Genomic DNA, 144,179 nt, shown 5'->3' on the forward strand with positions numbered 1-144,179 from the left:
TGTCACCAGGAAAACTGTACATTTGAAAAACGGAATGGGGACAGCCCGCATCTTCTGGCAATGAGTAGTAACTGTTGACTGACTGTGACTGCGACTACTTCTGGAACTTACATTTTTTGGCTAGTACTGCTGAAACACTCAAACCGTCTCATAATAGACCTCTTGCAAGTTAAAGGTGAGAAGATGATATAAATGGGGCCAGAATTAGCATTTCAGAGACCTGAGCTCTCTTAGTACACACAATGTAGTATCTGCATTAGCATTTTTGAGCAGAACCATAGCGTGTTTTGAAATGAATCTCCTGACCATCCCTCCTCACTCTACTTTTGGTTCCCACTGTGGAGTAGTCTTGGATCACACGGCTTTTTCAGAGCAAACTAGAGACGTGCACCTAATGCACTCTGTCTCTGAATGGGGGTTCAGCTCTATGGGACCAGACTAGAAATAAATAAATAGCAAGGACTATCCATGTGGGTGTTGTGAACTGCACACAAATATTGTGGACCTCTGGGCTTCGGATATGCCTCTCGACAGCTCCACTCCTGCGCTGTGCTACCCGATAAGCCTTGGATGTCCTGCATGACCACAGCAAGTGATTTCAAGGATCTGTGCCCCATGTTTGCCATCTGTAAGACAGGGCTAACTTGTGTTTTTTCTTGAGATCGTTAGAATTCTTGGTGACTTGTGCTGCGTGGTTACAGCAGTGACCACAGCAATTTTTATAACCTCTTCCTTTTTGTGGCACCAGAAATTTCCCATTGCTGTTAATTAGTAACCAACTGAGCAAAGGAAGAAAAAAAATAGCTGACAATGAATTTACTGAAAAAACCCCATGTTTTTGAAGAACTAAAACCAATTAAATGCTTGGTTTGAATTTATTAACTATTTTTGAAATGAAAGGTTTTGTTTTGATATTTTATGTTACTTTTTAAAATTTTCACAAGATGTTATTTTTCATTTAAAATTAATACAAATTTTAAAATATAAGACCTGATTATATAACAGAAAACTATATCCAAAGCATTTGATTTTTAGGTCAAATATGACTTTTTTTTACTTCATCCAGAATATATATTTTCTAGAGTCTTTCTTTGTCATTTTTCAGGTAAAAGTGTAAATATTCTTATCCGACCTGAAACAAATTTCTTACAAGATTTCAGATCAATCACGAAATTGAGAAGAAAAGAAAAATGCGTTATTTCCCAAGCTATCCCACAAAACACTGAAAACAAGAAAAAAAGCCCAAGAGTGAGATTCCTTTTAAAAGAAAAATCCTCACAGAACCTCGATATTCAGCGCCATCCTCCTGTGGTTACACTACATCACTGGAGTGCAGCTTTGAATCCTAGAACAACAGCCTTTGGTGCACTAATACATCATTAATGTGTCTGCCTTTGCCTCTGAGCTGGCAGAGCATCTCTGCAGAGCATCTCTGCTTGAGACGACGAGATGTGCACCCTCTGGGAAGAAGGGGTTGCAGCTTAATGCAGCCCTGGCTCAGGCACGTATCTGTCCTTACGGGGCAGGCACCATAAGCAACTGGGTCTCATATGCAGATGTGTTGAATATATTCACACGTTTAAAGCATTCCTCTTTACACTGACTTAGACTCGGCTAACAACATTAATGAACCCTTTAACACAGTTTGACGATAGTTCCAAATTAAGCCCTCTTCTTTCTTTTTTTTTCTTTCTCTCTCCCTGTGTTGTGAAGCAAAGGCAAATATATCTGAAATTTTTTCTTCTTATGATTGCAGCTTGAAATAATTAAATTCAGTAACTCCTTTCTACCCAGCAGTGAGAAAGACTTTCCATCATACTCAGAAGTCATGTAGTACTCAACTGGTTTCTGGTTCCTGACTAACTCCAGCAGGATTTTCTCTGAGACCTATTAGAGACTGCAAATCTTCAGCAGAAATTGCAAATGGAGTAATTTAGCCAGCTCCAGAGCAGCACACATTTCTGGTGTCAGAATCTCACTGATTTGTTTCAATATCATTAATAAAAGCCACATGGCAAGTATTCTGGGCCTTCATTTGTCTGACCTCACATGCAGGAGTTGGTAGAAATAGTCTTGATGCCAGTCCCTGCTAGATATTTGTTATGTACCAGATTATTTATTTCCTTGTGGTTTTTAGACCCCCAGTGAGCTGAAAGTAGAAGGCCGCCCAGGTCTGTAAACCACAGTTCCCCAACCTGCCTACAGGAATGGACACTCTGATTAATTGGAGGGAGACAATTAATTAATACAAGATTCAATGCCATAGAGCATCTGTTCCAATAAAGACAGGCCAGTCACTTCAGGTTCTAGAAGAAAAGCAATAATGTAATGTGTAGCAATATTTTAAAAAGAAACCACTAATTTTTCCTGTGACCCTCCAATCAAGCAGATGATAAAAAAGAAAGAGGTTTTTTTCAAAATCAGTCAGGCTCGGTTTAGCCAGGGGGAACAGTGCTGGGTGGAGCTGGATGGCTCTCACTGCAATACTGCTTTGTGCCTGCATTAGTTATTTTTGTCCTCATCCTTGAGGCAGCAAAACGGCTGAGGAGCCTTGAGCTAGCCCTCAGAAGAATATAGTCTTCTAGTGATCTGGAAAGCACTATGTGCATACCTAATGGAGAACTGGATTATTTTGTCTGGATTTACACCATGATTTAGGCAATGAGTTGCATAGTTTTGTTCCTTTGTGGGGTTAAGATTAACCCTGTACTCTGATTGTGTTGCTAGTGTAATACTCTGTATGTTCATATGGTAAATCATATATATAATGAAAGCTTCAGTGATGGAGGATGCAAGGTAGGATGTCCTTTATTTTCAAGACTTCATTACTCTTACAAGATCAATGACAGGAAGGAAATATTAAGCAATAAAACCACATATGCTAAGAGCACATGAACAAAGCACACATTATGTTGCAGATATTCCTTTGCTTCATTATTTAGTGAAATTCAGGCACTCCCATTGGACTGAGTCTCCAGTCTACTGTGGGAAAGGCAGCAAACTGCAGTAACTCCATTCTGCATCCAGATTTTCCTATTACACAAAAACGTAAGTTCATTCCTCAGCAAACACGTACGCTCAATAACACTGCTTCTAAGAAGAAATGAATATTTCCCAGGGCAGAGCCTCTGCCTACAGTCCTGGAGATGATAGCTACAGCTCTGACGGGAGCAACCAGCCCGCAGAGAGCCCCTTCTTCTTCAGAGACTGACTTCTCCCTTCTGTGGTCATATTTTGCTGCTTCTGGCAACCTGGCTGTACATTTTTCTTGGAGCCTTGTGGTTCATTGTTGTGGATCTGGCATGTTTGGTGGAAAAAAACCCATTCCCCTGGCACCTTTCCCTCCTGGGTGTCAAAATGCACTGCAGGGTTGTGTAATTTCCTTTGTGGTGTATCTCCCTTTCGGAACACATTATTACATTTAATCTAGCAGTGTGGTGGGTGTTTGGGGTTCATGCTGAGCAGAATGCTTGCATACATTCCCTCCCTGAGATTTCACACAAATATGACAACCTTTCCAAGAATAGCTCTGGGAACATGGTGGTGTTTAAAGTTTCATTTTGTGGGGGTTTTGCTGCTGCTGTTTTAATCTTCAGATTTTTCTCAAATTTTTCAAAGAAAGCATCTCTTATATCATTATCATTCATAAATAGTGTGAACCTGCTAGGCCAATATATGACACTTAAATTCTTGGTATTTTACTAGATAACAGTGGTACAGCTAACAATTCAGAGAATTTAAAAATAATTTTTCTTATTAAAGAAGATTTAACACCAGTTTCTCAGTGTAATCACCATACAGTACCTGATATCATTCAGTCGATGAAGGGTAAATCTTCAGTGAGCACCACCACTGCAGCCCTTTTAAACTGTCTGTATTCAAAACTCATAACCTGGGCATCAACTTTTGTCCAAGGACATCTGGAAAATACTTATTTCCTTGGTCTTCCCAAGGCAACTCTGAGGATCTTCTTCCTCCTGAGCACATGGAGCATTCTGTAGGAGTCACTGAGAACCTCAGAGAGCTGGCCTCTATACAGGAGTTGTAACCTCGGCATAGCAGACTTGACTCCCAGAGCACATTGTCTTTTTATTGATATAATTAATCTTTTGTCCCATAAATGGAAAAACCTGAAAATGCATTAAAAAACCCTTGAAAGCATAGTGTAAATCTTTACCAATGCACAGAGAGAGAAATCCTGAAGTGAATGTGCATCTATTATAGGGCTGGAAATAAACTAATCTATTTTTCTGAATTTCCTTCTAGGTGAAATGCTTATTTGAGAGGGAGGAGAAAGAGCAACAAAATGACATATTTGCAGCAGTACATGACAGAAGATATATCAAGATGAATGCCTGCCTTTTTGCTGTGAGTAAATCTCTTCTGTCAGACTCCTATAAGGGTTCACTCATGTGTGCAGCACTGTCTCCAACTTCTCACCTGGTATTAAAAGCATCCTAACTCCTGTCAGCTTCAACAGCACGGACAGTAGAAATGAAATCTGGGGATCTTTTACATAGCACAGGAGAAACTACAACCCTAGTCACGGTCAATGATCTGACTCAGCCCGGTTATAGCTATTTTTTTTTTTCCTATGCACCTTTCAGATGCTGTTGACATGCAGAGAGCAGCAAATGCTGAGCACTTGCACAGTAGTTGCAGATGGGATAAATTCAGTATCACCCGCCTGTGCCGAGGTCCCTCCGATGACCCACGGCAGGGCTGGCTGTGGGTCAGGGCCAGCCACGTGAGCATTCCCTGAGGTCCCCTTTCACCAACCCATGTCAAACTTGAATGTGTGCTGTGGGGAGCCTCATAGTCCTTTGCTCTCCTCAGACCCCCAGGAGATGCTGGGCACCTTGGTGCTTTTACGCAGGTGGGACCACAAAATTTCCCTCGCACACCCTATCCTCTCTCTAATGAGTTATGTCCCACAGGCAGGGAGCAGAGGAACAATGTGGGCAAGGTCACAAGCACCGGGGTGGAAAGAGCCAGCTTCTCCTGTCCCCACCTGCCAGCACCCTTGCATTTTAATCACGCTTTTTGAGATAAGCTTTCTGCTGTTGTCCTTAAGGGAAAGAGTGTTTCTCAGTATAGGCATGATGTAATGCTCCTTTTTTCACTTCGGAAAGAAAACAGGCATTACAGTCTGTACTTCAATAATATCTATGCAGTTAAATAACTCACTCTGCAGCTGTGTGTGGGAGCACACTGCAATGTCAGTCTTGGAGTAACTCATTTTTCAGGCGCAGCAGCACTGAGGAGAAGACTTCCTAGCACAGGGCTGACCTTGGGTAGGGGAAGCAGCCAAGAGACAGCACCATGCTGGAGGCTGCTTTGCCCGCTGTTTGCCATCTGGGAGTGATGGCCGATCCAGGCAAAACCTCCCCCCAAAGTGTACTCTGAATTGAGGCAGAGCAGAGCATCGTGGCCCTGGCTCCCTGCAATGGCTCTGTCTCATGCGGCTTGTTCCTCTCGCCTTTGGCTCCATGGCCGTCTTCTGAGCCAGAAGCTGCAGCAGGAGAGAGCTGCTTTCCCCTGCAGCTTGTGCCCTCCGTGAGGCACTTCAGACATTTCTCTAGGATGAAGGGGGTTGCATCACAGTGGAGGGTGCCCCTTTCCACCACCTCGCAAGCCTGAGGTGCATGAAACATCTGCATCTCTCTGGGCAACGGGCATCTCTGATAAAGGAAAATTTCTCCTGATGTTCAGCAGCTTGAAACACTCTCATTGGCGTCAGTGGCATGTTTCACATAGAGCAGGCCATGGGTGAGCTGCCCATGCACCCTGTTGGATGTGCTCTTCAGGGTGCTGCTCACCCACCTCTTTGGGACTGCTGTAGTGGTACTGTGCATCTCTGCCATTAATGCACGGATCGCCCCGAGATCCTGGAGTTGCTGTGGGGCATGCCTGTCATTTGTACGCCAGCTTTCCTGGCCGCAAGCTCTGCTGTATTCCCATAGGCAAAATGTCTGATTTCAAGACCGTTCAAAAGTTTTCAGTCACTCAGAAACTTCTGTCAGCTCTTGCTGCTCAGCCCTGGTTTTCATGTCCTTCTCTGAGCCTGAGCCTCCAGCTTAAAAGCCTCTTGTATTGCCATAAAGCAAGACCACATTTTATTTGTATTTTCATTATTTCGCTAGCATAAAGTGAATGCTGTGAAAGCCCATCGCTATAAATTCCTCTGGGATGCGATGGCCTGAACCTGATCAAAGATGTTAGGGAAGCAGAGCAGTGAGCAAGCGCTTCCAGCTAGTGCACGTGTGCCAGGAGTGCCGGCGTCCCCAAGGACCGATGTGGAGAGCAAGAGGCGCCCAGCAGTGTCCTGACAGCAGCCAGCACGTGGGTGTTACTATGGAAAAGGGACTGTGTTTTTTTTCTTTTTTAAATGCTGTACCTAAAAGCTTTGCAAGGTCAGAAGTTCTCTGGCATAATAAGCACATTTTCCTGAGGTGTGAAAGCATGGGATTTGCTAATCCACAGTATTTTTTCCAATTGAACAGGTTAGTAAACAAAAACCTCCTTGCAGGTCCATGGTACCTTACTTTCCAAGAAGGAAATACAAATCAGAGGTCAAAAAGGATCTCTGGCCTGAGCAGCTGTATAACCCACTAGGTTTTACTTCACAACAATCTCTAACATGTCAGGACCTTAAGCCTCTGCAGAAAAATTTATACCATTTGTCCAAAAAGCCTCAGAGGTCAAGAGAAGCTTGACTGAACTTATAGAGTGTATGTTGCAATGTGAAGACTATTGCTCTCTAAACTGAAAGCAACAAGTCAGTCCTGTTTTTTTTTAGTACCACGTGCACATTTTCATTATGCTACACTAAAATCTCACATTCTTCTACTAGATAAACCAGGAGAAGCTGTGGGTGGAATAATTTTGGTCTAATTCTCCTAAGGGAAGAAGTTTGGGGAAGAGAATAAGTTTCTTCACCCTCAGCCATGGTAAGGGAAAGGGTAATTGAGCTGTCCAGAAAAACTTGGTGAGGCTGCAGGTGTGAGAAAGGAGAAAGCAATACTCAATGCTCTGAGAAGAAAGCCTGAAGGCCATTCCTGGCAGATGCATGGGTCGAGTCTAGAAAGCAGAGCAATCAGGTTATAAATAATGCTGAAAGATACGACAGAAACAGCTATCAAGCAGCAGTGGCAGCTAATGCCATCCCATTCATATGCTAAGCACTGGATGTTGTAGAAATCCAGGACAGCTGCTTTCTACTTTAAGAGGAAAGGGAACCTTCTGAATTATTAATATGGATGGGTTGAGAGTGGATATTCTATGCAACTGTGAGTTAATCCCATTAAAGGGAAAGGCTAGGAAACAGTGATGAAGCATCACAAGTAGAAAAATAGCAGGTGGTCACAAAATCCTGGTGCTAGGAGAGCGTGGGTGCATTGCACAAGCTCGCCCTGTCCTCTGGCCCCACCAATCCCAGCTGGTAGGAGCTGGGGAGCTGGTAGGAGCTGGGGAGCTGGGGAGCCCACTGCCAGGTCCCCATCTGTGGATGCTGTGCCCTCTCTCTCTGCCTGCAGGGCTTACCAGGCAGAGAGAAAATGTGCAAAGAGCTAGGGAATGTGAAGAGGGGAAAAATGCACGTTCACAGCAATTGCCCAGCAATTGGCATTTCTGTTTTCTGGAGCACACACAACCAGCCAGCCTGATTTTCTGGCCAGAGGCTGCTTAGCAGTGCTTTTTTTTCTGGCAGGGCTTTTAAAGCACAGCAGCTTTCTTTACTCTGCTATTCCTCTTATTAACTGGTAAATGCCAGACAATGTCCTGTAAATAATGTGGTGATCAGTTTTCATAATTGCTAGCATCTCTACCTTTCCATTTCACTCTGTCTAAACCTAGCTCTTCTGCAGGGTTTAGTCTTTGTTTGCAAAAGTCCATCCCAAATCAGGACACAAATGCTTTCAGGGATCCTTTGGGCTTGGCCAAGGCTTCTCCTTCCATTTCTTCTTTTAATTCTCTCAAACAAATTGTCCCACCTGTCAGCCTTTTGCTGACACACTGACCAAGCTCGGGAAGAATAGCCTTGAACCCCTTCCTGCCTTGAACCCCTCAAACCTCCCCTCTAAGTTGTTTGTGTGCTTGAGGAGTGCAGGCTATTCCCATCGGAAGTGAAACGGCTGCCCCAGAGCCATGCACTTTGTCTATGCTTGTAGGCACAGAATGGAAAACAGAAAGGGAAAGAAAACCAGAGTGTGTTTGCATGTGCAGGGGGAAAGGGGAGGGAAATGCATATGTAAAGGGGAGGAAAAGAACACTGAAACGCGTCCTCTGATGAAAAGTCATCTCTGAGGTAAATGAAAACTGTCAGTATCCCTTTCACAGTGCCTTTTGTGTTTACTAAGGATGTTGTGAAGGAAAAAAGACAAAAAAAAATCAAAGGAAAAATATATTCTTAGTTTTTAGAGAGTTTTGTGATTGCAATATTTTTCTGTTTCAGACATTGCTTTGTAACTCCATAACTGGTGTCCCTTACAGGCGGGGCAAGTGCTGAGGCAAGAGGGAGATGTGAAAGCATTGGTTCCAAGAGATATAACAGGGAGGGAAAGGGCAGAAGCGGAAAAGCAGATGAGGGAACATGTATGCCTTGAGAGGTGGTGGAGAAAAACAGGGGACTGGATTACAGAAGAGAAATGTGATGCAGTTTGGTGAATAAGGAAGACGGCACAACAAGAAGGAGCTGTAACAATGGCAGAGCCGTAGGCACTGCAAGTGCTGCCTGATCCTCGTAACCAGCTGGACCGGGTGCTTTCTCCTGCTCTGAACAAGTGGATGCTTTAGCTTTTAAAATGCTACACGTGGAGAATATATAGGTCTGGGGGGGAAGGAGAGGGTCTAGCTCTCCCACCCTGCAAAAAGCCAGGGCCAGCCCTCAAGTAGCTGTCAGGCTCAACTCGCTCCCGCAGAGCCCACAGATCACACCGTTGAGTAGTTAATGGTGTTCGAGCAGCATCTTATTTTTGTGTCCTGGCTCTTAACAACTAGCAAGAACAATACAGTAGCAAAGCACAACATGTTTATTTCCCCAGCTCCATTCTTGCTCCCTTGCTCATCATACACATTTGCATAAAAAAAAATTTGCACTAGGACGAAGGAGCTGTGTGAAATGGAGGGGAGGGCAGGGACTCCCTAGCCCACCGTCTGCTCTCCTCCATGCAGCCCCCACTATCTGTTTTGCTCTAATGCCCGCACAGTAGGTGGGAAAATATATGCTCAATTATTTCACATGCTTTTCTCTGCAAGTTACTCTCGTGTGGCGCGTGATCAAAAGCAATTCTGCAAAAGCACCGGGGGCTTGCTCTCGTTTTGCAGTGCCTAACATGCTGCCTGGGAAAAGCATGCCTTGCATATACATGTGTAAGTTTGTCAGGCCGTGCAGCTCTGATGACCTCTGAGGAGTGAAGAAGAGGCTCGAGTCAGTCCGCAGACACCGCCGTGATTGTTGATTTTGACATTATCGCCCAGGGAGCAGCAAGGGATGGGGTCCCGGCATGCCTGTCGCCGCACAGACACGAGGTGGGAAGAGAGATAACTCTGTTGCTAGTAGAGACATTAGTACCCTGCACAGGCACGGGAAGACTGTGAGAGTGGCAAATGGGAAGGACTTGGTCAGAAAGGGATTGGTTTCATGAAAACTGAAGGAAAAGATGGAGATAAAGCTTGGAGGTGATGAGGCAATGAGAGACTTGCATTCAGCAGTGGTAAAAGTGGTGCTGTGTGATGAAACAAGTTTTTTGGTGTATGTGTGTAAATTCGGCTGTAATTCAGCAGAGGAGCTCATTGGTTTGTTTCTAGGTAAGGATACATATAAATCCTTGCCAGAAGCAATGGCCAGCCCAGCTGCTTGGCTGTTGAGAGGACAGAAGATTTTGTGGACTCTCTCCAGCCCTCTTGGTGCCTTCCAGCCCTTCAACCACCCTCTGCAGAGGGGAGGGCGCTTGCTTGGAGAGGCTGGCAGTCGGGACACCCAGCTCCAACATGCCTTCCCTTTTCCCAGGCTTTCTTCCCTCTGTTGTTTTCCACGCAGCTAGAACAGACAGGAGCTCAGGTGCTCCTGTAGCCTGTTTGCCTCCTTTCTGGGACTTTCAAGTCAAAAAAGACCATCCTGATCCCAGAACACAGGAGTTGCCTATGGAGAGGTGGTAGATGCTCCATCCCTGGAAACATTCAAGGTCAGGTTGGATGGGGCTCTGAGCAACCTCATCTAGTTGAAAACGTCCCTGCTCATTGCAGAGGGGGGTTGGACTAGATGACCTTTAAAGGTCCCTTCCAACCCAAACTATTCTATGATTCTGTGATTTACCACACTTTTTTTTTCTAATAGTATGTTGCTCTGGTGCTATTTCGTGATGCAGAGCCTTGGAGCCAAAAGGGCACATAAACAAATGTGTGTTAGGAGTGGCTGGGGGTGATGGGGCAGGCGTGGGCAATTTTTCATAGGCAAAAAGCAAGCATTCCCTCCTCAACATGCAATTCACTGCAGTGCAGAGGGCCAGCACAAAACTTACACATCATGTCAGCCCCACTTTAAAGGTCATTTATTGTGGAAATAGTTCTTGTGCTGGTTCTCTGAACAGGGACGAATATTAGTCTTGGTGCAGAGCATTGCTCGCAAGAGGCCCAGCTTAGAAAAATTAAACATTGGTTTTTTATGAGCCTCCTCAGTGCAATTCTTTTCACTCCCCTCATAAGAATTATTTGTATAGTCTTATTTTAAGTAAGAGAAATTTCATTCTCCCTGTCTTCCCCCTCCCGCCTTACTCAACACTGTTTCTTCAGAGTTTGCCAACATTAAAAAAGGGATAAAGCCTTTGAAAGCCTCACTAGGACTCTCTCCTGAGACAACCATCTTGTCTTTGCTGGCTGAAGAGCACAGGACACAGAAGATTTTGCCCCAATACCATCTGGTTTCTGGGTGCAGGCCTAAGAAAAATCATTCTAGTTCTGACATATGGCAAAAGCTCCTGTTAAGTGCTTTATTGCATCTTGTTTTCCTGGACGCTATCCCTCCTTCCTTCCCTCTCTCATTTGTGATTCTCCTCACTCTGCTAGCAATGAGTGCTTCTCCAGGCTTACCCCTCAAAAGTCTTTTTATTCATATGGTCTTTTGGGAGGGGGAGAAAACTGTGAGGGTAAGAAGGGCACCGCTGGGGACTAGCCTTTGTGTAAGTAAGTATTAATTAAAATAGGGCAGTTGATCACCTTGTCTCATGCAAAACCATAACCCCTTCCCCCAGACAGTTTTCTGAGACTAAAAGGATGCTAAAGACTCAAGTTTTCAAAGGAGGTCTCCCCATGAGTGTCCATGACTCCTGCTTCCCGAATTCCTTAGGTCCCGTTGAAGACCTCTGCATACGTTCTTCACTATTGTCTACATGCAACTGTTAACCGGAGCTTTGCAAGAGTGAGGAAAGTGTGGAGACTGCAATAACTCGATAAGCAAAGGAAGCAAGTATTATGCAAACAGCCTCAGCTCACTAACAGCCTTAGGCATCGCCATCTGTGTCTGCTAGGCAAGAACACGCCAGACAGAGCACTGACGTTGTCTCTCACCTATTGAAAAAGTGACATGGGATCTTTAATTATGAAAGAAGTAACCAGAAGCCTCTTGGGCTACGATTCACATGGGACCTTTTGCAGAAAGAAAATAAATTTATTTGTTAATGAATTATTCCTAAAGAGGAAACAAACTAAAGGATTCCTAGATGGTTATTTTCCAGAAATTAGGTCAGACCTAATTAGTTGCATAATTCGTTGCCTAATTACCTAGCTAGTTAACTGTTAGTGACTTTTTTTCACTTGTGGTGACAAATGCATGCATGCATGTTTCACAGGAGAGGTCCCACAGTGCTTTACAGACTGCAGCTCCGACACGGTGAACTCTGGGACACAGCTTAGCAATGATGACGCTGCCCTGCAATGCTACGTAATATGTGGAGCTTTACATAAAGCAACAAGGAGAGCTTTGGGAGCTGCTCTTCAAGTGCCCTTCAAGGTCTTTGAGCAATGAGGCTGTTCTGAACACAGGTTGCCTGCTTTCTCCGCAGTTTCACATGACTTCACAGACGCCTTCCTCATGGACAAAAGCAGGTCTCTTCTTCTGCCACTGATGAACATCAAAACAGGACTAGTACCGACAATCAGGGCAGTCAAAATGGGAGGTCACTTTTGAGGAGCTGAGAATGACAATGCTTGCCTAGTTAACACAGGTGCACAAGAGACAGTGAAACTGAGACCAAAGGCACTACTGAGCTGGTGCCTTCATTAGCGGCATGCTGCAGGACAGGCACTGAAGCTGAGCAGTAGTTACGATGGTGTTAAATGCGTGGAAAAAAATTCTGTAGGCAGAGTGTTACCATGAGGTAAACAACACCTTTATGTGAAAAAATAGAATACTGACGCCTAGAAAGCTTTTTCGGTGACTAATGAGTGTTTCAGTTGTGACTCTGGTAGAATCACGAGAAAAGATGCCACCATCCACGGGAGGAAGGAAAACTGATACTAAAAGCGGTGGTGTGGGCAGCAGTGGTCGTTGAAGGAAGAGTGAGCAAGTAGTCCAGGAGAAAGGTAATGTTGGGCAGTAGGAGAAGCTGAGGTCGCTGGAAAAAACCCCCAAACCTTGGTTAAGTCAACATGGTGAAAATGCAGTGACATGGGTATACCACCTCTAGAAAAAAAGTCTCGTTCAACTCAATTTTTGCCTAGTCCAGGCAAGTTAGCTCTGCTGAGAAACAGATTATATTAGCACAGATACAGCTTTGAGCAAATCCACTGTTTCTGGTGCCCTTGCTAACTCGGTATTTTGGCATGGCCTCATGCCATATAGACATATGCAGAGATGACATGGTAGAGTGAATTCTGTCTTAGTGCAGCCCTTGGCGCAGGAATGAAAAAAAAAAAAAACCCAAAAGGCTTTGGGCTTTTCCTTGATGTGAGTTCAGGCACTCCTTGGAGCATGTGGGGATTGTTTAAAAGCTGCCCCAATTTGGCTGTACTTTTCCAACTTTTGGTGGCCCCACTTTCTCCAGACTGTGTTTCCTCCCTCCTCCTTCCCCAGCCTTCTCCCAGGACACTTAGGGATGCCTTATGCCACAATGACATCTGTGGGACAAGGCAAAGATGCAGCTGGCAATGTGGGGAAGGAAAACTCTGAATCACCTATGTAAAAATAAGATTTTTTTTCCCAACAAAGTCCAAGAAATATGCAGAAGGTAGAGAGAGGAATCTGTGTGTTTCACCCTGATTTATTGAAGTCAGCTGGCTCAAACAGTGACTGTTTCAAAGCAGAATGTTTTAAGCTTGGGAAAGGGCCAATTATCCTCACAACAGTAACTCAAACAAGTAACCAAAATGGGCGATAGAAACTGGAAGGCAGCGTAAGAATACACATGCACCCCAGTACACAGAGAGCAATGAGCAGACTTCTGATCTTCCAACTGCTGATTTCTGAAGAAATATTTCTAAGGGACATGGATTCTGTTCATACATGACTGCAGGTAAAAGCAGAGCACTTATAAGCACAGGCAGCATGAACCGTCATCATGGAAAGGACCAAGATGTGGTAAAGCTGAGGCAATGAAGAGGCAAGAGTAGAGATGTCCAAGGGGCACATGCCTGTCCATACAGCATAGGAAAGAAAAGAAGAAGAAACTGGGAGCATTTAAAGCTAATTAGGCATTTGCAGCTCACAAGCAATACAAAGAATTGCAATGCAAAGGTGACTGTAGATGGTGCAGTGTGGAGGCTGGATGGCCCCTAAAGGAGCTGCTCTCCCTTTTTCCGGAGACAGCATATACACGCTATTTAGACCAATCTTTTGCTTTTTTTCTTTAACACAGTTCTTTAACAATGAAATAAAAACCCGTGACTTGTACTTCCTTTTAAGTTTATCTCTCCATAGGATTTTCCCATGCAAATTTCTATTGCTTGTTCCCTAGGAACTATATTTCATTCAAAATAGCCCCTTTAATGCAGAATTTTAGCACTGCATATTCGGATGACTCAACAGAAAAGCCCATATTGCTCAATCCCACCCTGCAGTCTTCCACCCACTCATAAATACAGCACGTTCCCATTTGTGCACTGCTGTCATTGTGATCTTGCTAATTTTTCCTGTTCTTTTTTGGTGTGGGTACAACTTGGTGCAGGTGTCCAGGTTGGGGTAACAAAGATTCAGGTAACACATGGCAAAGTCTGCATGAGAAAGAAAAAATACAATATATTAGTTACAACAAGGTTAAGTGAAGCATTCGTCTGATATGTTGGACCTGGAAACATCTTTTTGTCTCACCCACCGTTATTTCTCTTGGAAAACCAATGCTTTACAGAAGGTAAAGCATTGGGGGGGTGGGGGGCAAAGGGTCCTCTGCAGTTTCTTAATGCTTGAAATCCATTCCTGAGTACTTTCATCCCTAATTAAAGGTCACCTACTGGTTTGAGAACAACTGTTAATGAAGAGTTTAATTATCCAGATGACAGCTATAAAATCCTACTCCTGTGCTTGAATATTTTAAAGCAACAAGGCCCAGATTTTCAAATATGTGCTTGTAACCAAGTACTTAGACCCAAAACTCACTCTGCAGAAAAGTGTGTACGTGCAATTCACATTTGCATACACAATGGGAGATTACACATGCCCATATTAAAGATGCAAATCTGTGAGGAGTTTTGCATGTGCTTACTTGACCATTTGAACCAGACCCACCTTTCTTTTCCATTCTTTCATTCAGGGAGGGGGAGGGATGATTAAATTATTCCTTGAGGATAAATAATTTCGCATTATTAACTCTTCTTAACAACAAAGCTGCATAAATTAAATGTAAGATTATCTCCTGTGTCCTCGGTGGACTGATTAGGAGGGAATCTACAGGAAAGAAATGTGGTCAAATGATTTGAAGACTTGCTAAATGGGATGCAAAGCCTCATCTTGCATTCTTAACAAGCTCAAATGCAGACCTGCCTTCTAATGAGCAAACCCTGCTTGGCATATCTGTGCAACCCCCAGAGCAATGTTGTAAAGAAAATGGCTCATGGTTCATATTTCCCTACTGAGTCAGGTTTTTCCTTTTATTGATGCTTTTGACCAGCTGCTCCCATTACCTTTACCTGTGGTGGCAATTTTCGTGATGTGACCGCCAAGTCCGCCAAGCTGAAGTGGCCCTGCTTCTCACTTCCCATCACAACACCAGGTATGTGTTTCTCAGGGAGGTCAGGTATGGGTTCCCCACAAGGTACATGCCTGAAGGAGTGATGCTTCTATCAAGCAGATGAAGTTGTTTATCGTGTCCTCAAAGGCAGCACATTCACTGCCAGCAGTCTCTTTATGTCACTCTGATGATGGCACCATGAGGGCAAAGACAGCCATAACTCTTTAACTGGGCATTTTCTGGGGCTTGGTGGAGACTGAAATGCAAGGCCCACGTAAGGGTATGGAGGAAAACCAGAAGTTATTACAATATTGTTGACTGTCAGATGGTCTTTGGAGTGAGCTAGCAATGGGCTCCAACTTAGAACAACTCCAAGGTTTTTCCTGTGAGTCAGAGTTAGGTTTTGACTCAGTTTCCTTGTTACCTGTGGCCCATCTCTCCTACACACATGCGCACACATGTGTGCACACAGACACATGCTTATTTGTCTGAACAAAAGACTGAACAAAACAGAGCTCTATGCCCTGGCTATAAAAAAGAGGGAAAGAAAATTAGAGTGCATCCCATAAGAAGAGCCATTTGTATATATTAAAAAGGAGAAAAATGCCTGTCAAAGTTCTGTCAATGGTTTATACCTTATTTCATAAGAAATGTGAATTAATAGAAGAGATTGGTTAAAACAAAGACAGGTCAGTGCTGCTAAGTTATCTGTTTAAGAGGTTTCAAACGTACCTTTCTGTGCTTTGTTAACTCTCCAGGAGGCTGCAGGAGGGTTTTCTCTGCAGAGTCCCTCATCAGCCAAGTTTCATCCGTAGGTCAGAGTGACCCGACTGTGGAGGCTGTGCCGCATAAATGGAGCTCTCCAGATAAGCAGTAACATTTATTGCTTACGTCGTCAGCATATCTCTGGCCGTACACTTGTTCTCAAGGCACTCTGTTCTGATATTGGTTTTATTAAAATAGATTTCAGAAAAGAAAATGTAAAATAGTTTAAAGATTATGCACATAAACACGTTGTTCGGTGCTGAGAAAATCCACACCAGACACCAGCAGGCTTTTTTTACATTACAATCATGAATACAATGTATCTTGCTTTTTTTTTTGCTTATACTACTTTCTTCAAAGAAAAGACATTGCTTTAAAAATTGCTATAAAAGGACCAATGTCCCACAAAGGGAAAGATACAGGTCCTACCATGCCCCTCACAGTTTGGAAGATGCTTAAAATTAAAATCCAAACAGCAGCAAAAGTCAAGGAGCTGAGGACTACAAGAAGGAGGTTTTTGTCTTGGCAACCACACGGTCAGCCTCCCAGCTTTGGAGCTGCTGCCACTGCCTGAGCTGCCACCGGATCTCCTGCGCAGCATGTGTGGGCAGGATGACGTGCCTGAAGCATTTCTGTGCTATCCCCCTGGTAGGGATGAGGCAAGGTGTCTGGTTATGCAGGCTCTGTTTGCTCTTCAAGTATCATCCATCCCTTGTCTCCTTTGGAGGAAGAGCCATGGGCTAGATGGCTTCATCCTTTGGGCCCTGGTCTGACTCTGGCTACAAGACACAACCCTGCAAGGTCTCTTTTCAGGGGTGTTTATTTGTAAAGCATATTTAACTGGGTCCTGATTCTGCAAATATCTGTGCAATGGTTTTGCATGAAGTAGATGAGCTGTACCAAGCTCAGGTGCCTGACATAGCTGTGAGAGGATTTACAAGACTGGCTTCTAGACTATGCCTGTGCTTTCTTGAACTGCCAGGTCTCAGCCTATTGCCTTTGCAAATGGTCAGAGCCCAGGCAAAAAAGTGTGACACACTACAAGAATTTGCCCTATTTATCAACATAAATGGGCTAGTATTTTCCAAAGAACACCCCTAATTTTTGGTCCAAGAATAGATTCAGAAGCCTTTTTAAAATGCAACTAGAATATTTGTCATTTTGGAACATCATCATTCAGACACTCCCATGGGGATGGGTTTTAATGGATGCATACCAGTACACTGTACATGACATAAAGCGTTTGTGAAGAAATGATTCCACTGAGTAGTCAGAAGAGCTTCCCAGATATGAACTGTCTTTCCTGTTTTTGCGCTTTCATTCTTCCTTCCCCTGGATCTTGGAGGGACTGTTACTTGTGTTGAGTAATGAAATTTCCCCCCGTCTCCAAAACACACTATCTTTGATCTCCCCTGTTTTATGCACTAGGGAGCTGATACTTCCTTCCCTGGCTAGGACTGAACGGATAATCATCTCCCGTAGTTATTCACATCAGGTTCAGATGCTGAAATGTGAAGCTGATGACAGGGGAAATTATGGATAGAAGCATCAAGAATTGCTACTGAAATTTTAGGAGTTGTAGGCAGGAAATATTCAAAGCTCATTACATTTAACCATGAAGACTCCAAAGATTTATAATCTCATGGGACAAAACCATGAATTGTTTGTGACGTGGGAATGAAGCCCAGACTCCTGTCCTGGTGTTTTCTTTATGCCCACATACCCACACATAGACACACAATCAACATGAGAAAACCCTACCCAGCCCTAAATCTTTGGTGCTATTTGGAATGATTAACCCTCAAGAAGTTTGATATTCAAATCATGTAAAAATTCTGTACGTTCATTGAGATGTTATTCAAAACCTCTGTAAAATCAGGAAATCTTGATTAAGAGCTTTTTCTTTTTTGTTATTTCAATATATGCAGTATGTGGTTTCTTTCAGGTCTTTAAATCTGGACCATCATCTGATAATGTGCACGTGAAGGATATTTTTTAGAAGGGAAGGGGAAAGAGAACTTGTAGGATTTCACAAAAACTTTTGTTCAGGTTTTCAAAAGCCATATTGGATCCATCGTCCTTTACATAACCCAGACAGTGCAATGCACTAATACTGCTGTGTGGCAAACCTGCCTCATGTATCATGTTAAAGCAGCCCATTGGCCCACCTTGCCATACCCAAGGGGTCCAGCCACACAAAAGTGATTTCAACCCAACTTTGTGAGACCAGCTTGAGAAAACATCCTCCTTATTATGAAGGGTTTCTCCTGCTCTCATCTTGCTCTCTCTCATCTTGAAAACAAATCCCACACTAAACTCCTTGGTCCAAACTCATATGAAATCTGGTTCTCTGAGCCTGCCAGTCTAGATCAACACAAATCCTACCCAAAGTGACACTTTTGTGCAGAGTAAGGCAGGTCCATGCAGTGTGGAACAGCTAACACTAGTCTAGCTGGAGATGCCTTCTGCCCCTCTGCTGTGGTGAACAGAAATGGAAACAACAGAAGATATTCTCATTCCTAGTAAGTCTGTGCCAAAGGAGGGCTTTAAGTTGGCCTTCTGTCTCCTGTAACCCCAGAAGATGTGATTACTGAAAAGAGCTAATTATCTGTCATTGTTATAACACGCTTCACAGACAAAAAAATTAATTCTACATATTTTTTTCTTTCAACCATATATAACCACGACTTAATTCTCAGTAAGCAGCTAACATCTTCCTAGAACGAAGGGAATCTCTGCCTGTACGGTGGGAGATACCAGTTTATAATCTCATTTATTTCTTGAGACAATTCTACAAGGACACTTTGGCACATGCTGAAGTTTTGTTCTTTGTCCTTCCAGAACTGATGAAGATGATGTGTCATCTCTGACGGCTGTTCGTTGAACAAAAATAGCAAAGTGGAAATAAAAATGTTTTCCCATAAAAAATAAGTTTACATGCTATGCTGAAGTCATTATTCAAATTCACAATTGAAAGTGACTATCACACTGTCTCAGACACAAATTCATGCAAGCACTTCAGTTCAAGTGAGTCATAGGAACCAATGAATAAATAGTCCCATCACTGTTTTTTGATGCAGGAGGGCAATGGCCATTTCTTGTGTGGAAATTATGAGCAGATGTAGAGGTCTCTGTTCTGTAAATCTGGGCTTGCATTTCACAACAACCAAACTTGCTCAACAGAATGAAGAAATCCCTGCGGAAAGTCTTTGTGAAAATGGCATAGAGGAAAGGGTTAGCACAGGAATTGATGGGGTAAAACAAAACCAGAAGGATCTTGGATTTGGACACTGTGATGAGAGGAACCTTGAGTGAGGCCGATATTGCAAAAAAAGATATTGGTGCCATGCAGAGGAAGTCCGTGAAGATCAGTATGGCCATGCGCTTGGCAATCTTGGTGTCACTGTTTGAAGAGATGACATTAGGGTTTCTCACAGTAAAGTAGATGCAGATGTAGCAGGCACATATGATCACAAATGCGAGTACATTCAACACTAAAAGAAATATAACATAAGCCTGAGAAAACGGTGTTTCTATATCCATGGGCAAACAGATGCTGACCTTCATGTAGCTGCTGACTCCAAATATGGGAAGAAGTGCCACCGTGAAAGCAAACATCCAGCCAAAAATCATTATAATCACAGCATGACGAAATCGAACCTTGCGGTCCAGTTGCATGGCGTAGGTGATGGTGTGCCACCTTTCCAAAGTTATCGCAGTCAGCGTGTAGACTGAGAGTTCACTTGCAAATACTGTAAAAAATCCTGCAGCATTGCATCCTGCCCCAGTTTGCCAGTCTATGGCATAGTTGTAATACTGGCTTTTGGTCTGTATATCTACAGATGCAATAAACAACAGATAGATACCTATGCAGAGATCTGCAAATGCAAGATTGCACATTAGAAAACGAGGTACGGTGAGTTTGTATTGACTGGTTATTAAGATAATGAGGACAACAATGTTCCCAGTGATAGCTAAAATGTTGATAAACCATATCAGGACTCTCAGAACGTTGTATCCCATGATATCTTCACATGGATTGAAAGCATCGGGTTTAGGTGAGCAAGCTACGTTAACTACTTCATTGCATAAACCATAGTCAAATTCATTCTCTGCTGGGTCAAATCCTATGCCATAGTTGGAAATATAATCTTCAGCTGCAGATCGCCTATGTATCTTATTGCCAGGCTGCTCATCAAGGTCTTGCTTCGCCTGAGATATGCTACATATTGGATGTAATTCAGTGCTGAAATTGTAAAAAGAGTAGAGTTGGAAACTAAGAGACGCAGCACAAGGCATACAACAAACATGAAATCATCCAGTTTCCGTTAACAGCTCAGTGTTTCCGGTTAGCTGATTATATAATCATAGATTATATAGACTATATATATATATATATATATATATATAAAAAATCATATAATATAGACTACCCTGGAGTTTGAAATTAATAGTCTGGCTAGTCCCTATTTATAAAATATTACATGGAAATGTAAATGATTTGGAAACATCACACAACGTAAGGGAAAGGAAAGTTTGATGTGTGCTTTACTAGCAATCATGACACAGTTATCCACATGGACAGGCACATTCTGTAAGAAGCCGTCCTTATTTCAGTTGAATTTCTCACATAACCTGCCATTGATAAGCTGATTCTTGCATGGGGGAAACACATGATGATGAATTCCTACATAAGACTGAACTGTGAAGAATTAATCAATTCAGCTGTGCCCATAAGGAGTCTGTATAATCACAATAATGCTACTATCCCTTAGTATTACTCCCAAATTCCCTTTTTCCAAAAGTTTTTGGCAATCAGTGTGCCATATTCAATGTTTTAACTCCTTCAGTGCACAGAACAACTCCAGTTTGTGCCATTCATTTTGAGTATCTCATACCATATTGGTAACTGGCCATTAACACAAATCAATGGCATAAGTAAGTTCATGCAGTCTTCCAGATAATCTCTAGAAGCCAGATGCCAACACAGATACAAACACAAAACATGGTAGAACATTTTGCTTAAAAACTGTTTTTCAAAGAAAATGGATTTGAAACCAAGTGAACTGAAGCAAAGCCAAGCCAAACCAAACCAAAGCAAACGAAACCACACCAAACAAACCCAACATTTCTGTAGAAACAGTAGTTGCTTTTGTTTCTGTCAGAAAGTATTTTTTAAACATTTTGCATATTTTAGAAAAGGTAGATAAAGGAAAAGAGTTTCAAGAAAAAATGCTTTTGAAGGTAAACCAAGTATTTTTTGGCAGTTTTGTGTTTGGCTTTATTTCCTAGAGGATTAACTCTATGCCCTTACTCTCAATGCCTAGCCCAAAGGAAGAAATAACTGTTTTGTCTGAGATGATAGAAAGATGATCAGCTCCATCAAGCTAAGAAATATCAAGGCATGTTAACAAGAAATAAAGGGTCAGACTTTATCAACTGCTTCTCCTAGGCTGCCTTTGAAGTTTGGTGTCTCAGAAACTTGCATTCATAGCTTTGCATAAAATGGATCCAGAGCTAATCTGAGTTAGGGAATAAAACAGTTGAAAATGTGTTGCAAAACCAACACAGTTCAGCTCTGCCTACTTTCATCTACATCATAGACAGTAACTTAGGTGTATGATTTCTAGGACAGGACCCCAGATTATCTTCCACCCTGACTTGCAGTACAGTTGAGAGAAGAGCTTTCCAGGCAAGTTAGGCTGAAATTGTTAAACAATAGGTAGCAGCTTAAAAGGGAGAATTCTTTTTTGTAACCCTATTTTACTCTTTGACTTCGTGCACTCACTACATTTTCCAAAAATCGAGTTTAAAAGGTCTGCAAGAAAGGAAAACTAATGAAGGCCCAGCACCAGAAGGTGAGGGACATTTCCTATGAGGTTCTGAGCATCCTCTACTATTATCAATATTTTTTATCTTGCCTGTCAACTGAGGCAGAAATCTAATTTTCTGTGAGGTCAAATATGCACTATGGAGGTCACACTAGCAATAACAAGGCATTACATTTTGCTCCCCTGTGTTCTGCTCGCATAAGGATGAGTGAGGGGTCCAGTGTATTGATCAATATATCAACAGTTCTCTAGCTGAAAGGGAATATATGCTTCCAAGGAGCAATAACGGGAGAGAAAGTCCCTCAGCTTTGAGTGCAACAGGCACCCGAGGGCACTGAAAGCTACTGCAATTGGTGGTTCTTCGTCAAAGAACTGCGGGAAATGTTTTTATCCAGTCATTTCTCAGCTATGAGTTAAAAATAAACCTTTTCCCAAATTATGGAGGCACTGCCTGGAGCTAAATCTGTCCCCTGATAAGACTGCTATGTAAAGCCAATTAAATACTTCTGATTATTACAATTTATTCATTCTTGAATTCTTTTGCAGCCAGCGGTCCCAGATAAAATCAGGTTCCCACGGAGTCATCTGCTCTGTTTGCTCCAAGGATGGGTGGCGAGGAGTCTCCTGGCTGGTTACCTGTACCATAAGCAGGTAAGATGGGCAGTTGCAAAATCCTGAGGGAAAGAAGATCCATCCTCTGGTACTGACTGCTTACCAGTTCTTTGCCCTGGGATATTTGCCCTTTGGGCTATACAGTGCATTCAGAGCAACAAGTTAAAACATTTTTTTGGCAAGGGATGCTTCCTTTGAGACAGTCGGTATCGTAACACAGTTCATTTATTCAGTCTATTTGTAACGCTCTGTTACTGTTTAACATTGCTTTGCTCAAGTAAACCCTCCGAAAAACGAGCTAGAGAAAGGACAACTTAAAGAATAGCATTAAAATTGGCAGAGTGCTCCAACGAAAATAGACAAAAATTACTACCTTTGTACAAGTGGTTATTTTATGTTCTTCGTCTGGATCCGGTGACAGCAGGATCTTGTGTGCTGAGAAACATGCTCAGCAGAATAAACAGTCCTGACCTAGGTTCTGTATTAAGCCCTATCTCAAACCAATCATCCTTACTGAAAAGTGACATCAAGTGAGTTGTGAGCAACTCATATTATGTTCTCATGAGACAAGGCCCAAACACAACTCCTGATGCTGCCACGTTTTTGAAAAAAATAGGATTTCAAGTGACAGGTCGTCCAAAGAATAATGATCAAGTGTAAGGACAGAGTTGTATCAATGTCATTCTTTTAGGCAGAAGGTGATCTTTATGTCAAAGAAAGCCAAAAGCTTGCTGAAGTTCATAATGGTCTATGTCAAATTGAGGGCTTTAACATCCAGCCTCTGCCCTGTCTGCACTTCAGGGATATTATTTTCCAGTCACAGAAAAATGTGAGGGGAGTTCAACATACTGCACTGGGCTTGTCCTAAGAAAGCAGTTTACCTTCTGTCAGGCCAGCATCACAATATTCCACTGTGAGAAATCTACAGATCAATATTTATCACATAATCCTTCTTGGTATGGGGAAAAAAAAAATCAAAATTTTAATTTGTGTCTCAGGAGGAGCTGTGCTTGATGTGACATCCTCCAAAATTTAGAAAGCACTGCTGCTGTAACAGGTTTAAGCTTTCTGTTATCACAACAGAGCCTGTTCTCTGGTGCAGACAGATTTGGGAGAGGTGATCAAGCATGATCCACTATGGCAACTTATTTTATCTAAGGTTCTCGAGTGCTGCAAATGTCTCAAAGAGGGGAAATCTTACATAAACGGGGCAGCCAGAACGGGGCCACACATCCCTGTCTTAATTCCTTCCCGAATTTCCCACGTGAACACCAACTGCTGCCGTGATCCTTAGAAATGCACTTCTGGGGGTGACGAGACATGCTTTTTATCCTCTCTGGACTACCTGGAAGTATTCTGAGACCCAAACGGCCATGGGAGAATGACCGTCTCCTGTGAAGGTGCACGGCAAGTCAGGTCACATCGCAGTTCTCACCACCACAAGTAATGCCTGCTGCACTGAACCAAGCACAGCTCTCGCCAAAGAGATAATACACGTTGTGTGATCAAGCACTGCAAACTATTAATAACTCTTAAACAACCCGAGCAGTCTTCAATGCACACGCAGCTTGTGCCAGCTGTCAAGAAAACTGCTTTGAACTGAAAGTGGGTGTAGCTACTGTACGTGTGACTAATCTCTGCTGAAGTGTATGGTAATACCTTCGGTATTCCAACGGCATCCATTTTCTCTTTTTAAGCTGGAGAGAGGATATCAGTCTCCCACCAATTTCAGTACAAGACACATGACTGTGTGAAAGAAATTACCATTTTTAATTATGTTTTAAAGCAGTTAACAGGAAGGGTTGATCTAAATAATTGGTTCTAATAATTTTGCATTTACGCTTAATATTTTTTTAAAGATACGTCTGGTAACTATTAAAAACATATAAATACATTCAACTTTGTTCTGTTGACCAGAGTGATACAGTTCACGTGCACATTTATTCAAGTAGCCATACATCATATAAAGAAGAGCATCTCCAACTTGCATACTATTTCTTACCATTGCATTACACCTGATACTATAGGGGACTGTGGAGTCATGACCAGACTTGCTCCAGAAGCAGCCCCACCGCCACGTGGTGCTCCAGCCCAGCTCACTGGCCATCCGCACTTGGATTACGTGAGTTCTGCACAGTTCATTGGCATTTCTTTGCAAAATTGCACTTGCCCAGGCTGTGGTAAGGGCTATCACTGTCCTCCTTGGCTTCTTACCTGCCAGGGCAGAGGCTTCCGAAAGTGGTGCTGTACTAAGGGGAAAGTGAGTGCTGTGGGCTTCAACTCCCTGGGGCAAGCGTGACATAGAATCATAGAATCATACAATCATTTAGGTTGGAAAATACCTTTAAGATCATCGAGTCCAACCATAAACCTAACACTGCCAAGTCTGCCACTAAACCACGTCCCTAAGCGCCACGTCTACACGTCTTTTAAACACCTCCAGGGATGGTGACTCCACCACTTTCCTGAGCAGCCTGTTCTAATGCTTGACAGCCCTTTCACATGGAAGTTATTTAAAGCCCAAATGAGAGGACTAGATACTGAGAGCTTACCAAAAGGTCAGGACCATTTCCTCCTGCAGCTTTCCTTCAATAGTAACTCTTACTCTGTTTTTGAAAAGTCCAACTTTCCTAATTTAAGGGGTGGATTCTGGGATTTGGGTCCTGATTTGTCCCAGGCAGCCCAGAAGACAAGTACCTTCAAAAATATGAGTCATAGTGATATCAAGGTCCCTTTGCAGATTCAGGACTAAACATGTTTCCATTGGACTCTTTGGCAAATACCACTTTGCCACCAGTGCTGGAAGGACTGGACCCATTTCTACTTAGCAGGCTACCAAGCACTGTGCCTGCATAAGCCTGCAGAAGTACGTGAAAATGTTTCCTTCTGATAAACTGTCCTAGTGAAAGTTTAGCATTTTGGATCAAAAATGGGCAATGGGGGATGTATTCTGTCAGACACTTCCCTTAACACTGCAGTCTCCACCATCAGACTTGCACTCTTTACACAGGTAGTTTTGCAAACACATGTAGGTGATATTTATTAGCTATCAGCACAAGCATGATCAGTTATCTTTCATTGCTGGTGACAATACAACACTAAAAGTAAAATAAATGGCTATTATAAGTATTAAAATAGAAGCTACTAATAGTTTATGCTTTCTCTGCACAGTTTTACTTTTCTTTGAAGTTTTAGGCAACTTCTGAAGACAATGTCTTGAATTGTAACAATGATCCCCATTTTTTTTCTGCCACGGCAAATTCCACATCTTTGAGGACATCCAGTAAAGGAATAACTTTGAACAATAACAGGGGTTTCCGTAGGTACTAGTTCCTCATGTTTTCCAGTGGCACAAATTCCGGAGGTTCATTAGCTAGTTAACATTTAAAGTCTATCTGAGCAGCTGAAAATACTCAATGAGAATCATTGATACCTGAAGTCTCACTGCAACTTGCTAATGGAAAAGTAAAACAAGCATGGAAAATTACTTTGGGAGTCTAAAAAGACACCCCACTCTCTCACATCCCTCTGTTGATTTGGGTATAAGGGGTCTGTAGGTTAAGCATTTCAGAAATCATGTCCAAAAACATTGTGTATGTAGACTTGACAGATATCTGTGGCGTTTGGTTGGACAATGTTCCAACATCAGTGTGGCTTTCTGAGAGAAGAGTTTAAGATCACTCAGCAGTTCTGTTACCCTCCTGAACTGACAGCCAAGTATTGACCAACTTCTCTGCAAACACAGCTGTCCCTCCAACTACCTCCTGAAAAGTTATCAGACTTTTCCTGTTGAATGTCTTCAGCGTGGGTCCAGGCTGATCCAAGGCTGCAGGTCCCAATGAAAGATGGGTTAGAGCCACAGCTGGGGAAAATGCTGATGCTAACACAGCTACCAAAATTTATTACCCCTCTGGAATGGAGAGGCAGTGCACTGTGTAGCATGCATGAACATGTATGTTTTGTATATTTATTTATTTCTATCCATTTACTTACCTCCACTGAAGAGACCTTTCCTATCCAGATTTTCAGGAAGTTTATTTAATTCACTATCAACTGCTGAGAAGCACCAAAAAGAACAACAAATGAAATCACTTACTTTTGCCTTTTCCAGTTTGTAAATGCACAGCAATGGCTAGGATAGGTGAAGTTTGCCTCAATCAAAGATCTAAATTTGCTTAAATCGGGAAGCTTTTTTAAATTGTATGTAGACCTTGCTCTTAGCTTCTTAATGAGTTCTAATCCATGACTTGGCAGGAAACTGATTCTTGTCCTTGAAATATCCCTTTAAGAAAACATATGAAAATCTTGGTAAAAAGCAAATTTACTTCGGCTCAACAGTGGATATGTATTTTAGACTGTCCTACTTATTCTCAGAGTAGTGACTGGAAAGAGATCAGCTGGAAATCCATGTGGAAAACAGGATCCAGGGATAAATTAGGTGTTTCTAGAGGAAACCTGAACTAATATTGCAAATGACAATCAAGTCATGTTAGTCTGGTTTGAGAAAAAAAAAAAAAATCCCCAAACCCTCTGAGTAAGAATTAGCAGGGACATAAACCATTAGTGCCATATGATTCTGGGTTTAGTAAATACCCCGTAAATGCACCAATCACCCCAGAATACTGTTACAGAATAAAAAAGGCTAATGAAATCACAATAGAAGTTTGTTACATGAACATCACATCATGGGAAGGCTGCTGTGGAAAAGACAATAAACACAAAGAGAGAAGCTCGGGGGGGGGGTACAGATGTGAGGAGAGGTTGGGGATATCAGGTTTTGTACTCATTAGGAAGAAAAAGAGATTAAAGCGAGACAGGGGTGACACTGTTCAAACTGTGAGGAATGAAAAGAAAAAAACATTTCCAGAGGTTTAAAAAAAAAAAGTATTTATGTGGAAGGCAATTACTGTGTGGGACAGGCTATTAAAGGCAGCAATGGAAGCAGCAGCTACGAATGTAGTAAAGAGAGCATTAGCAAGGCTTTTAGAAGTTGTGCACACACTAAATCTTTTGTGCCACACAGGTAGGGAAAGGGAAGAAGGACCAAGGGTGCTCCATCTCCAGGCTAAGAGATACGTGGGAGCCCATCCCCGTGGCTCCAGGGTGTAAGAGCTGGGGCAAAACATCCTCACATTTCCCTCACTAGGGCACAAACTCTGTCCCTCAGCTCATGACAGCAAACTCCTTTCTCTTAGAGAAACAGTAAAATGGACTATGCAAAAATCGCCCTGTCCTCCCTTAGCCCGTGTGCTCTTATGGCGTGAGACTGATCCAGGGTGCAGTGTTTGCTGAGGCTGCTCTGTTCTTTATTCTCTGACAAAAGAAAAGAATTTTTCCTAATCAAGGAATTGGACCGACAATATTTGTAATTTTCTCCATGCCCCCTCCAAGACACAGTTTCCAATTAATCCGTGACAGTACGATGTCAGGACCACATGTTATTTGATTCTATTACCCAACATGCACAAATTGTTTTTATTATTGTGTTAATGCAGTAAAGTGGTGCCACATGAGGGGGAGACTAGCTTTTAGCAGCATGTAATAAACTTTAAACAGTTGCTATGTACCATATGCACATCTGCACCTCTGTTCTCTGTCCTAAGAAGCAAAATTAATATGAGGAAATGGCTCCGTTTGAACTCATGGTCTTTAGCTTAGAGTGGCCAAGTCTAACAAATTCATATGCAGCTAATAAAGCAGTTACTGGTGGTTGGTAAAGATGATCTTTGTGTCCATGCTGTGCCCACAGCTGGAGGCTTTGCGTCCAGGCTCTGAAGGTACCTAGAACCTTCAACAACTGGACCATGAGTTGTGGCAGCAGAGGAGCAAATACAGACCCCGCTCTGCTACCCTGATCTGGGGCCATGACTTCTACTGGAAGGGCGAGATGAACCCATGGAGTCAGAAATACTTTCAACTTCTGCAGGTCGGGCTGAGAGAAGCCACACTGTGGTCCTGAGGTTGTTCTGGGACTGACCTGTTTCTCATAGGAGGTAAAAGCTGCAGCTGAAGAGAAATTTTAGGCTACCGATTTCTGACTTAGACACCTGAAGAGGTAATTAGGTTGCAATGAGCAACCTCGATTGTTTCATGGACTGACTATTGCCCTTAGTATGCTGCCTAATGAAAAGTGTCACCTAGAGCATATGCTCATCACTCAACAACTAAACAGCAGTTTTCTTCCTAAATCCACAGACAGCATCACTCATGGCATCATTAAGAGCCTATGAAACTTCACAAGGACTCATAATTCTGAACAAAAGTATGGAAAATGTTTTCTTTGGCTTGTTAGCTAAAAATCTTTACCTAGTCCAAACTGTTATTACATTGGGTGGAAATAACAAGTAAATATAAATAGGAGTATCACCTAGACTTAAAAATAGCTCAAATGTTACTGGGTCTCTGGGCATCTCTAAATAATTTCATAAACATTAAATATTTTTCCATGAAAATATTTTTTTCTTCTTTTAAAAATCCTTCGTTTTATGCTCATTATTGCACATAAACAGAAGCGAGTTAGGGAAAGTGCTTTGCACACTACTGCAGGGTTTGTTGGTATGTCCGTAAGGGATAGTTATTGATACACCATTGACAGACCTCCGAACAGCAAACACAGACATTGTGCAGGTGGTTTAGTAACTTACTCCACTGAGTTATCACGAGCAGACCTCAGTGCAGAGGTTCTTCGGGATGTTCCTCTCTAGTTAGAGGCTTGATAAATTAAAGAAGCACAATGAACAAGACGATAAAGTGGCAGTAGGAAATCAAACTAGAATACATGTTCTTGTATTGTTGATGCTTGGCTGCTAGTCATCAGTCTTGACAGCAGCTGGTGCAGGAACAGCAAAATGAATCTGACTTCTCTTCCAATCACTTCGCTTTCCCACTGGGAGTCTCTGTTGGATTAGCAAAAATACTGACCAACTGATGAGGTTTGAAAGGCACATATAGAAATAGCAAGAAATGGCTGGCGGAGCAGAAATCAGAGGGGGTAGACTGATCAGTGAGAACAATTTTCTCCATGCTTGTATCTAAACTGATCTCTGTCTGTGCTTTAGGGACTCAGTTGTTGAGCTGGGGATCTACTGGAGCTCTCCTGTGGCCCCCATATGTGGGTTTCCTGTTGAAGACAAATTGCAAGGATAGGATGGACCATAGCCATATCTTGCCCTGCATCTGAGTCAGGACACAGCCAGAGAACTCCTAAGAACTTCCCTAAAAACTGGTGTAAGCCACTGCAGCTCTGCAGGTACCAGAAAATGATTAAATGAAACAATCTGGCTGAAAATTAAAGCTATGAAACTCCAAGTTGGAAATACAGTGTATTTCTGTACAGGAGGAACGTGTATAGGTGTGGGAGTAATTAGCCATTTGATTTACTTGCCTACTGTCAGCGCTGAAATCCTTTAACTCAAAACTTGATGTGTTTCCAAAAGAGATATTCTAATTCAGCCAAGAGCTGTAAGCCTGAGAGAGGAATTGATTCGTGAAACTGTGTAGCCTGTACAAGGGCTAAGATTGGTGGTTTCTGACATTACTATTTGTGTTTGTGTTTCTTTCACATGATTTTATTATAAAATAGAAGTTGGCATTAATTCACTGTAGAACACTGGTTCAGGAAGATCAAGAGTTAACACATCCTGACATTCATTCTAATAAAACATTGCAGTCTGCAGCACAGATTTGATTGCAACAACACTATTTGTCCCAGCAAAGATATGATTGTGGGTCAATCACTTCCACAAGTGAAAGTGCATTCCTGGTGTACACTACAGTGACAGATGAGTAAGAAGGCTCTTCTTTTATGATCTCAGTCAGGATAAAAAGGTAATTTCCCATCCATAGAATAGTGAATGTATTGGTAATGGAACAGAAAACTTACACAAATAACTCGGTGTTAGAAATTGAACTATCAAATGAATCTGAACTACAGCCAAGTCAATTTGATAAACCTCCAGAATATGATTGTATCAGCTACAGCTTGCAAAGAAAATGCATTTACTTTTTGCTACAGGAAACAATGCTTTTCCAAAGAAACATCAATGATATTACTGCTGAAGAGATGCTCCACTGGCAGTCTTTCCAAAGAAGGAAGATGCTTTGAGGGAGTGATGAAAGCGGATCAGAATGCAGTAACCCATACCATAGCTCTTTATATCATAGGTGCACTGACCATCACAATGTGGAAAAAAGGCCTTCAGAAGAGCTCTGATCTGAACTCAAGGTTAACCAGACATTTTTCTCCCTCTTTTTAGATTTCTGACCACTCTAACCTCTGTGTAAAATCTTCCAACAGCTCCAATGACCCCCTTTCACCCTTTCTGGGTGACTCCTAGCCCTCTCTGGACATCCAGGATAGATGGGAAGAGAGAAAGGCTCTGATGAATTGGTGAGACAAAAAAAGATTCCCATGTCTCTGTTGCAGCTCTTACGTGTTGTGGCTTGTGCTCAGAAACACAAGCAGTTGTGCACATTCACAGGCATTTTCAGACCACATGGCAAACTGTGGCTTGAGGTAATGGTGACTGAGATCCATGAGCATCCTACTGCTGAATTCTCTACTGCTGAGATCTTGCTTTCCAGCTTAACACCCACCAAAGACATCCTGCTGTAACTGTGTGAGATATATCTCGTACCCATCCCTACAGGGGATGGGACATCCCAATCCCTATCCTTGCAGGGCAGGGATTTTATCTTTAGAATTAAGCTTCAGGGATGCAGGGGCAGATCTTCAGTGGTAAGCAATTCAGATTTAAGCACTGAGGACCCACTCACCTATTCTTGATTTTGCTCAAACAAAAAACTAACAGCATTTTTCCCTGGAAAAAAACAAAGCAGAACTACTCTCTTACAGAGCTTAAATCAACTGTGGAGAGAAATCTGGATCTAAACCCCTGGCTCCAAATACTCCCAAAAACTTGAGGACAAAGTGAAAATATGGACTAGACTGAAATGTCACATATGACTTCCAGTTTTTTAATATTCAGAACTACACCTCCAGTTTTGAACTCCAAGATTTGTGAGATGTTGAAATCCAGACTGGCATTCACGTATTCTCTGTTTTTTTCTGGGGAGTTAATAATGAAAAAAAAAATAAAAATTGAATATTACTTACAAAACAACAGGCCCATTGGCTCCTTGGAAGACCTCATTTGGTAATTTTTCTAGGTTGTGATTATCACTTAGATTTCTGAAAAACACAACAATATTGATGATAAAACAACCTGAGATTAAAAAAAAAAATAGCTTGCAGCAGTTAGTACCTTCTAATAATTGCTTTTCAGAATAGTAAACATATTTTCAGAATAGTAAACAACAGAAATAGTTACAGTTCATCCAGGTAGGTTCCATTAAATGCATGATTCTCAATTTCCCGAATGCCATTTTTATTTAGCCATCTGCAATAGAGGGAAAAAAAAAGACTTGGGTTCTTATTCATGCTTCATAACTAAAATGTATGTAATTCAAATCAGTGAAAGGGATCTCAAACAAATACAATTCTTAAATGGATATTCAAATGATGACATTTCTACAAACACTAGCTTGTAAGATCCCAATGGTTGGAGGAAGGCTTTGGAGAGTACAGACATGAACAGGGCAGATGAGTGCTACCATCAGCGATGATAGCTAGAGTAAGTTTCTACAAGGGCAGAGCTGATGAAGATGCTGGCGCTGCCCGTGGCTCCCCTGGGAAGGCTGCAGCAGAGTCAGCGAGGCTGTTCCAGGTTAATCCCAGGAGGGGTGAGAACAGGATCCTTCCTGCTGGTGCTGTCGGTGCCACTTAGTTCTACTTTTTTCAAGACACTTTTGAAACACTGGGTCACAGCTTAACTTTTACCAGTTATTAGAAAAAAAGACTGTCATCTGTGGTGGTCACGTCCTCAGTGGGGCAGGTGGAGGAGGGAGGCTGACTGTGCCTGAGCTGGGCAGGAGGGCAGGAGGGGGGTGGCGGTGATGCCAAACTGCCCGGGAAGCGGCTGATTCCTCCTACATCTGCTGCCTCGACAAATTATGCTGCCTGTCTGCTCTGCTACCCCAGTCCTTCTCCCAGGAGGAGACACAGGTAGCGAACCTGGGAACAGAAGCTCCTGGGGCTTTCCGCCAAGTTTTTACTGTAGTGCATTAACTAATTAACGTTTAACGTCCTTCCCTCTCTTCCCTTCACGGTCCTAAAATTTTACACTTGGGTCAGTTATATTTATCATCTTTACGGTGCAATCTTTCATCTCGCTTTAAATGTCACTTTGCAACTCACGCCCTCTCCAACAGGCAATGACAGGTCTGATTGATGGCAAAAATGGCCTGATTTAATTAAACTGTCAGCAAACCTGAACATTTTGTTTCTATTTCACACTGAAAGCTGAGCATGCAAGTGACCCACTTATCCTAAGGTCCAAGGTGGTGAGCTAAGGTCAGCATGAAAATCAGTTATGGGTCTGGCTGAAAGGATTACCCTTTTGACCATGACAGGCAGATGTACATACCTCCATGTCTATAATGTCTGTCAGGTCAGATCAGGAGAACTGTCATCGTCCCCTTCGCTTGCAAGCACTATTAGACATGAGTAAGCAGGCACAGACAAGAGACATGTCCCCGCTTATAGCATTTAAAACACTTATTATAGTACATTGATCTTATCCGTTCGTAGCTGCTAGGCTGATATATATGCTTTTAATCGCAGTATTAGCACTTACTGTGTTCCCTCACTGAACATGACGCTAACGCAATGAGATACTAAGGTCGTAAAATCAGAGCCACTGTTGCAAGACAGGGTGTACTATACACACCTGTCACCTGGCTAGTCACATTCAAGTAGTAAAAAGAGCAAACAAAATTTTACCTAAATACCAAGACCTCACTATACTTTATATAGACAAGTTTCTATTGAGACAAATTTTCCCCTCACTTCAACCAGCACCCTTACTGACTCCACTAACTCTTACGTTAGTAACAAGTGACAATGGAGGCAGCAACCCAGAGCTTGGATGTAAGGGCTTTTACTCCCTATTTCATGGCTATAGCAGTATTTTTAAAACACACTTTAAAATTCACCTGGTGCAGGAGGCCACTGCCCCTGAGGTACTATTTACACCCTATTTCAGGGCAGGAAAGCTCTATCTTAGGCTCTAAGTGGCACGCACACCTGGAAGCAAGGTGAATTTCTTCCATAAATGTCTAGCATTTCTTTACCAAATGTATCCACAGTTCTAGTCTGTGCAGATCCCATGCATAGTGTAAGATTAGATGCAATCTGAATTACTGGCTTAAATATGCTTGGAGTCTGCCACAGCTAAGCCTGCTAAAACTGGGTCTCCCAGAATGTGGGGGTTCAATGGGTCCTGGGTGTTTTTAATGCCATCTTGACATGCCTGATTTCACAAAATGATGTTGCTGTAACAGTAACTTTCTATTGCATTGCATAGTGACTTCAGTTTTGTATAGAAAACCAGCACATTTGGGTCTAAAATGAGGCAAGTTCATCACAGCACAAGGAAAGCCTAATCAGGAACTCTCAAGGAGCACACGCAGGGCCCCTGTCCAAAGGGAGAACTACAGCAGAGTCAGGACATCGTCTGACCAGGCGGGTAGTGGCCAGGTCCACTTGCACGGCTCTTGCTGCTCCTGCACACGCTGGTGGGCATGGGGAGCTGGTGGCAATGCGGCTGTGGCAGCAGGCAGGGCAAAGCAGCTGGAAGAGGACATGATCCCCCCCGGCCAATTTTGCTATCAAACCAGCAGCCTTAAGTTCTCAGAGAAGACTATCCTTCAATACCCAGGCAGTAATCATATAAGCAATGGGACATCCTGGGGAGAGAGGGAAGCCAATCTCATGCTGCTCAAGTGGCACAGAGAGGTCAAATCACAGTAAAAATCTGGGATATTTATCTCACCCCTTAGTGGCATTATGGAAACAAATACGGTACTTGTTGCGCAGCGGTCTGAAAATAGAAAGTCCCACCTGAGTAGCGAATATTATCATCACAGGAGAAAAGATAAACCAGTGCATTTAGGGCATCGTGACTTGAACATATATTTGAGAAAACTGTGTGTGTGTTTAAAACTTCAGAGAACTTGACATAGACAGAGGTTGTGCATAACTGATGGGGAAAAAGGAGAGAGAACAGCTAAGTGACTTGTTACTGGCCTCTCTTCAAATATTGATGGTCTGACCTTGCTCCCACCAAAATCAACGTGAGCCCAATCAGTCAATCAGATCTTGCTTTTCTGCTTCGCTATACAAGGTAAACTGCACACACATGCAGTGGGAAATTTTTCCAGTCTGGCCACTGGCTAGGTGAAATGAAGGCAGCTTGTTAGCAAGCAAACAGTATGTTTCGATATACCAACAGAAAGGATCAAGAAGCCAGATAGTTCATTAAAAAACATGACTGTTCAAGTCAAATGTAGAGTAATCTAACCACGCAGCTTGAAACTGCATTGTGAACTGGCCTGTATCAATGCATTAACATTGTGTACAAATATACCGCATTTCCACAACATCTACATATATTTTGCCCGAGTAATAAACGTCTTTGAATGATGTGTCTGACTGTAAATATTTATGAGTCATGCAATCCTTTTGAACACAATTTGTATCACATGGAACTGTTGTTGTAGGTGGAATATGTTTAACCTTGGCATCAGTAATTACTAAATTTGCTCTATGCTGTGCTTCTAAAATAAAGAGCAGGATTAGAATACAGCAAAAAAAAAAACCCCACAAAAGCATTCATTTTTCATGGCAGGAAAACAGAATACAGAGATTTCAGGGGTAGGGGAGAAGTCTAAAACCTCAAGCTGAATTTGGAAGTGCATAAAATAGTGCCCATCCCCTGGTTTCCTTGACCCTTTTCTGGAGAAGAAATGAGCTAACAAGGAGAATAATGGATTTGCTATGTCTTACTCACAGAATCACACTTTCAGAACTCAGGCCCATGAATGAATTTCTTTCGATTGTACGTATATTGATATTGTCTTGAATATCTCTGAAAAATAAAATACAACAGAAATGACACCTTTTTGTACCTCTGTGAGCCTTTCAATATGATATGCTATTTCAAACACAGTATTTTCCCTTATAGTCAATCAGAGGAACTATTATACGCACAGGGTGATGACTTAAGTTTTTAAGACATTTTGTCTGCAGAGCACAAACCTTCCTGGTAAAAAAAGCTGGAGCAAAACATTTCCAACGCCCCCCTACTTTCCTCCCAAATAGGCTGAAGCCATTAAAATACATAAAAGCTCGGGCCTTATAACCCTGAGGCAGATGAAATAAATAGTTCCTCCAGCAAACACACTGACCACAGAATGCAAGCTGAGGGGCTGTGAGGCCACCCCTTTTTGCAGCCTCCCAACCAGAAGAAGGAAAAGCCATTAGCCTTTTTGGCCTGATTCAGCAGGGTACCTACCAGCCCACGAATAATTTCCCTGCTGATGCTAATGGGGTTGCTTATAAGCTTTGTATGTGCTTAAGAACTGAAGATGCGGGACCCCTGTCAATGCAGTTTGTTGAACTGACAAGCAGGCATTTCAGTCTTTCAGCAGTTTTGACTGGTACGAGAAAAGGAATGGCAGATATATGTTCTGTTGCTTGCTCAAAATAGATCTCAAAGAAGTTAAACAGTATTACTCATAATTTAGACTGCAGATATGGTTGTTTTCATGCTGTTTCTGTTGGAAAGCACGGAATGAAATGAATTATCTGCAAAGCTTGAAATTAAGCGTGGTTCCAAAATTATCTCATGCTGACAGTTGAATGCGGCCACAACTCTGCATCAAGCGACACTTACACAGAGGCCTCATTCTGCAAACTGAGGTCAGCAGAGCTAGGAATAGGGAGGGAGTTCGGCACCCATACAAGTGTATCCCTCTGCTAAGGATCTGCATGAGCCCTTTATAAACATCACTGACCCATCGAGACCTATCTTTGAGACTTAAATATTGGTACAACTGAAGCCGATGGGAATTTTCTTATTGACCTCAGTGGGGCCAGGGCTTGAACCAAGGTCTAGTTTGGTACTCAAGCGGTATCAAGGCCTACTTATTCTTACAGGAAAGTGAGGAGTTTCACCTGAAAAAAATTAACTGTTGCTCAGCAGGACACAATAATTCAAGTCTAGTTAAGACAGATGATAAGCCTAAAGGTATACAGGAGGAAGGCTCTGTAGCTCCGTATCTGTTGCATTTGCTTGGTAGTTTCAGGGAGCCCTGAAGTGCAGTTCTCAGAATTATGTATGTCAAGTGTATTACAGAAATTTATTTCTTATCTTATATGTGTGTATACTATATTCAGGCATCCCCTTCTATGTTTTCTATGCATTTTTATTTCTATTAATGGCCATTACTAAGACAATTGCAGGATTAATGTTTCTGCAGCTTGAAGTCTTCTAATCAAAGATTTGAACATGCAGAACTTTGTCTGTGCATTAACAATATATCTTGTCCAAAGGAAGAGAAGAAATAGTTGCTTATTTCCTGGGCTTTCTGCTTTCAATTATACTAGGAACTGATTGAAAAATTTATTCAAGATCTTTTTCAGTGAAAAAAAAATCAAGCTTTTTCTGATATGCATTTTTTACAGGAAAAAAAAGTGCTTTTACAGAAAAAAAAAGGCTGCTTTCACACAAAATTTTACACAAATATTTTTTTCCCTGTTGGCACTGGAATTTTCCATAGAAAAAAAGATTTCATTCTCTGGACAGTTTTACTGCCAGTGAAAAAAATTAGCATGCTGGAGATATTTCCCTGTGATTTTTTTCTTTTTTTTCCTCTGTGATGTGGCCACCTCTCCACACAAAACAGCTTCGAGATCAGTGACTCTTCTCATGCAGACCAGAGAACTGTCACCAGGTGGCAACAAATTTCCACTGCCACTAGCCTGGTTTGGATTTCAACTGGTGAAAGAGGAGTAAAAGGCTGTTATCTGTCCCCTGGGCCATCCAGCCACACACTCATAGCGTAGTTAAAGGAAGAGTGGTCTGTAAAGTGTAAGTTATAACGCTTTGTAGAAGGGCGACCTAGAGAGAACTGAGACCTTTCAGGCCGCATTATCATCAGTGCCTACAAAATTACAACCCAAACCGCTACCATGAAGCTAATAAGCAAACACGAGGGGAATCACATCTTGAATGGTTTTGTTGGAGCAGAACATTCAAAGGGAGATTTTGAAAAGTGAAAAGCAGACATTAAAACTTACAGTAAAACTTTCTGGAAAGAGTGCACCTTATGGACAGCAGGTAAAAACCGAAGGCCAGTGTTTGATATTAACCTAAGGGGGAGAGAACAGATGAAGATTATTCGCTCTGCCCCAGGAACGAAGCAATAATTAACAAAGAGGAAAGAACATTGGACTTAAAAATGGCAGCCACAAAAGGCAGAGTTCAGCCACAAACAGGGGATTTGCCCATAGGAAACTTGACATTGTAATGTAAAAAGGTTTTTCTCCAAAGCACGAACTGAATTCTGCCCCACTGAAGTCAAGGGAGAAACCCTACCTTGGATAATTACACAGTCCCTCATGATGATCTCAGGAAACTGTTGGTATTAATTTCCCAACCATATTCTAAGAAATCAACTGCACTGACACAGGATAATTATTTTCATAGTAGCTCTTTTAAGACAAAAGTATCAACTCACTTACCACAATTTTAACCTTCTACTCTAATAGAGGATACATTAATTCCACTGGAAATAACATTATTTCATGAAAATAAGAGAGAACTAGGACGCTTTATTCCTCAGCACCTCCAATAGCACGGGAACACTTTTGGGAACGTTTCAGCAGTTTGTGTGACTGAAAATGGGCCTTAGCCTCCATATTTAACTACCCTCCCACCATGTCGAGCATCACTGGCCCCTGTGTTACGGTTCCTGTCCACAAAACACCATCCCGGAAACGCTGACTCTGAAGGACAATCCTGTGCCCACAGCCAGTGAAGAAACATGGTCACAGGTATCCACAGAGCTGTACCACGTCTAATTTAAGCAAATTTTATTATCCAGAGCAGTAGCAAGGGCAGGACAAACATGATATTGCCATGCAGCAGGAGATGGCTGGTGGCTGCTGATGGCTGGAAGGATGGCTGAGCACCGGAGGGAGGAGGAGCTGGACCAGGCTAGGCTCCGACTGGCTGGGACTTTTTCCCCAGTCACCAAATCTCTCATTTTGATTCTACCAAACAAAGAGAAAATTTGTCTTCTTGAAAGTTTAGTTATATCTTTAATATGTGAGATGGTAGAGAAGGTAACCTTTCACTGAGAATATTGGTTCCTTAAGGAACATATTAGTAGTATATGGAAAGTATCTTTTATCCTGGCGCTTAAACAGAACAATATTCTTTCATTACTGGATGTGATTTTTTTTTTTGAGATTCATTCCTGAATAGTTGAATGGTGATGAAAAGCACTGGTTGAGGCAGGAAAAAAGTAAGAGCATTCATTTGATGTTTATTATGAACCTAGATTATTTCAGAAGAGTTGCAACCTTTCAGGTTTCATAATTTGAACTGAAACTGAAGACCTCCATGTGACAACCAAATCCTACCTTTGGGCACTCAGGGTGACACATAAGTCCATAAAATAGTCATTCACTTGCACAAGTACCGCTCTGAGTTCCCTGAGGTGGTATCTGGGTAGCCTCAGATGTTGAAAAGCCAACTTGTTATCTGTCTCATCTTACAACAAGAAGCAATGCATTATGTGCAGGAAAAAATTAAAGAAGTATAGTGAATATTCAAGAAGCCAATTTGGGAAAGTTGCTGAAATGTCATGACTGTTTCGTCTCAGGAGTCAGAGCGGTCTGACATTGCATTAGCTTAAAAATAACAGCTGTCACATGCGACCAAGAAAGCTGTACAAAAATGTCTTTGAAAAACTATTACATATAGTTAAATAGAAAGCATGATTAATGAAGCAGGTGGATTTCACAAGGCCTTTATTATTTAAAGTACTTCTGCACTTATACTTTGTAAAAAGAGTTAGATGAAAAAATTAGAAGCAATAGAAGAAGAACCTCTAAGTCCCCCCTTACAGTATTTTAAAGTACACTCTCTAAATTACTGGAGATGTACAGGGTTTTAGTTGAAAGCTGCCTTTAATTTTAAATGAGTCATATGATAAAATTTCATGCAATTCTTTTTACGAGCCACTTGTTAAATATGAATTATGGCACGCATTTCCTTTAGTAAGTAAATTAAGCAGCACACTGCTGCCAAGTATTGTGTGGCTATTGCAAGACAGAGGAGAAGACATGAGAAGCTTTCCTTTCTACCCTAGTTCCCGAGAAAATCTCAATCCTCATGTTGCAGTAATGAAAGATGATGGTACGCTAACATATGCTATTCAAACACTGCTCCCAATGGCAACTTACTCCCAACATACCAAAATGCCACACTGGTTAGCAGGGCTTTCACCAAACGTGTGAAAAAACACATTCAAGGCCTTGGGTGATGCCATAGTCCTCATCTTTCCAGTAATCCCAAAGTGTTCAGGGCTCAATTTGTGCTGGTGTCAACCAAGCAGCATGAGATGAAGAGGAAAGCATCTTTGACAAATCACTACATATTGAAGTAAATCTACAGGTGGCACAAAGCACTGATTGCACAGAGGCACAGAATGGTGATTAGGAGCAGGAGAGGATGTTCTTTTAATTAATTGCAGAAAAAGAACTAAAAAAATATTTAGCTAGACTACTGCCTAGATCTTCCCTCTCTTTTTATTCAACCAGCAAATCTCCAGAGGCCTTTAAGTGGATAATCTTGTTAGAATGTAGATAATCCAATTTACTGAATATCTTTCCTGCAGGACAGTTTTGTCAATATATTTACCATACAACGTATACATCCTTAGTAGCCTCACTTTAAACAAGTGTCCTCTTTAATCTGTGTTATAACTGAGTCCCCCCTTGCCATGCATAAACAGCTCGGTAAGAACCTGTTTTTCAGATGGCTGATGGCTGCTTTCCAAAGCATTAATTGTCTTTCTGAAAAGGCTTACTGGAGTCAGCACTTAAGAAAACACAGCACCATGATCAGCAGAGAAAAAAAAATCTTTCAGAAACTAATTCCTGGAAGATTCTGGCTGCTTATCTCCAGATATAGCAACACGACTGCTCTTTTTTACGCCAAATTGGTAGGAGCTACTCTGACAAAACTGGGAACACAGTTTAGCTCATCAACTTATTGCGGGTATTTGATAAATTGCAAACCCAAGGTAGGCAGAGATAAATACAACATCACTCAGGAAGCATTATTTTTGTGTCCCTTAATCATGCTGGTTACTTTATACTGCATGTGAGCCTGACTCCAGCAAGAGAGTCCTCTGACTCATGTGTCCCAGCCTTGCAGGCTAAGCCGAGCCCATAATCCACAACAGCCACTTCTGGGGCAAGGTCTTTAACCATGAGGCTGCCATGTAAAAGGAAGGAGTGGAGCATCACTTCTTTCTATTGAAGAGCCAACTCCACACAAAGGGTCAGCGATTCTGTGGACTTTGCTGCATCTACAGCAAATACAGGTTTGGGTTTAGGAAGCATGCCAGGTACATGTGTGTCAGGTCCTCCATGAAATAAGACCAGGCAGGTACAAGCAGCTGCAAGACTTTGGAGTTAGGCTCTGCTCTCCACAATGCAAACTATTTTGCAGATAAAACGTATACTTTTGCGACCTACATTTCCCCTCCCCTCCAACAATTCAGCTGTATACGCTCAAAATCGATCTGAAAGGAGTATTACATTTAAATCTTTCTATTTTAAGCTGAGATTGCTTAATACGGGACGTCGACATATCCACTGTAAAAAAGAACCAAAGGACACACATTACACATGAGAACTAATTTTGGAAAGAAAATAGGTTTGAAAAGCCATCACTACATTATTAAACAGACAATGCCACAGCTCTCCCTAATGAGAGCCAGATAAATAATCTTGTACCCATGAAAAGGTCAATAAGTTACCATTTTGAAGCAGTCTGTCTCTTTGGCATATATCCAAGAAGACCAATTAACAATTCTCTTCACTGCTTCTAAAAGACTGGTGAGAAAGTTAAGGCTGCGTTTTTCTAGAAGGTTTAGAGTATTTCAGCATTGCATTTTTTTTGCATTTTTCTCTCCTTAGTGTTTTTGCCATACTAGTCATGATGATGCAGGAGACATAAGGGAGTGGGGTGAGTGGGAAATGTATTTGTACCCAAGTTGACAGAGATAAAAGCATATTAATGTTAAACAGCTAGTGGCTGTAACGAGCCCGTGAAGCTGATGAGAGGACTGACAAGGCTAGGCAGAGCTTCTTGCCTGCCCATAAATAAGACCTAGTGGCGATAATCTGATGGGCTATAGTGCCTAGGCTCAGTCTCAGGCATTAACACTGGTTAATTTTTCTCTTTTTTTTAATGAAAACTGCCAGTAAATATATATTTTTCTGCAAGATTTTCTGAATTGTGTTTTAACAGTTCTGTCACAGCCGCAGCACTGTCGTGAGGAATCAGACCACGCATCTCGTACCCTGCCAGACTGCCACTGTGGCTGGAAGCTTCAGAAGAACCACGACGAGCCCAGCAATGGGCAGGTACCCAAGTCCCCCTGCTTTGGCATGCTGGTTGCAGCTGGGTCTCGCTATACCCCTTTACGCCGAGATACAGGGGTGCCTGTGCCAGCTGTTCTGACTGGTGGGTCAGACCAGGAAGGGCTACAGGGGTCTACGGCAGGGTCTGCAGCAGAAGGTTGGGCCAAGGACCTCTCTGAGTATAGGCCTCCATCTCCAGCTCTGCTGCCTGAATGTGGACTATTTGGGAAGCTGGCATGGACCCCAGCTGGGAGAAGATACACCACATGGGCAACAGGAGTACGTCCCAGTGGGACCAGCACCAGGTTTGCTTTTCCACTCACACACAACTCCGTGTATGGTCAGACAGAATTTCCTAATCCGTTTTGTGACAAGATATTTATGAAATCACTTGCTATTCCTTCCTAATTTCCAGCAGTTAATGGGAGAATTAGGCTGTGATGTGCAAGGGTTTGTTAGTTTCCCTTCATGGCCTTACAATTTTTATCATTTCTCAAATAGCTGTTGATAACATTTCTATCCACACAGATGCTTAACCCTTTTCTGAATTATTTTAAACCCTAGTCCCACATGAGCTCTCCTCACCATCTTGCCTTATATTTTCACTAATTGACCCTTCCTCGTATGTCACTGGAAGGTGAATACCAGGACTGGGTTACCTTTACCAACTGCCATTTTGCAGCCTTCCATCAAGGTTTCTGCTTTCTCATTAAATTAACAGTCCTATTCTTTCAAACAGTAAAACTCTCTGCCTTCTCAAGGGGAGGTTTCTAAAAGGGCAAGCACCAGTGAGTGAAACAAGGGGATGGAGGAAAACGGCAGTCTTTCCTTCAGAAATGTGCCAAGAGAAGGTATGACTGTACGGAGAGAGAGTGACCTGAGCATGAGGTAACTTGGCATCGCACCCAGCTCACTGCTACGTGGAAGGCTCCTACAGGGACTTCGGGTCCTGCTCCTGATCCCGATGGTGTGAACTGGCGTAGCTCCACTGAAGCCAAAGGTGTTGCGCTGATTTATACCCCCAGTGCTGCTACCTCAAACCTTGTCATTAGCACGAAAGACACATTCATCTGTTCAGACTCTCAGAGCCATGAAGCCTGCACCTTTTGTACTATTTATAGTCATACAAGGCGGGGGTGGAGGGTGAGTGGGGGTGTGTTTGCCTCCTAAAACAAAGGCACAGAGGGGATGCAGTGTAAATCCATTAGTGGAGTAAACACCAAAGATGGATTTTATCAATTTAAATTAGAGAAAAGCTTTGGCACAAGAATGAATGTGAATGAACTGGCCATGAATAAAATTAGAAAAAATTTTCTAGTCAAATCATTGAGTTTCTGGAAAAGCCTCCCCTGGAAAAAAGAAAGAAAGCAGGGAACAGTGGAGAGCCTTAAAAATGTCAATAAAGCACTTCATTAATGGGATACATGGAGTGGAGCCAGTAAGAAATGGGATACAGTAGTCTGGGGAGTCTCTTCCAGTCCTGTGTGCCCACAAGAGAGACTATTTTAAAAAGTACCCAAAATATATTTCCCTCTGATTTCAGCCAGTGAGTAGAACTAGCTAAAGAGGAGTGGGGAATGGTTAGTTAGACAAACAATCCTCTATATGTTTAATCTGTTGCTTCTATAGGTCACAGCTGCAGCTGAATTTTTATACAGGTAGCATGTCTGAATGTTTGAGCCAACGCGTATGGGAGCGTGGAATGACAAATGTTCAAAAGAGGGAGCATCCACTAAAGTACAGAGAAAAACTTCCACTACTTCAGATATTTAAAGTGGGGATTTACCTTTTCCTCATGACCTATAGTTTGTGTGTCCCACATTTAAAAAATCACTGACATTAGTGTGTTCAGTACTGTGTTCACATTTCTTCTTGTTCTTCAATTTTGTATGAGATAAATGTGCTCCCCTTCTTTCTATCTGTACACCTGACAACTGTACTACCCAGAGCAGCTTGTTCTGGGGATTTTACATGGGATAAACAAATGCTGTGTTTTTGTTCATAGGTAGCCAGAATTATTCAAAGACAGCAGTCACCGCTGAATGACTCAGGCTTGAAACCAAAGGAAAAAGGCATATGATTTCTCCTCATGACAATGCAAATTTAAAGCTTTATTTCCCTACTGCCAAGAGAAAAATCTGTGATTCAGTTATGGACATAAAAAAGTTAAAGTTTATCAAGGTGCCTGGTGAATTTGATAAAGCAGATATTGGTAAAAATACTGGGGAGAATGACAATCCTGCTGCACCTCTAATGACATATTCCAGTTCAATGAGGGTTTAAACTATAATGGTTTGTGTAGCGCTAAATACACCTTATCTCTTAAAGTCCAAACCTTAAATCTCAAATCTTAAAGTTCAAATTCAAACCAATGCCTCTTGGCATTTTTGAGCTCAGAACCTCTCAGATGCTAGTGATTTTCAGAGACCTTAAACACTCATTAGCTTACTGGGAGCTATGCTTATTAGACCACTGACCTGATTTCATCCCAACTTTAAGAAATATCCAACCAGACAATTAAACACTTACTCTTATGTACTCAAATGTAGAAATCACGATCAGGCTTCTTGGATGAGTAAGGCTTCTTGTGTAAGTAAGGAAAACAAGGTTAGGTACATGTGCTCAGGAGGATGGACATACAAAAGATAAGCTAATATCCTGCTAGGTGTACATGCCGTTGTTCATCAAAGAACACCGTGGGAGTTTATTTAAGCTACAGCCATTAAAAACAATTACTGTTAAACGGAGTTCATTGGACTTCATTGGGGTTTTATGCAAAGGAGAGATTATTAGTCATGTTAAGATCACATGCTAAAAGCTGTGAAAATATTTTTGCGTAACAGTTTATTTTAAGGATAGATTCAATTATCACTGAATTGTGATGGCAACCCCATGGGAGCAGATGTGGCAACCACAGTTGTGCAAGCGGCATTCTTGACGAGGATGGCTAATGAAATAAAGTTATACCATACACCAGTATGTTTGTACTCTAAGGTTTTAATCATCTCACATCAAGCGTTAATGAAAACCATTGCTATAGCACTGCCATTGCTAAAGAAAAGAGAATGCTTAATACCATGTGTGATGTATAACAGAAGGCAGAGCCGTAGCAAAGACAGATGAGAGAGATTTTGTCCCAAAGCTCCTGGGAGGATTTTCAACCTAAAGTTGTTTTTATAGACAGAAAAAAGGCCCAATTCCTTTCTCATCACTTAGTTTCAACCTGTTGCTTAGAAAGGCTCAAGAATCTTATGTGTGTGAGTACTCCATGAAGGGTATTATCTTCAGCTTTTCTGAGGACTGTGTGCAGGTCTGGGGATGAAAATGTGGATTGACAATGTGCAACTAGCAGGGGGAGAGAGGGCATTACCCTGTCTTATTACCAAAAGTGCTCAGCACAGGTTGGACAGAAACACATCTGTATCATTCAAAATGACTATAGTACTTGCAAAGAGCAAAAGACCTTACAAATATCTGAGGCTCGGAAGGTGTTGGAAGGCATCTTGATCAATGTACACGAGGTTGTTGGCCTTCTCAATTCTTCTGCAAAGAGAAAATGAAACATCAGAGGAAATACATCAATATATTGATCTTAAAATATCTGTGGTTCTCCCATGATGTAGTGGTACTATACGCTGAGATCGTCTTTTTGACAGCAGAAGATCTGCACGATTTCAAGGAGCGGCCTACCACAGACTGGCAGACCCCACCACCTTTTGATATTAGCAGTGGTTTGAGGATAAGTTTCGGGCTGACCAGGGAAAGAAAGGGAGAGTTAGATAAGAAGATGGAAAAGACAAAGGGAGATTTCAAATGTTGCTTTATCTCTATGAATTCTTCAGAGCTTACCTGAAACAAACTGCAAAACCTTTGATACTTGCTTATAATGAATATTTGTAATTGTCTCCTTTGAATTTAGATTGCTCATTACTTACATTTCATGTAGTTTGGGAAGGTTGGAAAACACATTTGCTTCTATGACCTCCAAGGCATCATTCTGTGAGATCTCTCTGAAAAAAAATTTAAAAGTCAAGATATTTCAAGCCACGGTGAAGCAGAGAATGGACAAGTGAAAAATTCGCAAGGAACTTCTTCCTAGATGACTGATGAGTTTTAAAAATAAGGTGGATATCAGATAAGAAAACAGACCCCCAAAACACCAATGAGCTGCCACCAAGCCAAACAACAACAGTCAGGAACGGACATCTGAGGCTGAAGTTTGTATCTGTAACAGCCGTCCTGCACCTCCTGCCATCACCGTTCCCTGTGTATTAGAAGGCAGGGCCCATCCATCATTGGCTATTGGATCTCTGACATTACTAATTACTGACAGAGATTTAATGAAAGCTTTGAACTTGGTGAAGAAAAGAGGGGGTGAAAGGCGACTGAAATAGAGAAGACAGCTAAAAAGTTCCCAAGAGATATGACACAACTTCAGCAGTAGGACATGATGCTGTCTTGACCTGACGTAAATTGCAGAGATTAAAATTAAGCCACCAGCAGACACATCCTTATTAGCAGGAGCTGGAGACCACAGACGTGAAGAAGTCTTCCATACCTTGGAGAAAACCTCATTTGATCTCTTCTGTATACAATTAATGTCCGCTTCCAGTCACAGAACTGCAGAATAAAAATGGCCAGTTTTCTATTATCAACACATCAGATTGCATCTCCTGCTGGTCCAGAATTCATATTTTTTTTCTCCCTTAATCTGTGGGATGGCAAAGAGATGGCTCAGGCCCTGGTGTAATTTAGAGCTCAGGAGTTCTCCTGGTGAATCAAGGGGTAATTACTGCAGTGCAACCTGTGCTGATTACATCCCTTATGCTGGCAGTGACCAGGAAAGTTGAGGTAACGACAGCTATGCCAAAAGATTTCCCACTGCCATTTTTGGAAATGATGCAAAAATGCTATTTCCCAGGCTGAGGTCAGCTGTAGGAAGTAAAATTTGTAATACAGATATAACTTGGTGATAGTGTGATGGTCTATTGGATTTTAATGGCAAGGTAACTGTGCACATCTTTGGAATGAAACCTTGGATAAATAGTCAGATTGCAAACTGGCTGGCACTTGTTCCTGGATATCTTGTTCTTTTGAAATTATATTGGTTGCAAATAGGTTTGAACAGGCCTGAGGTAAAACAATAGATCGTAATGATAGGTGCAGAGTCACAAAAATAATCACAAAGATTATTACAAGCAATATAAAAAGCAGTCCACTTCCTTCTGACTAACAACTGAACCATACCTGACAAATTACCTGCCCATTTAAGACAAACAAAAGCCTTGCAAAAGAAGGTAAGTTGCTCATCTGACCTTTTCTGCTTTAAAAAAATGCCTCAGTGGTTTGATATTTTTTATTTTAATAAGATCTCCCTGCTGTTTCCTCAAGGTTTTTACAGAAGAAACCCAGCTCTCCTCTGCTCCGGGAGCTCTATACTGACTGGAGAACAAGAAAATAAAAGTACATGAGGACTGACAATAGGTGCTCAGTAGGGTGTGATGAGAACTGGGTTTGTTTAGCAGTGCTGAACCACCAGCTCACATGTGAACAGGTTCCTCTTTATTATTTAGGTTTCAGCAGCAACAAAATGCTTCGACTGAGACTCAGATTCCTTCACGCCATGCAAGGTACACAGCCATTGCAAGGGATATTTCAAAGACTTTTTATTATCTTCCTGTTTTCTTTAAAAATAATGCATTATAAGATATACGGTAGAAGCAATCACCCCCTATGCTGTATTTATATGACAGTACAATTCACTTGCTTAACTACAGTCTAGAAGATTTAACAACATGGGAGGTGTCTCAGACTTTTAAGATTCGGTTTGGTTTTGCTTGTGCTCTTTTTGGGCGGTCAGCAGTATATTTGCCATTCCCCACAATCTAAAAATCAGTTATCTCGAAAAAAAAAAATCACAGAAAAAGCAGAACATTTAATACCAACAAATCCATTTAGCCAGAAGAGATTTCATGCCACTAAACAGCTCAGGGAAAAATGTTGCAGATTTGTTGGCCTTATACAGGCAAAAAAAGTTTATTAAGAAACCACAATACAGTAGTGACCTCACCCAACAGATAGGGCTGTTGAAGGTAATAATTTTTTATGATCCAATCTGCTATCTAACTTTGGAACAACTTGGATGATATACCTCTTTTAATGGAATGCTTAAAACTGAATGTTTCAGCATCAGGAGAGTGTTTTGGCTTCCTAAGAGTGGGATGTGTTATGGGCTTTGTTTCGGTTTGAGAAATCGAAGATAACAGATCTGATCAAAGTAGGGCACAAGCAGGCTACAACACTTTGGAAGGCTTGGAGAATGCATGGTTAAGGAAGGAATGAAAGAGAGGTAGGAAGATAGGAATCTCTAAACTGTTTTTACAAGATTAAGTTTCTAAAAGATTAAGTTTTTAAAAGAATTAAATAACACTCGTATAAGGGGGGTGTTTCAGAGATTTGGGAAATGACTTTGGCTTTCATTCTAATATTCCCATTCACAGGTACAAAGGTGACAGTCATTTTTTTTAAACAGGTAATGAAAATATGTCCATTCAAAATGATTTTTGCTGTCTTCCAGCTCAAGCATGGTTATGAGACTCTCAAGACAAGTAAAGGGAACAAAAAGGAAACTTGTCAATGGCAGGAGGCAGTAACCCTTCTAGCGCTGGGCTTCATCCTCTGTGTTCATGGGATTGCGGTGGGGTGAGGGAAAAGGACAAGACCCTCTGTCCCACACAATGAACTGTGCATCCTCTGCTGCACTGTCTCCAGGAAATCCTGTTGGTGATGACCTTACTCATCATCGTTCTTCACAGATGAATCCCAGTTTGCAGCACTAAAGTGCTGTTTTCTGACAGAAGGCCATTGCTGTTCTTGTCCTTTGGGATGTCCATATACCTGTTACAGGCTGTTATTCAGGTAAGAAGGATAAATTAAAAAGAACACATTCAGTTTAGGAGATCAGTCACACACTGTGAATAACAGGCAGCACTAGCCTGGGTTTTGGTTGCATAATTTGCATGAACAATTTATTTGTACCTGGCAAAAAATGCACACCCTGTTCATGGAAAACCGAAAGAACGCTATCTTCGATACAGGTATCTCTGGCATTAAAAGTACAAACCACTGCTGCTCACATCAAACAACTGACTCAACAGACTCAGATCCTCTGTAGAGGAGAGCAAATAATACCTGCAGCAGCGGCTACAAATGGAAAAAGGGGATTGCTGGCTAGTATTTGTGCAAGTGATTTGCCTTACAATATAAATACACACAAACAGATGATTGCTCATAATGCATATCTTATTATATGTCATCACAAGAGAAGATGGGACTGTTATTACGTTGTTTGTTTGTAATGAATGATACTATTAGCTCTACTGCTAGCTATCACAGCAAATCCAGATGGCAATTTGAGCATCATTTCTGATGCATGCAAGCCTTTGAATAGATGGTATGCAAAACAATCAGGGGTAATTTCTTACAAAACCCCGAATCTCCAAAACCCCAAACCACCCAGTGGTTGCAAAGTGCTTAGGTGTCTGCTAAGCTTAGTTTCCTGCATGCACAGCTCCATTGAAATCAACAGTGATCCTCAAAAGTATAAATTGTTTACTCAAACACAACCTAAAAGAGGAAAAACTATTCAGTAAAAATGTTTTACAAAGGCACAAAGAATAATTGTTTTTATTTTTCTTCAAAGAGAACTTAAGACTTTAAGATGTGACAACATCACATGACTATGGAATTTCCTCTTATTTGCCACTAACGTAGCAAACTGTAATCGTTATTACCTATTCACAAGCAACTGACTGCAGCGTAGCATTTGCATGTGCGATAGCCAGAGCCAGTGACAGTAGGGAGAGAGGTGGAAAACAAAGAGGAGAAGGAAGGTGCTGCCAAGTGGCAGTACAGTCTTAGCTCGGTTTAACCTGCCTGCAAAGCTGCCCTTAGGCAGGGCTGGGGCTACGTCTTCATGACATCTGTGACAGAGCCCAGCATGAAGCATCGGAAGTATTCCTCTTCTAACCTGCTGCACTCAAAGCGCGACCCACAAAAATCAAGATACATTGAAATGGCCTTTTAAACAATTCTATTAGCAAGGAATTCATAGTTCGTAGCAGTTTCTTTGTAGTCCTCTAAAGAAAAAGTCTCTTAGACTAATCAAAGTCTTACAGCAAAACCAAGACTGCATTAAACTCACAAACTAATGGTCTTGCAGCGAGGCGGTCTCACATTTCAAAATAATGAAAGATTAAAAGACTGGACATTTATATGTCTTTTATGATAAGAATTGCTTTCAGGATCAGAGCGGGTCACACAGACAGGGACAGGGTCATTTTTCCCCTGCTAGGAAATGTGCCTATTTAAAACAAATGTGTGTGTATGTATGTGTGTATATAGAGAGATATAGAAGTTTAACATAGATGAGTAAGCAGAAATGTGTCAAAAGAAGAGCAAAGCATAGGCATGGCAGAAGACCAGCTTAGAGGCAGATCACAGCACCAGTCCCTTACACGGTGCCCAGGGACATACACTCTCGAGCACGAAGACCTTGTAATACCAGCAGCAGGAATGACATAGCGTAACTGGTGTCCAAGTGGTGAGCTTGGCTGTGTGATGACCACAGTAAACGTGGGATTTATGGGCTTCCGCATTTCATCTCCCTGTGGCAGACTAGCAGAGGGGGCTGCCCTGTGTGTTGAGGTTTCTCGGGCACTTGTTTGGTGCGTGCACCTTGCCCACAGACATGGCACACGGTGTGAAGGGGGGATTCCCCCCTCTCCAGCCACACCGCTCTCCTCTGTAGAGCTGGGTGCCACCCACTCCCTGCAAACTCCTGCAGCTTTCCTTAAATTCCTTTCCAGAGCAGGTACATACATGGGCTATACACTTGATCTCTTCACCTTATATTTCCTGCGATACATCATAATTGGGCCTTTTGGCCTTTTATCCTCAGCTTTTGAGGCAGGTTTTTGTGGCATAAATATCCTGGGGATTCCTGTGAACAATTTTTTTCACTCTATAGGTACCTGCAATTAGCAGCAATACTGGAGGTATCAGGTACTGATTCCCAGAGCAGGTGGCCTCACTAGGCTCTCTGCACTGCAACAAATCAATAGCTTTGCATTGATTTAAGGGAAAAGGGAAGAAAAAAGGGAAGAAAAGAAAAGGCCAACCATTTTTATCTTTTTCCCCCTTCCTTTAAATATAAATACTCTTTAGAGCAATTTGCCAGGTTAGTTTTACTCGGTGGTTTGACTGATGCCACAATTTATGTCAAGCTTAAGAAGGAATTAGCAGTAGTGTGGTGTCACACAGGCAATCCTGCCCAGCATTCACTGGCTGAGCACCTGTGGGAACAGCCTGCGATGTGTCTGAACTGAAAAATTAAACACCTGGCTACCTCTGTCTCTATGTCGTAGATGGAGGAACTCTTATTTCTTTCAGTCTGATCAGAAACAAGTCAGTCTGAAATCTCCTTTTGAAAACTTCCTTCTAAAGTGACAGCAAAATGCTGCTACATTGATTTAAACAGGTTACAAAAGAAAAGCTATTTTTCTTAAAAGTATTAGAGACTTTTGACCTTTTAAAAATAGATAGTTGACACTTTCTCCTGCCACTTTCCTTGTGAACATGAAAAACTTGTCTCCCTACCATGATTTATTGAACACCAGGGAGTTACAGGCTAATATATCTTAGCAGTTATTGACATTTCAAAAATGAATTCAAGCACTAACTCTTCTCATCATCTCTTTACTTTGCTGAAGATATACACACGCGTTGTACTGACCTGACTAAATAAGTGGGATACCCATTTAACCAACTGAGTATTAATAGTGATTTCACACTTAGAGCAAAACAGCGTCTATGTAAGACTTTCAAGGAGATTATCAGGAGGCACCAGTACTGTGTCTTCCTGCCTTCTCCAAAGGGCATGACACCATATTCTCAAACAAATCAATGCAGGCATGGGAAAAATAAAATGCAAATTTCCGCACAGCAGACGGAAGCAAAGGGGATTTTATTTCTATTGGTGCTTTAGCACCATGCCAGCAATCCAGATGAAACTGTTGAGAGTTTGGTTGCATCAAATTAATTGTCCATGTAACAGTTTTAAATTGGTCTCTCTAATCTAAAAAAGCATGCGATTAGTCTGCAGAATTGGAACTGATAACAACCGGATGCAACAGCAGAAGCCACATCATTATAAGAATTGATTTTATAATCAGTACAGTTTGGGGGGATAGATATCTCCTCATACTCTAGCACTAAGGGGATGTATTATACTAGTTTTAGTTTATGGCCAGCAAAGCTGAAAATGCATGAAGCTTTGTAGAGTCAAATAAGCAACGACTGGGTCTTTGGAGGACACAGCAGCTTTCCGCAGAAATGCTGGCTCCACACAGGCAGCCCAGAAAGATGGGGTTTATAACTTAGTGCCCTCCAGCTGCTAGGGCAGCCCTACCTGCTGCACCCTGCATTTGGGCATCACTAAATTTTACCTTTGACTATAAAAGCTTGCAGGGAAGGCAAAAAATGTCTCTAAAATAAAAACACCCACCCTGGCAATGGCACTTTTTTCTCAGACACGATGGGCTCCAGAGGATCTTGAGACCATGCTGGCAGACAGAGATGGTTGTTCAGCTGAGGAAGTGACCTCCTCGTTCAGAGATGCTGACACAAGCTTCATGCTTTAAGGAAGCACACATGCATAAGAGGCCTCTGGAGGACAGTTCATTACTGACTCCAATGCATTACAGAAATGGGAAGATCCAGAATAGCAAATGCCTCAGATAGGCACAATTAAACTTTTTAGCTAAGAGGGAAAATTGTAAAAAAATCCCTCTTACTCCTCAGTTCTGGCATTAAAAATCTTCCCGGTTTTATGAGAGGACTCTGAGTAGTCACCAGAGCAAATCCTGCAGTATGTTACACCCACTTCAGTGAAAATAAATCTCCATGACTTGACCCATCATGAGAAAAATATTAGCATTGCCTAATGTTAAACACCATTATGAATACAGACATTATCTTACAGCTGCTAACACCATCCACTACATCTTTCAAATGTCCTCCTGAAGGGATTTAGGTTTCTCTTATTCAATGTTACAGTCTCCTTGTGAAATATGTTTTTCCAGCACAGAGATTTCCTTCTGTCTTCTTTTCTATTTGCATTCATTCTTCCCTTCCATAAAAACTACTTACTATTTTTGTGGTTTGTGTCTAACTGAGGCCTTGACCCTACAAACTCTTATCCCTGAGCTTTGGCTCCAGGCTCAGCCAAGACCTTACTACATAAATATTTGCATGGTTGGGGCGCTCAGATATAACCTACCTGGGAAAAGGATATTCTTTTATGCTTCCAAAGTTAAATCCAAACCTCTGCCTTGTAACAGACTGCCAGAGAAAACACAAGCACCAGCAAGAAGCTACTAAGTCAAAAACTTTACAAAACAAGTGTGCAATGAAGGTTATTTATCTGATTGCGATACTGTGCTATCATAAGCAGAAAAAATTACCATTAAGCCCAAATCTGCAGGTTCTATATTAGAGGATGCAGAGATGACATACTATACAAACATGGGAATTACATACAATCCCTAACCCTTTTGCCAAGTGGCTGATGGCAGCAAAGAGGAGCCTGATTCAATACATCTAGAGTCTTATTTGACAAATAACTGAACAGCTCTCCACTAAGAAACCTTGGAAAATCACATGCTTCCAACTGAGTTTCCCTGACACAAATAACCCTCTTCATCAGCAAACACTGCAGGACTGCACACAGATAAGAAAGTCTTAATGGGGGAAGGGAACATGTCATAAAACTTGGGCCAAAATTCAATATATTAATATGTTTCTATGTTTGTGTGTGTATACACACAATAAAAGCAATAAAAGCAATAAAAATAATAGACCCATGGCCACACAGTGGTGCTTACTCACTAACATCAGCCAGCAGCAGCCTTTCTGCACATCTAAGCCCATTTACAAGGAAGTTGCTTGGGTACGCCACGAAAGGTCTCTGCCACAGCTATGCTGCGTAAGTCAGGCTTGTGGAAACGCCAGACAAACAAAGGCTTTCTGCTACCATCTGCTGTTGTAGTGCTTTAACAGGAAAGTCCTCAGACTGGACTCAGCCCTCTGATGGGGAGCCTTCAGTACTGATTCTCCCAGGGGAGTCTCCATAGGAATGAGGCAAAACCCTTGAGAACCCAAAGGCAATTCCTGGCCACTTGCGAATGACCTGTTTCCCCTATGTAAGAGCACTCTGAGCTCCCTGGGAGCCCTTCTCCTCCACATTATCCTGGGTCATATCTAACTGGGGACATGGAAAGAAGTTGGAGCTAGAGATGATGCAAAAACCCTTATCTGAAGTAGTTCTTCCTTCTTCATCAGGGGAAAAGTAAGAGGAATCTTCCTCCCCAGCCACAGCTCTTAAAGAAGGAGGCTGAACAAGAAATGTGGTTTGAATAAAAAAATGATGTTTTCTTTAGAAGTTGCTGTGTCTATTCCTTTGCTGTACTGCATTGCATATACTTACAATATTTTTCTGTCTGGCTTCCTGTATGATGTAAACAAACTGGAACTTATAGTGTTTTCACAGCACACAAGCCTGGCAAAACCTTTTTTGTTTTGAGTAAAACACTTTGAACAAATACTACCGATGGGGGGGGAATCCTGAAGCGGTCCCAAACCACAGAAATTACCATTTGGAAAAGTCTTGTTGATGAAATACACTTAAAAAATAAAAAAAGAAAATTAAATCCATCATTTCTGATTGCTATCATTGCTTTAGTTGAGACTGAAGGACATTTCAGACTCTGTCTGCAGCAGAAGGCATGGAAATCCATGGGTTTTAATATATTGTATCTGTATATACATTAACATTCTACATTTTAGAGGAGTGCATATTTTCCTGCAATTTTAAATAAGTGTTGTCTCTAGAAAGCACAGAGCTCAATACACAAAAGGACACAGAAGTACACACACTCAAAGGCAATCCTGTGAGAGCAATTTTTCAGATTTAAAGGAATGTTTTGTGTATGTTAAACACCGAATTAAAAACTAAAAGGCAACTGCTATATTGTTTCTTCCATCAGACTGAAAATGAAACAGGTATTTTTGGATTATTTTAACAGGAAAATGAAGAAACAAATATAACATGTATATTACAGACCATTATCAGAGCTCTCTCTGAAAGATGTTCTATCCTGAAGTTACTCAAATCCCCAAGGATTTGGGCTGGATCCCTGGACAGGGATGCATTTTTCTTACATGCAGAAAGGTACAGCAAACAGAAAGCAACCAGCAGTACCAGCACACACCTCATTTTTCTACACAAAGGTAATAGGGTTTCATTATATTCTTTCTATTAGTTAGAAGATGGCTTTGCAGGATGGCTCTGGTTAAGAGACATGGAGGGGAAGAAATTCCCCAGGTGAATCCCTTGTGCCCCATGTCCAGGTGGGAGCCTGTGGTGAGGACAGATTAGGCAGCAGCTAAGTACAAGGACTTTTAATTTGTGTTTTCCCTGGGGGCTAAATTACTGATAACATGAAGTGGCTACTTCAGAATGGTAGGCTCAGGACTTGTCTCTACAGTGGCACCTGTTTAACTCGAGGACCATGCAAAGCCCCGAACTAGATGTATCTGTTTCATTGTTAGAGTAATTTTATTCTCATTTAGTTGATCCTAATAAATTTAAACACCCTTTTTTTTGGTCACACACACTTCTTAGTAATCAATTTTTTATCTTATTTTCAATTAAATGAATGCAACTCTACAAGCATACAAGTCCCAATAAGCCATAGAGAGAATACTCCATTTATTTATGAGACCTGTTAAAAGAGATTCATGCTACACAGTGGCTTCATTTCTGCTCACTTTTTTCTTTATGTGCTGCTAAAGTCAATTTAAGGACATTCATCCAGTGAAGACTGAGAGGAGCAGAGAAACTCATGTTCACTTGGATATGACCTGAACTCAGTACACTCCTATCTCCCATCCAGTCCTGTGACTCCCCTAGATACATTTTCCCTCATCATTCAAATTGTCCAGAAGGGTAGCAACAGGATGCATGCTCTTATATCCTCCTCCTCCTTAAAGCTGTGCAGATGGAGACTCGTTAGGAGAGCTAAGATTTGTGCGTGACATGACTAGCTAGTAAGGTGCCAAAGGAGGAGAAGGAAGACCCCTGTTAAACAGGGAAGAATGCCCTTGATTTTCCTTTGGGTCACGTTTAGTTAAACATAAGTTGAAAAGACTCTATTAGATGTGACTGGCAAAATCTTCCATTTATCCACAGATGCGCCACAGCACAGCCAAAGCAATCCAACCTTCCCGCAGTGCCCCACAACGGAGCGTGGTCACCCACTGAGACACCAGCTCTGCTGCAGAGCCATTTCAAAGTCTGGCCAAAAGAGGCTGCTGCTGAAAGCCAGCTGCAGCAGCCCGAGCTTGCAATGAATCACCAGCTCCCGAGGGCACAGGCTGAGATCACCGTCTCATGGTACGCAAGCCATCAACCTACCCATGTGAAAATAAACCATTCATCACACACATACGGACTGGATATGAACAAGTGACCTAGAAATTTGGGGGGTTCCAAGTCCTATTACCCTCTGCCTCAGCCATTCTCCTGTCACATGAAGCTTGCTGTGACATATTTTGTGTGGGCTGTGGGGTGGGGGAGTGGAGAACAACCCAAAGTCTACTTCGTCATTTAGTCTTAAAATTATGCATAACTCACTCAACAGACAAATAAAAGAACAAAATGACTACGAAAGAGGAAAATGTGGTAGCAAAGGAAAAACTTCCTTGTTGTATATTGTACCTTCATTTGAATTCCAGAATAAATCTGAATGAATTACATTTTTTAATTTGTTTAACTATGCTAATAGTCACCATGCACTAGTGGTTTTAGCAGTATTTTCTCTTTATATGTATGACTCAAAAATTACCATAGCAACTTGCTTCCTAATTAGCCTTCAGTTACTAACAATCAATATGATGAGACAAGGTCAGCGCTGGAGTAAGCTCTATAGATTTTTTGAAAAGGCTACTGAGAGTCAATACCGGCAAGAAGAGGAGGAGCGGGCTCCTGGATGATCTTCCCCAAAGCATGGTCGCTGTTCTGCTATTACTCACTCTCCTATGAACAAAAGGAGCTGTGGCAAATGAGAGCTTTGCTACTTACCCCGATTGCAGAAAGCTTTTAACCTGCCAACAAATTCACAAAATATGGAGAACAGAAGCATCCTTAGATCTGCAGATAAAAAGACATCTTACTCTCACATTGCTGGGACTGATGTTGACTGCACACCATCAAAATCAAGAATAAATATGTCATAGATTTTTATCAATGTAGCTACATCTGAACTCAATCTCCCTGTGTGGGAAGGATCCCTGAAACCTGGAATAAGGTGAGACTGGCCAGTTCACAGGAAGATGCTCCCTGGGATTTAAGCCTGTGCAGTGCTCAGCTGAGATCCCATTAGGAAGTCCTCTGTCTAGTGACCTGAGCAATTGCCCATCAGTGACACAATTTCCCCCTCATTTTTACAGCCTGTTTCAGTCATTAACACGTTATCTCTTACCCTGAAAGCACAGTGCCTGGCAGCACAGCAGGATGAAAACATAATGTGCTATTCAGAGGTACTCTGGGTCCTGGGAATACAAAACAGGCTCCTTGGTACTGACAGATGAAGGCTCATGAAAAGCCACTTTACTTGTTAGCACGTTTAAGTCTGCTACTAAGAAACACAGGCAAAACCAAGCTTATTTTTGAATAAACAGTGTGTGTTGTCAATTATGCCTAGGCACACGGCTGTCACAGATGAACTGTGATCTATTTACTTGCCTGTGTAAAAATGTGCTGCCGCTTGGCTCTCTCCTCTATTCTCCGCCGGCAGTTACCTCTCCGCTGCGGCTGTGCCTTCAGCCTCAGCTCATCCCGGCTCACAGTGCCGGGTCCCCAAACAGAGGGTCAGGCTTGGGGAATGGAGGAGTCAAGACGCGGCACACGGTGAAAACGTAATGACAAGACAGTCTGGCTAGTGCCGTACGATGGCACTTCAAGCCATGAGCTCTGAGGCAATATGTCTTGACCTTCCGCTGTACAGAATGCCCCAAAGAAAAACAAAATTATTTTAAGCTCAAAAAAGGCATTTTTTATTAGAATATAAACTAGGATAATTAACTTTAAGGCAGAAAAAATGCAAAGGAAATTGGCTAGATGGAAGAGAACGGAGAAGAGCTTATAGCCCCTCTCCTCTGACGTCCAGTGCCTTTGGAGAAGGCTTGGAGTTCCTCAATGACTTATTCCGAGTGGCTGTAAGCTCTGCCCAGAGCTCCTGCGAAACCCCATTCATCACCTCTGGGGCTGCTCCCTGCTCCCCAACACAGTCTCTGAGTGGCACATAGCCATCTCTGGCCTGTAAACCTCCTGCCACTTGTAGTACCTCAAAGCTGCTCCCCTCCGAACATGCCCATTAGTCCGCAAAGGGAATACCCAATCCCCCTTCCTCCAGGGAGCTCTACCGCTGCCAGTTTTCCTATTTGGGAACAGAAGTAATAAATAAGCAAACCCTTTTCACTGTATCGTGCTTGCCCCTTCTCACAGCACAGATGGGAAAAGCCAAAATCTTAAAAATCCAGCACAAGAAGTCTTAAAAATATGGAAAATAAAGCTGAGAAACATATCATCATAAAATCTCATTCAAAATAAAAGATGAGATTGACAAAAGGATGACATGTCTCATGAGCACCTTCACTTCATAATTACACTAGAAAGGATAAACCTTTCCAGATAAAGATGTAAAACTTTGTGCTCTTGAGCAGACAAGCAAGACAGAAGTAAATGATGCTTCCAAATAACAAAGACTAGTTTAATTCAGTCCACAAGTGAAATTCTGCATTATTCCTTGTTTTAGTGGAGAAACTTCACAGCACAAAGGCAACACAGAGAGACCATTCCAAGAGTTTGCGTTGAACAGCTCATTATTTATTAGGTGCGTTTCTCCTCCTCAGAGGAGAGCACACTATGAGATGGACAAAATAAATTCTCCATCTGGGTGAGCTATTCCATAATTGTTCCAGAAATATTCTCTTGAACGTCTTCCTTCAGCAATTGGCATCAGCAGCTCTCAGGGATGAGGTTCTGAACCAGGAAAGCCACCAACCTGTCCCTGTTCCCAGCTCCTAATCCTCTGCTGACTGCATTGGAAAATGCACAGACACCAACAGTTTTTCAGCAGTCTGCATTTCTCTCACAATCATTTGTAATTTCCATCTGTAGTGTTGGCTCCCCAAGCATTCAAAATATTTTATGGCTTAGTATCTGTCTTCCATTCTAAATCCTAGCAATTTAAATCTTTTCCAGACTACTCTATGTATATATATACACATATGCATGTATGCAAGTATATATATACATATCTATTCTACCATGCTGTAAGCAGTTTACTCAAAAAAGGTACACCACTCTTACTTATTTTTAAAGAATCAAGCACGTATCTGCAACTCTTCATCAAAAACATGTTCCTGCTTGAGAAATCAAAAAAAATATTCACAGTATTTTGTGAGCAAATTGTTCTTGGCTTGTTCACAAAACAAACAATGGACACAACAAATCTTTGGTTTTACACCTGGGATGAATTGGGGCCAGCAGTGTCTTTGATAGAAAAATCAAAATGCAACTCACTAATAACGATAAAATGCTCAGCTGCCTCTCCACTGAGCAAAGCAGCCATCAAACTAATGACTAAATCCACATCAATCATTTGGCATAATAGAAATAAAGGCCGTGCAGTATAATGTCAGAGAATCAACATCTCTTGCTTAGAAAATAAATGTCTTGACTTCATCTCAACATTTGTTTTCCATAAACGCTGAGGTTTGTATCAGCATTTGTATAGCAAAGGGAAAGAATCCTTCATTGCAACAAGGCAATTCCACTAACATTATTTCTAAAATAAACAGAAAAGCTAGAAAAAATTAATATGGGAAGGTGTTTCTGAAATCCTCCTGAAATTGAATTACCATGTCTGATCTGGTGCCAGCCTTCGTCCTTCTAACAAACAATATTTAGTAGTGGCAACAAGAAATATTGCAGAAAATCCCATTTAGAGCAAATCGGGCACAATTTCAAGTAGGTCATACCTTTTGCAATCACTCACTGGTGCAGTTAGATACATACACAAGATTAATAGAAAAAAATCCTATAAAAAACTGTTTTCTCATTAAAAAATAACTTTCCAATTTTTTCTTTTTTTTAGTAGCAGGACCTTTTAAAGCAAACCCAGAAGCTGGATCTATCTGGAAGGAGATGGCACTATGATGCCTCTCAGGATATGCCGTCACCTGAATTCCCACAGACTCACACCAGCACAGCACCGTGGGGTATCAGGAGCAACAGACCCTCACCAGGCTGTCTGTCAGGCGGAGGAGGTGGAGGTCTTACATGTTTGAGCTAAACAACCAAGTCAGGTGCAACCGCTGTAATTCTGAATGCATATGTTTCCTCTCAGAATTGCTTTGTTATTTGATTTCACTCAAGAATGTAGGTTGGGTTTGGGCTTTTTTTTGGTAGAAAGAAGCGCTTTTATAATAAGCCTCCTACAACTCTTTAAAAAAACATTTGTTGACGTTAATGCTGTTTACTTGTATTAATTCTCTTTTAATTTTGTGTTTACAATTCTCTTTGTTTTCAAGTCAATACACTTTTAATCTGAATTCTTTCCGGAAATTTCAGAGTTAATATATAATTAATATACAAAATACAATTTTTTTTTTTTACAAATTATTTAGGGATATTAGAATGGAATACACTTATTTTAACAAGAAAAAGGTAATTATTTAAATCAGAGCAATATTCTGAAACATCATATGAGAAGAACCACCTTTTGCCATGTACGAGCTATGGATTGCATTTGAAAATGTAAAACGTAATCAGAACCAGCAATTCTGAGTTCTCATTTCATTTTCTGATATACATATGTAAGTTTAATAAATGTATTGCTCAGACAGCATAAGAATTATTTTACGTTTCTTAGCAAGTATGTATTTTTATAGTTACAAAGTCACTTAGAAGGTCACTAATTCTACTCTGAAAATACAAGAATCTCATAATAAATCACAACTTGAAACTTCCTTTACTTCAAATTAGAGTCAAGCTCTTGGAAGAAAGAGATGGAACCCGAAGAAGTGACACTTTTTTGGGAAAAAATTTTGACTGTGCCAGCAGCCATCTTACATTTTACAACACTGGTTCTGGCCCCTCTTGAAACAAAAAACCCACCCAAAAGCCCCTGAGATGAATCTCAGGAAGTTGGCCCGTAAGCAAACACATCAGCCTCTTCAGTATGCTTTATGCATATCCTGCAGGAGAAAAGAAGAAAGATTATAGTATTAATTCTGCACCACGGGATGGCTGTCAATTCTGAGGCTCCTTGCTATGTTTATCAGTTGCAATAATCAGCTTCATGCCTCTGATGCAAGGACCTAGAGTGAGGCTGCCTTCCAAAACGGAATGATTCAGAGAAAGCAAGTATCTCCACATTAATAACCACAGCATGCCAAACCTGAAGTCCATCCAGCCCAGTATCTTGCTCTAGCGGTGGTAGGGGAGGCCCAGAAAACAGTGCAAGAGCAGGGCAAGCCTATTGAGAAAGTCCCTCAGAATACTCAATCAACTTTTTTTTGTGATTTGCAGCTCAAGTCTTTGTGTTTGGTATGTAAGTAGGTGAGACACATTTTCTTCCCCAAATTTTACCAGGGAGAATCTTTGTATCAGCAAAGTCTCAAAGTAGAGTTCCCCAGCTGAACCACGTGAAGAAGTATCGCCTTCAGTTTTATTTGTAATTTACTAGTTTTATTTGAAATCCTGTCCTCCGGTTATAGTATTGGAAAGGGCAGGAATAATCATTCCTGTCCACCTTCCCCGTGCTAAACCTGATAGTACAGACCACTCCAATGTCCCCAGTCAAAGGTCTTCTTTCCAGATGGAGGAATCTTGTCCTGCTCCATTATTTCACAAGTGGAAAGCACCCATGAATGTGTTCATCTCAATGAGTACTTCCTGGTTTGTTCCCTATCCTTTTCCTAATAATTCCTAAAATTTCCATTTGGAGACTTTTTTGATGATGGGGCTGAGACCTTTTTTTAAGAAATGTTCATTTGACCCTCAAATCTCATTTTGAATGAATGAGGCTAATTCAGAGCCCACATTTAGACATGCAAAACAGCTATTTTCATTTACCCTGCACTTAATTTTATCTGATTTATTTGCGTAGAGGAAGGCAGAAGAACACTGGATCGAAGTTCCCTCCTAAAGAAGAGTGGGTACTCACACAAGCATTTGCCCACATTTCGTCTTTTATGAATTCAGGTAATCTGAACAGTATGTCACTGGGGAGAGGCATTAAAGCATTTAGCATACATTCAGGCAAGTGGATTTCCCTTTTTTGCTTTACCTGTCTCTGTGTCTAGACAGCTGTAAAGCAGGGACCAGAAATTATGTCCAAGATGATTCTTCCATTAAATACTTCAGCTCTAAATGCTGGCTTCGTACCAATGCAGTTAACAAAGATTCTGCTAACAGTTCATTACCACAAAACTCATTCTTGCTCAACAAAAGGAAGTAATGACAAAATGTATTTCCTTTTTTCTCTTTCTAAATCTGTTTTATCAAAGAAAGCAAGCATCAAGATACCAAACCACAGAGAAAGAATTACGGAATACTTCCTTTCTTGTACTCTAATATGTTTCAATTAAAATATGCAAATATTAGCATGATTTTCTGGGACTTATTAAATAGAAAAGTTAGCAAATGTTGATATGGACTCTATGAACTGATTCTACATTTCCTAGCTTCTTCTTTTAAGGGTTTTTACTTCATTTGTGGTTTTGGTCTGCCCAAGCATTAGCAAAAGATTGAGATCAGGTTATGCATTTACTGAAATATCACAAAGTTGTAATTAAAATCTCTGCTCTTTGACATCAGCAGTGAGCTGCTGACATAGATAATAAATCTCTACTTCACATTTTTGTAATTGTGCAACGGATGACAACAATAAATGCAAGTGCAAGATCTCTTCCACAGATAAGCTTTCGCAGGGAGAAGCAGAATGCCAGGTGATGATGCAACAAAACATTTATTGATTATAATAAAATCACCTAGTCTTCGTTCATTACTTATTATGTTTAGAACACAAGGCATAGCTTCTACTTGCAGGAAATAAATTGAATTAAGAACACACCAGGCTTCCTATGTATTCATACCAAACACTTAAGTTTGCTATCCAAGGGATGACATTTGCAAAGGCGGCGGAAGGGTCATCTGAAGTAATGGCACTCCTTCGAGAAGAAAACGTACCCAAGCTACTCATGGCCATAGTGAGAGACAGCAGCACAAGGCACTGCTTTGCCCAGCACCTCCACTGATGATGTGTTACGGGACCCCTGAGACAAGCTTGCATAGCTGTTTGCCTTTCAAATCCCATTTGTGGGAACCCGTTTCAAAGCGCAGAGTGTAGCGATGGGCAAATGAAGACTGACACCCTGGAACTAAGGAACGCATATGGCACGTATAGCAGAGGATAAGCTTTCTTACACGATTTTGCTGCTGAACCAGAGGCCTGAAGTGCAAACAACCCCTCCAGTATAGAAGAAAGCCAGTTCAAAACCACTGATCACTGCCAGACGTGGACAGACAGCTGGGACGGGGGCATCTGGGACCTGGGACAACCAGGAAGCCTCCTGTGATTGCTCACTGCCCGACGGCCAGCCTGGGGTGGCTGGGCAGCCTTTAGTGCCTGCTGACTCATGCAGGATTACACCAGGCAGACAGAGGGGAAAACCCCGTATCATAACAGTGGTCCCATTAAAACATTTATTCTTTGGGATGTCAGCCTGAACTTTGAATTTCTTTGCTTATGCTGGTTACTCGCCTTAATGTTTTTGAACTGTAGTCCTCTGTTCCCTGAGAGAAAATGCATATTTAGACTAATTTAAATGCATTAAGTAGCATACTTATTTTCATGCCCTGCCCTTAAGATGCAGAGTGTTACACATAACTTCCTATAATGTAAATTAGAATTTAATATCCATGGAGTTGCACCTTGAGAATATACCCTGGAGTATTTATTACCAAAGTATGATCGTTACCTGATTCAGTACATATTTTGGTACACAGAATGCACCGTGTCCCCCTTTCACCTTAGGGATGTAAATAAAGATTTTTATAAACATGCACTATTTAACTTATATATCACAGCAGATCCTGCAAATCCATATTTTGCTTCTTGCAAAAAAATAAATAGCAGATTTATCCAAATGATGCAACAAAAGATAGAAAGGAACTCCTGTCTAGAACCAATTTCCAAATGTCTTGGTTACACTGAATCCTAACCATTTTCTCAAAATAGCTTTAATGATCTTATTTAATCATAGCCTTTTGCATACCAAATGAGGCAGCACATGATACACTGTGCAAGAAAGATTGGAGAAGCTGCAAAATACTGACCAGCTTTCTCGATAGCAAAAGACAGACACAGACTGCTCGTCCTTAGGTGAACATGTGATTTCTGCCTCTCCGCCTTCCTTCCCATCTTTTTGGGCTGTGTGCTGCCAAGCGTTACAGAATCACATGCTGGGGCTGAATGAAACTGATTTCAGGAGCACATGGGATGATGGACATCTCTTAGCCATTTGCTAGCCCAGGCAGCTTTGATGGCTCCTGCTGAAGAAGGGCTGGATGGCCAATCCACCAATTTGCCAGGTTGTTAAAACTTGCTATAAATCAAGTGAAGACTTCCCACTATGCCAAATTCTCCTGATGAGACTTCTACAGTCAAGCCAAGAACTTTGGCCCTTCCCCACTCAGAGGAAGAAAGATACGCCTCAATTCAGCAATGTACTTCAGCACTTGCCTCAAAATACTCCATTAAGTGGTCTCCACTGTCCTCAAGTACCTCACCTCAGTTTAGATAAAACATAAAAGGTAACTCAGTCTGATCTAATTAAGTCAAAGGAAAGTGTGACCTGCCTTTTAGCCCACAGGGGCAAACAGGAGAGATTTTAGCATCATACATCAGGTTGGTTGTTGTACATGAAATAAGCTGGTGCTCATGTATCTAGGTCACAGACCAGCAGCATTTCTTCATATGAACCATCACTGGATCAACAGTCTCAGCAAAAAACCATAAAAGCTTGAATGCACTGAGTGGTTAAGTAAATACATGATTCAGAGCTATTTTCTCTAGAAATTCATGAGGAAGCTGTAGATAGCTGGTGCATATATTCCTGCTGTCTTCCACAGACAGAAGACTTCAATTTCCAGGAGTGTCAACTCTGGCAGATTCCCTCAACCTTAAAAGTTTTAGCTTTCCAGGATTTTCAGAGCTCATCAAGGATTTAGCTCATCAAGCTCTGTTAACCATAGCATGGTTCATGCTATTACAATGTGCCTTTGCCAAAGTCTGTTAAAGAAATGCCCTTCTCCTATTACTCCACAATACAAAACAGGGCCAATAACGGTGGATTTTTGTCTACGACATCTTCTAGTTCAAGAAGTACTTCATCCACATGGCTGAATTTCCTTGGGCAGCACACAGGTTGGATTTAAGAGTGAATGATGAAATAAAGCATTATGTTTTAGCTTAAACCCTTCAAAAGAATAAATAACTGATGATGAATTTTCAAGGGGATTGTGCCTCAGGATACAAATGTGAAGCCTCTTTGGCTTGCATAGGGTAAGGCAATCAGACCAAACTTCCTACAAATATGATACCTGAATCAGGCCTTATTAGACCAACATTCACGAAGCTACTTTGCTACGTTGTAGTAACAGGAGGAAACTTAGCAAGAGAAAAAGGGAGGCTTAATATTGCTTCAGACTGTCTCTCCTCCAAATTATGCACTTTCAATGCAGGCTGAAGATGACATGGCAGCTGCAGAGCATGTTGAATTGATTTTGCCAGGTATGTGCCTGCATGGGGCTGCTTTTTACTTTAGTAACTGGAGGGTTAATTAGTTCTGGGAGTGTAAACAGGTTGGTTAAGCAGGAGTCCAGGCGAGCTGCCACGTTCCAGTTGGCTAAGACTTTGGAACAGACTAAATATGTTTCGAGAATAACTAATCTGCTTCCCTGAACACCTATTTGCTAAATTAACATGAAGCCAGAGCTGTGCAGAAGTTGGAGAGCTGCTGGAAATAAGCTGGTTAGGCTGTTCCTCAGATCTGTGTGTTTCTGAAGTAGTTTTCTATAAGAAAATTCAAGTTGCACCTTTAGTACGAGAAAGCTCAGATAATTCGTGCCTGTCAGTTTATTTCATAACTTTAAACATTTTATCTAAGAAGAAAAGAAGATCTTTCTCCTAGAACATACTTGGGGGAAGTTGTTTCTCTATATGAAAGTCTGCAGAATGGATATTTCATGGTTTTTCAGTAACTGAAGGAATTTAGATGGGTGAGAAAAAAATGACAAGCTAGAGATGGTTCAAGTGGACTCTCATTCTTTCAAAGGACTTCAAAATGGCTAAGTATTCCAGTGACAATTTTCTTCTTCTCCCAAGGTCTGTATTTTGCCAAAATCAATGAAAATCAAAAGATTTTGATTTGGTAACTAAAACTGGAGCATCACAAGGGAGGGCAGATTGGGTGTTCCATGCCAACATTTCCAGGTCACACTACTTTTTTCCATTATGAGTCACAGTCACTAGTGTCCATTCTGGAAAGTCCTTGGACAGTTCAAATGGAAAACAAACAAGATCTTTCTTGGGTACCATGACTGGAGTCTAACTGGAAGTATCGGACTGGAATTATTTGACATTTTGTGGCAAAGTACATTTGTTCAAAGCTCTCAGCTGTTTGGGTGTTTAGGAAGAAACTAACTAAAATGCATATAGAAAGCAGGAACACTGAAAAATGTTATTGAATTATTTTTCTTTGAAAACTGGAAAATTTTGGTCACTGTATTCAAAAGCCTTCATTCACTTTGAACGTAAATATAACAGAGTTAAGATTCTCATGGAGGACTCATCTCTGATTTAACTTGTATTCAACCAGCTCATCCCGAATGGATTATGCCAAAGATGACCATTTCCCTGCAAGTTTTGGGCTTTCAAACTTACCCCATTCTCAGAAACACAGTTAGAAATGATCTAGTAATGATAAAAATCATGTGTACAGATATGTTGGACTGTATAAGATACTGTTTTTCTTCAGTAATACACTCAGGAAATATTGTCACTCTCTTAATATTTAGTCTATTTAGTTCTAGGTGAGTACATAAGTATACTACATTGAAGTATCTCATTTGTATACATCAGGCTATCCACATTTTACCATATGGAGGTATCACATTATTAATAGCTGTTTTCCTTAAATAGACTACAGTTTGCTTTAATCTTCCTTTCTGTGCATGATCTTGCAAGAGTAAAAAGGCTTTCCTACAAAGGCTGTGTTTTTATATGCAAATCTATCATTTGATTACACATTTTTTTGTCCCTACATTATCATGAATATTTCTGATGAATGTTTTATGGGTTAGGTTTAGGATTTGTGAGCTATTTCAAATTTTATCTGTTTGCCATGTCATCTGCAAATACCGCATCTTTGTTGATGTTGATTGGTCTCATTTACATATTTATCACACTTTTATTTTCAAGGATGTTTTGCTATAAACTGTCTGTCCCCATTTCTCCTCCACGTACTAATAGTACACAGATATATTTTCAAACCGAGCTCATTTCCATATATAATTTTTTTGGTTAACAATAAATCACCACTTAGAGATATCCTATTCAATGCAATTGCTACCTTCATACATATCTGACATATGGTTTCTGAGTAATTAAAGATAACGGGAACAGTTTACAATGCACTTTGCAACCCACTTCATAGTCCAGAGAGCTCAATGATTTTCCACAAGGACTAGGCTAAAAGGAGCCCTGCAGGACTGGGGGGAAACAAGTGCCAACAAAACTGGCAATGCAGAGCCGATCTTATTCCTAACTGGTAACTCCTGGCCATAAAATAAGACCTTCTTTTTGTTTTCTCAAGAAAAATGACTGTTTACAGTGGTGCGATTATGAGGGTCCGGATTCACAAGTGGGATGCAGCAACTGGAGGCTTTTTAGTGTATATCACGTGCCAATAGAAGACTCCTGAACCTACGGTGATGCCCTGAAATGGATCTCGTGCTTCAGAAAAGGCCAGGTACCATGTGAACTTTACCACTTGCTGCTGACCAGCAGCTCTTCACTCCTTCTTGCATGTTCACTGTTTGTTTTTCACCCATCCATACTTCTATAGGTTCAAAATCCTTTCCCTTTCCTCGCCATACCTTCTGGTATGCTCACCTTCTTGCTAAATCCCTTACTTATGCAAGAGTACGAGGGAAAAGAGTAGAAATGATGCAGAGAAATGTCAGCAATCGATTCCTTTTTAGTTTTGCTGTTACGCTCACAGCACTTCGAAAAAGGCACTGACGTTAAAGTGCATTTCCCCACTCCCACTCAGAGTCCTCTTGGGAGAACAGCCTGTATGTGACCCTCTCCTGACAGAGTGGAAGCGCTGGGTGTGCTTCTAAACAAAATGTTGTGACTTGCTCATCTATGAAATAATTCAGAAAAATTGTACATGCTCCTGAATAGTTCAGGTTGGACAGTGACAGTCATAATTTCTGGTGCTAGCACCAGCTAACCCATAGATTTTCTGTCGCTAAAGAATAGTAAGAAAGACTTTACTAAAGATTTTTCCTTCTAGTGGTGGAGGGCTGCAATACGAGTAATGAATAGTATGGTAATGAATGTATGATACATCTGTTCATCAAAGGTGCTCATAATTATATCTCCAGGTTTATTACTAAAATTCACAGGTATTAGATGCTTACACCCTTTATGTGCTAAGATTTTCGGATCTATCGCCTGTAAGAAACTTCTCTCATGCATCCTGCTAGTTGACTCTGAACAAGCACAAAACAATCCTATTTATTCATTAGTGAAAAGAGAATTGGCTGCCCTGTTACGAACACGAGTGCTTTCCTCCCTAATATTCCACTGGTTAATTACAATCTATTACAAAGTTCTCAAAATAACCAGTTTCCCATGATCTTCTGCTATGACACTTTATTTATTAATTGCAGTGATGCTTCATGCTGAACCAAGCCTTTGACAGAGGACTGCCCACTTGCTGATATAAAAACGTATTTATGACGACAATGTTTTAGAACATGGTCTTTAAAAAAAGTTTCTAACTTTTTTAAACAGAAAGATGAAACTAGATGAAGCTCAGAGATACGGGCTTGCTCACAAGCAGTAAAAGGATGTGCAACCAGAAACTGCTGTTTTGAGTAAAATAGTTGTTTCCTAGTAAATATTGACACAATACATACATTTTCTCTAGGTCACCAAGTCCTGCGAAAGCTCCTTTTGGAATTACTCTCATCTTGGTGAGGACAAATCTCCTGAAAATAGAGAAAATGGGGTGATTACACACTATTCACAACACGGGCCTGCGTGGAAGCCTTGTCAGCATAGGAGAGGCCTTTATCCCTGGTACAAGGATAGTCTCCAGCCTGAAGGCTTTGGCGTCTAAGTACAGCTGTAATGTTCAAAGGCTTCATGGGACTCCAACTGCCTGCCCGGACCAAAATTACAGCACAGCGTTGGGCTGCTCAGCATCTGGAGCTGCTCAGGGGAAATCCGTCAGTAGCTGCAATTTCCCTGTTTGCTTCAGTAAGAAATCCAGACCCGGTCGCCTCAGCTTTACTCTGCACATTTAATCATTCATAGGTAGCGAGCACGAACAATTGCATATATTAACATGACCTGCTCATCAAGATACATGCTTCACATGATATGCTTATGACTAGATGCCAGGTCAAGAAAGCGTAGCTGAGACATGAGAAAGCCCACAGAGATTTTGTAGGGAGAAATATGGGGGGTTTTTTTGCTGCTGAGAATAAAAGTCATATTCAAACTCCCAGGTATTAAACACGAAGCAGATAAAATAAGCAAGACATCAGATAATACCGGTTGTATTGAACGATAGCTGTTAAAAGAAATGGTATTTTCTTTTTTAAAGAAACATCACCTGTGTTACATACATGAATATCACCCTGTGATTCAGTTTCTTAGTGTATTTTCCCATGGAAAAGGAAATTAATTGTTTTCTTAATTACTACGGAAGTCTTTTTTTCAGTGAGCATGCCTGCTAGAGCATCCCTCATTTTTATCATCTCAGAACTTGTGTTGCATGGCTGCTTGGGATTGCCTTTCAGTTCAGGTCTGTGCTGCCTTATTGTAAGGTCTGCAGGAGGACAGAAATGGGAAGTCAGCCTGGTATTACCTGCTGTGTAGTCCTGCAAATTTTAACACAATACCTCAAAACTAGAGACTTGCTTTCTTACCGTTCACATAAAGTATTCATACAATCCTCATCTATTTTTTATTACAGCTGATTAGTTTAGAATTTTCATGGGAGATTATCATGTTTTAATCAAAGTCATAGGGAAAAAAGCATTATTCTCATAGAACAGCACTGTGAAAGATTCCTATTTTTTAATTGTAGGTCTTTAGTAGAATCTACCCCCTCATTTAGATTCCCAAATATGAATTAATATTTACTGAAGTGGGAGAAAGTCAATGCACACCTCACCTAGCTCTAGAGATGTCACAGTGATTACACCAGGAGTGAACTTGGCCCCAAGCTTTTTTAGCCGTTGAAATTTATGGTATTCTCAGTCCTGAAAGATGATAAAGTCAATTTGGTATTCCATTATTCTTGCACTATCATTAATGTAAGTCAGAAAGAGCTTCAACACACTGTCACACAAGAATTACAGTATTGAGATCATTATGCAAATGTTAGAAGGATTAAAGAGCTTCCAGAAAAGGCCTAACCTGGATTAGGCAATTTGTAAAGTCCTACTGAAAACACAGCCGGTGTAATGCATGCAAAACGACGGCTGTGCTTTCAGAGTGCAGCTAGGTACAGTGGATCCTTGCAGAACACCCAGCAGGCTTAGTGCTACAAAGCTGAACCATCAGGAAACTCTTTAACTTTGATCTGCTTTGAAACCTTTCCTAAACTCTCTTTTGTAGAAACGCACACCTAATTTTGGAGCCCTAGAAAGTGGGCTCTGTCTGAAAAGCCACCTATAATTTTTTTATGGCAATGTTCTAAAATGAATCCTCTCTCTGCAGGCGCAGATCATCAGGAGGTTTGCAATTTTTTAATTAAACGCTGGCCTATACCATGCTTCACCACAACAAGAATTTACAGCCTGATCCTGAAACTAATTGAAAGAAGGGAACCTTATTCATAGATGAGGTTACCTATATGAGGAAAGCCACAAGTGCATAGAAGTAAAAATCAAACCTTGAGTTTCTTTGTTGAATACCCTGCTATCCTGTGTTAATAAGGTGGCAGAATTCAGGAGCCACATGCCTAAAGCCCTGGAGCAGTTAAAGTAGAATTGAAGTTTAATAGCTGAAGTCTCACATTCCACTTTAAAAAATTAAGGTTAATTGTTTTTAAACATCCCTGAGTAGGCTAATAAAGTCAGCCTTAATGGTATAACGAACACTGAAAATTAGAATCAGCTACTTGTTGAATTATCAACTGTATAATGAATAGGAGTCTATTATAACTAGGCAAATGCTGTATTGTCAATAAATCTCACCAATTAGGCTCCAAGAATCAATCTGTACTTAACTTGAGATACTGGCTGTTCAGTACCAATTCTTTCTGAGGTATATGGAGGAAATACTTGAAAAGCATTTCCTTGGTTTTGTTGCTGGCATTATTTTAGGGTCAAAGAAATGAATACAGCCCACCTTTGTTCAAATATGTTTCATGTCAAGACAAACAAGTAAACACAAGCATCCTTTAAAAAACATGTGCTTAATGGACAGATGCAGTATTTGGTCCTAAAAAATTATGTTAGCACTTAGACACCAGCAAAGAAAGCACTAAAAAGCCTAAACACTCAGTGCATGGTGTGGAATTGAAAACCCAGAGCCAGGTGCCTAACATAAGGTGCAAGAAAGGTTAGACTGAAGGTTAGACGATCCAAAAATCTGTACGCAGAGCTAGCCCCCAGGAAACACTAAATCTCATCTCCTGGAGCTTTCAGCTCTGCGTCAGAGCTGCACGTGTAGCACCAGCCTCAATACACACAGGGAGCCCCCGCTCGCAGCAGGGTTTGCCAGGAGGAAGGCAGGCATCGGGGGCTCTCAACACAGCCCTGGCCGCCAAAGCACAGACGCACGGAACAAGAGTCCTGGCTTCAAGTCCCCCCTCACCCTGAGTGGTGCAAACTCCTGTCTTTCATGCCCCAGGTGGATGCTCAGCGGCCAAGGGACCTGTCCCTGTCTAGGCTCAAGCATCGTGCAGCCGGGGCTAGACTCCTTGTGCCACCAAAGAGGACAAGGGGGAACTTAACCCTACCATCCTCTCTAGAGGCATTACAGTTAGAGCTGATTTCCCTGGGTCAGATTAAAAAAAAAAATTACACTTTTTGAAGTCCAAAGTTCAGTGATGCTAATGTTATTTGGGCTACAGTAGGTCCCAGAAATCCTAGCAAGGGCTGCAGTGTTAGAGCCACCAAAAACTTAACAAATGAGAGAACGGAAGCAAGCACAGGAAAGGAAACAAGGCCCAAATGGTGACATGGTTATCCTGCATCATGAGAAGGCAATATACATGGCTGGAAATAGAAGAATGGCAATATTAACTACTGATATTCCCTACGTACAGAAGTATAAGCTAGATTTAAGTCTGGCCCATTGCTCCTATACACGCCCTGATATCCAGGAGAGGTTTCTAAATCCTGATTTAAATACATCTGTTGAAATTGATTCTTGGGGAGTTTATTGATAGGAACTGAGTCTGTCTGCTGCAGTTGTACAATCATACTTATACTTGATATATTTTTATATATGTGTGTTATGAATTATAATATAAATGTTTACTTAAATATATAATATTGCTTAATATTTAACTGATTTTTACCTCCTTCTGTTTTTCTGACCAGTGAGAGTAATTGTTTTCTGTTGTGCAGTAATATCCTTTTACATCTGGAAGGACACGTAAGCTTACAATCAGACTATATTTCTCTGAACTGAACATGCACAATTCCCACACATTTTTCCATTTTTCAATTCTAAGCGTTTTATATGCCTCTTTATTATATCATTTTAGTTTGTCTCATGAATGGGTAACATGAATGTGTAAGTAAATTCTTCTATTACGAAACTACTAAAAACTGCTGCTAATTAAGGCTAGACCTATCAGGACTAGGGCAGAACTCTCTCCTACTGATGTGGTTATTTATACAGTGCCATCCAAAGGTGGTTATTTAAAACAGTGGGGTCTCAGTTAACATGAAGCCACTGACACAGGTGACTTACACCACTTTATATCACCATGAAGAGCAAACAACCCAAATACATCTTGTTTCTGTATGGCTCTGTCTAGTATAAAAGAAATACCATAGTTCCAACTTAATCTCAAAGCCTATAGAGGACACGATGCAAACAACAGAAATTAGCAGGTACTGGTAAAATGTTCCTGAATAACCCTCTAACATTTCCAGTTATGAAGAGACTTATTGAACTTTTCCTAAAATACTTTTCTGCAGCTGAAGTAGTTCAGACAGACAGAACATAAGACATGAAGGGAAAAAAAACCTCCAGAAAAATGAATATTCTTCCATCCAGCCCCACATGAATCCAGTGACAGAAATCAGACCGAACTCATCACGAAGGGATGGAGGACTGGATGTCATTGTTCAAGTATCTGGTACCCAAGGTACGAGTGATTAAAAAGACTTGGTAAATTACAAGATAAAAAAAGTGGACCCATATGGGTCATTTCTGCTAAATGTCTCAAAAAAAAAAAAAAGTGGATAGGAAACATGTGAAGTGTGCACATTAAGCAAATCAATGTAAATACACTGTGTTTGTGAGGTTAGCCATTTACGTGTGAAATGATGTATTTCGCATATTCATCAAATGAGTTCTCAGACCCTGGTCCCACAAGCTTTTTCTTGAACAATTATGAAGATGCTCTTTGGTGTAAATTCTCCACCAGAACTTAGCCCCGCACTGCACTGGTGCCCCCTCCTCCCAGCCCCCTTCCTTGGCAAATGCCCCCCACCACTGGTCATAACCTTGCACAACAAAGGACTGCACTGATTATCAGAAATTAGACTAGTTAAGAAAAAAAAATAATTTCTGCTTCATAAAGCATGGCTGAATTTAGATCTTTCAAAACACTCTTTAAAACTCGTTTCTCAGATCTACTTAAGTCACACACAGTTAATCAGAAAGTGTGTGCATTGTAGAATTATCTTCCCTGGCTCATGCAAATTGCAAATTCATGATGTTAAAATGAACTATATCAAGCAGATACTATAAACTTTATAACTTAAGGACCAAAGGAAAAGAAAATAAAAAGCCAAAAAGATTCGGTGACCATAATGCTAAATCACCAAATTCAGTTCCAAAGAAATAAATGTGATAGGATTTTGAAGAACATTTTACTTTAATCTCTGAGCTAATAGACTGATGTTATCACCTTCTAATCCTCTGCAGCAATGTGTATTTTGTCAAACAAAGATTTACAGTGAAATTTAATTTACTTTTTGTAATTTTTTTTGGTTGTTTCTTTGTTTTTGCTTCTTGCTTTGGCGATGTGCTGGAGATTCCAGAACAAGCAACAGATGAGTCTTTGCTTTACATCAGGAGAAGACAAAACAATGCCATGACCTATTTAGTGTGCTCTTGATTAAATGCAAAAATCAACAAAATCCTGCCCCCTGGTTTTTTTCTGTTTTCGCTTGATTAGTCAATGCAACAGTGAGGGACTATTTTGCTTTTCATGCTGTAATAGGAGACAAATAGATACTACAGACTGTGTCCCAGATGGTGTAAATCAATCAAGCTGTGTCATTTTGACCTTAAACTTTTGTCCTAATTCTCACTAGAATGAATCGTGAGATTCCTTTGAGCTAAATGAGATTTAATTTAAATTTATCAAGAACACTTGTAAGCCCCCAGCTCATTGAAATGGGTTCACACTGCCATATGACTTCACTATGACTAGGGTCTGGTTCTAGTAAACATCTCACTAGGAAGGGGCATATGCAGATATACATGAACATGAAAGTATTTTTTCTAATCAGCGGTCGAGGTGGAAGTTCTCTGTAATCTATTAAGCAGTTTGTAGCTGCTTTCAGACATAGCTATGGTTTCTGCTTCCTAACAGCAGGTGGAGAGGAGTCCAAAACTCATAAATCGGATGCTAAACATCAGGCTTCAAAAACCATCAAGCTAAACGCAAAAAGACTGGGTGTATTTGCTTTCTGGTTTTCAAGTCTTTAGACTGCATCCATATCATGCTGCAAAGCTAGTTTCAACACTCGCGAGGCTTTAATTTAAAAACAGAGAAAGATTTATATTAGTTGCCTCAGTTCCAGGAGGTGCCGAGGCTGGGACTTCATAAGGCTGACAGGATCATGAGGAATGGCACCAGCAGTGACAAAACACCGCTCCCACCATCCTGCTGGCTCATCTTTTCAGAGAGCTACACCATCACCTTAAGGAAAAACGAAAGCCAAGCAGAATATTTTTCCAATAATAACTACTCATGTAACTACAGATTCATTTCATAAAAGGGGACCCTGATGGCACAGGCATGCTTAAATAATGGAGGAAGAGCTTTGCAATTCATTTTTTCAACCGAGACATGATCCACGCATTTGAGAATCTGAGAGCCCCTACTTTACACACATGGAAATTGACTTACGAGAGAGACACCGTAATCGCTTGCTAATATGCACAATCTGGCTTGAAGCATCTAATCACTGCGTTCACCTAATGTGCTTAAATCAGCTGCTCATCTCCTTCAAACACTTGTGAAAGGACAAGTTATCTAGACTGTGCAGCTGGTTTATTCCTTTTGTGGGGTAATAAAAGCAGGTAAAGGTGAGTATTCCAAGGAAAAATTAGGCAATATACATTTTACGGAGAAGACAGAAAACAAAGATCCCCTTCTGAGTTTCAGACTGTACTGGGCCTGGCTAGGGGTGCTGTGGTTTAGATTTTTGACCAAAACCGTACTGATAACACACTAATCTTCTAGCTTTCACTGAACAGTGTTTGCACAACATAAAGGCCGCTTCTGTTTCTCACTTTGGCCCCTGCAGTGTATAGCCTGGGGGGTGGGCTATAGGCTGGGGGACACAACTGGGCAGGTGAGACATAGCCCGCACTAACCAGGGATATATTCCATACCATATAATGTCATGCTCAGCAATACAAGGGAACACCATTCTTCTATCTGACTGAAAAATGCAGGATAACTCTGGCAGGGCACACATCCTTTCAGGTATGCTACTTGGAAATCTCTTCAGGTCTGGGAGTGATGTAAGGGGCATCTCTGAGAAAGAAAATATTTTCGTTTGTGTGCTGTTAAACAAAGCAATGTACAAAGTAAATACAATTAGAACTGCGATGATAAAGTTATTAGCGATGCCCATCTTCCTTGCAGGTCTGAATCTAAAAGGCAATATGTGCAGTAGCTCATGAAAAATCACTCCTTAATCTTTACCAGTGGCCTCCCTTATAAATCAATTTCCTTTTCTTTTTTGAATTAGATTAAAAGGATAATAAATAGTACTGATGGCATTCCTATTCTAAATTTAGTGAATACTTGCTCGGCGTAATAATGCCATCCAGCCACAAAAAGCTGAAGGGAAGCATTTTAAGATCATACAGCTGATGTCCTGTTGGCATTTCACTTGTAGAGTGCCCACAATACCATAACATGGATAACAAAATACCCATTTCCCCAGCAGAGCTGTAATGCTGCTCGCACAGGCACACAGCAAAGTTGCCGTGGGATTTGTTTTTCTCCCAGGACCTTGCTTAGGTCAGCTAATAAGTTGCACACAGTGCCTCTCAGCAGCTAACAGCTGATAAGAGGAGATAAGGAAGGACAGAAAATTGTTGTGAGAAAAAAATAACCAACATCTAAAAGACTGCAAAAGTGGCCAAGCATCATGCTTGTAAAGCTTACTCTCCCTCCCCCCTGCCTTAGTTTTCCAAAACCATGGTATGTTTAGTCTCAGCACTGATACCCTTTTCATTTCTGGACAACGCATTCACTGTCCTCAGTAACACCGTATATCCCCCCACGATGCTGCAGGTAGCTTCTTTCCGAGGTCACACGTGTAGGCAGTTAAAAATAAAGCTCCAAGATGCTTTTAAATACCTCCGCTTGAATAGGGTGGGATGAATCTGGAGACGGGAGATTAAAAAAAATAACACAAGATGGAGGGAAAAAAAAGAGAAGATTGCAAAATTCCCAATCAGAAAAAGAGATCCAACACCAGAACTTTTACTCGATCTGAGATGTTTAATGGCCTAAGCTTAGTGCAATTATTTCACCGTACTTAGGGTGGGTTGCTTTATGCTGAGATAAAGCTGGAGAGGAACAGAGTTGTGACTATTCAGACCAGTTGCCTGCATGTGTTAACTCATTTTGCAAAGTGTCTGACAAACAATTTTGTTGAAGATTAGGTGCAAGTAGCAGTAACGCACAAGATATGTAACAAACACAAATGACATCTGCCCTGAGCACACTTACTGCAGAGCACCCTCTGACACAAGGACGTTGGTCCTTTCAGTGGATCCGGGTGGCTGCAAGTCAAAGGGCAAAGTTTGTGTCCTGCACCCTTGCAGTAGATAAAGCAGACAGCAAAGCAATGCTGTCTTGGCAGGAAGGATCTCCTCCGTTCTTTAAGCGTGCCCAGAGCTTGAGCAAAGCAAAGCAAAGCTGGAGCTCTGGATTCCTCTATAGTACGTACACACAGAGAAAAAATGTTTGCCACCAAGCACAAATTGCAACAACAAACGAGTCCTCTTTAGGCCTATGAACAGAATCACAGTTATCATGTTCGCATCTGGGAAGAGTTTAACTGCTAGGAATGAGTTACCCACAAAAAAGGCCAGCAGTAAGCTTGAAAGCACAGTTAAAATTGCTTCTATTAATGTCAAAGGCATGCTGTGAAAAGTGTTTTGTGTAAGATAAATAACACAAGTGAATGAAGTTATCCTGTCTTGGTTACAGAGAGCCAGAAAACACCGATTGCTTTATTTTTACAAATAGCTATACTTTATTAGTATCGATTATCCTGTAAGACACTATACTACTTTGAGAAGAGCACATCCTCGTTCCTCACAGCTTACTCACATGGGCCTTTGAGAAATGTACAGAATGTCATAAATGTGCAACTTCTTTAAAATCTGACCTTGATATCTGCAACCATCTTTATGGTGAGGAGCCATTAAAAATTCATTCACTCTGAGCACACTTTCGGTGTTGCATCTATTTATATTAATATCTCCGCATACTTTCCTAACAAAAGGAGCAGTGTACAAGTACTGGGTATTTTGTTCTTGCACAAAGAGCGTTTTACTTTGTGTTCTTTCCCATGGGCAACTTGTCAAGGCAAATAGGGTTATGGAAAATGTCCACAGTCCACCCAGACGGGGCCTTTTTAGGTATTGTCTTCAAAACTTTCTTCCCCGCTTTTGATTCAGAGCAAGAATAGCCATCCTGCTCACACACAGCCGGTCACTTCAACTCTTTTCCTGTCCCAAGAATGTGTCAAAAAAGATCTTATTCCACAGCAGGGAGAGAACAGTGGTTTGTTCATCAGCTGAGGTCAGAGCAGAAAGGTGACCAGTGTTCTTTGTGTGTAGTGTTTCTACCTCTAAGACCTCAGGACTTTCTATGTTGGCAGGCCCTCCATACATGGTGCTATTTTTATTGACTGAGACAAATTGTCCAGGGACAAAATGCCTTAAGTTCTATGTTGGATGCCTTAGTGAAGGTAAAAGAGAAAGATAAAGCTTTTTTGCAAAATGAACCATCGCTGAACCATTGCTGTTTAGCAAACTGCCAAATAACTTACCTCTGTCACTTTATCTTGCTCAACAAATTCATTAGAAAGAGCTAGCATGCTTTTTACCTCCTTTCTCATCCATATCCTCATAGGCACTATACCTACGTTGCTTAATGGGACACAGGTGAAATATCACAGAATATTAACAAAATAAAAAGAAAGATACTCACTGTTACATTCCTTAATTAGCACACACAGCCTAATAAGTAGCAGGGTCCCCACCAAATATTTGTATTAATTTGGATACATCCAAAGGCTTGTTTGAAGTTGTAATGAGATATCTGATACTCCTTGATGCCAGAGCAGTCAGAAACCCTTTAAGCAATAGCACTTGGAGACTTGATCACACTCTTTTTTTTCCTCTGGACTTGAGGATAAGCTTTGTAAAAGTAAATATTGTCTCTGCTATCTAATACACGCTGTATTTTCCAAAGAGCAGCGTGAGTGCCAAACACAGCTAACTCAACTGGCAGTCTTGGGAAAACAGCATCTCCCGGAAGAGGGGTCCTGGATGCAAATGGCACGTACTCCGCTGTTCTCAAGGCACCAGCTAGACTGCTGCTGACATAACTATACGGAAACAGACAAATATGCTGGGCCTATGCCATATGCTCCCACTTCTCTCCCACTGTGGCGAGTGGAGCATTTCCTTCTTTTTACATACTGAAGTGCACATTTAAATTTTAAATACTTATGTTTTGAAATAACACTAAAAGTGACAAAGGTGAAAAATCCCCACCTTTTGTTAGTCTATCATCACGCAAAGAAACAAAACCTCCTGTTCATCCCCTCTGGTCATGCCTTCCTCTAATCTGAATGTCTCCGCTGACCATTTCCAGGGGGACAGAAGCTGGCTCCTGGAATTGCTGCTGCCTGTGCAAGAGGATGAACCACACAGCACACTGAGAATGGGAGCACCCACGAGATTCACACGAACAACAGGCTCCTGTGTGCGTAAGAGAGCTCGTAGTCCTCGCACTGTAATGCACTTTGCACATTTTATTCAAGTCCTGTAAACATTCCCATTTACTGCCATTGCTCACCACGCATTTCCACATCACTGGTGCTCTTCCTAGCCACGCAGTTTCCATGTCAAGAACTTTTCTCAGCTCATCTATTAGCGATTGCTGAGGGAAACATTCACAGGGATATGACCTGCAGGTGGATGGACTCTTTCAATTTCATCCTGCACTCTCCCGAGAGCATCTCTTCTCTCTCATGGTCTTTCTCTGTTATTGAGACGTCTTCCCCATAGACATCACCAATTTGATAGAAAGGGAACGACAAAGCAAGGAATCCTTATTACTTCTCCTTGTACTAAAAAAAATATGTTTTCCTATTATTTTAGCAACAATTAGCTTGCCACTGCAAATGCTGAGTTTATCTATCTACATTCCACTGGCCATGGATTTACTTTCACATGTTAAAATGATGTTCCTGAATAAATATAGCATGGCAGCTAGTGTACCAGTATCCTTAAAAATACTAACTGTACTATTTCCTTTGAGATTGATAGGTCTCTTCCCAGTAACACACAGAGCAAAGCTTGCACTGGTGTCAAACATGGATCTTTTAATGCATTTGAAAGTGACTATTATTGTTTCAGAAAGATGCCAGCTTGATCACACTGGCAACTGAAACGCTAGCTTACATTCAGTATAAAGATGTGCTTAGTGCGTTCACCATCAGTGTGCTTCTCGAACATGAACTTTCTATGGGGCACTTAAAAATAATAAACATACCTGGTCCTCTTAAAAAGGGTGACAGAACAGTGATACAGAGACAGGAGAAACTTGACCTGCTCATGGCACAGCTGCAGGTTATGAAAGACCTCTAAGAAAGAGCTTAGCGGTTATGCCTGGGAAAATATATCCTTTGCAACATCTAACCTCAGTGGATGAATCCTAGACTTCTGCCCCCTTCCTACACACCTTTCCATCAGCTCCCTTGAATTTATTGTGTCATCAGCTCTCTAAATGACTGTGATAGGCATCTTCTTGCATAAAATTGGATAAAACCTGACTGGAAGAAACAAGGATAGATGTAACAGTCATCTGAGCGAAGGAAGGTTGTGATAGGCATCCCACGGAGATCTGCATGGGGCCTGCGTACCATAGTCATAAGTGATCTGGAAGGGGAGTGAGGAGCAAGGTGAAAAATATGTATGATGACCAGGGTAGTAAGACAAGAGCTGGGTGAGAAGATTTGCAAAGAAGAAGGAGTTCAGTCTTCACACAGCATGTCGTTCAATGATGCAACTCCTTGCTACAGGACACTGTGGATGGTAGACATTCAAGAAGAAATGGATAAATACATGAAAGCAAAACATGTGAAGAGGGTTGACTACCAAGATATCACTCTAGTCAAGATGTCCTTGAGCCAGGCAGAGCTGGAGAGGTACACAACTCTCTGCTAGGATACATATCAGAGCAGCAAAGAACCTGCACTGCAGCCAGCGTGGGACAGCTCTGCCAAAACGGGGAGACATACCCAGATCAGCACAAGCAAACACCACCTATTCTGGCACCCTTTGAAACATGCGATCTCTGTCTAGATTAAAGCATTGAAGTATTCTTCAATATTTACAGCTAGTGCAAGTTTTTGTACATTGCAGAAGAAGGGGTTGCTCCTTAGTTTAAAACAATTCAAGGATTAGTCCCCTCCCTTTGCCAGAAGATCAAAGGGTAAAACTGAATCAGGGGTAATGTTTTCAGTGCTGCATTCAGACTTCTATTTCATTGCACAGAATTGGCTCTACAAGACATTTCCAAAAATAAATGCGACAAATGCTTCAGCATTTATTAATAATAAAAATATTAAAAGAATGTTTCAGCTCTCCACAAATTCTTTTGCTAGGCCATTTTGATAATCTTTGTAAATTCAGGGGAAATGCACTGCCACTGCAAAATCTCAAGTTGTCCCTTACTGTCCTCCCCATCCCCACTTTGGGAGGTGGACTATAAAGCAGACTCAGGCTCATAATACTCTAAATGCTTAAGGGTTTTGTGTCACTTGTTTGCTGCACTCTTTTTCTAAAACCTTCCCCCCCCTTCTCTATGGTAAAAAAACCAGTGGTTCACATAGCCTTTGAATAGAGGGTGCAGTTCTGATCCCTTTCATCTCAAAAAGGGTATATGAGTATTGGGAAAGGTAAACAGGAGGGCAATAAGGCTGATCAAAGACATGATATGGCTTTCATAAGAGGAATAACCAATTTGGCTGTGACTTTTCAGCATGGAAAGCTTAAAGAGATGCTAGAGGTCTACAAAATGTCTCAGAGAGGGCGGGCAAGGACTGATGCTTTATCAGCTCTTCCATTATAAAAACTTCAGAGACGAGGCCAGAGGCAGCTAGATTCAAGGCAAACAAGAGAACCCGGCTCTTCACACAGTGCACACGGACTGCCAGAACTCATCCATGCAGCTTGCCTGGGTGCAAGAAGCTGATGTGGGCTCACAGGTAGAATGTACAAGTAATTTGAGGACAGATAAATTAGGGTTAATAAACAAACAAGAAGGATTTCAGGCAATCCCCTGAGCTGAAATTAGTTGGAGGCTGGAGGAGTATTGTGGTAATACATCTTAAATGCTTGCCCTATTCTTACTCTACCCTTAGCAGCTTTTAAGAATCCCTGTTGTACGCAGGATACTTGACCCGCCTTACCATAGCCATGGCTTATATTGCAGGGAGAGAGCCGTCAAAAGAAGGGCTCCCTTTCTACAGAGGAAAAACTGATCATCATCTTTCTCTGCTGGGCTATACTCCTGCCTGGAGACCTGGGGGCAAGGCAGGGGATTGTGGAAAGAGGATCTAGCATGCCCTTGGTTGGTGCCGATGGGCTAAATTTGAGCTGCTGACTACTCGCAGAAGATCCTTGCTGGGCTATACAACATCTCTGTGAAGCTTTGGGGTAAGACTGCATTGTAAACAAGCGGAGGGACTTCACTTTCTTACCGTATCTGAACAGCTGTGGTTTTGCTTAAACGTTGGTTGTAGCAAGTATCCAATCAATACTCTACCTGTGGCTCTCAAGTCAAAATAAAGATATCTTCCTACTGCACTACATAAGGCATTTCTAACCTACAAAGAAATATTCAGTAATACTAACTCCATCTTTCTGTGTCCATATTGATTCTGAAGTAAAGCATAATGTTTTTAAAGGCAGACCAAGGCTTCGGAGACTCTTACCCTATGCCTGTTTTCTTTATGACAATATCTAGGCTTATGTTGTGTCTGATTGATTCCAGCTGATAGTTATGAAATATTGCAGAAGAAATCACAGGCTTTAGACTGTGAGGATGACCAAGAAGACCTCAGGATAAATTAGGAACAGACGATGAGGTTTTTTGCTGTGGAAAGAATACGTTACAGCAGCAAACACGGAGAGATGCAGTAGACGCAAAATGAAGTCCCTGCACAAGCAGAACACCAAGAGAGCTTTTAACCAGTTGAAGAATTTGAAGGCTGAAGTTTTAAACAATTGTGTTAAACTAGGGGAAAGAAGGTTACGACGGCATCACCAGCAAAGTGCACCGACAGTAAATAAATACCACTAAGTCACTAAATGCTGATCCTTGCCCAGAGACTCAAATCCAGCTTGGTGCTAAAAGGTGCCTAGCTCCTTAAGGCTTTATTTTTAATCTTTTTTTAATAGTAAGGGCTTGATTTGATTTCTCTAAGTCTGAATAAAGGTATTTATTTTTGGAGAACTATTTTTAGAGCCCTTAGACAAAACTGTGCTTCCCAGGAAGACGTAGGGAAATGATTTCTTCTGCTGGCCCTTAATTCAGGAACACGGTAAGTACTGTTAACTCCAGTATGGCAAGATGAGTGCATTTAAGCAAATACTCAAATTTCTTTTCTAGCATAAAGGTAGTGCTTTGATTTAAGACAACAGAGAACAATACACAGTGGGCCACTCTCTGAGCAAAACCTGCATGAATATGAGCCAAGTAAACTTTCCTGAGCTCACTTCATATATCAGAAAAAGGAATCTAGACCCCCCTGCTCTCACTGGAGGTGTGAAATTAAATGTCTTTTTTCTCAAAGAGCAACAGAGGAAAAAAAAATGAAACACAGAACAGAACTCTGCTTGAAAACAGAGTGAAAATAAATCAGCAGTGAATGGATTAGCTTCAGATCAGACTGCCCAGAGCAGCCTGATCTGGAACAGGAGAGCACTCAGGCCTTGTGTTTTTTAAATTAGTTTTAATAAATAGAATCAATAGCTCAAATTATGAAGAAGGGCAAAAGCACAGATCAAATCGATCAAGGCTGTAGCTTATCGTTATAAGCCGAGGAGTGTCTTCTCTTGTCTGAATGAGATAAGGTGGCACAAGAATCCACTTGCAGCTTTTCAGTACCTCTCCCAGAACAGCTGTACGTGGAGTTGGATAGAGAGCCTGAAAACGCTCCAGGTTACCCAAACACAAACACAGCCTCCCTTTCTTTTTCCTTTCCCCAGCAGGGAAAAAAAATAATTAATAAATAAATCAGGAAATGACTCCTTTGTCCTGAAGATAAATGCGGGAATTTACAGGCAGGATGGAACTAAATAGACAAACAAGCACAAAGTAGCGTTCATTATATATGGGGTTTACTGCTCAGATGAAGAGATTCTTGTTCAAATCACTGGAAAAGTGTCTTTCCACATATTAGATTAGGAAGGGGTGTTGGAGAGCATTCAGGAGTTCTCTCTGCCCAAAATAGCCCAGGATTATCCACTGGAGGGGAGTGAGGGGGACATCATTAACTGCAACCAGGTTTTTGGCAACAGGAGGGGGCATTTGCACGCAGGCACCTTGTTTTCCTCTTTGTGGTTTTTTTTGTTTATTTGTTTAGTTTGTTTCATTTTTCCCAGAGGGACTTTGCTCCGGGGAAGCTGCAGTATCTCACTGCAGGGCCAGCGGCTCTAACACGGGGCCGGATCACCGAGGAGCAGAGCAGGAGCGAGCCAGCAGTGGGGTGCCTGCTCTGCACGGGGTGCCTCCGCCTGGGCACGCAGCTGCACGGGTGCTCACAGCAAGAGATGGTCTCCAGATCTGTCATGGCAACGTAAGGGTACAGCACACAGACACGCCTGCTACACGCCACGCCACCTACAAGGGTAGGAGAAAATGGAGAATCCCAGCTGCCTCCTTACCCGGGGTAATAGGGGAATGACCCTACTTCTCAAAAGCTTGTTTTGAATAATAGTGGCCTCCTCCCCCAGTAACGAAACCCAGGAAAAGCATATTGCAGCTCCAAACAAACAGCCTTTCAAGTCTCAGTTGGACCCCAAGTCACCAGCCCTGGGTCTGCGTGTGGAGTACTTGTATACTTCATCACCGGGACATCACTGAGATCCTCCTTCATCTCAGGGGTTTTATCCCAAACACCCCGAGCATCAGCTCTGGAGCACAAGTGCTGCACAGGATATTAAATCACTTAAAACCCCCTTGTTTTCCCCCTCCAGTATCACTTTCTTGTTAAAATTAAGCCAAGTACAAACTACCAGCCCTGAATTTATTTCAGCAAATACAGTATAACTGAGGAGGTTTTTGGCACACCACATGACACCCTAGAGGTGTGAGAACAATGCACGGTGCTGATAACCTCTGCTAACTCCCATTCATCCTCAGGTTGAAAAGCTGGTATCAGTTATGTGGGCTTTGTGCCCACATATAGCACATGAGAGTCTTTTTCGTTGTTGTGGTTGAATTATAGATAAACAGCAAAAGGGGAATAATAATCTTATAATAATAGAATATATGACAGATGTACTACTGAAAGTCATTCACACGCTCCAGTGATGAGCACGGTTCAAAGCCTATCTGGAATAGCCTTCCATCTTGCTAATAAATATTCAGAGACTTTTTAATCTTCAAGGACATAGTATCAAACACCTGACAAAAAATTCAGTGTAGATCCATAAGCGGTTTTTATTACATTTCAATCGGAAATAGATTTCATAATGTTTTATAGCAAGCAGTGCCTTTGCCAGAAGACACAGAACTTTCTTGTCCAAATTAGTCAGCGGTTAACTGCAAGTCCGACAAAATAAACAAAATACCAATTATGATTCAAGTATAGTGTAAGTTATTTTCTATTCAGTGAGGAAGAATTGATTTTCCCAGCAGTGTCACTTACACTGTAATGATAATTGCACGTAAGACAACTTAAGAAAATGATGGAAAAACAAATTAGATGGGCTGCAGATCATTGGCTTATCTTGACTACTCACCTTGAGGACAGAGTTAGGGAAACATAATATACAGTACTGGATGTCAGGGTGCTTGAAACCTCTGCTCTCCTTCCACCTCCCTGATATTTCATATTAAAATTTCAAAACAGAAATAAACATTTCCAGCAGGGATAAAGCATGAAGCAGCATATCTTGCCAGTCTAAGGACATTTGCTTAATTAAAAACATGATAACTTGCTGTGACAGAAGATAATTAAAGGGGTATAAATTGTATAAGAACTTGGCTTTGTCTAATGCTCTCATTTTATATACACATCTATTCATGAGTCATATGATAAAAACGTTGCCACAGCTGCATGGCTTTTGTTAGCTGACACTTCAGTACTGATGACCAAGTGCTAAAGCAATACAGTGAAAGACTGGGCGCAATATTATGGCACAATCTAATGGAAATCAATAGGAATTCTTCCACAGATTTTTCAGCATGTGTTGGATGGACCTTTTATCACGTGTGTAAGAATAATGGGAACAGAGGTTAACCAATCAGCGACATAAGGATAATCTCTTTATGCAGAGATGGAATCGTCCCGATCAGAGTTTGTAACAAAAAAATGAGTTGGCCTCACATTCTTCTTTGGCGACATCCACAATCAGCCAATGTACTGTACATTAAGTGCTGCACATCTTATCTAGCTGATAGAATTCACTGCAAGAGGCTTGGTTAACCATGTTTGGTTTTGCTTTAGGGCCAGTAAAAATGACAGTCAGTGTCACCACCTAACCTGAAATATCATTGCGAAGTTTCACACATACCCTTCCAGAATCATTAAGTTTTTCTTCAGATTTATTTCAAAGGTCTGCCTCATTACTTTAAGATGTCCTCTAATGGCAGCTTCCTTGCAGGATCTCCTACTCTTTGCTCTGTTTTACATGGTAAAAAGTTTTCAAGATGAGTTGGCTTTGTAAAAAATGAGGGAATGCATGACCTTTGTAGTTGATTACTTTGTCGAGAAAATGCGCCACTACTTTATACCCGTTGAGCTGTTGGGGTAGATGTAGTGCTTCGTATTTCAGCACTTTTGATTATTTCATCTCACTACCCAACTGCTTTTTTTCCCTTTCTCTTTTTTAAATGCAACATCTATATCTATTCTTGAAAATGGTTGTTCAAGCAGTAGGCATGATACTGGTCATTCTCTCTCACTTCCTCAGATTAAGGCACACTTTTGGCAATGAGAAAATGAACGCTTGCTCCGAGTTTGACAGCTGTAAAGGATGTTTATTTCCTAGGGCTTTGTTTATAAGACTGCAGTGTTTAAAAGATTATTTTATGCTGCTTTTGGCAAAAGTTGCAGTTTGTGTAAGTAAGTGCTACTCTTATTACTGCTCACCAAAACAATATTTAGGGCCCATATACTGGGTTACAGAAGAGCAAACAACATGCAATGAAAGTATAGAAAGACACAACCAACTTACTGTCTGCCTTTGTGTATGCTTTTTGATTTTCCTATCTCCTTCACTCAAGGGTAATCCTCTGAAACACACAGATGTTTCAGCTGATTATCCCTTTATCTGGGCAGAAGTAGCCTCTGACATAGTGAGTATTGCTATTTCAGTCTTGAGATAGCAGGGAATGGTTAGTGATCAGTTTGACACCTTTTTTTTCCAGAAAGTAGTCTCCATCATCACCTCTTCAATAAGATCAACAAGAGGGAAGAACATTCGGATGACCATACAAGCCAAGCACAACCTGGAAGCATGCTGTTAGGCAGGCTAGCAGAGGAAGCATGGTCATTGGGTTCTGTTACAGCAGCTACTGAAATACAGATACTGATGCTGGAAAAGGACTTTCCAACTGGTGGAACTCAACGCCATGGAAATTCCTACAGTGATGCTATACTTGATGGTGAAGGTGAAATTTAGACCTCCATATAGTCTAGGTGCACCTTCTTCCTTCTTTGGAGTGTTTTAAGAAAAGCATTTGACATCATATTGAAGATTAAGGCTTCTGGGACTTGTGGGCTTCTAGGATCGAGAGCCAACCCGAATCAGTTGAGTTCAGACTAACAAAACTCTGAGTATTTCTATGCAACATAGGCTGAAGCCCAAAGCTGTTGTTCACAGAAGTAGGATACTAGCATAAGGTGCTTTACAGAAATGTATAAACTCTGTTATACAATGAACATTGTAAAGATGTATTCTAGCTGGCAAGTCAGGCACTGCTAATAAAAATAGCAGCCTGCCATCCCTCCAAAGCAGAGGTTAACAAGCTTTCTGTGGAATGCAGAAAATCTTCAAGGAGACGCAAGCAGGAACTTCTGAAGCACTCCCTGCCTCATTCCCTATTTTAGCTGATAACCACCACTATGTGCGTTCAGCCTGGAGGACGCTAAACAGATGAATCTACACCTAGAATCAAGGTCACTTCTTGGCAGCTTGATGCGGAGGAGAAAAAAAATAAAGTCTTTCAAAGCCTTGAACAAAGAGCCAGTCTCCCTGTTTCCTAGAGCCCCTGGAGCGTTTCTTCCAGACAGCGTTCGCACCTCTGATGGACAAACAAAGTGGCAAGCCCTAGCTGCTACTGGTCCACAGCCCTGAAGCTACAAGGCTGTCCTCGACAGACCAGGGCATCAGTAGGTCCAAGGGCAAGCACTCCTTGACGGTCATTTCGTGGAGATCCACGTTTCCGTGTCCCGCCCGTGCAGTGCTCCTCTAAAGCCCTGGATGGACGTGCTCCAACTTTTAGGGTAAAGTGCTTAAAACCCAACCCAATTTCTGGGATGTGGGCCCACGCTGAGTTGCACCGATGTAACACAGCAATTACATGTACGAAAATGAAGGAAGCCAAAGTAATATTGTTTGCTACATGAATACTGTATGTATAAAAGAAGAATCCTGTAGATGCATCATTCTTATATTTACGAAGGGCTCTAGCTAAGGAGACATATACAGATAGTAGCTAAACTCATAAAAGGGGGAAAACCTTCAATTAGTGCTCCATAGCCAGCCCTACTGACCATAACAGAGCCCACAGTTATCCGTAATTGAAATGCCCACAAAAATCTCCACCTCAGCTGTCTTTCAATTACTGACTGTAACGCTACTGTGAAATGCTGTTTTTCTAATACAGTGACAGAAACTGATACAAGAAAAGTACAGAAATGAAGAAAGTGGAAAAGGTGATGATGCAGAGGTACAATGTCAGTAAAAATATATTTGAGGGAAAAACCCCTGAAACTGTATACGCATCACTTGAACATTAAAAAATAGTAGAGCTATGACTTTGTACTGCCTTATTTAGGAGATTCAAAGCAGCAGGCAAGCGTTTCATGCCACTGCGCATAAAGCCTTCCTCTGATGAGAAATAGTTATTAGAAAGGAATATAAATGTGCAAGAGGTAATTTTTTTTCTTTTTTTTTTTTTTTCTTTTGAACAAGGAAATATATTGCCACAGGAGTACGGTCTGGTGAATAAGGTCCTGAAGGTGCTATAGTCCCAGCTAAACCACTGATTTGTTACCCTGTACTCTTGGGAAATAGCTTGTCCTTTACATCCTATAGTTTTGCTGCTTCTGTAATGGATAAAATTATGTTTACATACTTACCAGGAATGTTGTGAAATCTGCTAATATTTATAGAAATCTTTGTGGGCCTTAAGAAAAACTTATCATTTCCATATGGCCCATTAAAACAATTAAAATCTCCCCTAATCATTTAAAATAAATTTAAACAGTTGGCTACCTATTTAATTTGTGCTTTCAACACACGTTTTATTTTCCCCTAGAGTGGTTTCCTGTCTACCGCAATAGCACAAAGTCCTGAATCTGCAAATACGTACAGATGGGTAGTTTCACACCTGCGATTCGTCCCACTGGAAGGCAGCGGAGCTGCTTGGGCAAGCAATTAGGATGTGTAAGAACGCCAGTGGAATCAAACCCTAGATTTTCTTGTAGGGTATTCCCTCACAGGGGCCACTAATGCTGATTTCAAAGGACTGAAGAATGAGGTCTGGGCTTCATCTGCCATGGCAACAATATACCGCAGATAGGAAATTACAGCTCCTGGGATTCGGATACAGTGAGTATTTACCCAAACCAGTAATTCCACCTAGAGAGAGTTGTTGTTCTGCCGGGGCGTTTCTTGTTTTGCTGTCATTTTCTGACACAGGCTGTACTTCTTTTATGACTCTCCACTTGCCAAAAAAAGAAAAGCAAAAATTTCCATAGCAGCTCTGTTGTCCAAAGAAAACTTCGGATATATAGCAGGCTTTTTAGCATCAACTCTCTGTCTTCCTATAGCAGGGGCATTTATAGCCCCCCTTCTTATACCTTTCTTGTTCAGAAATTTCTGTATGTCTATAAATATTGCTTCTGGGAGACTGGACTCTGAGGAAAGACTCTTCGGAATTGATCTCTTCCCAATAGCTAACAAGAAGGAAAAAATGGATTTGGCTGATCTGTGCTCCTTTTTTGCAGCAGTGAAGAGACTGGAGACACCAGAGAAAGCAGCATGGGCAGTGCTTCCGCTGCTGGAGCCAGATTTGCTTTCTTACCTCGGTGAGGGTCCGTGGCTGTCACAGACATGAGTGCTTCCCCATTGAGCAGGGTGCCCTTTGACAAAGGCTCTGTCCTCAAACATGCTTACTGGGCTACTGAAGGCAATAGCCTAATATATTTATATCATGTGATGGTACAAGTGAAAAAAGAAATCAAAGCTTACCCTGAAGTTAGCTCCAAGCCTCTCAAAGCCAAGGGTAGGCAAGAGTGTTACACCCGGGATCATTTCTAAGCACAAGGCATAGCACAGAATATAAAACCACTAAAAGGCTTTCAGAAGGTGTGTAAAGAAAACCATTATAGTCCCCAGCCTGCCCATGTGACAATGCTTTTCAGTGAAGAAAACCAAACCCAAATAACTACTTATCGCTTCTTCCCATCCCATGCTCCTGGTTTTGGAAAAAGGGACAGGCAGTCCCTCCTTCCATTGCTACTCTCTCCCAGCTGAGCCTTGGCCATTTTGTCAGCTACAGCTACGTATACGTGCTTTGCTTTTCATTCTCATCTTCTTTGCCTGGAGTCAAACTGGTGGAGGAAGAGGTTAAACACACAGACGCCCCAAGCACATGCGCAGGTGTGTGCACGCACGCTATTCCTTTCACTTCTTTGGAGTAAGGGTGAGGGGAGGTTGCTTTATGGGCTTCCCACTGCATCCTGCTGTTTTTATGTTCAGAACATAAATACAGGACACCAGAAACTCTCCTGAGAAAACAAGCACCACTTTCTCTTCCAGTCTTTCCACAGTCAATCCAGTTCTTCATTGCATACTACTATTTCAAATAAAAAAAAAATCTGCTGACCATCATTTGAAAGTATATTCCCTCCTCGCTCCACTCTCAAACAAAAGATGGATCAAACATTGAAAACTTGGAAGTTTTCCCCACTGAATGTTTATGCACGTAGTGTTTTTGGAAAACCACTGAAGATTCATAGATTTCTTACAAATAAATATTTACAAATTAATTCCAGTTAACTAACTGTATTTGGACAAGGATTCATATCAGAAAGTACATCCTCATGTACACTGTGGAGAAGCTTTATGTCAGTAGGACCATTAGAAGATCAATGCTCCATAGGTGTCCACAAAACAGGCAAATATTTCCAGGCAAATATGCTAAAATGCTGACTAGTAACCACATTCTTGTGTAGATAAGGTAGGGGACAGAGGTGAAAGCTTCAGCCTGTGGCTCACCCAGTGGGTATATGTTTAAAGTTGAGGCTGCCCTGTCTATAGCAAGTTTTGAATATGTTACATTCAAGGATACAGCATTATTTAGCTAATCCAGGCAAAGAGAGAGGCTCAGAAAGCTCAATATACTTATGAAAAACAAAGACTGTTTCATACTGAGTTGGGTTGAGGACTGTTTTCATTTCACTCAGAAACATATCTCCCTCTGCATATAATAACAGTCTGTAAATTCTCCTCTAGCTAACCAGGAGCAAATACATCTGAGTGGCTCGATAAGGTAATGGGTGATAAGAAGCATCCATACCTTCCGGGCTGAGCTCCTGGAACACCTAAGGATGTTTGGAGGAAAACATTAAGCAAAAGCAAACAAATCACAAGCTTTCCTGACCCTAGACCCCCAAAATCAAGGAAGCTGTACCTGAGTAAAACCAGAAATTGGGCTCCTTATTACAGTGTATGCAAGACAGACGATTAGAAGAAATAATTTTCTATGCTCTTATATGAAATCCAGGCTTGACTTATACCTATAATTTGAAATAAACTTCATTTTAATGACTTAAATTTCACTGCTAATAAGAGCGGTCCAATCAAACTACAGGCAAAGAGTGTGAAATAATTTACAGGTTTTGTCTGAAAAGGTCAAGGTCTTAAACAAAGAAAAGTGACTTTTCCTACCAAAGTGCTTGCCCCTCACTGTGTAAAACTAATAGACCGCTATGAAAAATAATACCTGTCTTTTGTGCCCAAAGTATCTTGTTTACCAAACACACACACATATTAATTACCAATCAGCTGCTGCCAAAACGAACAACACGTGGCTGACAGAGGTCCCCATTGCCAGACAGTGAAAATGAACTTAGTTCTTTCCACTGAAGTTAATGAAGCTATGACAATTTAAATTAGCTGTGAACCTACCCCAATTATCTTTTAGCTTGCCTGCACAAGGACACTCAGGAAAGTTAAGCAGAACTAACTAAAAAGCCGTCAAGTTAGAAGAGAGTGAGGCATGTTGAACTTTGCATGGATTTCTTTCGCTCCTCAGTTGGGTGTCTAAAAGGTTTGTTTGTTTTTCTTTGCTAAGCTAGATAATTTGGTTTGGCTTTGCAGGACCCACTCCTGCACACAAACTGCTGGTGCTTAGAGCAGCTATCCCCTTTGGGATGTATATTCACTTGGCATCTCTCTTCTGTGCAACCATTCTCTCTGTTCTTGTGGCATTCCTCATCCACCCTCTTTTTTCACCCTTGTTAAGTTCTGCACATACCCAGTATTTCCAGCGACACGCCAGCCCGGTGAGAACCCCCTGGCATCTGTGAAGGAAACCCTTGAGCTGCACAGCAGACCTTCTCCTGCTGGCTTATCAGGCGACACATTTCGTGTGTGATACTCTTCTGGAAGAATTAAATTTGGAGCTTTTAAAGACATCTTCCGCTGGAGATCTCTTCTCTGTTACATCTCAGAAATGCTGCTGGGAAGAGCAAGTATTTGAGAAGCTTTTTTTTTATTTTTTAATTTTTTTTATTTAAGAGGCATGGCCTGGGTTTTGAGGGAGGTAATAAGCTTTATTCTTCAGGACTGCAATGCTGATATGACTTTGCTAAGGGCCAGATCCAGAAAATTATTAACTCAAATTCCCAAGCTGTCATTTAAAAACCCGAGTGAGGAGCTGAAAGCATATTGCATGGACAAATGCAGATCCAGGGATAACGGATGAGTTGTCCTGGCTTTGTGGCTCTTACAGTATAGCAGCTTGTACTCTGCTGGCTCAGAGCATAAGGAGCACACACACACGCCCCTTTCTGCATCCCCCTCATCTATAAATACCCTGAGCTCTCTGTGTAAGGGATGGGAGGGCAACTCAGCGAAGCTGAACAACTGCAACAGAAATACATAAGCACTTTTATGTCTTTCAAACTCATAAAAGCACTCTTCAAAACTTTCCCCTGGAGGTCTGACTATGCTCTGCTCTCCCAGCTAGCGATAATCACATCTGAGTATCAGTAGGATTCCCTGGGCCAGTGTCTTGGCCTCTCCGGGTGGGATGAGAGATGAAGTTAATACGTTTTAATATTAGAAAAGAGAAGGCAACAAAGTCTAAAATACAGCGTTTTAATTCTGTGCAGTGAAAACGGATGAGTTGTGAGAAGCTGTAGTAAGGGGAGTAAATGAAGCTAGGAAATCATCCATACTGAAGAGTTTACTGTGGCATACCATTCAGATCAAAGGAAATTAACTGCTGCATGACACCGGTGAAGTCATGATTCCTCAAATCTGTTTTGTGATTCACGTTCTTGTTGGAGAAGTAAAAGATTGACCTCCATCCTACTTTGTAATGTCCCCTAGGCTTACCGACTTCTCCATTTTAACCACATTTTAGTTTAAAACTACTTATTTCTGATCTTACCAGGGCTTTTCTCTCTTGCTGTGCCTCTACGCTAAACCTTGGTATTTACCAGCTCGCATCTCATGAATAACATTACTGTCAAACTCTCCTAGGTTATAATTACATGAAACAAGATTTGAATGGGGCAACACCCAAGATGAAGATACCATATTCGAGACAAGAAAATGTAACACCTACAAATGACTAGTTTAATCTTCCAAACACGTTAGAAAAACATTGATGATAATCTCCTTCAACAGGCACATTTTGATTCTTTGTAGGAAGTGAAGCAGAATATACCTAAAATGTCTAACAGAGAGGCTTTATTTCAGGACGTGGAGCTGACCAGCCCCAGGAACGCATTTTGCCTGGTATCAGACGCACGGGGATGTGACACAGGCCCTCTCTTTTTTGTATGTGGGTGCGAGACAGAGGCTGCCGGAAAACCCAGAACTTGTACATCAGGAGAATCTCTCTGTAGCTGACCCCAGTGAAGGGCATCAGCTGGCATAGACCTTGGTACCCTCTCAATGTCACAGGCAAACATAATCAAGTCTTGTTTTTCACTGTGTTTCCCTGGAAGAAGCTTAGTGATTTAGCAAGTCATATACTTGCCATTAAAGTTTAAGTCAATGCACTTTCATTTCAAAGACACATTAGATACATATGCACACATCTATACATCTTCAGAATCAATCATACATCTCTCATAGATGCATCAAGCTGCAGTCCTTTTAAGTTGGGTGAAAGTCATGCGTAGGTATTTATTGCCATAATATCACGAGTAAGCCAGCAGAGTACTGCACTGCAAAGCAACTCCTATCGCATGCAGCATACCTCCTCCTGTTGAAAAGCTCCTGAAACTTTGGATGTTTCTATAGAGATATGTACTTGGTAATTTATAGTAGCCGAGGATCTCCCCTGCAGATTTTATTATCCTTCTTTAGTGTCACTTTCTTCCTTTTCTTTTTTCTCTCTTATGCTCTGCCTATTTCTTTTTATCCTCCCAATGAAAATGTCAAATATAGAATCCAGAGTAAGCACTGGACCACTCCACCGATATACAGCCAGTGATCGTACAGCAACCTCTGTAGGTGCTTTCTGCTTCAAGTTATGAACTGATCATAAATTCGGGAAGAGAAGAATGTAGCACTAACTGTAGACTTTTTTCTACTCTAATGGAAGCAAAGCTGGTTTAAATTAAAAAAAAAATAAAAAGAGAAAAAGCTTTACATGGCATATAATATGCTCTCAATATGCTCTGCCGTGCAAATATTCTCATCCCCTTCTGACAGTATGTGGGTTTATTGATTAACTTTATAATTAACCACTATAACACAGGGCCTTGAAAGCTTCACCGGTCTTCATTTTGTTAGCTTACTTTATCCTCTCCACACCCTGTCTTTCTTAGATTAAGGTCAGTCCCCCAGTATGAACACCCAAGCAAGAACTGTAATTGTTTGCAGGTTTCAGTGTAGTTTCAACTTTAAGTGTGAAAGCCTAAAAAAAATCCTAATTGCAGCTGTCAATAACAGTGTGGCAGCTACTGTTCACATCATTTGCAGCTTCTGTTGCAGGGAAGCACATCTGACTCACTTAGTACATAACACAGAACTTGCTATTTCAAGGCAGCCGCTGTTTTAGCGGTCAGACATCTACTCAGCCTTGACTTGATAGTCTAAAATAAATATCCTTGAGCAATTGTACAAAAACACCTATGCAGAGAGCAAGTAAAAAACCCCACTGTTTATAGTTTGCAGATGCTTGGGAGAAAATATTCTACATAACTTACCTCTAAACCGCTCTGACAATGGCTAAACGGATTAGGGAAGCCAGAGAATGGATTTTAAAATACAAAACACCATGTGATCAAGCCTAGGCCTTAATTATTTTACCTGCAGTTTCCCTCTCTCATAGATAGCACTTTGACAGATGGGTGCCAAATGATGGACCATCCCTATTGTCAATTATTTCAGTTGTCTCAGTTGCTCCTTTCTAAAGCTGGCACCAATCTCCTGCTGACACCTCTGGCATGCTAACACGTTAAGCAATTCCTTTTAATTAGCTGAGTCACACATCCAAGTTGGCAAGCTTTCTTTGAGGAGCCTCCATTCTCAAGTGATGTTTCTTATATTGTCTCCTCAGTGTAGAAACAGTCAGTCAGAAGGTACCAACTGGTCAAAGTCTACATGCTGCTGTGGGCTGCTTCACTTGTATGCCAGCTAAGGACGGCTAATCATCAGGGGAGTAAAGTTTATGAGTAGGAGAAAATTGGGAAAGTAACTGAGTTGGAGGCAGTTTCTCTTTACATGACCAAATTTGATTTCCTGATACCTTTTTACCACAGTGTTAGTTACAGGATGCAGGTAAAATGCTGATATCGATATTTCTTTCACATAACTCTGCAAGGTTGCAAGCAGAATTGGACCAAGCAGCCTTTTTCGCCTCCCTTCTTAGGCTGCCTTGTACTGTTGCTTTATTTTGTCAAATCAGAGGTATAGTCTACTGCCCAAGTCATTGCACCTAGCTGCTGGGGTAGAGCTCTCTCTTTCCCTGGGATACTCTAAGAGTGATTTCAAGCACTGCTGAGGTGAGAAACCCAAAAGCAAGAAGGGTGCTGTAAAAGAATGAGTAAGCTTTTCCTGGCATTTCTAGGTGTATTCCCAGTTGATATTCATATGTTTCTCCTTAAAGTAGTTTGCTAAATCTTAAGAAGGATCTCTTCTATTCTGAGAATAAGATATTTTTGTTTGCATTATTTTCTCAAAACAAGATCTCTAATGACTAAATGAAATCTTAGTGAATACTAAGACTGGATTACGAAGCTTGACACTGGATTTTAAAACTGTTTTAAATCTGCAAGGAGTAAACTGCCTTAGGTGACTACTGAGTTGCTCCCCCTCTCTCACCCTGAGAGGCAATTAATAGTTAACACTTCGATACAAATGAACCTAAATTTCCCATCTGAACTTTTGGCCTCTGATTTCTCATGGATTACGTCCAGAGTTGTAAGGCACAGCCATCTACATTTCTCACAGGCATTTCGGTATCTATAAAAAAAATGCCAAGAATACTTCTATCCAACTCCTCTTCCAGGCAAAGATTATAAAGCAAAACAGCTAATAACCACAGCCTCCCCTGCAAACACTCGGAGCATGCCAACTGCAGAGTGCTTGCAAATCTGCAAGGAGCAACGTACAAACCAAGCTGTAACTGGCCTCTCATAAGATTTTGGCCTGTAAGTGAAAAAGTCGATGTGGCAACAAGAAGAGTAATGAAAACCCTTGGTTTCTGATGTCTGCTCTGTTTCCACATGGTTAAGTACAAACCGAAATCGCTCACCATGAGAGGCTGCCAGCCCTCCCCTGTGCAACAGCCTTGCTAAAGCAGATGCTAATCCAACCAGGAGCAAAACCCCGGCTCTTGTACCATGCTGCAGAACTCATGTTCGCTGTGGAGCATAAGCTCTCACTGTCAGGAAACCAACCACAAAGAAACCCATCATGGCAGCATGGGTCAGTGGCCAACTCTCAAAAAATAAAAAATAATAATTAAAAAAATCTGCCATGGCAAAGAGCAGAGATGATGGTTGTTGGGGGCAATATTTTTGCCATTATCCTGAGTTTTCTTACCAAGTAACAGCTGGCTGCCACATGCCAGTGTCCCGACTTAAGAAATAGCTGTAGTGGAACAGAAACACAGAGCAACAGAAGTGCTTGAGGCTTATCAGGCTCCTGTTCTCTCTCCAAAGCTTTCACTGGCATGTTATTCAACATCTAAAAAGCACTAGGAAAGGACACTAGGATAGCTTAGGAAAGCTATCGAGACCACATAAGAGAAGGTGAAGAGCTCTAACTGTACTGAATAAAATCCCCTCCTTTACATGAAATGAAAATAGACCACATCTAGCACTCCTGGAATGAGCTCTTAAGTGAAAAAAGTACCTTGCAGGAGCTGTGCTTAGCAAGAAGAAGTCTGTGCTTGTGTCCTACACAGGGTCCTTAGACACCATGGCCATTTACGCTCAAGTTGCTACACTGATTTTAAAACACTTTTGACTCATTGAGGTTTTTTGAAGAAACATAAAGCAAGCTTCTTCTGTTACCAACAGTGCATTTGCAACACCTGGAGCAGTGAAGTTTATTTTAGTCACCTGAATCACCCCACTGGGCACTCAGCAGAGAGATGCGTAGGAAGGCTCCTTTCTAGAGTCCCCCTTTGACCTTGAAGGAAAATGTAAGGTTTATGTGTCGCTTAATAGCTCTTCAGCTAACATATCTGGTTGTAACAACGTTAACATTTGGTATATTCAAAGCAACTCTACAAAGTTTTCTTGGACAAATTCTCAAGCCATAATGAAATCAATCCCAGGTCTATACTGATTTAACGAGACCAGAATTACCTCCCAAGGAACCAAAAGTTGATGCAAGTGAGAAGAGAGTCAAGTTGAGAGATTCTAACTCCAATATTTTACGACACTGCCAGAAGAAAGGATTCACTTGCTGTTTTCAGTCACACTAACGTTGTAGTCAGCCTGTTTCAGAGAATACACTCTCATGTTGAGGAACCCACAAATTAGCATCCTCAACAAACCCTCGAGAAGTTAACAAGGATCTGCTGCAAACAAATCCCATTTTACTAACAGGTGCTTTCTGGTGATATAAAACTCTACTTCTTTGCAGAAATAATTATAAACTGCTTTTGCTTAATCCCTAGAAGGCAGACCTTAACTGTGTAATCTAAAGAAAGAATCAAAGCAAAATTAAACAAAATTAGCAGTGTATGCCTGGAGCATGGTTCACTCAGGATTTAGATGACCTAAATCACAGATGGATTATTTTTCCCTCTAGTTGCGAGAATGACTTAAACTTTTACTGACCTTCTGTGGTTAATTCAGACATTTTTCTGAAGTTTTCACTGCAGTCTACTCATTCAGTGAGCATAACAACTCCTCCTTCTGAACAAAACATAACTTCTGCCCTAAGAAAACTGTGGGATAGTAACTATGGATATATTGTGGTGTGTAAAATAGGGATAGGGGTATATTTTTCCAACTAGTGAGATGTCATTCTTCATTGTATCCTCCCTCCAAACTTGCCACTCCACTTATTAATCAAAGGGTTTATCCAGGACTACTCCTTTCATTTTTGCTTTAGGTCCTAACGATGTCAGATGGCTGTGGGTATAGGCAAGGGGTGATATAACTTGCTTTAAAAAAAATAAAATGAAAACAATCATTTCCACAATGACATACTCGCCATTGCGTAAGCTCTTTTGCTCGCCTGTGCTGGTGACACAGAAAACAGCTGTCATACAGTATCGCTCATGTTACTTTATGGAAGACAAAGAGAAGCTTTAGGATAGCTAAAACTCTTCCTTGAGTAACGCAGTACAGTATCTTCACATGGTTCACCCTCTCCAACTGCAGTCATGCTGCTCCTCTGATAGAGGAGGATTGCTCTGTGAATGCTTATCAGAGTCCTTTCTATAATGCCTTTGTGATTTCAGAAAGAAAACATTAAGTTGCTTCTTGGTAAACAAGCACAAACCTTTGGAAAGCTCCCACGGTAAAACCACAAATGCTCATCATCAAGTTGTTTGGGGCAGACAAGTTGCACTACACATTTCGACAATGCTAAAGCAAGCTGTAAAGAAAGCTTAGGCTTTATGCTTCAAATTACTGTCACAGCACCAAGGAAGCTTGTTTAAAATTTAGTCTGCGCTTTGCATTATAACGTACCATATCATTTCTTAACAGAGATCTTAAAATGAGCACGATCAGAGTAACGGAGAGAAGCTTCAAGATGTAATTAAGCGAGTGTCGGAGGAAGGGCTGTGCTTTCCAAACAGCTGGCTTAAGTCTCCCGAGCGACTCCCTACAAACCTAACCCTTGGCTTGCCAAGCAGCAGTTTGTTTTGAGAGCCAGCAACAAGGCTGCTGCTCGCAATCATTCCCTCTCCCTACTTACAGTTCGGTGGTGTTGGGGGGGATGTCCCGGGGAACCTGGACCACCTTGCTCTCCTGACAAATGAAGACCCTGCCCGCGCAGTGGCAGGCGTGGTGCTGGCATGCCGAGCAGCCTGCCAGGAAAACCAGCAAACAGGCGAGGACTGGAGACATCTCTGCCTTCACATCTGTGCCCATCTCCTTCATCTCAAAGGGAGGAATGCAGAGACCTCCCAGCCTAACGCCCTGAATGAAAGATCCGCCCCAAAAGCTGGGACAAACCACGTGGCTGTTGGGGGATGACTTCTCAGCAAGTTTTGGTTCATGGCCCCAGATCCTTTATGACCTTAGAGTAGGGGTGGAAAGAAGCAATGATGAATTTCCATGACAAAAGTATTTTATATTTTAAGTGGTGTTGAAATCACAGGCCCAAGCGGAACTAACCAGGGTGGTTTTGATGCACTGGGTATCTGCACTGGGAAAAGGTCCTTCCTTCTCAGCTACTCTATTTTGCATGTCTTGTTTGGTAAGACCAAGGGACAACAAAGCATTTTTACTTTCTACAGCCCAGGCACTTTTGTCCCTGAAGGAGAGGCACTATATATGCTCCCCTTCATGGATGCAAGAGCCCCTGCTTTTGTGTTGCTCCTAGGCAAAAGAAATGTGTTATTTTTGTATTTTATAGGGTATATAATATATTTGATAGGTTAAAAGCTATACAGTCCTAAAGCCAGCGCTAAATAACACGCCTTTATTTTCAGCTGTGATTATTCTTCGTGCACTTGCTGATTAATCTCCTCTTTTCCTTGGCACCTCTCCCAAACAGGAGAAAATGCCACAATCCCAATGGTCCCCAGGGACTGGTAAACTAATTTAATCATCTGGGAAAAAACCCAGAAATATACAGAATGGCTATTTGTGACACAACAGAAGGAAAACAGCTTCAAGAATACCATCATAAGGCCTGGATGTTGAATCCCCTCTTTGTGTCCTTATTTGTTTTGTTTACTTTTTGACTGATCTAAAATATCTTTCATGTTACAAATGGGGAAGGGACCTTGCTAACTCCTTCCTGGCACTCAGTCATGCTGGACCAGGCTATCATCTGGAACCAGGGTTTGTCCACAAGACACCTGAAATGAGGATTTTGAGATACAAAGGTGGGGGGGTTTGTTGGTTTTGGTTTTTTAATTTTTTTTGGTTTTTCGTTTCTTTGTGGTTTTTTTTCTTTTAAACAGTAAATAGCTGTTTCAGACACACAGAGCTGTTAAGTCACGTGCATTTTAAGTGAGCGCTGGTGCTGGATTGTCATGGGTAATTCTGCTGAACTTGACTCATGTTCAATCCTTCACATTGCTCAGAAGGATTTTAATCTTGTTAAAAGCAGCTGGTAGGTTGTTTTTGGGGGGTTTTTAAGTGTTTTGTTTTTTTTTTTCTTCTCCCATAATCAAAAAGCATAAGCAAATGTAATGAGACACAAGACAGCATCTTTTCTCTGAAGTGTGCTGGCTGAAAGATTCTACCATTCTCACCTTTAAAATAAGCATCAAAATGTAGATGTTTCTGAAAGGAGCTAATTATGATTTTCAAAACTAATTCAACTGATTCTTTAAGTTACCCTTAGAGTTACCCTAATTTTACCAAATCTCACCAGATATTTGTTATTTTTCTCCACTCACTTAAACCTACTCAAGATGAGAACAGTGATATTTACATGTGAAAGGTAAAAAAAAAAAAAAAAGACAATATCTTTCTAACAATGGTAGACTTGTAATGAATTGTAAGAGCATTCATTTAGCTGTATGTGTAAAACAGAGTCTGTTTTGCTAAGGTGTTGAATAAGTTTCATGAGAATGACAGTGACTGCCAGAAAAAAGTTTTTTAAAATATTAGTGACTTTTTCCCTCATATATATATATATATATATATATATATATATATAAAAATATATAATTTCCTTTGAAAGATCTTAGACCTACAAGATCTTCTGAAATGATTACCACCTTTACTTTCCTTCATACTCAATGGGATGAAAACTGCAGAAGTCCTATGGTCAAAGAAATTCCAGTATAGTAAAAATTTGCTATAGGCCACTGCAAGTTGGACTAACTAGACACTTCAGGATTTAAACAAATGCTAGGAAGACAACAACTCATTTGAGGCTTTTCTGTTTTTGTCTTTTCAATAGCAAGTCTCTAGTTTCTACAGCTGTAGACTGAAAGTAGGCTGAAAAAAACCCCCAAACCAAAAGGTGAACCCAGAAGAACCTTTGGTTACAAATGAATGTAAGTCAGTCATATCTCTTCATCCTGAAATACATCAATATAAATGGTCATGTTATGCTGATGAAATGGAGAGTAATATTTATGACATAGTTTAAAAAGTGGTATCATTCTCTGAATGTCAAAATAATTTGCAGCAATATGAAGACATTGCAATTTGATTAACTTTGGGTTTCATATATCAAACTACAAAATTTGTTTCAAATGATAGTAACAATTCTTCTATATGCAAAAGTCAGGAGATTAAAAAATATCAGTAGGGCTACAAGAGATCTTTCCAATGATTAGTGACTTTCAAAACTATACCAAGTGTGCTTTATTTTAACACAACTAGTAAAACATAGATGTTTTAGAACCTCAGGTCAGGCCCAGCAGCAAATCATGAGCATAATGAAGAAAAATTGGAGGGAGGTTGGCTCCTTCCCATTTTTGTTTGGTGAGGCCATTTTATCCGTACACTACACGTTGCTCTGCTTTCATTTACAACAGTTAAGAGTGAGACACTGAATATTAAATAATACAAAAACCCCAACCCCCAAGATTCTCTTGAAATACTATGGAGATAAGACTTTTAGGGAAATATCCAGTTATCATTAAATTCAATAAAATCAGACTGGTATGTAAAACGGAACTGACATTTCATTCATATTAGAACAAACTAATTCAGGACCACACTACAACTAGCTGGGGATAAATGGACATTCAGAAAGATTTCCAAGTTGTTCTATATATATGATCTGAGGTCTTGAAGAATACACTCTGGTGTCTATTAAACTGGCAATCTCGCTCCTGATTTCTGTTCATGATTGCCAAATGACACACAGCCACATCACTACAGTCCCTTGGATGGATTAATCAGCTGATGAACCTCTCTTAACAGCTGTGTTACCAGTTCAGGAACACAACTGTCTCCTCTCAGGAAGAAAATCTGTGTAAAGGAGGGGAAAAAAATGCCAAGATACCTCCTGGTCCAACCAGGTTGCATTCACAAGCCTTCTTGAGCACCAGGTTGGAGCTACCACCATGCCTGAAAACGCAAAGGACCTGTTGCAGGGGATCTGAGAGCTACTTAAAGCTAGTCATAAATATGCCTCATGACTTTGTGCCATCACAGGGTTTCATACTTTTTCCTCAGTAGCTTGTTCAAAGCAACACAGAGGGCAAACTCATGCCCCCATAGACCTGCCCTAGCTACGCACTGTGCCACCTTCAGAGCATCACATGCTAGGAGCAAGGAGCTCTCTCATGGAGATCGCTGATTGCCACGCACTGTCATTGAGATCCATACTGTTGAAAGTATAAATGTAGAGATGATGGTGCTTTCAGATATTTATAAGAGCCTTATCTTTGCATCCCTTTGTAGAAGAACTATGCTCCAGCTGGCAAATTGGTCTTGAGAGTGTAAACTGTTTTCCTTAGTAAGGAAACAGAAATTTCCCCAAATTGAAGCACTGTAGCAACAGACATGCAATTAAGTGAATAATGACATAAACTCAATGATAATACTATAGATTATGTAATTAGCTGGCTTCTGGGATAGACAGTTAATTTAAGGTTATATGGTCACCAAGGGATCTTTTTAAAGACACTACTAAAGGAGTCTGGTTGATAGGACTGGCCTCTAAGGTTACCATTGGCCTCTAAAATTAGCATTGGCCTAATTCTGCAAGCACTGAGCTGGAGGAACAGAGAGGTTTTGCAGATCCCATCCTCTGACCAAGCAATCGGTGCCTGTCCTGGGCCATGCTGTTGCCTGGATTGATGGGGATACAGCGGGAAGTAAAATGAATCACCCCAGCTCGCTCCCTCTTGCCCTCGCTAAACTTGCTCCAAATATACTGGAATGACTCTAATCCCTTCCACCACAGTGCAGAGATGGTCAGCTCATGATCAGCATCTAAATCCAGCTGTCAGAGTGTGAGAACAGCTGTTTTTCGTAAGGCAAGAAGCTTACCGGGTGTAGGAGTGTGTCAACCTACAGGCAAGCAAGTTCGCAGCAGTTTCTGCTTGTGTTTCTTTCTTTTGAAACACTACATGACAGCTAATTAAGTAAATACTCTTTCTGCTGACGTTTCCCAGCCTCAGAACAGTGTTTAATTACTGAATGCCACTCTAACACTGGCTTTGCTTAACCATAAGTGTTCTATAAAAATGTGTAGGCAAATAAATCACCTGTATGAACAGATGACATACAAGCCACATCCAAAAGAAGTTTATCCTTCAAAGGGTGGAGATTTCTTGCTCTTCTGATGATTTCCAGCACATAGGTTCTCCCTATGGGTTTACAGGCAGCAGTAGCATCTATTGTCCTGACTACCATGCTATGACCAGAAAAAGGTGTTTTCTATCCAAGGTGTTTTCTATCCAGAAAAGCTCGCAATGTGAGACGTAACAGATAGACACCTAAGAGGAAATTAATAAGAGGGAGTTTGACACATCATTGATTTACCTTTTGTGAATGACCAACTTGGGTTTTAAAACAGCAGATCACTGAGGCCAACAGACAATTTACCTGATAAAAATATGTTTTAGGCTTCTTTCCAGAAATAGTCTTCTGAACAGATTTTTTTTTTTAGCTTCATCTTTTTCCATGAATGGAGATTATTTTAAAATACATTTGAATGGCCAGACTTAATATCTGTGCCCTCAGTGTTGAGAACATAAAACATTAAACTAGCCTAATAAAAGCAGTAGCTTATTGCTCTCTCAGTTCTTTGAGCCAGCTGCTCGCCTGCAACCTTAACTCTAAAAAAAGAGTGAAATAGAGATAGTAAATTAGCCACCAGAGGGAGTGCATTCACTTGAGAAAACACACTGGTATAAGGAAAGGATTAGAAATTGCATGGAATTATGCTCATGCAGATTTCCTGTGACTGTCTGGCTTTTGACTTCAAAACTTGGCTGTGATTAGTTCCCTTATTAAATAGCACCTCTGCAGACCGCAGAGCAGCACGCTGCATGGCATTGTGTTGAATGCAGCAATAACCGACCGCACTGTGTCTCTTGCTTCCCTCTGTCCACCCCCCCCACCTTAAAACCTAATTAACATCTGATGTAAATGGCCCTGCCTATCTGTTTAACTAGGGAAGGACGCTGCTCGGTGCAGAAGGGCCTCAGACACTTCTAACATTTTTGCTGACACTTCTCAGGAGTGAGCGTGTCCTTGTGTTATGATCTGGGGGAGAAGGGGAATTATGACTTACTTTATTTCACTCTGCACCAATACTTTTGTGGCTTTGATGGCTGACAAGATTCCACCCAGCTCTTTATCTATATGATTTTTCAGAAGCAATCTGAGGATATAAGCATCTCATATGTTTTCGGACCATGGGAGACATATGCAAGAGACAACACTGAAGTCAGAGAATAGTCTTTGCCACCCCATCAAGTACTGCTCCCTAGGTTTGGGTCTGTTCATCCCCAGTCAACAATAAAAGACGCAGCCCATCTGCTAGGTTTCTATCACATGTCTGTAGAAGCACAGTTATAGAAGTACTTTTTCTTTGCACTGTCCTTGAATGGGTTTGACTAGACCAAAATAATGCACAAGAGATACTGAAGTCTGCCTAGAATCACACTTTGCATCATATATTCTTCCCCGATGCCTTTCCCAGCCAGCAAAGTGTATCTGAAGGCCAGAGATGTGAGGCAAGAGAAACCTTGCCTAACTGTAGTGTCAAGTAGACCTGCCTACAGACAACAATAACCATACATTGTTTACGTTAGCACCAGTAGAACCTCATGAAATCCAACAGGCACGAATGCAAAGCCCCAAACGTGGGGAAGATGAACCCTCTGCAGCAATACAGGCTGGGCACTGCCTGGCTGGGGAGCAGCTCTGCCAGTAGATTGAGAGAAGTGATTATTCCCCTTTACTCAGCACTTGTTAGACCACATCGACAGTACTGCATCCAGTCTGGGACCCCCAGTAGAAGATAGACATCATTTAACTGGGGAGAGTTCAGGGAAGGCCACCAAGATGGTCAGGGTAGGAGCTCTTTCCCTGCGAGCTGAAGCTGTGGGATCAGGGCTTGTTCAGCCTGAGGAAGGGATGGCCTGTGGGGACCTAACAGCAGTCCCCAGCACCTACGAGGATGTGATCAAGAGGTGGACCCAGGCTCATTACAGAGGTGCAAAGTGGAAGAACAAGAGGCAACAGGCACGAGTTGAAACAAGAGACATTCAGACTGGCCACAAGGAGATAATTTTTCACCTTGAGGAGAGTCAAGCAGTGGCACAGGTTGCTAGAGAGATTGTGCCGTCTCCTTCCATGGAGACCAGACTGAATAAGCCCCTGAGCAACCCAGTCTGACCTCACAGCTGACCTCACTTTGAGCAGGAGGTGGGACCAGAGACCTCCTGAGGTCCCTCTTTTCCACCTGAATTCTTTTGTGATTCTACTTATGGCTCAGAAAAAAAATTTCCCTAGGATGTTTAAAATAGAGACTGACTGTTCATGCTTTTCCTCAAACCTTCATTGTCAGTTGCTTTTGAGCATGGTTACAATATACTACTCAGCTACTAGTCTTTAATCCATAAATAAAGAGGAAATGTTTGTCAGCATGAAAAAGTAGGCTGGCAATGCTTCCTGTCCACCATTTCCAAGTTCATGAGGAAGTCCAGGAGTCCAGGAAGCTATGCAGTTTAGCAGCAAACCTAAACTTCTTACTCATTGAAATTCAAGAAGCCATTAATACTTTCAAGTACAATTTATTATGAAATAAAATGAATTAAAGAAACTTCACCCTAATGATGCCTCCACAACATGTCACATAATTAGCATCTCCTGTTAAAGAAAGAGAGCAGCCTGGCAGAGCATACATGAGGAATTTCAAGGATTGAAGTACGGAGATATCTGTAAAGAGAAAACTTGCTTAACTCCTCTAGTACTTACAAGCGGCCCATAGACAGTGCTAACAACCTGTTGTTTAGCCAGAGCAGCTAAGTTTGCTGAAATTAATTCAGACTGGATGAGCATTTCCGGCACTGAAATATGTTAAAGAGGTCTGAAATGGAAATATCTTTACAGCATACCATAGGTCACTTAACTTTCTACTTCTTATGTCTTTATTTTCAAAGTACTCTGCAATGCATAAAACTGTATCTTCTCTTTTCTTGACCTCATACAGCTTAGGAGAAACCATCTCTGCATGAGAAAAGGAAGAGCTCGGCCCTGATTGATACATGAAAGACACTAAATATCCTTCCGGGAAATTCATTTCATTCTGACACTTAAAAAAAAAAAAATAAAAAAGGAGAGGTAAGAATGACAAATTAACATTTGTTAAGGCCTCTAAAGAAGATGCAAATGACTAACTAATCCCTGTAGCAGATTGAAGAAAAAGGAGAAAAAAAATGAAAGCATGGTGCAATTAGTGCAGGTTATTAATATTGATAGAGGAAGGCTAAAAAACTCTTGCAATTACTTTGCAAGAGTTACAGTGTTTTGTATACTTCTTACCTGCATGACAGGTAGGCTAAATAAGCTGCCTGAGGTGATAATTAGGAGCCAAAGAGTCACTGAGTCCTTTTTTAACGCTATACTTTGAGAAGGAACATTGCACCTTTGTTTTAAAGCATCCCAAGAAGGGCATCCAAGGTTTTTCCTACTCTTGCTGAAGCTTTTACACCAAATTAAAAAAATTATTTTACTGCATTCAGTGACTGATGTGGAGCTACATTAAAACCGAAATATTGGTCTGATCTCTGGCAGCCATTTTCCTATTTCACTCTTCCCTGCTCTTCCCGCTGGGACTCCTCAGCTGCTGCTGAACCGTACTATTTTCCACAAACAGATCCACTGAAGTTAAAAACATTATTTATGGAACAAGGTTCTGCCAAACATGACTAAAAAATTCAGAATCTGCCCCTTAGTATATAAAATAATGAAAAATGACACATGCACTTAAATGTAAGCAAATGAGCATTGAAAGGAAAGCTGGGCGTTTCAAAGTCTTTATGCAACCGGAGTCCTGGCAAAATAAAAAAGGAGCAGCTTCCAGTTGCTTCAGCAAGCTTGAATTGGGGCTATAGGACTGTCCAGTGATATATTCCTCCTTGGAATAGTTTTCCTTTGATATTTTTCCTGCCAGGAAGCGGGTTATTGAATGAAAGGTGACAGAGAGGAGTCTCCGATTCTTGATCTGCTTGCAAGTGCTCTCAGCACACAGGGAGCAGGTCAGTCACAGCTTTCTGTAAAAGGAGGAGAAGAATAAGGTCCTGTCATTGCTCTTAAGGCAAAGAAAGAAATGGCAGGTAGACTAATGAGATTCTGCAGATGGTGAAAAGGAAGCTTCTCCATCTCTCTCAGGTATCTTTATAGTCAGTCCTCATTACCATGTTATCAAAGTGCCTTGCAATTCTAATACCCATTTTTCTCCCCACTTCTATAGCACAGAAGGACCTCTAGCATCATTTTACCGATGCTGCTGGTTAAGCGTCAGGGAAACTATTGGCACATCCAGAGCCTGGCAGTGTTCATCCATCGGGTGCAGAGCAGGGGCAGAGGAGGCAGATCCCAGGGAGGCGCAGGTCTGTGCAATACAGGTGTGGCCCCACAGTGATGTGCCCAAGCCAGGACGCTGTGCTTCGGGGCCCCACACTGCAAACCCAGACGTAGGACTCCTGACCGCCCCCTGGCCCACCCGCAGCCACTTTTGGCATCTGCACTGTGCTTCTCCGCACATCCAGCGGTGACCTGGCAATGGAGAAGCAATGCTGCTGCCTGCGCCCTGGGGAACTCACTGGCATCCATCGGGGGAAGCCTGGGGAAAGTCAGAGATGCACTGAGGTTCCCCCTCACATCCCACTCAGCACCTCAACTTCCCCTTGTCTCTAAAACTCCATCACACCTGACATTTACGTAGGACTTAGTTGCTATTCAAAGGGTTCAAATAAACTTTACAAGCCACAGTTAAAGTCCCAACAGATGTATAGCTATCCAAATTGAAACCTGGCCAGTGTACCAGAAGATCCTGACCTGTGTAGGAAAAAAAAAAAAAAAGTGCTAACAGATTTCTGCCCACCCTGACAGATTACGAGCCTTCCACTCAGAAAGGCTCTTCTGCCTGCTGCCACCCTTGTGACAATGCTGGAATATGGTTCACTGATGGGTTAGAGGAGAAAAGTGCTAGATACTCAAAAAAGGTTTAAATCTGTTGAATACTGTAAACTCAAAGCAGAAAGAAAAGCCATACTCCACCAACATATTTCATTTGTCTTACCGCTACTAGAATTTTCCTTATCCTTTTGACTCACATGACATGGTTTAGCATGACATAATTTGTCAACAAATGACACATCCTATTGTGTTACATCTGTCTGACATGAAAAAAACAGGTACCTTTTGGACTAAGCTGACAACAACCCAAACTGCCTGTGGAAGGCTACAAGACTATTTTACCTTTCGTGATCACCTTTCTCTGCTGTTTTTAAGATGGACAGCAAAGGCAAAGCACAAACTGTTAAACCCTGCCAAGCCAAGTGATGAAGACCACACCTTGGCTAATTATTGCTAGCCCAGGTGAAGTTCGAAGTGCCTGGAGACCAAAGAGCTCACAGGTGAGGTTTTGTACTGTGTCTCTTAAAAACTATCTACATGGTATTTTACAAGCTTGTTCTGCATGTGCTCCAAGCTGAGCAGAAATCTCATTAGGACTCATTAGTTCACACTCAGTGCTAACCAATCTTGCTCATATAACTCCTGATTGGCCTGGCATGTGGGTAAAGTGACCTTGCCTCTGCTTGCAAAATAATGTGTGGTGCACCCTTGGAGAGAGCTCGCCACATTCCCAGCCTCAGGGAGATTACTGTTGCTTGTTTGAAAGCAAAGCAAAAGAAAATTGCTTTGCACCCTCCCAAACCACAGCAGCTTTGGGAAGTGGAAAGAAGGCTCCTGGCCACATATGGATGCCCTCTTACTGAATGCAGGAAGGCTGAAAATCTCCTTTCTTTCCTAATTGTTAAAGATTCCCCACCCCAGCATAATCTGTTAAACCTGGGCTTGCAGTGCTGTCCTCAGGAACCAGTTATGTTTGTTTGCTGCTCTGCATGAGCAAAGCAGTTTCCACCTGCTCAGGATATGGGGCTACTGTTGGGACCAATTTGAGCTGTCCATTCCTTCCATGCATGGCAGGGAAACTATAAGGGTTAGTGAAGATTTATTTCCAAACTGTACTGACATTCACAAAACTCTCAAGGTCTTTGGTTTTTGTGCTATCTCCCACAGCCCCTGTAAACGTTTCATCATCTATGCAAAAACCATGAAGCAGACCTGATTCCAACAATGGATCCATTGGGTTAACGTTGACATGCCATTTATACCAGTTGGGGATGAATGTGACAATAAAAGAAATGGCAAAATACCAATACGATACGACTAACATTACGGTATATGAAGGGATATAAGTGAGAAGGAGCCAGGACACATTTCCCTTGACTTCAGTGCAGCTATGCCAGAGCACCACTGCTGAAGATTTCGCCTGCAGCAGTCTGGATAAACAGCTTGCCTCTGGATCAGAGCAGCAACAGTGAGACATCAAAAAGGCAACAAATCTTGGAGAATGGTGGTACGGATGTGCTTCTGGGCTCTAATATAATCAGCTTTTATGGAGAGCTTTCCATCGCTTGCTCTTAAGGCCTAATTGCAAGGCATTATCTGGCCAAACAGTGTATGGAAGTAGCACGTAATAATGATTGCCAGCAGGAACCTCAGGTAGTGCAGCACACAAGATGAGGAGCTATTCTTATGTCGCTTATTACCCAGGAGCTGATTCAAGGAATAGTTACAGTTGAGCCATTAAGCCACTGGTCACCCTGATATATCTCAATTCAAATTTATTATAGGAGTGATTTTACCAAATGCTAGCAGTGATACTGAACAGTGGGAAGAGGATTGAATTTTGAATGAGGAAGAACTCTCTGGGGAGAAAAAAACCACTTTAACAAATTAAAATCTTTAGCCTCTGCATGGTTGTTATGCAACCCTGCTGTACTGGCATAACAGGAGGCACACCTATGCCTAAAGAAAAAAAGATGAATAACAATCAAGACACATGAGCCACTATAAAGGTCTATAAAGTCACAGTTTTGGGGGAAACAGAAACCCTGCCCAAATGTACCCTTCAGATAGGATACTTGGCCAAATCTAAAGCTAGCATCAGCTGACAGAGCACCAGAAAGTCATCCAGCTTCTGGGCAGAAAGCATGCCAGCTCCAGCAGGAAAAAGTTCCCAAAGCTGATCATGGCCAATATTCACACTTTCACATCCTACTACAAACTCTGGCTTTCGTCGCTGACAGATCACAGCTGTTGTAGGGAGCATTCTCCAATGTGTGTAAGAGAAGGTGACATTTCTGCCATGTATGAAGGTGACAGCACCAAAGTTAAGCCTTGCATCTGTAAATAGCTCCTGTTTCATCCCTTTTCTCCTTCTTTGTCTTGAACTGATCTGTCAGAGGGCAATGTGGCACATTTCTGGCAGCAGGACAAGGCAGAGGAGTAAACACTGTTTGCTCCTGCTTAGTCTTCAGATCCCATGATGAGATTAGAGTGCCAGATTCATTAAAAAAAAATCAAACATTTCTCAGATACAAAACTCTGAATCCACCCCATTCTGCAAAAAGCTTGAAACAATAGATCCCACAGTCCCAACTGTACTTGGCTTCTCAGCTCAACCTAATTCTGAAGGCAGATGCCACCTTCAAAGGGAACTGACTATGGCACAGCATGAGGCAGTGTCAGGCCTGATGCAGAGAAAGGTCCAGCATTCAGCTTTTCTTCCATTTATTTTTAAATGCTTCTTCCCAGGAAGAGGATGGGGAGGGGCTCGTAGAGGATGTTTAGCTCCAGAAACATCATTAGAGCAGGCAGAGGGGGAAATGATCACACTGGGCCACATCCATGGACCCTCAAGTGGTAAGGATATCCCTTAGAAAGCACCTCTATTACTGACTGCCCTACGAGGCCGGTGACAGCGACTGCTCTGTGCTGAGAGGAATCAGAGAGGCAGTAAGGGCAGATAATACAATTGCACTGGTTAACCTCAGCTCCGGATGAGTGGTAACCTATTGCAAAAACCAAATGGCAGTCACCCAGGAGGTCTAAGAGAAATTGAGAGTCAAGTAGTTGATTTACTAATGGCAATATGTAAGCATATTAACCACTTAAAATGTCCTCCAGTCTAAAAAATGGGTGTAATGTCAATCCTTAAGAAAAGGTCCTGGGGAGACCTGGGGAATTGCAGGCCGGTAATCATGATGGCAACACTGGCCAAATTCTGTAATAAAGGATGCAGCTACAGAGCATGGAAAAATGCCAGAGTTGCAAGGAACTGCAAGGGAAATCCTGCCTTACAGATCCTTGCAGAAAAGGGGGATCTAGTTGATATAGTCTATTTGTATTTCCAAAAGGCTTTTGAGAAAGTCCTTCATCAAAGGCTTTTAAGGAAGCCAAATAGCTGTGGGAGAAATGGGACAATTCTGACCTGGACAAAAAACTAACTAGGACACAGGGGTCAAAGTGAAGAGGCTGGAAAAAAGAGATGATTTAGAACAATTCAGTACAAGTCTACAAAATAAGGAGTGGCATGGAAGTGATGGATGGGAATCAACTCTTTTATCATCTCTTTTATTCCAAGAATGAAGGGGCATCAAATGAAGCCAGGAGAGCTAGTTTTAAAACAACAGATAGCAGACCTGTGTAATTCCTTCTTAAAGTATATTGTGGGTGCAAGAGTGCACACTGATTCAAGGAAAGATTGGATGGTTACCTAGAAGAGACATGATTTAGGGTTGCTAAATGGACAAGCAAGAGACTTAGGAAATTCCCAGAGCTGTATGAAGTTGGAGGCTGAGAGAATTTTAAGGGAAGGTATCATGTAAGTTTGCCTGCTCTTCCTCTTCTTTAGGTGTCCATTTATGACCACTCCTGGAGACAGAATAGCGGATCCTTGGTGTGAACATTGTCACCAGTTTTAGGCATGTGAGACCCTACAATGGCCAATCCTGACTTACAGAGAATTAGCTTTCTGCAATAGCTGAGGACCTTCTGCTATGTTAGTTGGAATACTTCATTTACGTTAGTCTCCTAAGTTTTCTCCCTGACATACTCACTGTCTTTTAGAGGAGTTATAGCACTGAAATATGCCGGTACCGATAATTCTAGAAATGGGAGAAACTTTCTAGCAGTTAGCTCTTGAGTCATATATCCTTACTGCCTCCAGATTCACGTAAGGACAGTGGTTCATTACTAAGAGTTGAAGTCATTGCTTGCCAAGTACATGTCTAATTTTATGCATTTGAATTGTTTCATGCATATCAAAATGACAACTCATGCTTAAACTTGGATACTTGCTTGAGAATATTCCTCAGTTAGGGGCTTCCACTGGCAAGGGATGGCTTCCCCTGTTTTGAAGAAATGCATCAAAGTATTTTCTTTTTCCTTCTCCTTTGTTAAGCTAATCTACTTCTGAGCACCTATAATGGAGAGACCACCTCTGGTCTCTTGGTGCATGGAGTAAACAAGGGAAAAAAGATGTTTCTCTGATCATTCACTTCAAGTTTGCTTGCAGAAGAAGGAAGCAAGATCACCTGAACTAAGATGTGGAACAACCACAGCCCTGCCATATTATTACTACCAAATTATCACGAGCATAGAAATCATCAGAGCAAACTCCAGCTATGAAGCACATCATTATATGTGTCCCCTGCCCTAGGTTCTCTTACAGAAACACAGTGTCACAGGGCATGGCATGCTCTTTTGATGGTTTCTTTTTTCAGACTGGTAGGGAAATTAATTTGCAAATTGTCTTTGCTTTGGAAGCTTTAAACAAAATTTCTCTGTTCAGTGAAATATCGAGACAAAATGCAAAAAAGATGATTTTTTTTTGGCAGACCTAGTTTGTCCTAAAAGCTATATGTGGTCATGAAAAGGAGAGAGATGTTTTTAGGAACTGCAGAGTTCCCTGAAAGAAAAAAGCTTAGCAAGTAAAAAGTTCAGAGGCAAATGCCTCGATTTGGTACTTCTGATGTATTTAACTTTATGCTTTTTATCCTTTGATAATGATTCACTGAGTTTTAGTGGTTCTACAAGATAATATACTGATAGCAGTCTGTATAGAAACAGTATATGAATTACCACATTTCCCTATAGAGCTCTGCAATTGCTGCTGAGTCCTGCTATGTACCTAATGTTCATGCCATTTGCCAAGCCTAAACAGGGACCAACTACTGTGCTAGACTATGGATTTTTGTTCATTAATATTTACCCTGGGTTTTTTTGTTTTGTTTTAGCCTAATTTATACTTAGTCCATTGAGTCTATGAGGCATTTTGTCAATAAATGATGATGATATTTCGTATATATGGCACTCCTTGCCATTGTGTGTCTAACAACTGTATTATCAGAACACTGTCTGGCCACAGTCTCTGGGAAACTCTGTAAAAACCAAGTTTGCATATAAAATCCTACCCTTTCTAAGGGTGCTTCAGCTTCTAGAAGACTCTCTTGACTTGGATACATCAAGCTCTTACTAATGAGGTGGTTTTGCTCCCTAAAACCAAGGTGCTCAAAATTTGCCATTGGGAATAAGAAGTTCCAGTTCAGTGCAGCTGTACATCCTCCTAAGAGTACTGCATTAAATTATTTTGCATAGGATTACACTTATTTTTCCTAGGACTGTAATGCCCACTGCCACAAGCTGTCTCACTTACACTAAAGCATGCCAGATACCGCAAGCAACGTCACTGCTGGTGGGAGATATGAGCAAAAAGCTGGTGCAGACCACACAGCACATTGGTTGGTGAGCATCTGTCTTGTTGGTTTCAGTTATGTTTTATGATCTTGTAAGGAGACAAGACTTGAAGAGACCTTTGAAGGGAGGAGAGATGATGTCTTCCCTGGGGAAGATCTGGGTATGCTCCAGGAGAGAAGGCTGCGACCACGCAGGGTATGGCAGCAGCAACAGTGTAGAAGCACAGCCCAGGGCTGGAGGCCTGCAGCACATGCAGGGGCTGCAGCAGGAGATGGGAAGCAACCAGTCCAACTGCAGAGGGGACAGAAAGACCCCCAGGAAACAGAAGAGGCTGGGCAGAGTTTGCTGCCGTTTATAAAGTGACAGAAACCAAGCCTAGAAATACAGATCAATTTGTAAGGCATGGAAGAACTGTGTATAAAACTTTCAAAATTTCTTTTCTGTCTACCCTATTTACTTTGATGTTTCTCTATTTAAAAAATCATAGTTTAATTTCTAATAAAATCTGCCTTTTACATCTTTTTTTTGTTTCCATCTCCTTTGAGACCTTCTCACTACCACAGATGCTCAAAGCCCTGGCCAGCTGGGGTTCCCGTCTCCCAGAGGCTGCAAGATCTCTGTGTCAGAAGGTAATACACTGATGTGTGCACAGCCTCTGGCTTTGTCACCTCTCCGTCATCTGCTTATGGAAAGTCTGGAGCTAAGTAACACAAAAAGGATCAAAGCTCCATGTTGCCAGCTCCATTTTGGGGCATTTTACTCCTGAGCTTTGCATACTCAACATTTCTGCTCCTATGTCGTGCCCCTCCAGAGCTGCCTCAGACATCTGTCAGCTTATGAAGTTGGTCTGAACATGAATCAAAACACAGTTTCTGCATGCTGGACGCAGGGCTTGATGGACAATCGCATAATAAGGGAACGTCATAAAAAACTGAACACATTTGATAGAAAGGCAGAAAGAAAAGGAAGGATGGTGGCAAAGAGTTAATGTTCAGGCTCCTCGAAATAAATACATCATCAGGGTTAGCAGTTTCTAATGAATTCGGTGATTCTATTTAGCAGTGGAAATGCTGTTTGCTGCTTGGCATTTCAGTGCTTACATAATTTATAGTCTATTATTTGATAATGTATTGAAGCAGGTTGTTGTCTTTGGCACCATCAAAGCTGTCTGCTAATTCACTGCTTGACCTTCTCTGCATGCATGTAAAATGGAAAAGAAGTGGTACAGGGCATGCTGCGGCGGTTCCAAAAATGGCTTAGTGTTCAGACAGTTTGATTTGTATGAACCTCACCACCAAACTATAGTTTTATTTATATATGTTTGGAAAAAAGTAACAAACAGGTGGTAAAGCAATATTTTAAAAGACTGACACACTTCTGTTCAGTTTGGCTTCTCAGCCAAGTGTGATTTTATAACCTAGGTAGTGAAAATGTCCTGGCATTAGGGTGTAACTGGACACATCATGCTTCTACGCTGTGTCTATGAGTCACCTGTGCAGCCAAAGGTGTGCTGTCCTGTTCATCCCTGGGAACGAGAGGAGATATGCTAATATCCAGCACACATGTGGGAAGCAGGACTCTGCTTGTATATAGGAACATTTACAAAAGTATTTCACTTTCTAGATACTGAACATAAACAGTTTGCATCCAATTTTCAGAGAAGTTAAAAACGTTAGATGAAAGGGAGCCACAGATGATCCAGAAGTCACCGAAGCACCATGAAAAACAGCCAGAAATATCAATTCTGGAGAACACTTTGCTTCATGCATTCCCTGTAATGGGGAGAACAAAAAGTGTTGCTAGAACGTGACAAGTGGAAGAAAGCTGGAAGGCTGTCCATTGACGGGAGCTCCCCAGTAGTGGCAAGCTGCTCAGCATACCTTGCAGTAAGTAGCCAGGGGACAATTTGCGTGTGCCACAAAGTCACAGTTCTTCAAACAAGAAGAATAAATTTTTAAGCACCAGCAGATTCCCATTGACTTCAGTTTGGACTTCAAGGCTACGGACTCTATCTGCAGATATAGCAAAAAAAAATACCAATTCATACCCACATTACTCTGCTGGTGCAGGCTCACAGAAGGGAGCATACAAAAGCTTGCATGAGGTGACAGAGCTGTCACCCGTCCCTCCCAGGCTTTACTGGACAGTCCACACTACACCTGCTGCTGCCCCAAATCCAAAGCACATTCCAATATTTATTTTCTTTTTTTTCATTTCAATTTTGTCTCTAATCTGGTAGAAAAATAAGTAGAGCAATGTACTGAGAGATGCAAGGAAAATTTAAATAACTTGTTAGTGCCAAAGTCATTGAAAGGGTTATTTAATCAGAGATGCCTGGTAGGGGCATAAGATGGAGAAGGCTACATTGTGGCAGGGTTTTCTTGATGCTCTTTTCCCCAGGTGTGACTTTTCTTTTCCCCCGTGAGTCACTTTTATGTTTTAGAGAAACAGTTGTGAGCCACAAATACATGCTAACTGGAATTGATCAAGGACAAAATGAATAATTTACTTTCTGAAGAAGAGATCATCTATATTGCTCCAGACTTCTTAGCAAAGATTTTTTTTCCCTAACATTACGGCCATCACATTTCAGCTGCATCTACATGTAGCAAGAGTTCTGCTTTGTTTCTAAACAGGCATGTCCCAGCAGAATTCCCCACCTTTTTATTGTTTCAACGCTTCTGATCTTAAAGAGCATGAATTATTCACAAAGAATTCCATACGTCTTCAAAACATTTCTGTTAAATAAAACTGCATATTTAATTTTTTCCCCTGTTGATTATCCACAATGAGGAATAATGATTTGAATTGTTGAAGATGATGAATCCCAAGCAGCTCTCTACATATGGCTACACCTAACCCCCTGTTTTTTGTCAGACCTGTTCCCAGGTCTGACAGTTTGCGCTACTTTGGCACAACAACTTATATTTTTATAGATTGCTATATTACATCTATTTCTGTGATACCAGTATCAAAAGTTTTTTAATAGTCAAAACCAAAAAACAGAGTAAAAAGTTGAATAAGACATGAGAATTCTCCAGGCGATCAAAGAAAAGTTGCAAATAACTAAACACAGGCAACTTAACTGAACACAAAATATATATAAGTATAGTCAAAAAGTCAACATGAACTCTGCCATTTTTGTTGACCCTCTTTTAAAGTTCTCATTTTAAGATATACATAAACTCTACAACTGCAATTAAAAAAAATGATCATCCAGTATAACCAAATTCACCATTTAGTTAAAGTTAAAAAGTTTAAAATTCTTCAATATTTGGTTTCTGTTAACAGTGCTCAAGCCATCTTACTGTGTTTTTGTTTCTCCCTTTCCCTCCTGTTTGGCTTAGGTTTCCAAGTAAGACGCGGAATAATAAATCTATCACAGACCTGCATGACCTCCATACCCATGTGCATCTTAACTTCCATGCCTTAGAACAGAGAGAAAAGTACTTCTCATTTACAGGATTAGCACAAAAGCCATTTTTTCGTTTGTGTGGCACTCAGTAAATGAGGCCCTGAGATCAGTGAATATTGCATTGCATACATAGCATAAATACTATAGTTGTGTGTTAACTGCTTCCTTAAAACTTGTGGCTTAAAAGTTCAATACATCAAAGTTCTTCAAACCTTTTTGGGCTTGTGGATCTCACAAGCTTTGTTACATTCTCTGTTGTATCAAAAGTACATTTTAAAAATACTATTTTAGACTTTCAGCATTCACCTTTGAAGCTGAGGAGAGCAGTACTGACGAGCACAAAAAAAAAAAAGGTCAAACAAGCAGTCATCATTTTTGCACAACCTGTGCGTACAGCAAAATTTCTCTGTGGGGCAAGCTCAGTCCCCTGAGGTCTATCAAGCTCCAACCCCATCTGAAAAACATGTTCCTTCCTCAGTCTGGGCAGACTTTTTTCAGTCTGGGCACATTTTATACAAAGCCGGAGGGGCTAGTATTGAAACTTCACTACTCTAGTAGCCAAAGAGTAACACCACCTAATCCAAGCCACTTACAATAGGTAAGGCAGACAATGGTCTAGGAATCACCTTACAGAGGAAATCTAGTAAGTGGTGGGTATACGTGTCTTGGACTAGGTCACTGAAGGTGTGCAGCATCTCTAGGGACTGAACCCAGGCTTCCTACATCTCAGTCCAGCATCCAGACTCCCTCTCACCAAACAGGTTTTAAAATCCTATTCCTGTTAATAAGGTGTTTTTTTGTTTTTCAGTGGGTAGGAAAAGAGAGGCAAAATTTTCCCAGAACAGAAAAATTATACACAGCAGTCATACAACTCTAGGAGCACGCTTGCACTGATGTGAGATTCATCAGGATGACTGCCTGTCTGGCATAGACTTAGATTGTTGTCTGGGTGCATAGGGAACAGCCTTTCTTAGAAAGAGTAAGTATGCTGTTTGCAAAAGTACTAAATACTCACAGAAAATAGAGCTTAAACTACTGTCTCTGCCCTAGAGGTATTCTCCCTGTTGAGACCTGAAGTGTATAAAATGCAAAAGGAGAAAGAATTTGAGGGAAGAACCATGACATCAACCTATATATCGTAGGTGGAGTCTATGCTGCACTTATAGCACTTCTGAAGTAATCCGCTAAATAAAGAGCAGCTTAGCTTTACCAGCATGAAACCCTCTTGTTTTATGAGCCAACATGTGGTATGTGAAATGTGGTGGAGGCAGTCTAGTGAGATACACAGCAAGGAAGAGAAGATGATTAGCATAGAGTGACTCAGACCATTAGCCATGCTGGATTTCTAACAAAGAATCTGGCACAAACATAAATTCAGGGAAAACAAAGTCTGTATACAGAACTAGTGATGGCTGCGAAAAGATAAAGAACTGAAAGAGGGGGTTTAGCCATCTCATTGGGAAGGAAAAAAGGAAAAGTAAGATAAACACCATTGCCAAAAACAATAACCAAAACACCAGATGTCTGATAGAAGCGTTGAAGAAGCGTGAGATCCCAGACAAAGTAAGGCCAGAAGAGATCTACCATGTCCTTGCCCAAAAATAAGCAGCAGGAATTTTATACTTCAGAACTGAAAACTTTCTCATCTACCTGTAGTTTTGGAGATGACTCCCTACCAACCTAGGATCCCAGCTGCAGGAGAGTTTGCTGAGAGAGCAATGCTTTCCCTCCAGGGAGGCATCCCCAGGTACTGCCACCCCACTTGGGCCATCCAAGTGATTAGAGAAAACAGCAAAACCACAGTTTGGGGGAAAAAAAAAAAACAATGCAAAAACCAATCCACGCACAAAGAAATAGGTTTAAGCTAAAGGGAACCATGAAGAATGAGAGAGGGAGATGTGCAAGGAGGATGCGAAATAGAGCCATCTGTAATCCCCAATACTGCAGCTATTTCAGGAAAAAAAGAGCAAACACAGACCAAGGATGCAGAGGAGTTTAGTTCAGAAGATGATGTCTGCAGTGCAATTTCAGTAAAAGCAAGGACTCTCAAAGTGTATGCCCAGCCAAAGTCAGTCACCTGTCATTCAGCTGCCATATTTGCAGCTATACTATTAAATGAATGACTGTTTTGATTCCAGCTGGATTGTGGTGCCAGGTGCAGTATCATTAAAACAACAATGATAAGCAGCAATCTTAGACTGGGCAAGTGTGACCAAGTGCAGGGGATGGAAAATAAGTCTTCTGAGGCCAGCTGGCAAGAGCAGGCTGTGGCTAAAAGCTGCACAAAATAAAATACGATCTTGTTTAGAGTTTACATTAGCTTACAGAAGTATTGTATAAAGCAAGCAGCTTGCTACAGAGGTGTCAATGACTGGGAGACACTGTGCAGAGGTCAAGTCTGGTCCAAATAGCTTCTCAAAACAATGGCAAAAGGTAAACTGCAATAGGACTGGTCTATATGAGGCAGCTATGGACCCTGGGCAGCAGTGGAGGCTTTAAGACTCTAGTCTCCCTTAGCTAAATACTTAAGTGAATGCCGCCAGTAGCAAGACAACGTGGAAGAACTTTAGCTTGGGTATAGGAATTACTACAAAAGGATGTGAGCAATCCAGAGGACCAACAAGACACTACCGAAGGACTAGGCAGTGTCCCTACCTACTTACTGTATGGAAGTACCCACTGGCAACGCAGGCTTAAGAGATACTGGGATGCGGTGGTGCGCCAAAAAATGCTGTGTCCGCAGTGCAGCCTAGGAACTAGGAATCTTCATGTCAGCAATTAGGAAAAGGCAGGGAACAACTCCCCCCAAATTTACAAAGATTTCTATGGGGAAAAAAGATGTAGCACAGTGAGGAGAGTGTTACAACTGTTTGCTGCAGAAGAGTTTCCTGGAGGCACCAGAAAAGGCATCAGAGCCATTCCTAGGCTGACTTACTACAGTTGTGGCACCTTTACAAACAGATTTCTTCAGAAACAACCCGTTTAGTTTTACAAGGCTACAGACCATTTGACACCTAAATAGTGTGGAACTGCTCACTGCGGATACTGCACATCCACCTTGCATGAAGGTGGCATCATTTTGCAGTGTATCTTTCACTGGTAGTAAATCCCTTTTATAATGGAAGAGAATGTAATCTTAGTAGGATTCCAGAGATTTAGAAGTTTTATTGTTATATTTATTGACAATTCATAATAAAGTGTCTTCTAGCATTCATTGGCTTTTTGACTGCCTCACTTTTACATTATAATTGCAGAAATTTTTGCAATTTTTTTACTTTTTAATTTTTATTTTTAATTTTATTTATTTATTTTCAGATTTGTTTCTTAGTTGCTTAATAACCACAGGGACTGCCTACATTAGGAACAAATAAACTTCAGGCCTTTCACAGAATGATTAATTATAGGAACCAATAATTAAATCACAAATGCATGTGAGATCTAGTATGGACTCATAGGAGGAGGATGGTGAAAGTACTTCACTAATTTACTTAGGTTAAAGAGGCTGCAAAACTTAAAAATAATGATAAGACAGTATGTGTAACCATAATCCAGTAAGTACAAGCATAAGTGATGATACCAGTTTGCTATAGCATCTTTACAGTTTCTGAAGCAGGATTGAGCCCATTCTGATGTCACTATGTGGATAGTTCATAAACTTACAAGTGTCTTTCAAGACAGCCAGATAAGCACCTTCAATAAGAATACTCAGGAATTTTCTTTGTGAATATGCATTTGAATTAAAATCGTTTTTACTTTGGCTTTACATCCCATTTTACGTTTGCACACCAGAGATTTGTTTTAACAAATTTACCAAGTCACAGACTCCTATGCTTAATCATTACATCATCATCATGAAGCAATGCTAGATGGGTGTCATGCCATCATTTTTGCTTGACAGGAGAGATTTCAGAGAATATGCGAAGCTGAGAGTCTCGCAGAAATCTGGTTCACTCTGCACTGACTTTGAACTCCTCCTCATGGTGTAATGTGTGGTTCTCATTACCATGCAGTAACTTCTTTCTAGTAGTTATAACAGAAACATCTTTAAAATTCAATTCCCAAGATCTATCCTTCCCAGCCAAACATAGTAACCTTCAATAACTGAGCATTAGCACAATGCAGAATTCGAATATATATGAAACAACAATATGAAACAAATACATATGAAAAAAATTATATTCTATTACCCATGGAGGTGTTCTGTATGGAGACCTGTGGACTTGTCCTGGGTCATGAGTACTAACGGTGTCATTGACAAACCCATTTACTCTTGTGCTGTTCCTTGAAGCTCAATATGTCTCGTTAAACATCAGAGAAAAGCAGGTAAAGAATAATCTATGTTATCCATTTAAAAAAGAAAAAATCAAACTCTTTGACTTTCCTCAACCGTTATGTTTCTTTCCTGCCATGAATGCATTTAATTCGTTATCTGAAAATGTCTCTTATTAGAGAAATAGGACAGGGTCAGATGGAGTGAAGGGGGGGTACAATCAGCTTTCCTTTGTGCTAATGCAATTCATGATCATTAAAAAAAAATGCTAAAGGTTTGGGTCAAACAAACAAACCTGCTGTATATCTGGGCCACATCTGTATTGCATTTCCCAACCCACAACCGTGGCATGTCAGAGTCTGGACACGACTGGTTTTCCTAATCAAGCCTGTTTGTCCTAGAGTGTGTTTGCAAATATTTGCCAGATACCTCGGAAGAAAATATATTAGAAGAGGACTTGTACTTGATCTGTGAAGCCTTTTGCTTTGACTGTTTGTTACTCCCTGCGGTTGGTGTGGTATGACAGAATGGCCACCAGGAAAAAGAAAACATAACCTGTGTGAATTGAGGCAGATAATGTGGCTCCCTGTATAAATAAACATTTAGCGTGAGATCCCCTGTGTTTTAGAAGATTTGTAAACGTTTCAACTGGACAAGGCTATGCAAGGAATGACATAATAACACAAATACTGTAATTCATGCTGCATATTTAGGAAAAAAACACTGAAAAATTAAATGTCAGAAAAAAAGAAAACTTAAATATTTTTGTTTCCTAGTTAATGCAAAGGTAGAGAACATACCGATGCATTTCTTTATATTGACAGAACCTTCTACCGATCACGACCTTCTTCAGACGAGAGAAATCAGATCCCTTCCTGGGGACAACAAAACAGGAGATAAAAAAATTAAAGTCTTATATCTCAAGAACAAAATGTTTTATTCCCTTTCACTTCAGGAACACTAACGATATATTCAATTTGAAATCTTTTTTTCCCCAAGTGCTAGGTGAGCAGATTACGAAGGAGTTTGTTCATTAGGCTGTGGAAAGCAGCATTTTTTTCAACTGAGAGGGCACTGCCTCCCACAGAGCTGCGTAACAAGGCGACACAGAGCTGCCGAGCTATTATCTCCCCCGCCACTTGAGAGTCCTGCTGCATGAAATTTTTCCCCCAGGTAAAATAAAGATAGGGCTATTTTTTCAGTCTGTTTCTTTTGGCAATTTGCTTGACGTCAGCGAAATGCTTCCTGTAACCACAGGTTGTAAGCAGAGCCTCATGGCGCACCCACGCTGGTAACAACTGTTCATCAGGCACTAGCACAGAAATCATTTTCCCAATGACTGAGCCAGAGAGAAGACAGGCTCTGATAAATGAACCTCGCTTGCTGAAGATATCACACAAGTGTCCCCCTACTAAAAGTGACCGACCAGAAGCAGGGATGGCTCAGTGGGAAATGTGTCCATGCCACAGCAGCGCTGGTTTATTAACTTACTGATGAATTTAAATTCCCAACAACAAAGATCAAGTGGTGCAAGAAATGTAAGTTTGAGATGTCTATGTGACATTGTCCTAGCACCTCAGCTACAGAGAATCAGCGGATGCCAGGAGCACCTTACACAGATACAGTTAGATTTGCTGGAGGATGTTTTTCAGAGAGCTCACTCACCATATATTCTGAAAGTGTCCTCTTCTTCCTCATTCTGCCTTTAAATGTTGTCTAGCTGCCAGGACGAGTGCAAATAATGAGAATGTAATAGACTTCACAGAGACTATGGGTGACCAATTGGCTACAGCCGTGAGAAAGGTAAATGTGCTCTTAGCTCCATTAAGAGAGATATTCCAATACAGATCTAATATAAAAGCTATTCTGGAGGACATTCTGCAAGATAGGATGTATATATACATATATTACTTTGCTTATCCCTGTATTTTCACTTGATATTTAATTTGCTCTGAATCTTGCTGATATTTTGGTAAATCTTTCCAATTTACCAATACAAAGTTCAAATACAAATATATTCTCAATATCTACCAAATTCCCAGTCCTAAATACATTCTTCTTATTGGAGAAATGAAGGCATAAATTCAGATTATTGGCACGTGGGGGGCCTTAGAAATAAAGTGAATGACTTTTACCTTTTAATCAAAACAGTGAACTTACTGATGAAACGTTTTACTTTTTTTTTAGCAAGTCATGGGAAGCATGCTTTTAATAGCTGTTTACCTCCTTCTACCACACCCCCTACCACAAAAAAAAATTAAAAAAAATCAGGTTTTGAACACCATATGCTGAGCTGACAAAATGGAAAATCTGTTTGATAAACTGCTGGTGAACAGTGACACAGAAAGCATTCCTAACAAAGAGAAAGTATTTTTTTCCCCCCCCTTTTTTTTTTAATTATATGACTGCGGTATGGCACTCTGGTGGTTTCAATGGCAAGATATTAAAAAAACAGGACAATTTAAAGAACCTCTCATTCTCTTCCTGGAAGATCATCTTTGTCATGTGGTTACTTACTATACCTTAATAGACAAGCGTGAAATAAAATTGCCTTAATAACCTAGTCGGAGTGTAATCATTGCTTTGGTCTTTGTGACCAGACATTATTTAGCAGTGTGCTGCATGTACTCTAGGATAGGTGTCAAAGACAAAGGAAAAGCACTTGTGAGAGTTATAAAAATTGGATGTGCTTGTACTCCTCCTCTGCCCTCCCTGCCCTTATACTGATCTTTGTCCTGGTCTGTGGAGATGCACTTTCTTGGAGGAGCAGAGGATGCTTCAGTAGCCAGCATCCCTTCTGGCCCAAGCCCCAAGGCGCTGCCGACTGCCAGCTGTGTCACAAGTCACTCCACACACTGCTGCTCTGATAGTGGTGGTGGCCTGCGAGGAGATAAAAAGTGGCCAAAAAACTAATTGTAACTAAAATTCAGATGTTGTCCACTGCTTTTTTTTCTTTAATTATTATTTTTTTAATCCTCTCTCCTTCTGCTGATGGTGCTTGCATTTTTTTCTTCTTTTTTTTCTTCCTGTTTTTGACCATGCCTTCAATTTGCACTTGCCATAATGAGCCAAATTTGCCCGGTCTTCTCTTAGCCACATGAAGCAATACTGAATGATGCATTGCAGGGATCTCTAGGGTTTGTTATGTCTTTCAAGCTGGATGACAGGAACTGTGCGGTCTCAGTCTTTCATTTTTCATTTCCTGCAGCCACGAGCAAGACCAGAAGGACTTGGCAAAGCAAACTTTGGGGTCAACTTCCAATATTTGTGCTATTAACAAATGAGGACACCTTCAAAAATTCTATGTCAGCTTTGAAAGGAAACAGACACAATTGTTAAGGTTGCTATAGAAATGTTTATAGAGATAGCAAAGATATGCTGCCGAGCCAGTTTTACCAAGAAATAAATATTGATTAGGACGGAGCTTACATACTTAACTATTTCATTGCGCGGATTTTATAGATGACATTTTAAAAAGGTTAATATATTCATTCTTTCCTGAGTCAAGGAGAACCACAGACTATCATGCAATAGGGTCTCCTCATATACACTGAATGAAAGTAATTTTGATAGACAACTTTAAAACTATTTAAAATGTTAATACCTATGTAAAAATACACATTTTAAATCAATATGTTGTGTCATATTCTTCTTAACCTTAAGGTGATAAGAATACGGAAGTCTGATCTCTAGAAATTTTAAAATTAAGAGTAGGAAAGCAAATTTTGTAACAACTTGCCTCTTTGCCTTGTTCATGCAATCCTTTCAAGTAGATGTTCTCAGACACACACAGCACACAGTGATGAATGCTTTCTAAAGGCACAGTACGTAAGTACTACTATAGTACAACAATCTCATAATTTAGCTCTTGAAAGTACAAAAAGTGATTGCTTCACTTTTAAAAAAAACATTACACAACTCCTCAGGTGGAGTTAGGACCCTATAAAGAATTATCAGCTGAATGTTATTTTTAAAGTTTATCTACTGTGCATCACCCATTTTCTTATTGTGCTTTGCAGTTTTAGCAAGGTATGGAACAGCATATCCTGAAAAATGCTCTACAGATGCTCTTGTTCCCCATGGGCAGATTGCCTATTAAATAGTCCGTGTCTCTACCAACTGAAATACCACGTAGCTGAGTCAAACTTAGAGATGGCCAGACTGATTCAGATTAAAATGAAATTCCATCTTAACTTTGCTCTGGAGCTTGGAAATGAAATGACATTTGTCAGTCTCTGGTGAGGACTCTAAAGTGCTGTGCTCACCTTGACACTTGCAGAATTGTTTGATTTAAATCCTGGCTTAAAAATGAACTACCTTGCCAGAAGCCATTGGCATTGTGTTTCAGGTGAGGCTAGAATGAGGGAACACCTGAGCCTGCTCTCCCACAGGTTTTGGTCCAGATAAATTAAGATGAAGTATGAACCAGCCAAATAAGGCCCAAAGATGCAAGTTTCTAGGTGAGAGCATGCCTGGTGATAAAAGGTGTACACTCTGCTTTGCAAGGCAAGGCACCAGTGTGACAAGAAGTTCCTGGAAAAGGCAGTGAGGTTGAACATACAGGCGTGTGCAGAGTTTGGAGGGTGGAATATGAATCAGCTAAATGAATCACTGTTATAGGAAAGAAACCAGTTCTCACTGATTATAACGCAAATAATCCCCTGCATTTAATAGAAAGTCTGAGAAAACTCAACTTCGTCACAAAAGATCTGTGAATTCTACCTTTTACAAACTTTAACTGCTTGTACAGATCTCACAGGCAGACAATTCGATACAGGACAGTAGTCTGCTTTATTGCCCGTTTTCTGAGCAATTGCTGAGGTTTTCCAGAACCAAATTGAAGACGGTTATCTCAAATGATCTCTTAATAACCCTTACACAGCAAATACCCCACAATGTTCTGAAAGTCGTCATTTCAGAAGTGTTTGCTGCAGATATTACTTTCGAATAAGTATCAACAACTTATGCCTCCTGCAAAGTCAGTGCAGGGTCTCCATCATAGTTCACTTTCATAAAAAAATGTAGCACTTCTTGACACGTTCTGGTGTCTGCTACATAACTCATATTGACTACTTGCATTTTCTATATTCTAATCTAAATATGACATGAAAAATAATTTATAGCCAAACATTGCATTTTTACCATCCCCTAGTGACATTCAGCTTTTCTAGTTCCAACTGCCCATATGTCCAGTGAGACCAATCATTCTCTACTGACAGATCCATTTTTAGAAAGAAACGAGAAAATCTTTCATATGCCATGTGATATAGCCACATCAAAAAAGTTTCATGTCCACGACAATCTTTCTGTCTTCAGCAGGCAAGTGCTCAAGGAAACGGATCCCATGTTAAATCGCTACCTTGGACTGAGCTGTGTCCATGTTGTGGTTTAGCCCCAGTTGGCAATTAAGTACCACCCAGCTGCTTGCTCACCCTCCTCCCCCACGGGATGGGGGAGAGAATTGGAAGAGCAAAAGTAAGAAAACTCGTGGGTTGAGATAAGAAGAGTTTAATAGTTGAACAACAACAACAAAAAATAATAAATTGTAATTAGAAGGAAAACAACAAGAGACCGAGAGAGGAACAAGACCCAAGAAAAAAAACAAGTGATACAACTGCTCACCACCTGCTGATTGACACCCAGTCAGTCCCCGAGCAGCGATGGCTGCCCCCTGGCCAACTTCCCCCAGTTTATATACTGAGCGTGACGTTATATGGTATCAATAGCCCTCTGGGCAGTTTGGATCAACTATCTTGGCTGTGCCCCCTCCCAGCTTCTTGTGCACCTGGCAGAGCATGGGAAGCTGAAGAGTCCTTGACCAGTGTAAGCACTGCTTAGCAACAACTAAAACATCAGTGTGTTGTCAACATTATTCTCATAGTAAATCCAAAACACAGCACTATACCAGCTACTAGGAAGAAAATTAACTCTATCCCAGCTGAAACCAGGACAGTCCAGAATCAAAACAAAACTGAACCTTATTTTCAGAGGAGGCTTGGTGTACTGCACAGGAGCTGACGCTGGGAACCCATGCAACCTCACGTCCCCAGCTGGGTGACCTCTCCAGGTTAGTGGTGCAGAAAAGCACACTGACCATGATTTTCAAATTTATATCAGTGAAAGAAAGATTAGCAATGTAACAGTTGACGTATATCTTTAGAACTTCCTATTTTGCTTAACATCATAACCATTAAAGGCAAGGCCCTGTATGTTGAAGTAACTTAAGCTGTACCTCTAAGCATTAGTCAATGTAGATATGGTACGTGTTACCTGCTTCCGCAGACAAAGCTATTCCTTTCAACATCTGGTACTATACTGGGAAAAAACCACCATGGATCCTTCTTCTCTTTGAACGTATGTGGCAAAGACCAGCTCCTACTGATAGCAAACTTCCTACAACGCAATTGTGACACAAGACAAACAAATCAAGTCCAACTAAGTAGAGACTCAGGGCACATGAATGGTAAGAGGGCTCAGTACAGAGGATCCACAGCCATCTGGTTTTCCATCTCTGTCTTCTTATTACCCACCTGAGTAATATGTTACCTGAATTACATTAAAAAATTATGCCCTGTGAGTTTCTCAGGGTATTTTAAGAGTCTGGTGGAGTGTGTGTGCATGGGTGGGGCAAAGGAAGAATCCAGAGAAAAATGTTTTAGCACTCTAAACTTTTTCTTTAGCCAAAAAGGAAAAAAAAAAAAGGATTTTGGCCTTGTCAATCTTTAGATAAAAAGCATAAGGCTTTACCTAATAAAAATACATGATAATTTCAAGACTTTGGGAGGTGTCTTGCCTTTCATAATTTCCAAGGAGCGTATAATTTACTTCCAAGGACTGGTGCTTCGATGCATTCCCAAAATTTGATAGCAACACACACGCACATGAACATATCTAGGACAAGAGAGACAAATAGGTAGATACAGATGTATACTTCTAAAATAAAATCTGATGCTCCACAAACTCTTTGTTTGCCTGCCAGGACTGGCATTCAGCACAGGCCTGATGACCGCAGAACAGAGAGAAGGCGACGGCTCCTGCCTGAGTTGGGTTTTAGCAGCGTCATTGACTGCTCATTCTTCAGCAGCATAGGAGCCTGAACTCAGTTCTGGCTGATCAAATGCTTAAGTTCACTTTTTGTTTAACCTGCAAGCCAAATTATAGACTTTATTAGCCTAGAGGTGTTACTAACAAGGAGAGAAAACAGGAATGTTACTGTTATCCTTGAAGTTTCGAAAAAAATACACCACCTATAGAAACTTATTTAGAAGAAGAAACTTCTTCAGATGCAGTGAAAAAGAATATAAAAATTCTGCCTTTTATACCTGAGAATGAATCTGGCTCTGTAAGACAAGTGATGTATCACAACAACAGATGCAGCAGAAAACAAAACTAAGGGAAAAACATGATTGGACAAAACAAGATCTCAACAACTATATGCATTAGTTGCTGGTGGATGCTGAATCCTGCCATATCACTGAGTGTTTAAGAATAAGTCCGTATACACAGTCTGTAATTGAATGTCAAGAAAAATGAAAATATATTGGTTTATTGCTACTGTTCATTGATTTATCGAAGTGATTTATTGTCATTGGACATGAGGACCAACAAATCATTTTGCTGACACCATCAGCTGCCTTAACTAGGTTGTCAGTTCACGACATTAAAGGTAATGGATGGTGATTATTTTACTGTAATGGGTTTAATCAGTGCTTTGAATGACTTAGCAGTCATGTCATAGTATAGCCAACTCATCATTCATCAAGGCAGCATTTTGTTTACCAACATCATCTATAATTCATTTGATTGTTGACAATCATCAGCAAATACCTCTCAGGCTAAGTTTTATCAGAAATGAAAATCTGCACAGCTGCAGCATACTAACTAACCCCACAGTTTACAACCAGAGGAGAAACACTGAAAGTTGCTTGCTCCTTCTCTCCAAGAAGAGGAACTGTCAGCCTGAAGAGGCACTGCCAGTGAAGGCTACGTCCCCATGGGCTGCTATTCAGTCCAGCACTAGGATTTGCAGCTTTCTGAAATACATAATGCTTGTTTGTGAATGCTCCAATCAACCCTTGAATTCAATGTTAAACAGAAATTTTGGCTTATTTTAGAAAAAAGAAGTGCAACTAACCTGCTCTGTATTCCCAATAGAGGAACAAGTCTAAGCATAACCTGCCTGATTTTCTCTCCCCGAATGAGGGTAAATCCTACACTTATTTGTATTATGATGAAATTAATTGTGGAGAGCTCCAGATTCATAAAAGTGCCTGTTAACTTTATGGAAAAGGGTACAGTACTAGAAACATTGTGGTGGTATCATCTTAAGACAGGCCTTTAAATCATTACTTGTATTATGTCTTTTATGAGTAAGGGACAAGATGCAAATTGCTAAGAATGTTTCATATTAAGCTGATAGGTTAACAGCTTAATTATACACAAAGGTAGATTATTAATACAAATCGATGGAAAATTTCTACAGCTCCAGTAGCTTTTGTACTAGCTTTTAGTGCAAATTTTTCTCTGACATTTGCATCTCAGATCTCAACATTGATATTCTTCTACTGATCTACTGGCGCATGGACAGAGACCTACTTTAGATGTAGTGAAAGAAGAGTATCAAAGTTCTGTCTTTCAGACCTGAGAAAGACCCTGGCTGAGTAAAACACAAGCGGTGCCTGTTCCAGATACCTAGCATAAAAGGAAATAATTTCAAAGTTTTGCGAGAATCTTTTACATTTCAAAAACATATTTGATTATTGTATATAAATATGTAAGAGACCTACAGAAATGGAGTTTAAAGGAAAGACATTTGAAAAGAATATTCAATTAAAGTAAGAATAATCTCCCATCCTTTACTCCATACTCAACATTTGGCCTACAAATCTTCAAACTATGAGAAATGAATGCATTTTGCAAATAGGTGGACCAAATTTTGAAGGTGCAAGTAGGCTACGGTAGCTTACAAGGAATAAAAGTTATCTTCAAGGTCAACAGAGCAAACACAAACCGGTGTTCTAGTCCAAAGACTAGACTTCAAGTGGCTGATGTGGGGAAAAAAAAAAAAAGTGTTTAAAACACTATAGAAAACATTAAATCACACCCTGCTTGTTCAGGAGAAAATGTAAGACCAGATCTATAAGCACCCATACTCACTTTGTCATCAAATTCATGAAAAGATACAGTGAAATAATGAAAGCAACATGTAGCATTAGGAATAAGGTATCATGCATATTAGTAATATCCTGGCAATAACCTAGACTGGGATATCCATGGATTAGAGATGGTCTACAGTCGGGAAATTACTTTTATTACAGTTAAAAGGAGATTAAATAACCTATTAGAGATTTCTTCCAACTCTAATAGTCTTTCACATGTAAAAGTGAAACTGAAGTGAATAGGAAGAACTGATAAAGACTGCTACATAGCCTAACAAATATCATTACTATAAAGCGGAAAGATATCAATGCCAGTGCAAAACCAAGACTACAGAAGCCATACTTATTTAATAAGGATTGTTTAACCATTTTAAAAGCAATTGATATAAGTGTCAGAAAGTACAAGTTAAACCCCAAAAAAGCTTTGGAAAACTTCAAATCCACAGTCATTAAACATTGAGTATTTTCACAGAAAAAGATTTTGAAATCTGAAATACTACACTTATTAGCATCATGGCAGTTATGTATGATTTCATTAGCAGAAAATCCTAATTCAGTCAGACCTTATGTTCTTACAAGCTTTACAAAATTGTCTCCTAAATATCTTGTTCAACATTGCAAGATTCTGAAACTAGATATCTTCATGGAAACGTTTTTTTCCCAAAGTTTAGTTTGCATGAATAACACCCTATACATTTCTTCACAAACTTAGCAATGCCTGTGTTTACTGAACCTGTAGGCATATTTAGCTACACAGAAACAGTCCCTGTATTTAGTACACGGAAGTGAAGTTTAAACCTGAAGTTTAAATGCTGTGAGGTAAAAACCTGCCTCACACAGTCCAGGCTTGGGCTGACTTGGCAGGCATCAGGGTAGCTCATCAGAAAGATGTTACGACACTCACCAGAATATCCCATCTCAAAAGCAGTTGCTACCTCTTACAGCAGATGAAGCAAACCTTAAATACTTGCACAGAGAGCATCCCATTCAGAGGAGCTCAATATTTGGTCTATCCTTAAATGTTTTCTTGATGAAACCTCATTTGGGGTAGAGGTTTTTTGTTTTGTTTTGTTTTTGTTTGTTTGTTGTTGTTGTTGTTGTTTTGTTTGGTTTTTGTTTGTTTGTTTGTTTTTTCATAAACTGGCTGTAGGTCCAAACTCAAGTCTGCTTCCTGCCAACAAAACTTTCTGTTATAGAAACATTACCTTTCCTCCCTTCAGCCCCCTGTCATTACCCTTGCATGCTCTGACCAAGATATTTGTAAAGGCTCACTTTCTCAAAATTGAAGAACAAGCTGTCTGTACAGTCAGACAGCGTGTACCTACAGCTTTCCCTCTCATTATTTCCAAGATGGTGAACCAGCGTGCAGAGTCTTCTTTTAAAGAGGCATTTTCTTTGCAAGATGTTTTACTGATATCAGTAGCAGCACTGGGCATATTAATAGCAAAACAAATGAGGCACATTAATAACAAGTGCCTTCACACAGTTGCTTTCATGGCATACTGATTTCAGAATATACACAGATATTTGGTAGAAACCATGTATACACAAAGTGAACTACGAATACTACGTTTGGGTTTGAAATTAATGTCCATCTAAGGTGACATACCTCAGACACCTGAGGTGGCAAAAAGCTCTGTTGTAGGCAACGCTGAGTAATGCCTGCGCTGCACGCAGGGGAGGAGGCAGCAAAGCTACCAAGTGTCAGTCTGCCCATCTCCAGTCGTGCTAGCACCGAAGATACAGCAGCACTGACTGCAGCCAGCAATGCATTAGCAGCATACTGAAGCCCACACTGCTGGGTCTTCATTTATCCTCACGTTTCATCAAGTCTCCAGAGAGCAGTGGGGGAGGTGAAATCCCTCAGCACAGGATTGATTCGAGTGCCTTGCAGAGATAATTCACATGTCAATATTGTTAACCATTTCATTTTTTCTTGTAAAAGAAGGGAAAGGAGGATGACGACTCACATTGGAAGCTACGTTCAAGCTTCCAGCAAATTCAGCAAATCAAGAACTGGAAGCTTTATTCAGCTGAAGAAAACAGGAAAGGGCATGTTAGGAAGTCAAATCTGAAAATCATAATATGGACAGGCAAAAGAGATTTTAAGGATCAAATTACCAAAAGCGAAGTGTTTGTTTTTTTTTTTTCAAAAGAATATATCAATATTAATGTGTCTGCTGAAGATTTTCTAGAAGCAACAATTGGTCAAAAGGATTGTGCTTTATCAGAGAACTGAAATCAATTATTTCAATGTTTGTTAGGAAATAATTAAGAGAGGTGGCACATAATTTCTTTACAGGAGAAAAGTCAGAGCAACTGCCTCAAACCAACATGTAAACAAGGAAGGTTTAAGATCAGAAAAGAGTAAGTAGTAATATTCCAGTCTGAGTCTTAAAAGAAATCACACGTGAAAGTACTCCTCACTTAAACAGGCATCAGTAGAGAGACACAGATTTTTGTGTTTTTCTTTAAGGGACTAATGGAAAACTGGAGAAAGTTCAGACAGCAAATCTGACTTTTTATACCAAGTGAATTGCTAAAAACTGTAATAAAGCAAGAAGTATCAGACTGACAAATAAATATAACATAGAAAAGCCAAGACACAAAGTCACGTCTCATGAGGGTATTCAGGCTTTCTGAAAGAGATGATAAATGGGGATGAGGCTATTTCAATTGATCTTCTATACTTGGATTTCCAATAAGGTTTTGACAAGGCTTCTCACCAAAGGCTCTTAAAAAAATTAAACTGTATGGAACTACAAGGAAGGTTCTTTACAGGATAAATGACTTATTAAAAGGTAGAATGTAAAGCATAAGAATAAATAGTTGTTATTCATAAGATAGGAAAGTCAGCCTGTAGGCCCATATGAATCCTCTTCAATGTATTTAAAGCTCAGGAAAGGAATGAATAGTGAGGTGACAAAGTTTCTTTATGATTCAAAATTATTCAGGGTACTAAAAATGAAAACTGACTGCAACAAGTAGCAGAATGATCTCAAAATACTGAATGATGAGACAATCAATCAATGTCAGATGAAATTTAAAGCATAGCATTTGGGGAAAAAACAGTCTAAATATATATATTAATTAATGTACTCCAAATTATCTCTCAAAATTCAGGAAAGATCTTGGAGTCATTATGGATAGTTCTTTGAAAACGTCAGTTCACGGCTCAGGGCAGCGAGCAAGGAAAACAGAATGGTAAGAATCATTAAAGAAGGATGAAAAACAACAGCAAAAACATCATTATACCACTTTATAAACCCATGGTGTTCTCACAGCTTGAATACTGTATGTCTTTCTAGGCACCCCACCTCTAAAAGGATACAGCAGCAGAAGAAAACAGATAAGGACAACCAAATAACCCAAGAAACAACACAGCATGCATAAAAAGAAAGATCATGCAGACTAAGGCTTTCTAAACTTGGAAAACAACGACCAAGGAAAGATAAGATGCAATCATGCAAAAATAAGGAATGTCATTGCAAAGGAGTTTAGAGAACAAGTTATTCATTATGACCCAGTTTGATTTGATTCTTCTTAATTTCTGTATTATCAGGCAGCAGTTTTAAACCTAGGATAAGAAAACAGGTTTATCTTTTTGACCACAATCTATAACTAAAATGTCAAAACTCATTGCCAAGGACACCGTGGGAGCCAGCTGTAGAAACGCATCTAGAAAAAAAAAATTACAAAAACAATAGATAAATTAATGGAAGGACTGACCTATAATGTCCAGAAAGATGTGACTACAACAGCGGGCTTGATCTGTTAGTCAATAGCCACAGACCACCAGAAGTTGGGGAAGTGCTGGGAGAAGTGTAACCACGTACCTGCTCTGCTCTTATGTTCTTTTCACAAACATCTGCTCCTGGCCAGTATCAGAAACAAGACACATGGCCCACTGGTCACCCCCAGTAGGAGACATTCTTGTGTTCCTTGTCTGCAAAGTGGTTGGCAATAAGAAACACCAAGAGAACAGACATGGGCTTAATAAAAGAGTAGTCAGGTCCTGGTCTTTGGATCTTTATTTTCTTTTTACTAACTTTGCCTGGTTTTGTCTCCTGTCTATTTAGACATTTATATCTCACTCATTTTGTACTCTGGATCTACAAAACATAACACTGTTCTTCTTTGCCACTTTCATCCATGTTGTGATGGCTTCCCTATTGTATTTAGGCTTCTGAGAAGTTGCAACTTCTTTATGCTAAGCCTGAATTTGGCCGAGTATACTCTGGGCAGCTAGATACAGTCTTGAGGAAAAAGGTCCCCTAGTAACTAAGAGGTTTTAATGGGCCGTCTCTCAGGATTACAAAAATCTACTCAAAATTGCTCAGAGTTCAGTGAGGACTTGGGATCTGAAATTTCTCGCATTCCCATCGTATCATGGCATCATAAACCACCTGCTTCCTCTGTAATAAGCCTAAACCACTTTGCTCTCTCTTAGATCTTCCCTTTCCCAATTATCAAAGACTAAATTATAAGCTGACCAGTCTATTTAAAATATGATTGCACAATGCAAGAAGTATAGGGATTGAAACCCTGACTGGAACCTCTAAATGTAACTAAAATAATAATTCAGGTTTGACAAAAAGATGTCAAAGTGGTACTCACCTACAAGATTCTCTGCATGTTGCTATATTCACCTGAAGCTACCCATAAAATATATATGTATAAAGTATGAAAAGAAACAGAATAAATATTCTTTTACATCCTTTGGTGTCTTCCACACTCAACAAGGATCTTAACCCTATTGAAGAGATATGCCTGAAAATTGAATCACAAGTTTGACTCTGTTCCTCTGTATCAATATATATCATCTTGCACTCTTTAATCTTTAACTCTGACTACATTAATATGAAGAAACCACATAGGTCCAGCAGGACCCCAAAAATGTCCGTTACAGTGTAACACATTCTAATGTACACAGAGGGGCAGAGATTCTTTAGTTATCCCAGTCCCTTTGGAAAGTGCACTGCACTTTAGAATACTGGTTTAGTGCTTAGTTTGAGAGGGAGAATGAAGGTATTTTTTCCTCCCCAGAGAACGTCATCCATTCAAGTTCAGTGAAGGCTCAAACACAATGAGGACAAATTGAGCTGAAAAAGCAAAGGATACCTTAAAACAGCTGAAGGAAGCTCCAGCTCCATCCTTCATGGAAATTGCTCTTTTTCCTCATTTACCTGAATTTGGTGACAGTGACTGCACCAAGTTTGTAAGCAGCTCTGCCTGGCTTAATAAGAATACACTGGCAAAAAGAAACACATTCTTCCTCTGGTTTTTATTGCCTGCAAAATGTCATGAGAGTTTCAAATTCAAGCAATCAATGTGAAGGAGAATAGACCATAAAAGCAAGGATTATTGCCTCAGAAATAGCTCTACTTTCCCTACCGTTCAATAATGAGGCAAGAACTTTATGGAAGATACCACAGTGATCAGCACGGTATAAAGGAGAAAGAAACACATACATGATTTGATACTAGAAAAAAAATGATTATATTTTATGCAGTGTGCAAGAGAGAGCTAGAAAGAGGGGCCTCTCTTCTTTGCAAATAGTGCTCTTAAGTCTACATATGCAAAGAATGTAGGATCTGTCTTTTAAAATCTGATCTTAATGCTTCTATTCTGCACTGAGAAAATTAAATGCAACTACCAGAGAAAAGTGCAAAAAGTCAAATGTATTCCTGCAAAAATGCAGTGTGTAAATTGCATGCAAATGAGTTGTCATTTTCTAAAAGCACATCTCCTCCCATTGGAAGAGGAAAACTTAACTCTAAAGCATGCTGTTCACATGCTGCTTATAAGCTATTAAGGTAAACCGAAAGACATGCTCTGCAAATTCTATTTTCACCTGTTTCTTGCTGATGAAATACAGCCGAAGACCTACTTTTAAAACACACATGAAGTTAATTTATTCTTCAGTATGAAGCAGAGAGAAATTCTGGGGTGTCTTTGATCATGAAGACATACCTTGTTGTGAAATATATGCCAGATGCTTAGATTCAGAGGGACTGTTTTTTTTGGTCAAACTCTGTCACTAAAATACGTTTTCTTTATATCAAACATTTTTAAATGTCTGTTATCAAATTCCTTTGGAAATTATTTCAAATGTATTGTTACTAGTTCAGATATTTTCTTTTTACTTTTACATTATTATGCATATGTCAAAATTATATCGAACTCAGCTAGACTACTAATATGAATTTCTCATCTTATCTACTTTAGAAATGCTCAAATAGCAGGTATGTAAAATCTCAAACTTACAGCACAAGCAGAGACTGCTTAACATAAAAAAAAGCCAACCTCCAATCCTCCAAACAAAAATCACAGCTAATCTTCAATGATAGCTGAAGCTCCAGCATGCTTAACGATATTAAAACAAAACTTGAAAGAAAATTGGTACTTTCTGTCTGTTCAGGTAATGCATGGTGTCCATACTCAGAGTGATATGCCATAAAATGATGCAAGAAACTTCCATATTTTAGGACTTTAATTTTTCTCAAAACTAACATTTTTTGGGGAATGAACTTCATGGGAAGTTTTAAAGATTTGCTTCTTTTTTGAAACAGAATGAAAATAGTTATTGACATATCAACATTCACCAGGAAGAGAAACATGCACTGAAAACAGCTCTGCCTAGCAATGCAAGCCCCTTCAGACACTCCTGATGGTCTAACCCAATTTTTAGAAGAGATTCAGTGTTTGAACTCATTTAGATCCTGCAACAGTGAGGGGTGCGAGGCTTTAATGACTTGAAAAATCTAGCATGTATAGCGTATGGGCGACCATTCTCCATCTGCACAACTGGAGTGACAGGAGGGGAATATTCTGAAAAGCAATACATCTGTGTGAGTAAACTCAGGCAGTATGTTAAAAAGTCACCTGACAGCTAACCTCACAGGATATTAATTAGAGTTCAAATTAGAAACAAATATGATAAATGTGCAACTCAAACACCTAAATATTCCCTCTCATTTCAAATAAGTTTTTTTTTTATATTTTTGGACACAAACATAATAGCAATCTCAAAATATACCCGTTCCCTTTTTAATGTAACATTTATTCTGTTATGTTGATTTTGTTCATCTCTGAGCTGGAATTTAACAGTAGATTAGATCACTTTAGAGCTTTTGTTACTATGGTAACACTGCACTGCAGTTATATTTCTTCACCTCCAATCTTGATTTTGAGGTGACTGGTTATATTTATTCCTGTCCTTTACAGGATCTCAGTGTGATGGAAAAGCATTTGGTAGAAGAAAAATGTTAGCATAAGCTCCCACCATAAGGTGGGCAGTCCATACTGGTTAATTTGTGCTGAAGATTAAGTGTGCTGTGGGTTAAATGCATTCACTTAATTTTTCAGGGCTTTAAGTTCTAAATTAAATTAAATTACAGGTGAGTAAAGTTTGCGCTGGTCACTCTTGGATCTCCTCTCTGAATAGCTTAGAAACAGTATGGCACTGCAGAGGTATTCTGAGAAGAGACCAGCTCCAGCTCCTCTTAGAGATGAGAGATTTATCATCCAATGCAAAGATGCAGAAAACCAACCAAGCAGCATCAACCAGATCTCACTATATGCTTTACAAACCCTTCTTCCTCATCACAGCTGAGATTCACGCTACAGAAATTTCCTGCACATTAGGACTACAAGACCTGGAGACTGTCCCCATCCCCAGACAGCCCAACTGTCCCACATGGAGCTCAAGCTACCTGTGCAGAGGGCTACAGCACTACTGCTCTGTGGAAGGTTTCTTCTGTACTTGGCTGCACTGTACCTGGCTTTATTGGCCTATAATAGTGGGAACCTTTCATAAACACTAGGCATTCCCAAAAATATAGATAGTATTGGCAGCCAGACTTATTAAAAACATCACCTGACATTTCCCACTATAGGCTTTTATTTTATGTTGTTTATAATTTTGTTAAACTGAGCTGAAGTTTTAAGATAAGAAGATGCTCATATAAGATGGTTTAAGAATAGGGGGCTTAATCTTCTCACTCTTCCTCTGCAAAAGAAGAAAGACTTCTCAGACAAAGTAGCCTACATACAGATAGCATCCTGCACAAAATTGTCCTTGGGAGGCAGGGCTTTCTCTCAGAAAACTGCTAAGGAAATGTAAGGCTATTTTCTTATTAAACTATGAGTAATATTGTGGATAGTCCCCTCTAGGCTGATTTTTTCATGGGAAATTTCAAGAAAAATGGGCAATTTCTGGTACAGAATTACAGAAAAATACACTTTTCCTATATGGCTTTTGTTTAGGATGTGTCTTTCGTCATCCTGTGACAATCGAGTGAAATTCTGACAACTCAGGAACCTGTAAAATATGTAGTTCACACACAGAGATAAGACTCTCATTTTTGGAAGCTAAACATCTCCAAAATAAATCCTCTCTCCCCAGTCATGCTAGAGCCTCAGTTCTCAACCTCCATTCCCAAGGGAGCAACCAGCATTGTTCCATCCCCTCTGAGCTCCAAGCTGCAACCAAAAACCGCAAGCAAAAACCTTTGCAGCGGACAGCAGGAAGGATTAATTACTTTTTAATTAGGGAACAAATTACATTAGCCTAATTCTACCAGCAACCACAGGGTGGCGATCATGTTCTGTGCTATCAAATTAATGGCTTTTGGCTCACAAGGTCACTTTGCACAAATAAACATCATGTACCTCCTCTCGAAGATTCTTCTGACTCCTTCTCCTAATGCTGAAGAATTGCAGAATTCATCACATCCCACCTGCACCTGATTTTCTTTACCATAAAACTAAATCCCCACTCCTAGCTTATTTCATCAGTTGGTCTTGTTTGATTTTTATCCTCCCCTAGCAAAGAATCCAATGAAAATTATCGCATGATGTCATGCTAGCATTCATTTCGACCTAGCAATCCTTTTAAGGTTGCAGGCTGCCTCTCATAAAGATATCTGATTGAATAGTAACTGGTAAACACTAAACTGCATATCAAGTAGCATAACTCACTCCAATAGCTCACGAAAACTTCATTGGGTTTGTCCTTGAGGCAATGAAAGTAACTACTTAATATTTCACCATCTCTTTGATCATTTTTATAACATTTAGCTAACAAAGAACATTAGCTGAAGCGTAACATCTGCTTGTCAAAAAAAAAAGTACTGTTTTGTTTTATTTTTTTTAACTACCCCTTCCAATGAGATTGATTGAGACATAAAGATGACAGATATTTGCATAGAAACCAAGAGCAATTCCACAGGATCCAGTTAATCTGCATTAGTAAAAACAGGAAAATAATGAAAATAAAGAAATGATTCAGAGCACAATAACATCCATGGTTGCATTTAACAATTAACAGAGGGTGGATTATTGATCATACCTGGGGGCAAGGCAACATTCTTTGGGGGTTAAAGTACGTTGGCAATGTCTTGCTAAAAAGACAGCTTGTTTTGCCTGTAACTTGTGTGATCATTCACCTGTGTGGCTGTAAACGCTCTCAGATCAGACTGGCAAAACTCAAGCCTACTTTGTACAGGATGAAGTAAGCACACGAGAGGAGAAGAGGAGAATCAGACTCTGCAATATTCACTCTGCCTAGATGTTCACACATTTTCCAATTTGGTTTTAAAATAAAAAGATATTAGCATCTAGCTAGGCAAACGAAAGTTTACATATAAAGCAGGCCAGGTTGATCTTGATGGAGTGAGAGAACCTGTCTGGAATAAAGATGATTATGCCCTACAGGAAAAAATAAGAATGGGCAGCTTATTTAGGATGCAAATATTTTGACATTTATTCAGTGCTTTACTTGGCAGCAGCAGCAGGAATAGCGCATACCCTTCCTGTACCACTCAGCAGAGACCTCAGCAGGAAAAGCCAAAACTACTGAAAAAAATACTGGCTTGATATAGTATTACCAGGCAGAAATCTTTGGCCACAGAATGAGGGTGCCTTGATTTTCACAGCCTTGAATCAACATTCAGATTGATTAAAGGCATGTACCTCTCACCGGAGAAGAGTACGATATATGTTGGTAAGGCAAAATTCAGTTCACTTGGTGGACATACACAATTTTGTCACAAAACCAGGCAAAAAGATCCATCCTTTCCTGGTCTTTGCTTTGAAGCATCAGATTTGCATTTTTGATCAGTGCTAACTGGCTGTTGGGAAAGACCTCTTATAGACAACATATCGGTGGCTTCTATCCATACGTGAATCAAACATTGCAGCATTGGTGGAAATTGTCTCCTAAATTCCCTGGTGTACAAAAGCCATAGCACATATCACTACACTCAAGGTATAAACCAATCCTGCCATATTCGGTATCATCAGTACTGACTTTCAGCAAGTAAAGAGAGAGAAGGTTGCTGGCCAAGAGAAGAGAAAACCTGTCACTTTGCTACATCTCCAGGAGAGCTCTGTCTCACAGGAGGGTCCAGCAAGTGGAAGCAGCTAGAAATAGGAAGCTTGCGAGATGTGGTGGCTGAATCAGCCAGTACACAGTCAGGGCTAGAAGATCTTTCCAAACATGCCAGCACAGGAAGAAACTGAGGAAACGTCAGGAAAGGTTGGGCTGAGGAACTGAAAAACAATTGTCGCAGGCATTTCAGAAGGCATTAATGCATGCATGGAGCACAAGTAGTGTGCTAGCCCTGCAAGGGCATTCAGTGAAGTAGCTGAGAAACAGAACACAAACAAACCTGCACCCCTGGGCAACTCTTCTCTGCCGTTAATTAAATTCAGCCTGTTCTCAGAGAGAGTCAGATGCTCTTGAAGAGAAAGAACATAATCTCCAGACAGAGGTCTTTAACCATTTAAATGACTCTGTCTTGCTCCTATGGATAGGCAAACATACTTGGCAGTTTATTAAGTTGCAACCAATCTATCAGACATACCTTCCCTGGGTGTCTGTCAGCTGAGTTTCAACTTGCTATCAGTGGGCAGAGATGGACACAGAAATCCTCCCAAGGTGAGGAACTTGTGAATAGGAGCATTAACACTGGGTAAACTAACACTGGGAGAGGCAGCCTGGACTTGGCATGCAAAGGAAGGTCAGACTCTTAGAGCTCTCCTTCCTCCCTTCATGCAAAGAGACTTGCAGTGCTCACTGGGTTGGAGTCACTCCCCCAGAATAAGGAAGATACAAAACTGAGGCTTTGACTTTGTCTCCCCATTTAGCAGAACTGGTGCAGAAGTATGAGCATCGTACTGCTTCTCCTCCTTCCTTTTGGGAGTGTAGCAGTAGGTTTGCACTGCTCTGTCATGGCATTTCATGCAGACAGCACCATCTTACTGGGAGAACACTAGCAGCCATCTGCTCTTGGATATGAAAGACCAGATCTGAAGGGCAAAACTAAGTTGTATGCAATCCTCCCTTAGCAGAGAGGCACAGCGATGCTTTGGGCTTCACTGCAAAAGAGGCAGCTTGCTCTCACCAACACAAGTACATCTTAGCTACCTTCATAAAATCCTAATGGTAATGGAGTATCTTGTGGATCTTACCTGGAGATTGAAAGATGAACTTGTGGTTCATCTCATCCAGCTCTCTCCTCGTTAAAAATGACAGTCACTTGTACTCTCTAGGACTTGGCAGTGAGTTATGTGAGACACATTGGCTATATCACATCTCCCCATGCCCCAAGACAAACGCACTCTAGCCAACAAAGATGGTGTAAAGAGAGAGCTGTTAGCTTGGATGTCTACTGAAAAGTTTTGCTTTCACTAAGGAAAATGTATGAATTTACCATATAGTAGAGTTGGTTGAAGATGACTGTACTCTCCTTACAAGGCTTTAAATCAACCAGTTCAACACACAAAAAGGCACCTGCCTTATCTTGATTAGGCTTTTAGAAAGGGCTAATTAGACCAGACTAGTTGGCAAGAGCCTTGTACTGAAGCCTCAAATTAGGCAAAGCATTTTTATAAGAGATTGGCAGCCAGAGCCCACAACCAGAAGAGAACAGAATCAGGTTCTGATTCTCTTCAAATGGAAACTTTGAGGCCCACTAAGAGGAAAATCATTATTTTCTCTCTGCCGAGAAATGACAAAATGATAGCATTATCGGAGGTCCTGAAATTCCTAAATTTTTATGCTGATTAGTATTTCAGGTACTTAAATGCAGCACTTTACCAGGTGTGAGGGCAAAATCTGTAATTTTCCTAATTA

The 144,179-nt window shown here is 40.9% G+C and overlaps 1 protein-coding gene across 1 annotated transcript; it reads right to left on the reverse strand.

Moving 5' to 3' along the window:
• Positions 1 to 18,941: 18,941 nt before the first annotated feature.
• On the reverse strand, positions 18,942 to 100,371 carry FSHR (follicle stimulating hormone receptor). The gene is made up of 10 exons (XM_072858457.1): positions 100,187 to 100,371; positions 69,325 to 69,396; positions 45,863 to 45,937; positions 45,396 to 45,470; positions 37,566 to 37,637; positions 35,275 to 35,352; positions 31,696 to 31,764; positions 31,482 to 31,556; positions 26,463 to 26,648; positions 18,942 to 20,169 (listed from the first exon to the last, which is right to left on the reverse strand). Exons 1-10 carry the CDS (start codon positions 100,369 to 100,371, stop codon positions 18,942 to 18,944), a joined length of 2,115 nt encoding a protein of 704 aa, XP_072714558.1.
• Between the last annotated feature and the right edge of the window lie 43,808 nt (positions 100,372 to 144,179).

This window comes from Ciconia boyciana, chromosome 3 (assembly GCF_034638445.1).
Source record: "Ciconia boyciana chromosome 3, ASM3463844v1, whole genome shotgun sequence".
NCBI classification, from domain to species: Eukaryota; Metazoa; Chordata; class Aves; order Ciconiiformes; family Ciconiidae; genus Ciconia; species Ciconia boyciana.

What these genes read in the sequence shown, in the direction of transcription:
- FSHR (XM_072858457.1), bottom strand. Translation starts at nt 100,371, where the DNA reads ATGAAGGAGATGGGCACAGATGTGAAGGCAGAGATGTCTCCAGTCCTC. An exon ending in CTTGGTGACCTAGAGAAAAT is followed by an intron (nt 45,938 to 69,324) that starts GTATGTATTGTG and finishes ATTTTTTTTCAG; the next exon opens with AGAGATCTCACAGAATGATG. An exon ending in CTTCCGAGCCTCAGATATTT is followed by an intron (nt 37,638 to 45,395) that starts GTAAGGTCTTTT and finishes TCTCCCCCTTAG; the next exon opens with GTTAATATCAAACACTGGCC.